At 41.7% G+C, this 144,179-nt stretch overlaps 2 protein-coding genes and 2 long non-coding RNA genes across 6 annotated transcripts; 2 read left to right on the top strand and 2 right to left on the bottom strand.

Moving 5' to 3' along the window:
* Positions 1–2,219: 2,219 nt before the first annotated feature.
* Positions 2,220–8,139, bottom strand: LOC147376475 (uncharacterized). Its single transcript, XR_015161013.1, has 3 exons — positions 7,890–8,139; positions 3,950–4,147; positions 2,220–3,425 (listed from the first exon to the last, which is right to left on the bottom strand). It is a non-coding gene; the product is annotated as an uncharacterized LOC147376475 (long non-coding RNA).
* Positions 7,546–18,470, top strand: S100A10 (S100 calcium binding protein A10). The gene is made up of 3 exons (XM_086392735.1): positions 7,546–7,597; positions 14,552–14,704; positions 18,060–18,470. The coding sequence occupies exons 2-3, from the start codon at positions 14,573–14,575 to the stop codon at positions 18,219–18,221; spliced, it is 294 nt and encodes a 97-aa protein (XP_086248861.1). The 5' UTR covers positions 7,546–7,597; positions 14,552–14,572; the 3' UTR covers positions 18,222–18,470.
* A 52,570-nt stretch (positions 18,471–71,040) lies between these two features.
* LOC147376473 (uncharacterized) lies at positions 71,041–89,359 on the bottom strand. The gene is made up of 2 exons (XR_015161012.1): positions 89,146–89,359; positions 71,041–72,906 (listed from the first exon to the last, which is right to left on the bottom strand). It is a non-coding gene; the product is annotated as an uncharacterized LOC147376473 (long non-coding RNA).
* A 115-nt stretch (positions 89,360–89,474) lies between these two features.
* On the top strand, positions 89,475–138,788 carry THEM4 (thioesterase superfamily member 4). 3 transcript variants are annotated; one of them, XM_086392732.1, is made up of 6 exons: positions 89,475–89,633; positions 102,624–102,810; positions 112,579–112,738; positions 113,717–113,818; positions 134,987–135,111; positions 138,171–138,788. In XM_086392732.1, exons 1-6 carry the CDS (start codon positions 89,535–89,537, stop codon positions 138,209–138,211), a joined length of 714 nt encoding a protein of 237 aa, XP_086248858.1. In that variant the 5' UTR covers positions 89,475–89,534; the 3' UTR covers positions 138,212–138,788. The 3 variants fall into 3 exon arrangements, with proteins under 3 accessions (XP_086248858.1, XP_086248860.1, XP_086248859.1); XM_086392734.1 differs by lacking the exons at positions 134,987–135,111; positions 138,171–138,788 and adding an exon at positions 121,671–122,526; XM_086392733.1 differs by lacking the exons at positions 134,987–135,111; positions 138,171–138,788 and adding an exon at positions 121,269–122,526.
* The last annotated feature ends 5,391 nt before the right edge of the window (positions 138,789–144,179 follow it).

The following is a 144,179-nucleotide window of genomic DNA, read 5'->3' as shown; positions in this document are numbered from 1 at the left end:
AAGCACAAATGTCACAACTATTGAGCCTGTGCTCTAGAGCCCAGGAACCACAACCACTGAAGCCCATGTGCCCTAAAGCCAGTGCTCCCCAGCAAAAGAAAGCACCGAAATGAGAAGCCCTCACTCTGCAACAAAGAGCAGCCCCTGCTCTCCACAACTAGAGAAAAGCCCATGCAGCAGTGAAGACCCAGCACAGCCAAAAATAAATAAAATTATTTTTTAAAAAATAATAAATAATAATAAGGGACTCCCTTGGTGGGGCAGTGGGTAAGAATCTGCTTGCCAAGGCAGGGAACACAGGTTCAATCCCTGGTCCAGGAAGATCCCACACGCCTCGGCACAACTGAGCCCATGTGCCACGACTACTGAGCCTGCCTGTTCTAGGTCCCACGAGCCACAGATGATGAGCCCCTGTGCTGCAACTCCTGAAGTTCATGCACCTAGAGCCTGTGCTCTGCCACAAGAGAAGCCACCACAATAAGAAGCCCGTGCTCTGCAACTAGAGAGTAGCCCCTGGTCCCTACAACTAGAGAAAAAGCCTGCATGCAGCAACCAAGACCCAGCTCAACCAAAAATAATAAATAAATCAGTGTGTACATGTCAAATAGATAAATTTACCAAAACAAAATAATAATACAGAACTTCAGCTTCTGCTGCTCCACGAGATATGTTAGTACAGGAAGCACAGCCTTGGTGGAGTCCTCCCAGTGTCCCAGAAGGAAGTCTCAAAGATGTCTGCCCACAGATCCCACATGAGAGACCTCAGGCCACAAAACAGCCCTGCTTGGCCACCTTAAAGCTTCTTCTCTGCCGGGAGGGATCACACAGAAGCTGATCTGCTGTCTGAAAACTGCGGCATCCCAGGGCCAAACAGATGCCTTCATTCTTTGTCATCACCCCAGAAGATGAGTGTCTATCCCCGTTTTAACTGTCAGGTTCTGAATAGTGAATGACTTCCCCAGGGGTGAGGTGATTTCCCCAGAGCCACGCGACTGGTAAGCCATTCTTTGGTGGCTCCTTGTTACCTTTAGAAATGAGCTCCAAATTCTTTAGCAATAACCAAGCAGGACCCTATAGGGCTTTTCTGGGACAGACCCCCTTCCCCCACTCATGTCCTCTGCCTTGTGTTTGTAGAATAGCTGTCGTCTCCCAGGCCTCCTCTGAGTCACAAAAGCCACAAAAGTCACAAAAGCTCAAGAATTGAGGATTGAAAGGACGTGAACACGTACTGGCAAAAACAGTGGTTGGGGCAGGAGAACTGATAAGAAGTAACAGTAAGCCAGACATATGACACTCGCAGAATCTTTAGTTCCTCTGGGAAGTACCTTGATAACAGTATCTGATGCACATTTCCTGAATTGTTTTACAGATGCTGAAACCCGCCGCCCCGCCTCCCCCGACCCAGCAATGAAAGGCATTAGCTGCTTGATGACCATGAGAACCGTAGCCCCCAGAGGACAGATAATGTTAACCCCTGTGACATGGCCCTATTACCTCACCATCAAACAAAAAATTGTGCACAAGCTGATCACACACCCTGTGACTCCCCTCCCTCACCTTGTCTTTAAACATGCTTCCCTGACTGCTGTACAGCACAGGGAGCTCAACTTGGTGCTCTGTGATGACCTAGAGGGGTGGATGGGGGATGGGGGGAGGGAGGCTCAAGAGGGAGGGGATATATGTATACATATAGCCAATTCACGTTGTTGTACAGCAAAAACGAACACAACATCGAAAAAGCAATTATACTCCAACTAAAAGTAAATTAAAAAAATGCTTCCCTGAAACCCATGGTAGGGTTCAGGCTTTTTGAGCATTAGCTGCCCTGGATTCCTTGTTTGAAACTTTACAATAAATGCTGCACTTTTCTCTGCTACAACCTGGGGTCAGCAGATTGACTTTACTACCCATGGGCAAACAGACACAAGTCTGGTTCAGTAACAAGCAAAGCAAACCAGGTGCCCCCCAAAACGCACCTCCTCTTGGGACTCATCCCCCCTCCAAGGCCCTCAGGTCTTGCATTCTCCCTGTGCAGGGGCAATTCCTAGAACAAACAGGATACCTCACAACTCCATGTCCTGGGACATGCTTCTCCCTCCTATCTGCCCCCGCAGAATGTGGCTAGACCCTACTTGTCCTTTAAGATCCATGTAAAGAAAGAAAAAAGACAGTCTCTGATAGGAATCTTTCCTAAGAAAATAAACACGTGGGCAAAGCTATTTATTCAAAAGCAGACCTTTTATATTTAATTATTACTTATAACAGTAAAGCACTGCTAACAACTTAAATGTCAAAAAATATGGGAAATTTTTAATAAATTATATTCCCCTATTTGGGGTATACTAGTAAAGCCATGGGCTTCACTCATAGCTCAGCTGGTAAAGAATCCGCCTGCAATGCAGGAGACCCCAGTTTGATTCCTGGGTCGGGAAGATCCGCTGGAGAAGGGATAGGCTACCCACTCTTGTATTCTTGGGCTTCCCTTGTGGCTCAGCTGATAAAGAATCTGCTTGCAATGCAGGAGACCTGGGTTCCATTCCTGGGTTGGGAAGACCCCCTGGAGAAGGGAAAGGCTACCCACTCCAGTATTTTGGCCTGGAGAATTCCATGGACTATAAAGAGTTGGACACTACTGAGCGACTTTCACTTTCACACACAGCAGAGGTGGGGGGAGGTCTGTTGTTTTATTTTTTATTTTTTTCCCAGCTGCTCAGCATGTGGGATCTTAGTTTCCTGACCAGGGATCAGACATGTGACCCCTGCACTGGAAGTGCAGAGTCTTATCAACTGGACCGCTAGGAAAGTTCCTGTTGTTTTGTTTTGGGGGTTGCTAGCAAAAAGTCTTGACCAGGCAACTGTAAACTGATAGTTCTGAACTGAACTGCTGTAGAGGACTGTTGTGATTCCTTCCTAGGGCTCCATAATTGATGAATAAAGTTTCCTTTTGTTACAACTATCATTCAAACCGTTAATACCATGTTTGAGCAGACAGAATGTTGAGCTTTGCTGCCTATAGGTTCTGTGTGGTGCCAGGCGCAACTTGATGCATATGAAGAAACAAAGAAACTATGCATTTGCTAGACTTGCCAGAACTTTGTCTCCTGAGTATCTGAGAGTGATCAGGGCGCTAAAAGGGTCTACCTAAACAGTGCCACCATGATGCTGAAATGTGACCAGTATAATAGTGTGATTCCTATACATGCCACTTAATCTTTTTGGGTATGCTGCCAAAATCAGATCAGATCAGTCGCTCAGTGTTCAAAAAAATGCCACCCTGTTCTGCTGTAACAAATACATACCCAAATTATGAGGTTCTTTCTCACCCACAAAACTAGTCAGATGAAAATGTTCCTGGTTAGCTGCTGGTTTTCCTCCATTCAGTGATTCTGGGACTCGGGCTCCTTCCAGCTGTGGCTTCTCTACCCCTAGAATTTCAGAATTCAGAAGATGGAGAAAAAGAACGTGGAAAGTCATCTCTTAACCCCTTTGGCCTGCAGGTGACACCCATCACTTCCAGCCCCCTTCTGCTGATGATTAGTCACTGAGTCACATGAAGTGCAAGAGGTGCTAGGAATATAGTCTCTGGTTCAGCAGCCTCTTCTCAGCAACACCTCCATACTGTGACAGGAAGAACACATTTCTGGTGGACGTCATGCCCTCTATGCTGCAACCACAAATGCAAGAGCTGAGAACCACTGGGAAGTGGGTTTCATTGCTATGTGACATGGAGAACTGGGAAAAATACCCAATACTGCCTCATTAGTAGAGCAACACCCCCTACTCCCAGTATTTCCTACGCTGGAATGTGCAATGGGCCTGGTGGAGAACGTGAATACCACCTCCTCTTTGTTCTAGGAACCACATTGTCTCAATCTGTTCCCACTCTTCTGGTGGCCATTCGGTCTGCTCCTCTCCCCACATCTCCCCCACCCCGCCCCTACCACCTTACCATCCTTGGTGGGCAGCTCTGCCTCAAGCGCTAGTCCCTGGTCTGATCAGCTGTCACTCAGGAGACAGAGCTGGCTCTGTTAACCTGTGGTTTATAAAGGATAACCACCTTCTGGAGAAAGAACTGCCTGGGACCACCTCTCCTAGAGAGAGATGAAAGGCATGGCAGGTACTTAGAGCTTTATGGATCTACCAGTACCTAGAGTAAAAAAAAAAAAAAAAATGTCACAAGAGGGCAGAGATAGTGTCTAACCATTTTTCAAATGCTTTATTTACTTTTGGCTGCACTGGGTCTTCGTTGCTGCACACGGGCTTACTCTTGTTGCTCTCTGTGGACTTCCTATTGAGGTGGCTTTGCTTGTTGCGGGGCACAGGCTCTAGGGCGTGCAGCATCAATGGTTGTGGCACACAGGCTTAGTTGCTCCCTGGCCTGTGGAGTCTTCCTAGACCAGGGACCTATCCATGTCCCCTGCATGGGCAGGTGGATTTTTTACCCCTAGACCACCAGGGAAGTCCATCCTGCAACCATTTCTACCACTATACTTTCAACACTCAGCACAGTGCTTTGGAAACCCAGGTTCCATCTGTCTTGTGAAGCTGTAGCCACTAAGACTTGGGAGCCCTGAGAGTCTGGCTGGTAGGCCAGAGAAGAGAGTAAAGGAGCTACAGTGTAATCAAATACAGTGGTTTCTTGGAATCCTTGTAGGTATTGGTTCCAGAAACTTCCCCATATACCAAAATCCACAGATGCTCAAGTCCCTTATATGATACAGTATCACATATAACCTACACACAACCTTTGGTGTACTTTAAATCACCTCTAGATTACTTTTTAACTTTTTATTTTGTATTGGGGTATAGGTGATTAACAATGTTGTGATAATTTCAGATGAACAGGGAAGGGACTCAGTCATCATATACATTCTCCCCTCCAAACTCCCCTCCTATCCAGGCTGCCACATAACATTGTGCAGAGTTCCCTGTGCTATACAGTAGGTCCTTGTTGGTTATCCATTTTAAATACAGCAGGGTGTACATGACCATCCCAAACTCCCTAACTATCCCTTCCTTGGCCCCAGCCATAAGTTTTATAAGTCTGTATCTTTCTGTTTTACAAGTTCATTTTAATACCTCACAGAATGCAAATAATTGTAAAGACTATGTAAATGCTGTGCAAATTGTTGCAAATTCAAGTTTGCTTTTTGGACATTTATGAAATTACTTCTCTGGATATTTTTGATCCATGGTTGGTTGAATCTGAGGATGAAGAACTCTCAGATATAAAGAGTCAACTGCAGTAACTTGTTGAATGAAAAAAAAGGAATGAGTAAATGAACAATCATGCTCTTGATGACATATAAATAGTAAAGATAAGTTATGGAGCAAAAATAGAATACGTAATTTTATAATCAATGTGGTCACAATTTAGGAATTCCATATCAAATGCAAAAAGAATGAATTTGTTTATTTTTTTAACAAATTTTAGCACTTTCTAGCTCTTCACTCAGAGAAGGCAATGGCACCCCACTCTAGAACTCTTGCCTGGAATAGCCCATGGGCAGAAGAGCCTGGTGGGCTGCAGTCCATGGGGTCACTAACAGTTGGACACGACTGAGCAACTTCACTTTCACTTTTCACTTTACTGCATTGGAGAAGGAAATGGCAACCCACTCCAGTGTTCTTGCCTGGAGAATCCCAGGGACAGAGGAGCACAGAGTCGGACATGACTGAAGCGACTTAGCAGCAGCAGCCCTTCATTAAATAACTACTACCCAAGACTTCCCAGGTGGTCCAGTGGTTGAGAATCTGCCTGCCAATGAAGGGGACGTGGGTTTGAACTCTGGTCCAGAAAGATCCCACATGTCATGGGGCTACTACTGGGCCCAACAAAGACTCAATGCAACCACATAAATATGGAAAAAAAAAAAAAAAGGAAATACATAAAAATGTTTATCTTTGGTCCATGCATTTACAAGTGATTTTATTTTTCTCCTTCTACATTGGTATATTTTCCAAACCTTCTACAAGAAGAATGCACCTTTTTTACAATCAAATTTCAAAGTCACAGTAAATATTATCTTTAAAACATCTATCAAATGTTCCTGCTTCAGGAATTGTTCTGTGATCATTCCATGGGGACTTGGAGGTGCCTCCTCAATGCTCACAGTGTCCAATAGCATCCTCTACCATTCACTGAACTCAGTGGATTTTGTTTGCTAATCTATCTTCCAACAAGGCTTGAAGTTGAGGGACAGACTGATTCTTTGATTTCCGAATCCCCAGGCCCTAGTACATACACTAAGCATTCCTAAACATTGCAAATCAAATGAAGGAATCACCGAGTGCATAGTATAGGAACTCAGGTGTTCTCATTCTAAATCCAGTTGCATCTTTCCTGGAGCTAAAGGGATCGAGCATTTTCTCCACTCTTGACTGTAACCAACAGCCTAGGAAGAGCTTAGGAAGCCTATGGGAAGACCGCAGAACTGCCCCATTGAACGTTCAGCGCCAAGGTTGAGGAACTCAGTGGAGTGAGAACTGAAATCTGAGTTTTCCTGGCAAGAGCTCAGATTAGTCACATGGAGGCATTTGGAGGATTCCCCAAGACTGCTCATTCCTCAGGGATCACTCACTTCTCCCAGGACCTCCCGTGGCAACAAAGGAAAACCCAAGACTTGGGACTGGGCCCTTTTCCACCAACAGCTGCTAGTAGTTTGCATTTAACCCTGAACCACAATTAAAATAAATGTCGGGGGTTGGGGGGAGTGGATAGCACCAGCTGGGAAATTCCTTCTGAAGTGCTTTGAGGACCGAACAGGCCAATTTCAGGACAAAAAAAAAAACGAAAAAAAGGAGATTCTTAAACAGGTTTTAATAAAGTCAACTACAGCCGAAACTGACCAACTGCCAAGCACGCTAAGAGGGGTCAATTTCCAGTTCAACCAAGGGTTTGTAATTCCCTGGAGCTAAAAAGCCAAACAGCACGACCACCCCCTTCACTGCGGCGGGCAGTGAACTCGGCTTCTCAGAAAACAGCCCGTAGGCCGGGCGGTGAGTGAGGGGGAGACCCGCTGCAGGCCTTGGAACCCTCCCAATTTACCTCTTAGAGTCTAATCTGAAACCCAGACTGACGCCTTTGCGGTTTTAAGGACTCCAGGTGCCCCTCCCTACAATATCATCTAGAAAATAATTCCTAGACCTGTAGTTTACAGACGAGGAGCTTACAATCTGGTTCTGGGCCAGCGCGCCCCACCCGCAGGACGACTGGATTCTTTGATTTCCACACTCGCTGAAAGCAAACCCGAGAGGAAGGGCACGAAAATATTTGAGAGCATTTGAGTAGGAAGAGTTTACAATATCGTTCTCTCTGGGGGCGGGTGGAGGCCTGGAGCGAGGCTACTCCGCATAGCGAGAGAAGGGTGTGTGCGCTGCGCCCGGGGTGTGAGTGTGGCGGGGGGAGAGGGAGGAGGGCAGGAAGAGGAGGGAGGGGAAGAGGTGGGGTGAGCCGAGGCCCTGACACCCGCCCAGGCTCCTCCTGCCTCCCCCCGCCCCCCCCACCCCCACGTACTAAGGCGCCCTGCCCGCGGCGCTGTGCTCACTGGCCGCGAGTCCCCGCCAGCCGAGCGTCCCCGCTGCGCCTCCCGCCAAGGTGAGTCCTGCCCGCCGGTCCCGGGCGGTCCCCGGCCCCACATCCCGCGCCCGGGGAAATCCCCACATCGGCGGCTCCCGCGCGTCCCAGGTGTGGGGGTAGGACGATGGTGGTGGTCGGGCGTCGGCTGGGCATGCAGGGGTATCCTCTCCCCGAGCTCTGGGCCACACCCCAGCTGGGCGAGCACCTCCCCTGTCCCTCCCCGGCGCGACCCCCCAGACCCCCAGAGGAGGGAGCACTTGGCCTTTACTAGTACTTCGGTGTTGGTGCCCCGGGGTCTGCTCTCACCTACCTTTTAGTGTATCTTTCTTTACACCCTTCCTGCTTTTCGACTAGTCTCCCCAGTTACCCGAATCCCTGTTTCTGGCCCCCCTGTCCTGGCCGGCTTGTTTCTTTGTGGGCTCCGGCTGCAGGTCTGTGCAAATGTTCGTAGTCTAGCTGGAGGGCCCGTGCAGACTCGGAGAGGGCTGGCGGGTTCTCTCCCTAAAGGACACCCCTCTGTCCCTCTCCTCGAAGCTTCAAGGTTGGGCTTCCTGTTATTTGTCTGCTAGACGAGAAGTTTCTCTCTACCAGCGGAGGGAAGACGGTCCTATTTGTTTTCCTTAAAACAGTTTTGCTGAGGGGGTAGGGGGGAGCCACCACTTTCAGCCACCACTTAAGTGGGTTTTGTATTGAAAGGGTTTCCTTCTTGCTATTTTAGTTAAACAAGTGGAACTATACAGAGGTAGAGGAAGAGCAAGTTTAATGAAGGATCTAACACCCCAGATTAACCTGGCCCAGTACAATGAGCTGTTGGTACCTGGACACAATTTGAGCCTGGCAAAGGACTGGTGCTTCGTCCCAGACCTGAATACCGCACTTTCCAGCCTCGGGCGGTCTCCACGTAACTGAAACCCGGAATCTGCCTTGTTGGGCGGGGGTGGAGGGGCCAGCAGAGCAGCTAGCCCTGTGCCAGGCACCATGGGGCCCTGGGCCAGGCTCTGGAATACGTTAAGCCCACCCGCTTCCCTCCCTTGAGGTTTCTGCAGGGCGTGGTTAGCACAAAGGGCTCCCGGATTCTCCTAGTGGAAGCCTGTGACTTAGTTGTGAGACCATGTGGGTGTGGCCTGGATGGTTCCAGACTCTCTCTGCAGATGGTTCAGACAGAACACTCCCTGAAGGAAAAGGGGAACTGTGCCATTTTAGAGGGCATTTTCCAAGAGGAAATGAGTCACACCCGGACAGGCCGGCCATCTGAAGGAGAGGTTTCTTGACTGAACTGTGGTTGAGGACAGGTTAGATTGGTAGGGTCATGGCGTTTCAGCTGCTGGGTTATCGGCCTGGATGCCCACTGGCAGGCTGCCTCAGCTTTATTTGGGAGGTAGCGCTTCCCACTGAGAGGTTTACAGTTACTGCAGATTTTTTTTCCCCTACAGCATGAGTTTCAGCCTGCAGCACTGGACTTATATCCTGCCCTTCAGGTGAGGCCAGGCCCACAGAAACACCCTGTCAGTGATCTTTGCCTCCAGCGTGTTTCATCAAATTGCAAAAGGTGATGCCAGGCATTAGGGCAGGAATGAGTTCATAATTCATCTGAAACGTCTTCATCAGCCCTGCCCCCACAGATTCCTGTCCGGTTTCTATTTAATCATCTCTTCCAAGTGATGTATTCCTCCCTTAACAGCCAGAAGCTCCTTTCTTCACTATGGTCTTTGATCCACCATTTGGAGATTCTTATTTTGGTTCTTCAGATTTTCCTGATGGTCTTCTGTGCATAAAGCACTCTGATTTCTAGGTGATGCTCTTCCCTGGCTTTTCCTGCATACAACATCGGATGGCCCCCTTTCCTCCCATGTCTGGCACCTGGCCAACCTCTCCAGCAGCTACTCTCCAGTGAGGTCAGGGCGTGGGCTGGGTGGAGCTGAGACTGAGTGCCTCTTTGCTTTCCACGGACATCTCCAACCCTGTGACTTTTTTAGAGCACTACCCACTTGGTATGGCCTTGATCCAGTCCAGTCTTTTAAAGTTGAAGGCAACAATAGAATCCTTTCAGAGATATAAAGTGTAGATTAGCACTCAGACTGCTAGGAAAGCTGATCTTTTTAGAGTCTTAAGCTTCTCATTTTTCTGGGACTCAACAATTTAGGAATCTCACATCAAAAGCAAAGAGAATGAATTTATCTTTAACAATTTTCAGCACTTCCTAGCCCTTTATTCAATAACTACCACCTAATCCAACAATGGACTTAATGGCTGTTGTCACAATGGCTCTTGTTTGTCCGTTCTGGCGGATACCTGACAACTCTTCAGGGAAAATTGGATGTACTCTGTTAGGGTAGAGAAGGCCTCAGAGTTCTTCCTATTGGATTGTATCTGGAACTCTTCTTTTGCTGCTCATTTTCTTAATGGGAAAATTTTATGTTTGGTGAAAGGTGGGAGAGACAGCCGGGATTAGGTCCATTGCTTCAACTCACTTTTTCTGAATTCCCTTTAGGGATCAAATTCAATCCCACCCCTCCATCCCCCACCCCCTTTTTTTTTCTTTTTAAAATCATCAAAAAGAAGGACACCCAAAACATTTTTAGATAACATGTTTATTTTTACTAACATTCTGCCAATTGTTTTCTGGGTGGGCTGTAAGAAAACTAGGGTATGGACAAGACACAGAAGAGATCAGACTTCTTACTCTTTAGAAATCTTTTTGAAATTATGGCCTGGATCTGGGCATGGGTCCAGAGCAAACTTTTGATATTGCTTAGGAGCAGACACTTTTCTAAGGAGGACCCCTACTTCCATGCTACTCCCAGAAGGATCAAAATTTATATTATTGTCAATTTCCTACTGACTAATTCATTGAGCAGACTCTGAAGGCAGGGTGCTGGCTTCTAAGAGTCTGCTCCTGGAGCCCACAGTTTAGTGGAGAAAGACACAGAAGCACAGTTAACTAGAATTCAGGACATATTTTAAAATAGTATGACCTTAGCTGGTGAACTCCCCAAAGTCAAGCACCATGGGGGTGGGGGCTGTGGAGAGGGGGCCCACATGAGCCTAGTCATGCAAAGTAGGTTCTCAGTGTAGGTACAGCAAAAATTGAATTCCCACCACTGTAATTAAGTATGTAGAGCCCAGAATTTTTTTCCGAAGAGACAGTTACACAAAGAAACCTATGTGAGCATCCACTCTTCAGACCTGTATAGGAGAAACACAGACATCACAATAAAATGATTTCAGTAAAAACGTGAGTGACCAACAATGAGGTAGTTAGAGCTTGTTGAACTCACAGTGAGAAAGCAATCAAGAGGGATAAACCAAAACTAGAGAAAAAGTGTTGGGTGACCAGACCTGTTTAGCAGGACACACCATTTTCTCCTACACTATGGAATGTACTCTACTGTTGATTCATTGCCCCTTTCCAGGCCCTTCCCAGCCCTCACCTCCTGCTCTGCTCCAGTGGCCAGGGTTTCAGCCCAGACCTGGGTAATCACACCTGCACCTCAGCTCCAGCCAACGGAATTGTTTGATTCATTCATTCGCTCATTAGCAACACTATACCACTATTTAGTGGTTTCTAGACAGAACAGAATAATAGCCCTTACCCTATAAGAACTTAAATCGAGGATGGAGAGGCAGATAAATGATGAAATGGCAGTAGGCTGCCTGCGGAACAGAGAGGATGCCGCTGCCTCTCAGCCCAAGGCCATCCAGTAGAAGTGTTTCCGAGCCGGAAGCTAGAGTAACACCCCTACCTGGGGGTGGAGCTCTTCGGGTGGCTGGAGAACGGCCGCGGTGGGCGGAGGCAGTAATGGTAACGCCAGATTCAAGTTTGAACTGCTGCTTTAGCAACCAATCCATCTGCCCAGCCCGGGTGAGCCACGCCCAAGATGGGAGGGCCTGGCGGGCTGGCTCAGTAGGGCTCCCACCACACTCTGGAAGAACTGGAGGATCCATCCACTAGCCAAGAGAATAGTGTTCATGACATCTTCCCCTTTTCCTTCATCTTACTCTAAAATCAGTGTGCTGGCTTCGCCTTCAAAACCAAATGACTTGCTCCTAGCCCTTGTCCGTGCCCTCAGGAGCCGTGGTTACTGATGAGAGGGTGGTCATCTCTGACTTTCAAACCTATTTCTGCTTCCACAACCTTAGATCTCCCGAGTATCCTCTGTTCTGCATTCTTATTGCAGAAGGTCTACCGAACAAACGGGCTCCCCAGGTGACTCAAGTGGTAAAGAATCCACCTACCAATCCAGGAGATGCAAGTTCAGTCCCTAGGTGGGGAAGATCCCCTGAAGAAGGAAATGGCAACCCACTGCAGTATTCTTGCCTGGAGAATCCCTTGGACACAGAGCTTAGCAGACTACAGTCTATAGGGTCGCAGAGTTGGACGTGACTTATCCACTGAGTACAAGCACTAAGGAACAAACTGAGAGTCTGCGCTGGCTGCTGTGGCCACAGCCCATGTGCTCAGTAAACAGCAGGCGGGATCCAGTGGGGGCAGAAAAGCTCCCACAGTTCATAGTAAGCGCAGACCATCCCTGCCTGGGTTTGGAGTGTCCTGAGACCTGAGTGCTCACTCCAGGAAGGAGGGCCTCACTCTCTTGAAGAACGTATTCAAGGGTGGCCAGGACTTCCTCAGCTTACAACCTGTATTTCTTAGAAGTTCCTGAAGTAGCCTGTTTCCTGTCTCAGGGGTCCTTTTCATGCTGCAATTCCCTTTCTTACATCTCTGGCTTTGCAGCGCATTTTCCTTCTGTTCTGCCCTGTGAAGAAAGTGAATGAGCTGTCCCACAGCCAGATCAGCTTCTGAGATCTTTGGGCATTGACTGTGAAGTGCTCTGGCTGTAGAGCTTGGGCACAGGTATTTTTAAACCTCTGGTATCTGACTCCTTTCCTGAGATATGTCCTGAGAACTGAAGTGGGATGCCACAAATTTCTCCCAAAGGTGACTCACTCAGTACCTCTTATGCTGCTGGACTTGCCAGAGCCAATCCAGGCGAGGCTGACTCCCTCTAAGCCACTGCCATGTGAAGCCAGATACTGGCCGTGTCAGGAGAGAGGAGAAAGGATGTGAGTCCTCTGGAATTCATCCCACAGCGGACCTTGAATTTGCTGCTCTCTCCATGAGAAGTCTTCCAGATGAATCATGCCAGATTCTGGCTTATAGTATTCTCTAGAGTAGCACATTCTTTGGCATGCTGATTCCTGTACTTTTCTGGGGATTAAGGGGTAGGACTTTCAACTCAAAGTGTAATTGCTCAATCCTCGTGTTCACCAGCTCCACCTTCTCCTCGGTAAAATATAGCATTTAGGGATCTGTGTTGAGTACAAATATGTCAGCAACAGGAACCAGAATGAATGCATGTCTCCAGTTCCTATTGAGACTCTTCAGGAGAAGATGCCAGCCTCCCCTTCAACCACTGCTCTAAACCAAGGGTCCCTATCCTCTGGGACTGTGGACCAGTACCTCCTGTCAGATCAGTGATGGCATTCAATTAGAAATAAAGTGCACAATAAATGTAATGCTCTTGAATCATCCTGAAACCATCCCCCATACCCCTTCCCCATCTGTGGAAAAACTGTCTTCCACAAAACCAGCCCCTGGTGCCAAAATGTTTGGGGACTGCTGCTGCTGCCGCTAAGTCGGTTCAGTCGTGTCCGACTCTGTGCCACCCCATAGACGGCAGCCCACCAGGTTCCCCTGTCTCTGGGATTCTCCAGGCAAGAACACTGGAGTGGGTTGCCATTGCCTTCTACTCTAAACCAATTCCTAACCTTTTTTTTTGAGTGGTATATTAGTCTCGATTCAATTTCATCTGTTTCCTATCCAGTAGTGATTTTAGTTAGTGTAAGCCAAAGCTACTCTGTTCTTGCTGAAGCATGCCTTCCAATTAAGCAAAATTCACTGGGCTCCTCTTAAGTACCAGGCATTGGGCCTTGATGAGACAAATGCCCCCAGATTATTATACCTGAATATAATGATCTGACAAATCCTTTCCTTTCTTTTAAGCTATTCACAATGAAAAGCTCTTCCTTTCCCACTGCACCTCAGACTGTGAGAGTAGCTGTTCTGTCTAGTGCTGCCAAAAATATATCAGATCCCCAAAGTGATTAGTATATACTGTTACTTGTTCCTCCTCAAGGCTTTGGGTAGCTTGTATTTGGGTAGGGCAACTGATGTTGCTACCAAAGATGCAAATGACTTTGTTATGATCAATAACAAGTTCAGAACTTTAGTAAAGAATACTAGGAATTCCCTGGAGATCCAGTGGTTAGGGTTCCTCACTTTCACTGAAGCGGCCTGGGTTCAATCCCTGGCCGGGGAGCACAGATCCCACAAGCCATGCTGTGTGGCCAAAAAAAAAAAAAAGTGCTCAGAAGATGAAATTCATTAAGCAGATTTCTAAACCCTAGAATGAGACCAAGCAAGGTCTAGTGAAGCTTGGAGGGTTGAAGTTCTTTTATTAATGACGCTTGCCTGTGGCTGTTGGTATTCAGCCATGTCCACATGGAAGAGTCCCATTTACCAGCGCCCGCCACCACCGCCACCAAGAGAAGTGGTGAGACATCTGTTCTCTCAGTAGGTGCTTTGTCAGTTAAACGAAGGGGCACTGATCTTGCTTTTCCAAATGATCAGAGTTTTTATTCTTCATTATGCAAACTTAGCAGGCAACTAGATAAAACCCCTCATTCAGAGCACCAGTACCTGAAGTGCCTGTTTCCATCAGCAGGAGGAAGGCCCCAAACCTGGGGTGAACTGGAAAAGGATTGAATGGCTGAGCTCTTCCAGTCATTCTCAAAAGACTGGTAATTCATGTCCCTGAATGTAGCCTTGGGGCAACTAAGCCGTGTGGGTTACAGCTACTGAGCTTGTGTGCTCTAGAGCCTGCCTGCGGCAACTAAGACCCAATACAACCAAATAAATAAATGAATAAAATTTTTTAGAGTTAATGTGTATTGTTTCTTTCCATCCTTTAATAGGTTTCAACAGATTTCACCAAAATGCCGTCTCAAATGGAGCACGCCATGGAAACCATGATGTTCACATTTCACAAATTTGCAGGTGATAAAGGTTACTTAACAAAGGAAGACCTGAGAGTACTCATGGAAAAGGAGTTCCCTGGATTTTTGGAAGTAAGTGTTGAAAGGCTCAGGAAGAATCCGTTATAATGCTTCTGGGCCCTGTGTCCTTTCCCTTCCTCTTTCTAGCCCTTCCCGGTAGAAGTCACTACTAGAAAGGTGTTTTCATTCATTTAGTTATTAAATGTTATTGAGTGCCTCCTGTTTGTAAGATACTATGGGAGGAAACAGAAAGTAAAGAAGACATATAGCCCCTGCTCTTAAGGAGCTTACAGTTTGGAAGTGAAATGAGACTACACACAAATCACAATAAGAGGTGTTAGAAAGATTCCTTCTGGAGTCACTGTGTCCATTGAGACAGAGTTGCAGGAAAGAAGGTCTTTCACCAGAGTAATCATCCAGCTTGCCTTGTTGCCCTCAGGTCCATAAACCTGGCGCTGGAGGTGCCCCGTCCTGGTCACATCCACTCATGTCCCTTCTTAAATTAAATCCCTTTAGATAAAGACTTTCAAACTTTTTCCCAACACTACTCTAAACGAATGGTGTCAAGCATCTGCTGAATGAGAGCCAAGCATCGCTCCAGAAAAAACTGCTTTTCACATTGATAATGCTATGAGAACACAGAAGCACAATTTGAGTTTATGCCTGCGCTACTAGATTGAAATGCAAACCCTTCTCTGCCTGCCACAACCAGAATCACTTAAAGGGATCAGGACTGTACTTGGTGTAGAACATTGCATTAGCCTATAAAGGGTGAAGGGAAAGTGAAAGTGTTAGTCACTCAACTGTGTCCAACCCTTTGTGACCTCATGGACTGTAGCCTACCAGGCTCCTCTGTCCATGGAATTCTCCAGGTTAGAATACTGGAGTGGTTGCCATGCCTGTCTCCAGGGGATGAACTTCCCCTGGAGGGATCTTCAGGATCTTCCTCACCCAGGGATTGAACCTGTGACTCCTGCATTGCAGGCAGAGTCTTTACCTTCTGAACCACTGGGGAGGAGATGGTAAAAGGCAGAGTCCTGCCTCTTGTCATCTGCATGGTAAACAGCAGTAGTTAAACCCCTGACTCCTGACTCAGTAAACATAAGGTTTTATAGGACATGATGATTTATAGGTTATCAGTATCAGTCAAATAAACAGATAGAAATCATTTAACTTGTATCTTAGAGCTGCAGATACCACAGTGCTATCCTAGAATGAGTTAGAGGACACTGGTGCTCTGCTTTCTTACAGTTCTGTGATACAAACCCAGACCAGGACCCTAACTAACACTGGGAAGGTTGCTTCAGCTTTCTGTGCCTCAGTTCAGGCGCTCTGTAAAATGAGAGGCTGGACATGATTATCTCCAAGACCACTTTCACTTTCTGTGATCCTTCTAGGCAAGCATAAAATTCAAGGACAAAATGTTCTTATTGTAAACCTGCCCATCACACAAAGAAGCTCTCAGTCTGCTTCTCAACACTCGTTAATTGTGTTGTTACGTAAGTTAGAAGCCAAGATGACTATCACATGAGACAAAGACCCTTCCTAAAGGCTTTGTGGTTCGATAAAGTGTTCAACACAGTTCGGAACATGGCAGTACAATTTATTCTAAGCATGGGGTCATAATTCCAGGCACACCCACACTGGCTACACTGACAGAGCGTTTTGTTTCTAAACCTGATCCCTTATGTCATCCAAATTGCACTGCTTGTGACCACAGCCAGGAAGCTGGGGTTGAGGCCAGAATTAACTGAAACCCACCAAAAGAGGGAGGTAGCTGCATAGACAGGTTATAGTTGACTGCTTAGGGCATGTTGGAAATGCTGCTGCTTGCCTTAAAGGGTTTCTGAGCGCAGTTTATATAAACATCCCGCACACTTAAGACAGTGTGTGTCAGTTCCCTTACTCAGGTATGCAGTCAACAGGACTCATAAATGCTTTACCTGAGCCCTTAGTGGGGTTTGTTTTTTTTTTTTTTTTTTGGTTGTACCACACAGCATGTGGGATCTTATTTCCCTGAACAGGGATCAAACCCACCCTCCTGCATTGGAAGCACAGAGTCATAACCACTGGCCCACCAGGAAAGTCCCCCTGAACCCTTTAACACCTGTAAATGGCCATATTTACTTCTGGTTGATGGTATGGACCCCACAGGAGAAATACAGTTTTGCACTTCTAAGCATCAACACTATGAAAAGGAGTGATTAAACCAATCATGCATGAAAGCAAGGGAAAAGAAAAAACAAAAGGGATCTTAACCTGTTCGTTCCAGTTCCATGCATTTGTGCTAAGAGTTGTGGGGAGTTCTATGACTCCATCACATGTTCTACTTTTGAAACACATCCAATGTAAAACATCCAAGAAAGAGTATAGTATGACATAGAGTGGCCAACTCATTAAGAACAGAAGCAATTTTAGAGACACTCTAGTCCAGCCTCAATTCTTAGCTGTTACATGAAGGTCCACCAAGGTGTGTGACTTACTCACCTGGCTAATATGATATTAAGTCACACTAGGTTGGCCTCAGCTGTGCCAAGAAAAGAGGACCAACTGCCTTTCCTCTTTAAATCTAACCCATCCCAGGGTATCGTTAGCATTGCTTCAAAATCCATAGGACATAGATCTGAAATTTACTCCCTAAGTCATCTCATGAGGTCTTTCATAAGGAGTTTCTTTTTTAAGGACTTGACCGTGCTATGAGGAATGAAAATTTGTTAAGAGAATGTAAATTTTAAAACTGTGGTAACAGACTTCCCTGATGGCTCAGATGGTTAAGAGTCTGCCTGCAGTGCAGGAGACCCGGGTTCGATAACTGGGTCAGGAAGATCCCCTGGAGAAGAAAATGGCTACCCACCCCAGTGTTCTTGCCTGGAGTATTCCATGGACAGAGAAGCCTGGCGGGCTGCAGTCCATGGCATTGGGAAGAGTCAAACACAACTAAGGAACTAACACTTAACTCCATGGTCCATTACCTTCAAAATAATTTGTATGGCAGAGGCCAACACAATATTGTAAAGCAATTATCCTCCAATTAAAAAAAAGGAAAAAAAAATTTGTGGTAACAGTTGGACTGTGAGTAAAGCAGGTCAGATTTTAAGTGGACTGAGAATTCAGAGTCGTGGATCTCCCTTCTCTGGCACTGTATCTCGTCTTTCTCCTCTTTCTAGAAATAGACTGTTTCTAGTCCCTGAGTTACATAAAAGAATGCCATGGAAACCTCTTTCCTAGCCTGCAATAAATATGAATTTACTGATATGCTCTCTCAAAGCAGAGAAGTACATTTAGAAGACCTCCAAATATCACTGTGATCTAAAGCAAGAATTCAAATAATGAGGAGAGTATACATATAGTAGTCAGCAGAACAAATCAAAGAAGCTCGTCACTGCAACCACTGACTGACGGTTCTTGCTTCTGTTCTTTTTTTCAGAATCAAAAAGACCCTCTGGCCGTGGACAAAATAATGAAGGACCTGGACCAGTGTCGAGATGGCAAAGTGGGCTTCCAGAGCTTCTTTTCGCTAATCGCTGGGCTCACCATCGCATGCAATGACTATTTTGTAGTACACATGAAGCAGAAGGGGAAGAAGTAGGCAGCATTGAGCAATTACTCCCACCCTGATAAGAATTCTCATAAAGGGTCACTTAAGGACTCTGTCCCACAGCTTCCCCTGTATAAGGATTTCTGAGCATATGGGACCCATAGAAAATGTACAAATAAAATCCAACTCCATTTTGAGAAGCAGAGAAAGAAAAGTCAATTAAAGCCAGATAAGCTTTTGATTTTTATATTGCTTGCATCCTCTTGCTCTCAATAAACAAATTCCTTTTTTAGTTCTGAATTACAGACAGAATGCTTATTCCTTCTTCAGAAATGCTTTTTCCTACATGTCCTTGAGCATCTGGCATGAGGCAGAGCTCTTTCCACAGAACCTGCAAGATGAGAAAGCATTCTCCACTCAGACTTGCAGTCTAATTTCTCAAATTGACCTGCCCTGTAGCTGTGTCTAGCTGAAGGACAAAACCTTCAAGGATTAAAAGAATGCACTTCAGGAATATATTCCAACTTTATAATTTCTGAGCATAGTCCTGCCCAGTTAAATCAGTGCTTTTCCAACCAGCACTCTCTGTATGCCTGAAATATCTTTAGTCCATTTTTCATAGCAATGTTTCAGCAAACTAGGGTAAAAATAAGTCCATAAGACAACGAATTAAAATCAGAGACTAGTGTGATACCTCAGGAACAATATCACATTAACATTTTTTGAGTTGTCATAAGATGCCATGATTATATTGTGATGTCAAGAATTAACGTAGCCAAGATTTATATAATAGGGTAGTGCTGTTTTGTTGAAATTGATATGCCAGTACTTATGTCTTGATAAACAGCAAAGTGTTTCTCCTAATCCTTTCTGTGTCTGTGACAAGCTTCAGCAGATATGCGTTCCATAGGTATTATTAAATAGCTATACTTATTAATAATATAATATTCTTTATGGAAAGATGAGGTATGAATTGGCACATGAAATTGTACCAATTAAACAGTTCAATCAACATAATTCTGGGAAAAAGTTCAATGTAAGGTCATCCACTATCACCAGGAAAAGCATGTAAAGGGAACAGGATAGTCCAAAACTATCTTTGGTGAAAGGATATCTGTAATAAAATCAAGGTCAAAGGTCAAATTCCAACATTTTATTTTGTCTCAGCCAATAAATGAACAAGATAAGACAATGGATAGCTTTGCAGCTACAGAGTTATGTCAGCAGGTTTACAAAGAGGGATTTACTACAAGATACTAAATGGAAGAGGGGAGATGGCTAGCTAAGGAACTGACTCCAGGAGTGATTCCCAAATCCGTGCCATAGATCGGGGCCACCGAGGGAGCTGCTTAGCTCAGGAAGCTGCCTGCTGAGCTGGGAAGCCATGGCTAAAGCTAGCTGCTCCAGAACCACACAACCGTGGCTCCACACGACCACACATGGCTCTTTCCACACATGACTTGGTTCCCACATCCAAGTCTCAAAGAAGTGGATCTAATTAGCAGAACCTCAATCCCATCAAAACCCAAACTGCAAGGGAATCTGGGAAATAAAGCTTTATATTTTCCAATCTCTACACACTAGGAATTGGCATGCTAGTCCACTACATCTGCCACAGTGACAATTCTGAATTCTAAGAGAAGTCTTCCAACCTGTAGTTTAAAGATGCTTGCTCCAAGCAAACCACAGAGCTACAGGGAATAGAGAAGCACAATGGGCCCTTCCCAGCAAAGCAAACTCACCGTGAGAATGTGTATCAGCCTGGATTTACCCTTTCAGTTTATACCACTTGCCTCTGGGGCCAACTGTTTACTGGGCATTATAAAACTGGTGTTCCGTTTGCAAATGGGCAGGTGAAACCAGCACAGAGATAATATGGGCTTAGATGTCCCCCAATCTATAGCAAGCTTTCACACTCTAAGCCTCTTTACCTGAAAAGAGAACTATGCCAGCAGAGAGGGCTCTGGGGCTGGGAGAGGAGGTATCATTCATCTTCACAGTGGATTTGTAGGTTCAAAAAAATCTCTAAAGCAATGCATTCTTCCCAGAAGATGGCCTCAGAAACTCTGGCATTCAGAAAAGTGCCAGGAAATCATCTGGGTCACTATATTTGGGGTGTGTGTTTATGAGGGGAGGACTGGAAGGGAAAAGTTTTCTTCACTTTAGCCCCACTACTCAAAGCACTTAGTAGGGAGCTAGGACAGGGAAAATTTTAAGGCTATTCATAGTTTGAAATCCTACATGGCTCTCCATGCCAACAAAAACACAGGGCTCTCACAATCTGACCTGCTGAAACAGCTATCCAGGCTTTCGGGGCCACAGCCTAATGGCTCCCAGAGGCAAAGCTGCAATTGTGCCAACAGCCATCAGAAGGAACTATCTGGAAAATTCCCCTCATTCTGCCACACAGCAAAGCTGTAAAAGCAGATCCCGCCCCTCTCCACACCCAGTTGTGAAGGAAGAATGGATAGCAGTACAGAAAGCCAGTTTCAAACATGCTGCAGAGCTGACCCTGAAAAAGACCTCATGTTCTCTCTTAACCCCTGATCATAAGCCAATTACCTGTGGTTTCCTACTTTTCTACTCATCTCAGTGGGAGACCAAGGGCAAGTATATAAACCTCTCTCTCAATCTGACCAATCGAAAGTGATTGTTCCGGTACCTTCTCTGGCTCTTTAACCACAGAGGAATAGTTGTGAATAGAAATGCAGTCATTTGGCAAACATTCATGAGGGCTACTATATGAACGACACCAGGCAATGTTCTGTGGTAGATACAAAGAAGCAGCATGGCCTGCTCAGGGAGATTGTAATCCTGTTAAAGTAAACAGATAAAACAGACAAAAAGTTCAAGATTGGCAAAGGTGAGATGTGATGGACGCCCTTGGTCACTTTTGGTAAATGTAATTTATACAAATTCTAGAAGAGGCAAAAGTTGGCAGAAGGCACCAGGATCCTCTGATGTGTTTTATTAGATCCAATATTTCTATTCTTAACCATTTCTCATAACAAAGTAATCAAAGATAGTGACAAAAATTCATATGCAAAGGTATATAATGCAGCATTCTTTAGTTAAAACCCCAATATAACCTTCACATCCAGCAATACAGTTTTGGTTAAATAAGTATAGATGTACACGGAATATGATATGACTCAGGAAAACCATGACTGAAGAATACTAAATAAGTTGGAGAATTGCCTATGGAAAGTAAAGCAGACAGTAATACTGGTATATAATGGGATTCTTCCCTTTTTAACATATGTCTATCAGCACACACTCACAGAAAAAGACCAAAGGAAATATACCCACCTGTGTTTTAATTTCCAAGGTAGGAGTTACTGGCTAGGGAAATTGTTGTCTCCAGAAAGAAGTTTATGAGGTTATTTTAACTTTCCTCTCTATACCCTGCTACGTTATCTAAATTTCCTACAACAATTCTACTTTTATAATCTGGGAAACAAAATTCTAAATAATATTTTTAAAAAGAGCATGTGTATTTATTGAGGGTCTACTATGAGTCAAGATGTGTATGAGATACTTCTCAAGCAGTATCTTACTTAGCCCTCATAATAACCCTGTTAAGGTAATAAATAGCCATTTTACAGATGGAAAAATCAAGACTCAACTAACTCCCTCAGAGTCCCACAGTAAGTTACAATATCAAGATTTGAATTCAGATATTGTCCTTCTTTCTTCCTTCCTTCCTTCCTTCCTCTTTATTCTGCAGCTGTATCAAGGTGCTGTTTCAGTAAATTAAATATCACACATGTTATAATATTCAAAGGAGTAAGAGATCATTGTGGGCTCGGCAAGATTAGTCAGAGAAGGTTTTGTATAAGAGATAGGATCTTATCTGGTCTTCAAAGACTAGAAGAAATTTGGATAATAACATTCTTAGTACAACCCAGACTCTGTTCTACGGCTACTGCTACTGCTAAGTGCCTTATAAATATTAACTCACTGTGATCCCTGGGTCGGGAAGATCCCCTGGAGAAGGAAATGGCAACCCACTCCAGTATTCTTGCCTGGGAAATCCCATGGACAGAGGAACCTGGTGGGCTACAGTCCATGGGGTTGCAAAGAGCCAGACATGACCAAGCACACACACATACACACACACATCCCAACTTATGAGGCAGGTGCTATTACTTTACAGGTGGTTTGACAAACTGGTAAGTGGTAGAGACAGAATTTGAATCTAGACCATCTAAGGTTTTAACCACTCCTTCTGTTGCATCTCCAGACATGGCAGTGATAGCACAAAGAAACACCCAAACACCCGGGAGGCCATGCATAGTCCAGCAGGCCTAGAATCGAGGGTATCACGTGAGAAAGTACACATAGGTAGCACCGGAAAGGTAGGGAGTGATAAGTGAATGACAACTGCGAAATACTAAATGATATGAGAAGTGTGGTGGGTGAGGTCACTGCATTAAAAACTCCACAAATCTAAGGTCTGAGTTATGTCTACTCCTTTGGGAGACAGGGATGAGCCTGTTGTTTAAAAGGAGGTAATCAGTAGAAAATGTGTTCTTAAGAATGTTCCACTTTCCTCCAGCTCTCACATTCCAGTCACATTCCAGTTTACAAAAGATAAAGCAGGCTGGGGATTCTTACTTATCTTTCTCTAGCTCTGAGAACAGAGGAGGAAGGAAAAAAATTGAGCTCTGACATGTCACGCCAAAACCAAGAGTGTGAGTGAATGAGTGTTGTGTGCTTATTCGTGTCTGACTCTTTGCGACCCCATGGACTGTAGCCCACCAGGCTCCTCTGTTCATGGGATTATCCAGGCAAGAATACTGGAGTGGGTTGCCATTTCCTTCTGCAGGGAATCTTCCCAACCCAGAGATCAAACCTACCTTTCCTATGTCTCCTGCACTGGCAGGTGTATTATTAGGTTTGGTTTGTTGGTTTGTTTGTTTGTTTGTTTACTACTGAGCCACCTGGGAAGCCAAAACTAAGAGAGGGAGATGATCAAGATGATGGAATCATAAGGTCTGGGTGAGAAAGGTACCTCCATAGAACATGAAGTCACCTTGTTTCCCACCAAAATTCCCATTTATCTGAAAAACGGTATGTTCACTCTGACTGCAGCTATCCAATATTTTTTTAGGGCAAAGTCTGGAAGAGGTTATATAAAAGTAAAAATAGCCTGTTATTAAAGTTTTAATGTTTTTACATCATCCTTTCAATAAGATTGACCAAAAGTGGAAAAATAATATCAATTAACTCTCCGGACACAGAACTTGGACTGCTCAATGTAAAAATCCTATTTGTCACATTATGCACAGCAGCTAATCAATGACTAGCCCTTGCATTGTGGGTTCTTCCTGCAAAGGTTCAGCCTGTTCCTTTCAAGCTCTTCTAGGCACATCCATCAAGGCTCTGATGAGCATTAATAGCACTTAGCCTCAAGCCTGTTTTTCTAGAAGGAGGAGAGAGATGATTCAGCTTTGGTCTCTACAGGGAGGACTCTGTTCTGCCCTACCCCATACTGGATGAGTCAGCACACAAGAGCCCAGTTTCTTGACCTTCTTACAAATTTTACAAATATTGAAATTTCCTTTCAACGATGTGATTTAAAGCACTTCTGCTGCTAAGTCGCTTCAGTCGTGTCCAACTCTGTGCGACCCCATAGACGGCAGCCCACCAGGCTGCCCCATCCCTGGGATTCTCCAGGCAAGAACACTGGAGTGGGTTGCCATTTCCTTCTCCAATGCATAAAAGTGAAAAGTGAAAGTGAAGTTGCTCAGTCGTGTTCGACTCTTAGCGACCCCATGGACTGCAGCCTACCAGGCTTCTCCGTCCATAGGATTTTCCAGGCAAGAGTACTGGAGTGGGATGCCATTGCCTTCTCCGTTAAAGCACTTCAGGAAATAGTAAATGACAAAGAAAATGTGGTCCCTGGCCTACAGAGTTTACAGATTGGTGGGGTAAGCACTGTTCATATCAGAGCAATAAGACAGTGTGTGAGTGCTGTGTGCTTAGTCCCTCAGTCATGTCCGACTGTTTGCGACCCATTGGACTGTAGCCCACCAGGCTCCTCTGTCCATGGGGTTTTCCAGGCAAGAATACTGGAGTCAGGGATCGAACCTACGCCTCTTGTGTCTCCTGCACTGCAGGCGGATTTGGTGGTTAGCTCTGAGGGCTAGGGGTGTCATGGAGGAAGCACTTTGGCCAGAAAGGACTGAGAGGAAGATCCGTTTGAGGCAAGGAAGGCTGGGAAGAGCAGAGAAGAGGACACAGAAAACGAGGAAAAGGCAAGAAGGAGCAGTGAGAAGCCTGGCGGGGCTGTGACCTGGGACAGGAGTGCTGTCAGACGGAGCAGGGCATGGACCTCCTCACCGCTAACAGGGTTGGGGGTCGCTGGTAGGATTGATCAAGGTGTGAAAGCAAGGGAGTGGTATTTCCGCACAATTGATGTGACACAAATGACAGATGTGGGAGAGACCAGAGACCTGCTGATTAATAGTCTACTACTCACTGGACTGTCATGAAAAACTGAGGAAGATCTCAGTGAGCTGATGTGGAATGGTCTCAAAGACACAGTATTAGAGCAAAAAAGTACCGAACAATGTACGTCTGTCTGTCTATATGTCTATTAAATGACCATTTGTGGAGAAATAACAGGGGAGAATATATGCATAAAACTACTTAAATATGCAAAAAACATATCCAAAAAGAATATACAAGAAACTGATGAAACTGGATACTTTCCAGAAAGAACAGGATGGCTAGGGGAGCAGGAACTGGGAAGGAGAATATTTATGTGTTCTTTTGCATCATTAGAACTTGAGTCCATGTAGAGATACAAAGAATTAATTATTAATTAATTAATTAATTAGTTAAAAAATATTTCAAAGAACTTTCTTATCTTTAGTAAACTTCTATTGTTCTAATAATCAAAGCTTAATATTATTTTTTAAGGTGTTAAGTGCATATTGTAATAATCAGAGTAAGATTTGTTAAAGAGTAAGTCTAGTATACTTGAGGCAAGAATGTAAGAATGAGGTGGATGCACATAGATAGAAGGACATCAAAATCGAGGATGGGTATTGGAATTGAAGAAGAATTTATTCTTCAAAAGCCACTCTTCACATTGTATACATACAATGAACAGCAGGTGATTAGGATCCATTAAGGATCCCCTGGTGGCTCAGATGGTAAAAAATCTGCCCACAATTCAGGAGACCCCAGTTTGATCCCTGGGTGGGGGAGATCCTACGGAGGAGGAAATGGCTAACCAACCAAATATTCTTGCCTGAAAAATTCCATGGACAGAGGAGCCCAATGGGCTATAGTGCATGGAATCACAAACAGTCAGACACAACTGAGTGACTAATACTTTCACTTTTCACTTTCAAGGATCCCCTTAACCTGTGCTTCTTCACACTATGGCCAGGGATTTTGGGTGAAGGTAAATGACAAAGTTTCTTCAAGTTATAGCATAGGGACTTTCCTAGTGGCCCAGTGGTTAGCACTCCATGATTCCACTGCAGGGGACACAAGTTTGATACCTGGTTGGAGAACTAAGATCCTGCAGGCTGCACAGAATGGTCAAAAAATTGTAATATGTCATAGCTTAAGTAGGGAGCACTCTTCTGGAGTGCCCACTTCACTTAATGGTGTCATTTAAATTTTTTTAAATGTTAAAACAGAGCATCATTATAAAACACAGGACTTCTAAGAAAATTTCCTTCCACAGGGTGTTCCTTTGGATACCCTCCCAACACACACAGACACACACACACACACACACGTGTTCACTTTCCTCTGCTGTGACCAGCACTTTGGAGGACTTGCTTGAGAAATCTATGTTGAGCAGCCAGGCTCACCCCAAGTAATACAAACACCTCCACATGGCAGTCTTTCAGATGTTTACACCCCTTCTGTCATTAGACCTCCACCATTTGCCCTGACCCTCTAGGCTCATCAATCTCCCATCTCCACCATCTCTGACTTCTTTGTTTATGCTCTTATTTACGGCCTGCTCCAGCTTTATGACTGGGGCAAACCCACCCTCTGCATGATACCAACTCTGATTTCCTTCCTTAACATAGATTCTTCCTAATCTGTGTTTTCTCAGACCACCCTGTAAAATCTAGAACCTTCTACAAGACTGCAGCTTCCTAGGGAGCACCACCCCCTCTAGGCATTCTCAGATGGCAGATAGAGGGGCCAGAACACACACACAAAAAGTCTTTTAAAAATGTAACAGGACTCAGGACTTCCCTGGTGGTCTAGTGGTTAACAATCTGCCTTCCAGTGCAGAGGACAAGGGTTCAATCCCTGGTCTGGATACTAAGGTCTTCCTTACAATGAAGAACCTGTGCTCCACAGCTAAGACCTGACACAGCCAAATAAATAAATAAAAATGCAACAGAACTCAATGACTGATTAAAATGGACACAAAATAGAAGTATTAGATGCACCTTCAAAATCTATGCAAGCTTAACCCGTTGGGGCTGGGGGCTAGGGTGGCAGACTTTCAAAAGAAGCCCAGTTACAACAAATCATTATATAGAAGCATTTGTCTAAACCACATCCTTACTTGGACCTGCCATTAGCCCATCAGCTTTGCACATTTCCTGCTGGGATCTGTCAGCAACACAGGGGTCAGGTGTGTGACCTAGGCACTCCTATGCCTTCCACTTACACTTTATGAACCATGTTTTGTCTTCTTATCCCTCCTTCACTGGCCTCCAACTCTCAGTCTGGTTCTGCCTTTTCATCACTGACTACTCATCATAGTGGGAACAGCAAGAGGAAGGGTCAAAGGAACTGCTTAAGTGGACAGAAGATGGAGCAGTCCATTGACAACACCCCAGAAGCCTAGGGGAGGGGCTTGCAAAGGCTGTGATGAGAATGCTTGGGAGGTACTTGATATAGTACTTAATTTGGGGGCTCTGGAGTCAAGTAGAACTGAGCTCAAATCCTGCCTGTTATTGTCAACTTTATAACTTATTGATAAGAATAGGTACCACCTATTGCCCAATTTCTACTGGCCAGGCATTCGCTGAGCTCTTAAAATGTTTTGCCTCACTGAATCCTCACAGCAACTCTTTGAGTTGAGTATTATTATTGTCCCCATATCACAGATGAAGAAACTGAGTGGCAGAGAAGTTAAGTAATTTGTCCATGATCACACAACTTTTTAAGTGGTAGAGCTGTGATTCATACCTAAGTCTGATCCCAAAATTTATATCTCTAGTCAAATTAAGACAGGGAAGAAGTCAGAAAAACAGATCTGAGAATCAAGTCTAATTTTCTCTTCCTTCTATGTGTGCTCAGTCATGTCTGATTCTTTGTGGCCCCATGGACTGTAGCCTAACAGGCTCTTCTGTCCGTGGAAGTTTCTAGGCAAGAATACTGGAGTAGTTGCCACTTTCTACTCCAGGGGATCTTCCCGACCCAGGGATCGAACCTGTGTCTCTTGCATCTTCTGCACTAGCAAGCTGATTCCTTACCACTAGCACCACCTGGGACATCCACTCTCCTCATTAGAGACCAACAATCCCAGCCTGCAAGGCAATATCATTATATAGAGTCCACACTTTTTCTGGGTTCAAATTCTGGCTTTGCTGCTTATAGGCTCTATAACTATGAGCAAGTTACTCAACCTCTCTGTGCCTCAGTTTCCTCCTGTGTAAAACGGAGACAATAATAGAACCTACCTCATTGGGTTGCTCTAAGATTAAGTTATTAAGAACAACATTTCACATTATATAAATATTGACTGTTATTAGCCTTACAATTTTTGCTCAATGTAAGTTTAAGTAGCCGAAAGGAGAAAGACAAAATCCTGGTGGACCATATGCCAGGGGTTATTACAAAACCACATAATTCATCTTCCAACCAGCAGGTCCCACCCTACCCTCAAGCTACATGAAGTAACTCTTTGTTGAAACAGCAAGAGCTTTGGACTCAGAAAGACTTGAGTTCAGCTCTTACTTCACCACCTCCTCTGTGGCCTTGGCAAGCCCCCTGACCTCTTTGAGCTTCAGCATTCTCATTTGTAATATAGATCCCATTATATCCAAGTGGCAGGATTGTTAGGAATAAAGGAGATAATTATATAAAATATACATGTTGGCATTTCTTAGCTATACGCAGAAGCAAGATTGTTCATTCTAGCAAAGTCTTGCTCAAGAAGAAAAGTCAGACCTTTAGCACCTAGTTGGTCAAACATTAATTAAAGGCAGCCTCCCTTACTCAATCTCTACCAAATGATACCGCATATTTATGTCAGTAAAAGTTCTTTCCATTCTAGCTTATCAAGTCATTAATCAAAGGCATAACTAAATTTTAATCACTTTCAGGGCACTTCCTATGGGGAACTTAAGCTTATACCACAGGCAAATGAGCATCATAGTTTGAGTTCAAAGCAACCTAGGTTCTCCTTTGTGACTTTGAGCAAGTTATTCAACTTTCCAGGGGGAAATCAATATCCACCCCTAGAGAGTTTTGTAATGACTAAATGACATAATATATAACCCACACTGATTCTTTTCTGTCTTTCTCCTTTTAAAATAGTCCAGATATCTCTCTTCCCCTCTGAGGTTAATCCCTCCTGCCGGGAGCCGGTGAGGCATTCCACTCGTGACAAACGTCATGAGGAAGGAGGCTCGGCATACGCAAAGGCGGGATCGAGCCTCAGGAGTCCCCCCGGATATTCTCGAGCATCTACCCCCAAAAAACCAGAGTCTGCCTACTTTATTGCTTTGTGCTCTCACCTCTGACTTTACTGGGGGCTGTCCCCCACCACCATCTTGCTCTCTCTGTCAAAGAGTTAACTTACAGCTCCAATTAATAAAGTTCCTGGGCAATTAGGAGTGTTTAAATCCAAACCCCTCAGATGGCTCTCTAACTCGCCTGACAAGTTTACCCGGACTCCTACAGCTATGCATACGATTCTTTACAGTCTCCCAGCCTCGAGAGGCATGGGAAGCTTAAGATATTCAAATAGCTTAGAACCTCTCAGAGAGTTAGAAACTGTCAGAATAAACTGGTAAAGGATTTCATTGATGAGCCAATGTTTGTTGCCAAGTTTTCACATCCCCTGAATTGTATCCTTGAATGTGTATTAATTAATATAGTTGGTATGTAGAAAAAGTAAGTAGTGGCCTTGGTGTTAGTAACTTTAGATCCTTAAGGTAATAAATTCTTTCCTTTGTTGTAAACCCATTACACATCCACCCTATAGGAATGCAATTTTATCTTCGGAAGATGGCGCCAAACCTTAAAATAATTACTCTTAGAGAAAATAAGTCTTTTTGATAAGTCCTTGTCAAGAGTCATAAAATGTTAATAGGCCTTCTGGCCAGAAGATGATGTAAATCACCTAAACCATTTGTATACGATAAATTTGCAAGAAAGAAACCCTGGTTTTTGATAAGAATCAAAAACTGCTGACTTTGCAACCCCTATTATCCTCTATGTGTAACTTAGGGTATAAAAGCCCCTGTTGAAAATAAAGCTACGGAAAAAAAAAAAGAAAAGAAAAGAAAGCTACGGGCCTTGCTCACCAACGCTTGGTCTCCCTATGTCATTCTTCCCTTTAACTTCCAGCTGAAGTCTCCATCTGGAGCGTGGATATCCTCTGCGACCATTTATTTGCCTGGGCTTCTAAGACCCACTCGAGAAGGTGTCTAAGGTGGGGCACCTTCCGCTATTCGAGAGAGCGCCTGCGGCCTCCGTGGTCAGAGCTAACCTGGTGTCACAGGTTATATTGATTTTCCGCGTAAACCAAGCTACTCAGCCTCTTTTCTCCACTGAATTTTCCTACTGAGCTATCCTCTTTCTATTACTCTTTATATCTCTAATTACCATTTGAATAGGTCGCCCACGCCGTCTCCCCTTCAAATACCCTGGATCAGCTGGGGCTGGTCCCCGGCACCCTCCTCCTGTGTTTTGGTTCTCAACTCCTCCCTGACTTCTAAGAGATTCCACTCCAACAGTCATCCACTCTTTTCTATATCGTCTTCCCATCACTCCCTCTACCAGCTCATTCCATTCATTTCCATCAATGTTTATGTGCTTAAGTCTTCCTATTAGAAGAAAAAAATACTCCCTTAGATCCATATTTCATTCCTCACCTCCTCCTTCTCAACTCTTCCTGGTATATATTATACCCACACCACTCTACCAAAAATGCTTTCACTGAATTAACCTACCAAAAAGCTCCCTCCAATAGATAATTTTTAGCCTTTAATATATTTACCTTTCAGCAGGATTCACTATTGTTGGCTATTCCTTTTTTTAAAACATTCTCCCTTTGGGTTACACAAGGTCAAATTCTTCTGATTTTCTTCCTACCACTCGGGTTTATTTATATTATCCCTTGTTTGGCATCTCCTCTTCTTCTTTAAATGTTGATCTTTCTTAAGGATATTGCCTAGGCCCTCTTCTTTTCCCACATTAACTCTGCCTTGGATAATTTTATTTACCACACCTCCTTTCCCATTCAGTTACTATCAGTGTAGTAACAACCCCACTAGGATGTACCACAGGCCTCTCAAACTCAGCATAAAATCTACAATTATGAATTTCCAGTCTGGCATGCATCTTCCCTGGTAGCTCAGATGGTAAAGAATCTGCCTGCAATGTGGGAGACCCAGGTTCAATCCCCGGGTTGGGAAGATCTCTTGGAAAAGGAAATAGCAACCCTCTCCAATATTCTTGCCTAGGGGAAATCCCATGGACAGAGGAGTCTGGCAGGCTACAGTCCATAGGGATGCAAAGAGTTGGACGCGACTGAGAAATTAACACTTTCACTTTCACAGTCTGCCATGTAAGAAGCTTGGAAGTCACCACTTCATCTTAACAAGTAAAAAGCCGAACTAACTGAAAAATCAACAGCTCTTCTTAGATCCATGGGAGAAGTCAGGTCACAGGGAAAACCACTGCCCCCCAAATTGGATAGGTCAATAGGAGAATATAGAGAATCACAACTGACTACAACAGAAAAGTCCATAAAAATCAGAGTCAGAGTAGGAAAATCTGAACTGTAAACTCCTGGAGGCTCACTGTGGGCGAGTCTGAGAGACAAAACCTCCAAGGAGGCCCAGTCATCGGGAAGCCCCAACACTTCTAAAAAGTTTTACCTCCTGAAGTTCCACCAGGTTCTCAAAGTGAATATTGGAGAAAAATCCCAAAGTGCTTCCAGCAGGGGGAAGAGAAAGAGAACCATTATGAAATATTCCAGAGTATTCTGTTTTTCTTAACAAGATCTGTCCTCAGAAAAAAAAAACTATTAAACCAGAGTTTTCTGGGTTTTTTCAGAGCCTAACTGACCTGAGGGAAGGGGAAATACCCATCTCTAGCTGACTCTAGCCTTCCACAGTTGAGAGAAGGAAATACTAAACATGAGCCTACTCCAGCCACCCTGTCCCACCTGAAGGGAGGTAGGAAGGCACTCGGAAGTGTGTGCAGAGTTCACAGTCTAGGATCGCAGGCTCACTGAAAGACTGAGGCTAATCAGGACTATGAACTGCTTCCCCTCCCCCTGCCCCACCTTACCACTCGTTGAAAATAGCAGTGATAGTCACTCAGTTGTGTCCAACTTTTTGCAACCCCATGGACTGTAGACCCCAGGCTCCTCTGTCCATGGGATTCTCCAGGCAAGAATACTGGAGTGGGTAGCCATTCCCTTCTCCAGGAGATCTTCCCAACCCAGGGATCCAACCCAGGTCTCTTGCATTGCAGGCAGATTCTTTACCATCTGAGCCACCAGGGAGCCTACATTACTAAAGACCTATTTCCTTTTACCTAGTACATCATATCTGGGTATCAAGAAGAAATTATAAGACAAACTAAAAACCAAAAAATACAGTATGAAAAGACAGAGTAAGAATCAGAACCCGACAATCTAAAAGCACTAGACCCAGATGGTTTCAGTGGTGATTCTATCATATATGTAAGGAAATACACCAATTCAGAATATAGAAGAGTGGGAATACTTCCTAACTCATTTCAGGAGGCCAGCATTACCCTAATATGAAGACCAGACAAAAGCATTACAAGGCAACAAACTACAGACCAATATATCTCATGAACACCAATTCAAAAATCTTCAACAAAATATAGTTGACTCTTGAACAACACAGGTTTAAACTGCACAGGTCCACTTATGCATGGATTTTTTTTTTCTAATAAATATGTGCTTTGGTACTACATGATCCACAGTTGACTGAATCCATATATGTGGAACTATAGATATAGAGAGCTGACTATATAAAGTTAAACACAGATTTTTGACTGCGGGGATGGTTGGTGCCCTTAACCATCATACTGTTCAAGGGCCAACTGTATTAGCAAATCAAACCAACAATGTATAAAAAGAACTATATACAATGACCAAGGGAGATCTATCCCAGATAGGCAAGATTGATTCAGCACTCAAAAAACAAGTAATGTAATCTACCAAATCACATTAAAGAAAAATAAAATCACTATTCATATCAATAGCTACAGAAAAAGCATTTGATAAAAATCTAGCACCTATTCATAACAAAAACTATCAATAAACTAGGAATAGAGGGGAATTTTCTCAACTTGACAAAGAACATCAACCAAAAAACCCTATAGCTAATATGCTTAATGCTGAGAAACATGGAGCTTTCCTACAGAGATCAACAATAATGTAAAAATGTCCCATATCACCACTGCTTTTCAACATCATATTGGAAGTTTTAGCTAATGCAATAAGCCGAGGAAAGTAAATAAAAGATATTCAGATTGGAAAGGAAGAAATAAAATTGTTTTTGTTTGTAGATGACATAATCATCTATGTAGAAAATCCAAAAGAACTGACGAATAATCTCCTAGAATTAATAAGTGATTATAGCAAGGTTGCAGGATACAAGGTTAATATAAAAAAGTCAATTGTTTTCCCATATGCCAGCAACTGTATGGACCTAACAGAAGCAGAAGATATCAAGAAGAGGTGGCAAGAATACATAGAAGAACTACACAAAAAAAGATCTTCATGACCCAGATAACCACAATGGTGTGATCACTCACCTAGAGCCAGACACCCTGGAATGTGAAGTCGAGCAGGCCTTAAGAAGCATCACTACAAACAAAGCTAGTGGAGGTGACGGAATTCCAGTTCAGCTATTTCAAATCCTAAAAGATGATGGTGTAAAAGTGCTATACTCAATATTCCAGCAAGTTTATAAAACTTAGCAGTGGTCACAGGACTGGAAAAGGTCAATTTTCATTCCAATCCCAAAGAAAGACAATGCCAAAGAATGTTCAAACCACCTCACAATTGCACTCATCTCACACGCTAGCAAGGTAATGCTCAAAATTTTCCAAGTCAGGCTCCAACAGTATGTGAACTGAGAACTTTCAGATGTTCAAGCTAGAAAAGGCAGAGGAATCAGAGATCAAATTGCCAACATTCACTGGATCATAGAAAAAGCAAGATAATTCCAAAAAAACACATCTATATCTGCTTCATTGGCTACTCTAAAGCTTTTGACTGTGTGGATCACAGCAAACTGTGGAAAATTCTTAAAGAGATAGGAATACCAGACCACCTTACCTGCCTCTTGAGAAACTTGTATGCAGGTCAAGAAGCAACAGTTAGAACTGGACATGGAACAATGGACTGGTTCAAAATTGGAAAAGGATTACGTCAAGGCTGTATATTGTCACCCTGCTTATTTAATTTATATGCAGAGTATATCATGTGAAATGCCAGGCTGGATGAAACACAAGCTGGAATCAAGATAGCCAGGAGAAATATCAATAACCTCAGATATGCAGATGACACCACCCTTATGGCAGAAAGCAAAGAGGAACTAAAGAGCCTATTGATGAAGGTGAAAGAGGAGAGTGAAAAAGCTTGCTTAAAACTCAACATTCAAAAAACAAAGATCATGGCATCCAGTTCCGTCACGATGGGGAAACAAAGGAAACAGTGAGAGACTTTATTTTTGGGTGCTCCAAAATCGCTGCAGATGGTGACTGCAGCCATGAAATTAAAAGATGCTTGTTCCTTGGAAGAAAGGTATGACCAACCTAGACAGCGTATTAAAAAGAAGAAACATTACTTTGCCGACAGAAGTCCATAGAGTCAAAGCTATGGTTTTTCCAGTAGTCATGTACGGATGTGAGAGTTAGACTATAAATAAGGCTGAGCTCTGAAGATTTGATGCTTTTAAACTGTGGTGTTTAAGAAGACTTTTGAGAGTCCCTTGGATTGCAAGGAGATCCAACCAGTAAATCCTAAAGGAAATCAGTCCTGAATATTCATTGGAAGGACTGATGCTGAAGCTGAAGCTCCAAAATTTTGGCCACCTGATGCTAAGAACCAACTCGTTAGAAAAGAACCTGATGCTAGGAAAGACTGAAAGCAGGAGGAGAAGGGGATGACAGAGGATGAGATGGTTGGATGGCATCACCAACTCAATGGACACGAGTTTGAGCAAGCTCTGGGAGATGGTGAAGGACAGGGAAGCCTGGCGTGCTGCAGTCCATGGGTTTGCAAAGAGTTGGACATGACTGAGCAACTGAACAACAAATACAAGCAATGAGCAAGTGGAAGTTGAAATTAAAAATATAATACCACTTACAGTAGCACCCTCCCAAAATGAAATACTTGGATATAAATCTAACAAAATATGTAAAAGATCTATATGAGGGGCTTCCCTGGTGGCTCAGTAGTAAAGAATCTGTCTGCCAGCACAGGAGACGTGAGTTTGATCCTGGTCTGGGAAGATCCCACACGCCACACCATGTGCCACAGCTGCTGAGGGCCTGTGCTCTAGAACCCATGCTCCATAACAAAAGCTACTACAGTGAGAAGCCCATACACCACAACTACAGAGTGTCCCTCACTTGCCACAAGTAGAAGAAAGCTTGCACAGCCACAAAGACCCAGCATAGCCAAAAATAAAAAATTAATTAATTTTTTAAAAAAGATCTATATGAGGAAAACTATCAAATTTTGATGAAAGAAATGTATTTCTGTTTTTTAGGTATGTTAACTTGTGTCATATTTTAGATTCCACATACAAGTAATATCATACGGTGTTTGTCTTTCTCTTTCTGACTCATTTCCCTTAGGAGAGGACATTTGTTCTTAATGTTCTATCCCACATTGTATGGTACCTCAGTTTTCCTACTGCCATGAAGAATCTTTTCATTTGCCTCGGGGCTGCAGCATATAAGCATCCACTTACCTTACCCTCGCCCCTCCCCTGCCCCAAAATAGGCTGAACAACCTTGTATGTCTGTGCATTTCTATGTTCCATTACAAAAGAAAATTGTTTCCTTATAAAAGGGCTAGCAAAAAAAAATTTTAAGGACATATAAAGAACTGTTATTTAAAATATTTAGAGAACTCTTAAATTCAACAGTAAGAAAACACATATAGCCCATTAAAAATGGGCTAAAGACTTCAGTAGATATTTCACTAAAGAATATCTATAGATGGCAAATAAACATATAATAAGATGCTCCACATTATGTGTCATTGGGGAAATGAAAATTAAAATAACAATGAGATATTAGTCAGCCATTTAAAAAATTGAAATAATGTGATTTGCAGAAACATGGACAAACCTAGAAACTGTCATACCTGAGTGAAGTCAGACAAAGAGAAATATCATGTAACACACCTTATAAGTGGAATCTAAAAGGAAATGTTACAAATAAACTTACAAAACAGAAACAGCCTTATAGAGAACAAACTTACGGTTACCAGTGGGGAAGAGTGGAACGAAGTGATAATTAGGAAGTGTGGGATGGACATGTACCTGCCACCATATTTAAAATGGGTAACCAACAGTGACCTACCATACAGTACAGGGAACGCTGCTCAATATGATGCAACAACCGAAATGGGAAAAGAGTTTGGAAAAGAACAAATACATGTATATGTATAACTGAATCACTTTGCTGTATACCTAAAAGTAACACATTATCAATCAGCTATGCTCCAATACAAAATAAACAGTTAAAAAAAAAAAAAAACAGTGAGATACCACTACACATGCACTAGAATGCCCAAAATCCAGAACACTATGATAACATCAAATGCTGACAAGGGTATAGAGCAACTGGAACTCTCATTCATTGCCATAGGAATACACAATGGCACAGCTACCCTGGAAGACAGTTTGGAGGTTTCTTACAAAACTAAGCATACTTTTAACATACAATTCAGCAATCATGCTCTTTGGTATTTACCCAAAGATGTTGAAAAGGCTCGTGTCCACACAAAAACCTGCACATGGATGTTTATAGCAGCTTTATTCATAACTCACAAAACCTAGAAGCAACCAAGATGTAGGTAAATGGATAAGTAAGCTGTGGTCTATTTAAACAATGAAATATTATTTAGCTATTTTTTAAAGCTATCAAGCTATGAAAAGACACAGAGGAAACAAATGCATATAAGTGAAAGAAGCCTGTCTGAAAAGGATATGTACAGTATGATTCCAAATGTATCTAGAAAAGGCAGTAAAAGATCCATGGTTGCTAGAGGCCAAGGGGTAGGGAGGGATGAACAGATGGTCACAAAGGGCAGTGAAACCAGACTGTGCGACATTATCATGGTAAACGCACGTCATTACAAATTTTCCCAAACCTATAAAATGTACAACACCAACAATGAATTCTGATGTAAACTATGGACTCTGGGGGTAATGATGCCTCAATGTAGGCTCATCAGGGTAACAAATTTACCACTCTGGTAGGAGTGTTAATAAAGCGGGGAGGAGGCTGTGTGTGGATGGAGGCGGGGGTTGTATGGGAAAACTCTGTACTTTCTGCTCAATTTTGCTCTGAACCTAAAACTGCTTTAAAAAATAAAGTCTAAGTTTTTTTGGCCACATCATGTGGCTTGTGGGGTCTTAATTCCCATATTAGGGATTGAACACAGGCCCTCGGCAGTGAAAGCACAGAGTCCTAACCCACTGGACCACCAGGGAATTCCAGTTTTTTTTTTTAAAAAAAACTATAATCACCATTTTCTCTACCCTAACCCACACCACATATTTAAAATCTGATCTTTTACTAAGTCCTTGGTTCAAACAATAAGATTCACTTGGGCTTTCCGAAGCAGGAAGAAAATTTTTATTAAAGTAACTCTTAACTCATCTACTTCAGTTTTGTAACACTGCAATCAACCCTCTCCAGTAAGCTAAAGTGAGCTTTCTAAAACGCATTCCTGGCACTTCTCTGGTGGCCCAGTGGCTAAGACTCCGCGTTCCCAATGCAAGCGGCCTAGGTTTGAGCCCTTGTCAGGGAATTCGATCCCACATGCTGCACTAAGACCTCGCACAGCCAGATAAATAAATGTTTTAAGTGCGTTACTAAAGAACCCAGTGTTGGAAGACCCTGGTGGCATCACAAAAACATCACAGACTGGGGTAGAACATACCTGGGTTGGGACTGCACTCTCTCACTGTGGGCTCCTGAGCAACTTCCTTCATCTTGCCTGAGTACCCGCAGTTCCTATAAAGGGGCACCTCCTTTACAAAGGTGGGTTGCGGTAAGAATCAGAGTATTATCATTCCTATCATACTGTAAGTATTCTATAAATATTAGATGGGTGATTGAATAAATGGTGGCAGTTATTCTGCTTATTTCTATTGTAAACATGTTTTATTCATTAAAACATAAATCTGAATTGTCACAAATATAAAAAAGATACTGCTTAAAAAGAAATATAAAAGTATATACTAAAGTAAATATTTTTGAAAGATTTGAAGATTTGGAGAACTTCGATAGTTTCAGTGACTGCTTTTTTGTCTTTTGTGATAGACCCAATTTTTTTATGTACTTACTTAACTTTTGCTTTATTTTTCTAACTTGAGTGGTTACTTTTTTTTTCTTTGAGAAGATTGGGAATGGTTATGTATTTACCTTTTTTTTTTAAGCTTGAAGAGGTTGGAGTAAATTTTAATCAGTAAGAAATTTTTCCATTTCCATAGAGTATCTATTGCATTTCTGAAGAGGGTATCCATTAATAGTTGAAAGTGGCAGAATTGTTCAGATTAAGAAGCTCCCTGCAAAGGCTCAAGTAACCCAAGCTTTTACTTCATATGCTGCAGATCTTCAGTTCTTGGTTTTCTGTAAAGGAATTGTTTTTTTCTATTTGCTCTGTCTGGGGTACCACATCTGCTTCAGTCTTAGAACTGTTTTTTTGTTTGTTTGTTTCATTTAGCTCAGCTTCTCTGGTGCAGTTTAAGTATGCGAAGTATTAATTTTAGTAACTACATATTTTCTGGGTTTCATCCTTTAAATCCAAAGGGACAGAATGTAATGTGACCAGCCTTCTTCAGAAACTTACATTTTTCACTGGTTTTATACCAAGATTTAGAGAAAACTTGTTAATTTAGCAAGTTCACTAGTAGAAAACATGTTTATTATTCACTCATTGAAAAATATCAGTTTATGAACAATTTTTTAGGGTTATTTGAAAAAGAGGGAAGGCAGATATACTGAAAATATTAGTACAGCAAAGTCTAGATGCAGTTAGAATATTTTTATTCCTTTAAAAATTTTTTTTTACATCTCCATGGTGATCTTGATAATTAATCCTAAATGTTATTATTAGTAAACCATTTTGTTGGGGAAGCATAAGAATTGCTTGAATTTGTGTGTTCAGGAATAAGTAAACCTAAGAAGCAAATGCTTTTAGTTGTATAAGTATTGGACATTTTTTTTATTATTCTGCTAATTATCAATGTTATTGAAAAATGGGGAAAATGTCATACTTACTTGAGCTGTGTTCCTTTAAGAGCACAGAGAGAGATAATTATTGACAAGAAACCTCATTGATATTAGAGGAATGTCTTCTGGGAGTTTGTAACAGCCATGCCCAAACAATTTTTTCAGCATTTCAACAGTGTTAAGTCAGGCTTCTAAATGAGTTCATACCAAAAAATTAATAAAGCAAATCATGGTGTTTTTCTGGTTTTACTTTGTAATTTGTTTTTATCAGAAAAATGTTAATGATTATATTTTATTTTCTCTTAAAGTAGTACATCAATGGTTAGAACATTGTGATAATGGAAGTAATTCCACTACAATTTTTAGTTGATATAATGTTGAATAAACTATACTTATATTAAAATTACATCATGAATGCCCTTTTATTTATTTAATCTAGAAGAATAAAATCAACTAAAATACAATCTGCTTTTAGGCTAGATAGACATATGATAGTTGTTATCAACAAATTTATCCTACCAGCTCTTCCATAACTTTTGAGTACAACATCATTTGTGATGAATTGTGCTAGTAGGCTCTGTTTGCAAAGTCATAGTGATAAGCTGTGGCAAATTAGGTCCATTACTTAGTTAGCTGAGTCTCACTATACTACTGTCATGTCAAACCAACCATGACCTGAAAATATTTCTGATTGCAAGATCCAGTGAACGTCCCCTTAGGGAACTGATTTTTTTTTTTTGAACTTCATTATGCTTGTTAATAATTTATGCACTAAACCTGTGTGTGTGTGTGTGTGTGTGTGTGTGTGTGTTTTAACGTAGATACATAGATTATATTATTGATGATTTATTTTCTGGCATTTGATTTTTCATTATGGTTTCCTCAAGTGTAAAACTTGTTTTATGTCCAAACTGATTTACCTCCAGCTGGGAGGTAGGTAGGTATAAAATACAGGCAGAAGGAAACATCAGAGAAGGCAATGGCACCCCACTCCAGTACTTTTGCCTGGAAAATCCCATGGATGGAGGAGCCTGGTCGGCTACAGTCCATGGGGTCGCTAAGAGTTGGACACGACTGAGCGACTTCACTTTCACTTTTCACGTTCATGCATTGGAGAAGGAAATGGCAACCCACTCCAGTGTTCTTGCCTGGAGAATCCCAGGGATGGGGGAGCCTGGTGGGCTGCCGTCTCTGGGGTCGCACAGAGTCGGACACGACTGAAGCGACTTAGCAGCAGCAGCAGCAGCAAGTACATTACTAAAACCCTGCAATAGATCTCATTTGTTCTTGGGGCAAAGTTTAGACAGTTAGGAGATGCTGTGAGTGCCCTGCTCACAACCCATTGGCTCACCCTGGATATCACCTACAAGCCACTCCCAAACAGGCAATGGTTTTATGTCTCTCAGCCTGCCTGAGGACATTTTCAGAAAAGCTAGGGCAGGTCCTCAGGAACAACCTCCAGCCCACAAAGGACAAGAGTGCTGGACAAATGGCCCTTCTTCCTCACATCACTGTGACAAGTAAGGGGCATGCCCTACATGGTCTCTCAGAGACCTCCAGTGGCCATGAGCTTCAACTGCCCAGAGCAGTACCCTGCAGGTTAACACAACCTTTACAGGCTTTCTTCCTTCTTTGTTTTACTTCCCCATTACTTCACCATGCTTTTTGGAACCACTTTCCAAATAAACTACTTCCACCCAAACCCTTGCCCCAGTTCCTGCTTTGGGGGCACCCCAACCTAAGAGAGTGCCCTTACACTATCTAAAATTCCCTTCATCATCGGGCCCCTGCTTCCTCTTCCAACATCAGCCTTTACCATATTGCAATCTGCACAGTGTTCTCAAGATGCATAGAACTCCTTTCAGTTCACTTCATGCTCTCACTCTTCTAGGCCTTTGCATCTTCATTCTTCTCCTAGAACACTCTATCTTCTCCTCTTCATCTGACCAACTACCACTCAACCCTGAAATATCTGCTTAAATGTCACTTACTCTAGGAAGCCTTCCTGAGTTTCCAAGTTCATGTTTTGTGTTCCTTCTATCTGCTCTCAAGTCATCCTATTCTTCCCAAATATAGCATTTATTGTATGATTTTGTAAGTTCCTTAATTTTTCTGCCTCCACCAGAACTCACTAAGTTTCAGGAGTACATGTTCCTTACTGCACCAGAACAAACCATCACAGTTCTAGGTCCAAAGCAAAACTTTATGATTGGGCCCAGCACATGACAGTTGCCAAAAAATATCTGTGGAAACGGAAAGAATTTGAAACAGTGCTCAAAACAAGTTACATGGTAACTTAGCCAAACTGTCAGAACACAGTTCAGAGAAGCAGCACAAGATGCTGTAGTTCAACTTCCTCCTGATTGTCATCTGAGTCACTCTGAGGAACACAGGATGGACCAACCTCCAGAAGTCATGGAAACAGCTTTAAACAAATATGACACAAATTATGTAGATCTATGGATAGCATCACTGTCAAGATAATTCATAATTCATAAACTGACTTACAGTGAGCCTTAATAAGTTAGCAGCAGGCCCTCAAAATCCAATAACGAATTTCTGTAATTTACAACAGATCAAATAGGCTGTATCAGAATAGGCTAACTGCAGCGTCAAACAGCAAAATAAAGTCCACTCAGGCCTGGCAGCTCTCCTTCAAGTGGTGACTCAGTGACTTCAGTCAGCAAGGGGGAGGAGGATAGAGGGAAGACAGAGAGTATGAAGGACCTCACGTCTGATATTTAACTGCCTTCGCCCTGAAGTAAGCACATTCCCTTCCACTTACATTCTTCTGCAAGTACCAGTCACATGTCCCCACCAAGATATAAGTTTAGAGACTTGCTAACGTGGCTCCTGGCTGGGCACCTGCTTTCCAACAACTGTCCTAGGCCATGGAAGAGGAACACAGACCTTTGGTGGTCACCTAGCTGGCTCTGCCACCTACCACAGGAAACTGAACTTTAGCTACAGTACTTTCATCATATTAAACGGAGACAGAGTCAAAGATGGACATCGCTAGCTTCTCTCACAAGGACTCTCACGATATTCTGTACTCTTGTAGATTTCCCTGCCTCTAGTTCTACCCCCACCTCCACTTTCCATTTGATCATACAGTTTCTTTCAGAGTAGTTGCTCTAAATTCAAACCTGCCCCATTTAAGTCACACCAATGGCTCTGAAGTCCTTTTAGGATGAAGCGTACCTTCCTCAGCATGACATCAAAGGCCCACCAAGGACTGGCTTCAGCCTACTCCTCCAATCTTGTCCCCTGACACTCCTTCTCTCATTCGAGGCTCCAAACTACCTGCAGTTCCCCCAAAGCATCAGGCAACTTCGTGCCTTCATGCTTGTGCGTCTATCTGAAATGCCCTCTCCCCTTGTCCCAGAGCACACTTATGTTACTCTTCAAGATTCTTTCTCTGTGAATCCACATTCCCCACCCCACCCCAACTATAGTTAACCATTTTTTCTTTTGAGCCACCACTTTTCTTGGCACATACATTAACCATCACTACACTACAACTTGGAGAAGGCAATGGCAACCCACTCCAGTACTCTTGCCTGGAAAATCCCATGGATGGAGGAGCCTGGTAGGCTGCAGTCCATGGGGTCGCTAAGAGTCGGACACGGCTGGGCGACTTCACTTTCACTTTTCACTTTCATGCATTGGAGGAGGAAATGGCAACCCACTCCAGTATTCTTGCCTGGAGAATCCAAGGGACGGTGGGGCCTGGTGGGCTGCTGTGTCTGGGGTCGCACAGAGTCAGACGCGACTGAAGTGACTTAGCAGCAGCAGCAGCAGCACACTACAACTACTTGCTTTAAACATCTATCCTACCTACTAGACTGTGAACTTCTTAACTTCAGGGCCCAAGTCTTTCCATGTGTTTTCAGAGCCCACAAAATATTCAATATGTACCAGGAGCTCCATAAATGTTTGACGAATGTATTAATGCACGTATACACATGTGAAGGAATCACAAGTCATGCAGAGTGAATCTTGAGGGATGACATTCTTTTGCTGTTTATAGAAGCCAACAGATGAAGATATTATTTCCAAGCCCATAACTATGCCTCTGGGGCCTCTAATTTTAATAAAGCTTGTGGACTAGCTGCATGAACAATTTCATTCTGATTTCAGATTCAGCTGGGAAGTCAAAACAATATTTTCTCATTTTTGCTAAGCTTTTTGTACAAATTCATAAATTTAAACCAAACATGCAAAACAAACTCAGACACCCAGATGGAACAGCAAGCAGGAGGGGGTTCCTGTCCAATGAGACATCAGCACAACAGAAAATCTATGTCCAGTCTCAACAGCTTTCTGTGGATGAAGATGAATTTAAAGTTTAACTTTTTTGTTTTTTTTTAATAATTAGAACCAGATGTAAATAGGTGGGGTGGTTTTATTAAAGAACTTTTTATGGAAAAAATGAATATAGTTGGCCATCTGGTATTCACAGGTTCCACATCTTCGGATAAGGAAGGCCAACTGCACTACGCCATTTTATACCAGGGACTTGAACATCCTTAAATTTTGGTATCACTGAGCATCCTGGAACCAATCCCCCCATGGATGCTGAGGGACTACTATATTCACACTTTTCCTCAATTAAAATGTCAATATTTATACTAAAAATAGAAGTGTTCTAAGTATCAGAAGACGATGACTTAATATAACCTCTCCTAACCTGCCTATCAAACTTTGATATAAATGATACATCATAGCTTCAGTGCTTGAGTCTAACTATATATTCACAGTCTATCTATCCTACATGGCTCAGTCTGGTTAATTTTATTCACCAGGGAGATGCTAGGAAATAACATTGATTGAGATATAATATATACCAGTTATTATGTTAGGTGTGTTATATTTATTATATTTTTTTCAATCTCCCCATGTGTTAGTTGCTCAGTAATATCTCACTCTTTGCAACCCCATGGACTGTAGCCCTCCAGGGTCCTCTGTCCACGAAATTCTTCAGGCCAGAATACTGGAGTGGGTTGCCATTTCCTTCTTCAGAGGATCTTCCTGACCCAGGGATGAAACCCAGGTCTTCTGCATTGCAGGCAGATGCTTTACCGCCTGAGCTACTAGAACTTGTGAATACCAGATGGCCGACTATATTCATGTTTTCCATAAAAAGTTCTTTAATAAAACCACCTCACCTATTTTCATCTGGTTCTTATTATTTAAAAAATTTTTAAATTAAACAAATATGAATCCATGTTCATCCACAGAAAGCTATTGAGACTGGACATAGTCTACCTTGTTTTATATTTACTACTTTTTTTAACCTCGGCACCCCAATCCAGTACTCTTGCCTGGAAAATCCCATGGACGGAGGAGCCTGGTGAGCTACAGTCCATGGGGTCTCGAAGAGTCAGACACAACTGAGCGACTTCACTTTCACTTTTCACTTGCGTGCATTGGAGAAGGAAATGGCAACCCACTCCAGTGTTCTTACCTGGAGAATCCCAGGGATGGGGGAGCCTGGTGGGCTGCCGTCTATGGGGTCGCACAGAGCTGGACATGACTGAAGCAACTTAGCAGCAGCAGCAGCAGCAGCAGCAACAACCTCACGAGGAATTCCAGTAAATCCCAGACAGGTTTTAGGCTGCCCAGCACCGGAACTTGTATATGTTGAGGAATTCTCTATCTTAGGAGTCTTGCTGGAGGCAGCTTGACTTCCTCTAAAATGATGGAAAGCCAGGTACTCACTTTCTAAGACTCCCTTACAGCTAGGAAGTTAGCAGGAGACCTGTGTCACCAATACAGGAGATCTAAAAGACACAGGTTTGATCCCTGGGTCAGGAAGATCCCTTGGAGGAGGGCACGGCAACCCACTCCAGTATTCTTGTCTGGAGAATTCCATGGAGAGAGGAGCCTGGCAGCCTACAGTCCATAGGGTCGCAGTGAGTCAGACACGACCAAAGTGACTTGGCACACACACATGTACCACCTATCAGATACAGTGATCCGGACTTGAATCAGAAGCTAGTGACCCAGAGAAACAGGAACAATGAAGAATCTCTGCTAATTAAATGCTTTCCTGTGGTCACATGGAATAAAGAACCAATGAAGGGATGATATGACAGCCAAAACAATCATTGACCAACACGAACAGTATGGGGAATTGCATTCCAAGGACTCCATAAGAGAGTGGTTTCTTCTCATGTCACCGGACAGGACGAAGACAGTAATAAGCACAAATTCTTACATTTTACCCACACAACATACACTGAAATCCAAAACTATATAACTTGAAAAATAAAGCTCTCATGTTTTTTACCATTTTAAAATGTTTTAAAATTAAATATAAAACTCGTATCTCTTACAGCCACAACACTGAGATAGTCAAAAAACACACAAAGTTTGATTCTGTGGGTCACCAAATTATATGTTTAATTCACGGCCTTGCAAGACCTTTTGTGTGATATTCTGGGTACTGTGCATAAAGAATTTAACCCTAAGTACAGGCATGGCTGGATGGCATCACTGACTCGATGGACGTGAATCTGAGTGAACTCCGGGAGTTGGTGATGGACACGGAGGCCTGGCGTGCTGCGATTCATGGGGTTGCAGAGAGTCGGACACGACTGAGCGACTGAACTGAACTGAACAGGCATTCTATTGCCTGTTACTCTCTGCTTTATTACACTTCACAGATATTATTATTTTTTTTTTGTTTACAAATTGAAGGTTTGTGGCAACCTGCATTGTCAGAGGATAGTTAACATTTTTTAGCAATGAAGCATTTTTAATTAAGATATATATAGTCTTTTTAGACATAATGCTATTGCATAAATTACAATATAGTGTAAATATAACTTTTATATGTAATGAGAAACCAAAAAATTTGTGTGACAATTTATTGTGATATCTGCTTTACTATGGTGGTCTGAAACTGAACCTACAATATCTCTAAGGTATACTGTACCGGAATAGGGAAATATGGTATCATTTGGTCATCTCAGAGCACTCAAAAACCTCACTCACTGAGTCTTCCTCATGAACCAAAGCTGCCACTCCCTCTTTGTCAGACTTGTTGCAGCCTCTCCTGATGATTCTGTCATCTGAGTGAGGCACCGTGCAAGGAGAAGCCAGTTCATCCCCTACAATCAAACCACACTGTCCTGGGCCTTTGATCAGAAAAGAATGCAACACATGCTGAAGAGCCAACTGATGCCAAGACTCTGATGCCACTGGTGAAACAGGCTTTGTGCCTGTTATTCAGTTCTTAGAGATGGTAGACCCTGAATATTAGGAGGAAATGGGGATGCTGCTACATAATGAGGCTGGAAAGGGGACTGCTGGATCCAGGAGATCCTTGGGGATAACTCCTAGTACTGCCATGATGTCCAATGACCAGAATGAAAAGATACAGATAGCATTGCCAAGGCCTTGGATCCCCAGGAGTGGAGGCCTGGGTCACACCACCACTGTTTGAAGAACATCAGGGGACTTCCCTGCTAGTCCAGCAGTTAAAACTCTGCACTTGCACTGCATGGGGTATGGATCCGATCCCTGGTCAGGGGACTAAGATTCCACATACCATGTAGCCAAAAATTAAAAAAAAAAAAAGAAGAACATTAGTTTGCCAAGATAAAAGGATGTGGAATAGGGGAATGTCAAAGTCAAATATCTACTTTGGCCTTGTGACCTGATACAGCATGTGGAATATAGCATTTATTCACAGTTTCTTTCTTGCAATAACATAGGTGTGTGACATATTTAAATTAATTTTCTCTTTCTCTCTCTTACTTAGGATATGCTGTTGATGATTAACTTTACAACTCAGCCTATAACATTAAGGAACATTGAGATGGGATCTTGCCAGACCTGAAGAAGGAATGGACATCACCTAGAGATCTTGAAAGTGGAGACGAGCAGATAAGACTTTTGCATGAGACTTTTTGCAGATGAGACTTCCCTTGGGGAAGAAGTGAGAGCATTTTAAATTATGAAATTATAGCTTCATTCAGCTGAATAGGAGAAATTTTTTCTTTTGGAATGTAAATGTAGGGAAAAGGAGGTAGGTCACTGTTGGGCTACCAAAGGGACGGACTCCAGTAGGGGATATTTTGGGGATTTTGTTTTTTGAGATTTTTGATTGTTTTATTGTTGTTGTTATTGTTTGGGTGGGGGTTGTTTGTGGGGTTTGTGTGGGTTTTTTGTTTTTTGGGTTTTTTTTTCCATGTGGCATCTGGATCCTCTTCCTGTGTTTGGAAATTCTCTACTCTTGAGAGTTTGGCTGAACGGGCAGAACCCACCTCACACTACCCACACTGAAATGTTACATACTTGATTTCTCAGATTCCTTCACTGCTACAGAGTAGCAGGTGACCTAAGTTCTCCAAGCAGATAAGCCTTGCCCCAAACATTGATTTGGAAGTTAGTGACACTAGTTAGAGACTGCAGAGAATCCACTGAATCGGTGGCAGGGCAGGAGGGCAGCAATCCCAAGAGGCGCCAGCTAACGTCCAGTGTCAGCAGCGTCAGTGTCTGGGCACTGCTGTCTCCACTGGACCGGTTCCGTAACATACTTCCCCTGAAGTCCTGGCCTCTGCCTGGCCTCCCCTGTTCCTATGGATTTTCCTTTCTCCAGATTTCATGAGTTATCCAATACCATTTTAATAAATCCCTATGGGCTTAACTGTGCAATTAAATATGTAGTTGGTTTCTGTTGTTATAAACTAAGAACTCTGGCTGATACAGGTGGATATTATCTCATTTCCCCCATGTGGAAATGAAAACTTTAGAGAAGCTAAGTGACCTACAAAATAAGATATAACCCAGGAGTGGCAGGGCTGGGTTTGAATCTAGGCCAACTGGTCTCTCTCATCTGTGCTCTTCCCACTGTGGCACACTTTAATATGCAGAACTGAAATATTTCAAATCAAAGACACTGTTAAGTCTAGAAAGTCATACACAATATTTTAATGGAAGATCAGGAAAAATAACTGTTTTCCAGCAACGTTTTCCAAATTCTGCTTATCAGTATCAACCACCAAAGTGGAAAGCCACTGGAATGCAATATTTCCATCCTCTTCAAAACAAACCTGTTTCCTTTCCCTGCCAGAGTGTGCCAGAAAAAAAAAAAAAAAAAAAGTTCCAAGAACGCCAAGAAAAAGTCAAAATACAGTATCTTTTTTTCTTCTTGCTATAAAGTGGAAACCATCTTTGAATAATTAATTAATTACTATATAATTCAGGGACATAACTCCAAGGAGACTCAGATTCCTCTCTGCCGTTAAACAATTGTGTGAGTTGCACACACTCCAAGTCAACAAGGCCAGCCCTTACACAAGAACACGGAGTTGGCTCTGTGCCTGTTTTGATTAGAACAACACCCTGCTTCTTCTTCCCAGAGATCTTTGGACTGGTCGTGTCTCGTACAGCGGGCACCCAATAAATGCTTACTGAACAAATACATCTTCGCCATCTGTATGTTAAGAGTTAAAAGCCTTGTAACCTGGAGTTCAGTTTTTAAGTACATGGAGGATCTGAAGAATAGAAATTATTTTCATCTTTTTTTGAAGCTTCTTTCATTCACTTTCATCAATGCCCCAAATTCCATTTCTTTATGTTGTTAGTGCTTAAGAAGATGAACTGGAGGCAAATTAAGCATAACCAAGAGGTCAGACCTTCCTTCTAAAAAGGATTCTAGAAAATCAGAGAATTCCATGCGACAGGGATGAAAAGCTCCACCCAGAAGGGAGGGTGTTTTCAGCCTCTATTGCTTGCTCTCAAAGAATATACACTAATAGAATTAGACATGCTATTTTCTTATTTTGTTGTTGCTCTTCAGTCACTAAGTCGTATCCTACTCTTTGTGACCCTGTGAACTGCAGCATGCCAGGCTCCTCAGTCCTTCACTATCTCCCAGAGTTTGTTCAAATTCATGTCCATTGAATCAGTGATGCTATCTAACCATCTCATCCTCTGCCACCCACCCCCTTCTCCTTTCGCCTTCAGTCTTTCCCAGCTTCAGGGTCTTTTCCAGTTAGACAGCTCTTTGCATCAGGTGGCCAAAGTACTGGAGCTTCAGTTTCAGCATCAAAAGAAAGACAATGACCTTTCCCTCTCAGGGTCTGGGATTCCCTTCTACCTATTCTGGGAAATCTTTTAGATCAGATAAACATTTTCATCCCCTCCAGGATCAGTATGCAGTGATTTGGAAAATAAACCTTAGAACTACCTTGTACCACAAACTCCCACTCCTGTTTCTTATCTTTTTAAAATATCTTCACCTGGAGGCAGAGTGTGGGCAGAATAATGCCTTATTCCTCACATGCTCCCCCACCCCATGTCCTCATCCCAGTGCTTGCAACCTATGAATATGTCACTTCACACAGAAAAAGAGACCTTGAAGACGTGATTATGGTTAAGGATCTTAAACTAGGGAAATTACCCTGGATTATCTGTGTGGGCTCCATTCTATCACAGTAGTCCTTAGAAGTGAGAAATTTTCTTGGCTGTGTTAGAGAGAAGAAAGGGAAGAAGGAAAGATCGGAAGGGTAAGGGAGACTCAGCCTACCATTCCTGGCTTTGAACGGAGAGGTCTCTGAACAGCCCTCAGCTGACAGTCAGCAAGGATTCAGGGATCGCAGTCCTACAACAGCAAGGAACTAAATTCTGCCAACTATCCAAATGAGGAAGGAAACAAGTCCCCCTTTAGTGCCTCTAGAAAGGAACGCAGCCTGTGGACACCAAGATTTTAGCCCCGTGAGAACGTGTCAGACTTCTAGAGAACCATAAGATAATGCATCTGTGTTGTTTAAACTGCTAAGTTTGTGGTAATTGGTTACAGCAACAATAGAAAATGAATACAAGACATAAGCCACCACCTGAGATCTAATTATTCTTTGCCTATTCAAGTTCACTTTAGAAACAGGATTCAGGCAAGCCAAGGGAAGTGAGTCGGCTTTTGCTGTTGCTATTATTTGCTTGTTTTCTCATCTGTTTGCCTGACCAGCCCTGCCTCCCTCTGGAGTGAGTGCTAGCGTCTTCTTTCTTGTGTGAAATTCCTCCAGAATGAGTGGGCCACCAGGCTGCGGACTGGTCAGTATCTGAGTTAATAAAGCAGGCAGTTTCTCCTCAGTGAATCACAAAATGTTGCAACTAGTTAGGGGACAATCCTATTTAGTGAAGTAAACAGATGCCTGGTTAAAATGATTTCCTTGGGGGAATACCCGGTGAGCTATCAGACCTGGGACTCTGAAACTAGCCTTTTGGCTTCCAGTTTGGACAGTGGTTTCCATCACACTGGTGGTTCAAAGAATCAGCCCTGGATGTGCATAAAATCATGAGGGAGCTTTTAGAAAAAAACAGGGATGCCAGGTCCCCACCCAGGGGATTCTGATTCAATTGGTCAGCAGCAGAGCCTAAATCAGTATTATTTTTTAAAAGCTCTCCTGTTCTAACGTGCTTTACATTGGGCCTCTGAATTTTGGCCCCATCTCAGCACACACTGAATTCTACTTAAAGGTCCAGGTTAATGATAATTAATGTCCAGCATAAGAAAGAGACGAGTACCAGTGTTATTCCTGGTCACATAGGGTCTCTAGATACAAAGCAGAAGCAAAATGCTTAATTGGATTGCCACATGTTCTCTAAAAGAAGTTTGCTTTTTCCCTGCGCTCATTTACCTTGTGAGAGAAGACTTTCTGCCACCTAGAAAGTATGACAGCTGACTCCACTTCCTGCCTGGGATCCCACGCTGTCACTGTTATCTTATTCCTCTCCACGTCTCCCGGAACTAAACTCCCTCCTCAAACCTCAGTCCCAAGTGTTGACAGCCCTCTCCAGGTGCTCACCACCTGGCTGCCTGAACCACCTATGGCCAACAGAGGACCTCCCCACACTGTGCCGGGCCTGCAGCCAGCCCTCATCCTCCTCCCCAGAAGGTCTGCTACTGAGACTTGGCCCATGCCAAGATCAGGTTGTTGGTGTCCACCAAAGTGGCGGTTGTACACAGAAAAAGATTATTAGCAGATGCTTTGATTTTTGAAGATTAACATTTGGTTTATCCAAGTCAAATTTTAAAGCCCAGTATTTCTAGTATAAATCTTGATATTCTAGTTATTAATCAAGCAAAATTCAACAATCATTTTTAAGATGTGCCTTCACAAATTAATTAAATGCCCTTAAATAGTTTAAAACTGACTTTGCAGATTTAGTATATTTTACTTTTAATTTTTTTTCTATTAATGAGACCTTCCATTTATTATAGTGACTCTCAAGTCACTATAATATAAAGCCAATTCATCAGATCTTTTGAACCTAATAGAATTATGTCGTAAACTTTTGCACTTTATTGCTTGATTTGAGTTGAGCAAATTCTGTCAAGTCTTCTCGGCAAGGCCATAACTCACACATTTTTAAATAACCTCCTTTGGATTCTACACAGCTCTCCTGATTTGGGTTGACTCTGTAGTCCTTAGGCTCTGTGCTGCTGACCACCCCCCCCCACCACCACCACCATAGGCTAACAGCACCCACACCGATGCCTTGTCTTGCCCTCAGTTTTTGACCCTCCTTTAGTGTAAGTTGCTCAGTCATGTCTGACTCTTTGTGACCCCAGGCACTGTAGCCCGCCAGGTTCCTCCGTCCATGGGATTTTCTGGGCAAGAATACTGGAGTGGGTTGCCATTTCCTTCTCTAGTGGATCTTCATAACTAAGGGATTGAATGCAGGTCACCCACATTCCAGGTAGATTCTTCACTGGCTGAGCCACCAGGCTGGTGCTAACACCCCTTCCTAAACCAAGTTCCAGTGCTGGGACCTGCATGTAGCTCTTCTTTCTCTTTCTTTATTGCCCTCTCCCTGTTCTTTACCCACCCATCTCTCATTTCAGATCCCACCTGCCTTCACCACAGTACAGGGTGACTCCTCTCTCTTCCACACATGTGCCACTGTTGCTGATACTGTTCATTTTATTACCTTGTACCTCATATTCAGAGAAGGCAATGGCACCCCACTCCAGTACTCTTGCCTGGAAAATCCCCTGGGCAGAGGAGCCTGGTAGGCTGCAGTCCATGGGGTCGCCAAGAGTTGGACACAACTGAGCGACTTCACATTCACTTTTCACTTTCATGCATTGGAGAAGGAAATGGCAACCCACTCCAGTGTTCTTGCCTGGAGAATCCCAGGGACGGGGGAGCCTGGTGGGCTGCCGTCTCTGGGGTTGCACAGAGTCGGACACGACTGAAGCGACTTAGCAGCAGCAGCAGCAGCACCTCATATTCGGAGAAGGCGATGGCACCCCACTCCAGTACTCTTGCCTGGATAATCCCATGGACAGAGAAACCTCGTAGGCTGCAGTCCATGGGGTCGCTAAGATTTGGATACGACTGAGCGACTTCACTTTCACTTTTCACTGTCATGCATTGGAGAAGGAAATGGCAACCTACTCCAGTGTTCTTGCCTGGAGAATCCCAGGGATGGGGGAGCCTAGTGGCCTTCCGTCTATGGGGTCACACAGAGTTGGACACGACTGAAGCGACTTAGCAGCGGCAGCATCTCATATTATTGCTAGATAATTTTTCCTGCTTTTTTTTCCCCCTGTCTTTTCTTACCTAGATTAGAAATTCTTAGAAGGTAACAACTGTGTTTCAGAGCATTTATATCTCTGCTTCTGGCCTAGCATGGTGCCTTGGGCATGACGACAGCTAAGTAAGACCAAAGGGCATGTGTACATTCTGCTCCTGCCCAATATGCAATGGATGGTCAATGACAATTGAGCAGTATTAATTTAAACGAACCCATGGCACTGGAGACCCATGGCACATTCTTATCAGGGGATAGCATGTCACTCTGCCTCTCAGATTTCTGAATGCTGATTTACTGACCTCAGTTCAGTTCAGTTCAGTCGCTCAGTCGTGTCCGACTCTTCTCGACCCCGTGAATGACAGCACGCCAGGCCTCCCTGTCCATCACCAATTCCCGGAGTTCACTCAGACTCATGTCCATCGAGTCAGTGATGCCATCCAGCTATGCCTGTACTTAGGGTTAAATTCTTTATGCACAGTACCCTGAATATCACAAAAAAGTCAGTGATGCCATCCAGCCATCTCATCCTCTGTCGTCCCCTTCTCCTCTTGCCCCCAATCCCTCCCAGCATCAGAGTCTTTTACAATGAGTCAACTCTTCACATGAGATGGCCAAAGTACTGGAGTTTCAGCTTTAGCATCATTCCTTCCAAAGAAATCCCAGGGCTGATCTCCTTCACAATGGACTGGTTGGATCTCTTGCCGTCCAAGGGACTCTCAAGAGTCTTCTCCAACACCACAGTTCAAAAGCATCGATTCTTCGGTGCTCAGCCTTCTTCACAGTCGAACTCTCACATCCATACATGACCACAGGAAAAACCATAGCCTTGACTAGACGACCCTTTGTTGGCAAAGTAATGTCTCTGCTTTTGAATATGTTATCTAGGTTGGTCATAACTTTCCTTCCAAGGAGTAAGCGTCTTTTAATTTCATGGCTGCAGTCACCATCTGCAGTGATTACTGACTTCAGCCAGCTAGTAAATTCCAGACGAGCCATATCTGGGACCGATTTTCCATCCTGAAATTACAGTGCCTGTAGTTGTTCAAACAATTCTGTCTGAAAAACCTCCTCCCACGTGCTTTACTCCTACTGAGAAGAAAATGCTGAATAACGTATTTCAGCATGCCTTACTTAGGACAATGAGTATGTGTGGAGAGGCAGGAAACAAGAGAAGCAGCTCACAATTCTGGGTTTAGTCGTGTCAGGACTACATGGGAAAACAGACCACATTTTTTATCAAAACTAAGTTTGCTATTCCTTGATATATGCAGAAGAGCAAAAGAGTATCAATAGTTCCATCTACCCAGGAGAAGAAAACAGGAGAAAACATTCACACGGCAAATGAACCACGTGTACAACCAAATCCCCAGACCTGAGATGTCTCTGATTTACTGCAGGAAACAGGGGAGTCTTTCGATTCAACTAGTGCTCTGGCTGGCGTGGTTTTAATTGAAAGCAGTTGCCCTCTCCCCACCCAGCCCCAAGAATGACTCATTATCTGCCCCCCAGGCCAAGTGTTTTACAAAATATTCTGCATCACCATGGCAACAGTCAAACATCTGCCTTCACTTGGGTGTGGTTAGACTGAATACTACTGCCTTTTTTTTTTTTTTTTGGTATCTGTTTGACTAGTTATAGATTTAAAATAATAATCACAGGAAGAGGCCATTTGGTACAAGAGAGCTGTCACCATAGCAGTGCAAGAAGCAAAAAGAAAAGAAGGAGACCTAAAACAACACAATTAATTTTTTGTTACCAAAAATAAATAGATAATAACTTTTTAACTTTGTTAACAAAACATATGTCTCTCCTGAACATTAGCCACACATAACACCAAACTACCTGCAGAAGATGGGAAATAGAGATAATGATAGTTACTGAGGTTTTACTATAAGGTGCCCTAATCCTCACAGCATCACTTATTTTTATTCCTGTTTTACAGATACAGAATCTGAGACACTCGGAGATTAAGGTTATACAACAGGTAAGTTACAGAGCAAGGATGCAAACTCTGAAGTCTGATCTCAGGACCCACCCTCATAACCACTACATCTGATCACCACAGGTCACAGGAGAGGAAGATCCTCCCGCGTCATCTGGTTGTGTTATTTGTTGGTTTCTTTTGCCAACTAAAGTCAAATTATATCGAGGCTTTGAAGACTAAAACAGGATGGATTTCTAATTTGTCAGTTAACTGATAAACAAGCAAAAACTGAGGAAGTGGTAGAGACCCAGCTGGTAGGATGGACATGTTCCACTCACAGATGCATGGAGAAAGTTCTGTTTGCTGCCAATCGACCTAAATTCCTCCTTATGCTTGGCAGTGTTACTGTTCCACAACCAAGGATTCCACCCAATTTGGCCAGGCATGGTACAAACCCAGCCCACATCACAAAGGGGCTTCTGCTGGGGACGGATCAGCACAACTCCACTGCCATGACTGGAAACACAACCCGCAGAACCTATCCTACCAACAGAGGGCCATCAGGGACACCCATAAGAACCTAATGCCCTGAAGTAATGTCCTCACTTGCCAGGACACCCCTCTCGCTGCTTGAATTGCTTGAACTCAAGAAAGGGCTACTAGCTTTGGGTCCAGAGCCATTATTTGAGAAGATAAAAAGGGAGGCAATGACCACATTCATTTAATGCTCAGCTAAGAGCATTTAAGTGAAGTGAAGTCACTCAGTCGTGTCCGACTTTTTGCAGGTCGACCCCCTGGACTATAGCCCACCAGGCTCCTCCATCCATGGGATTCTCCAGGCAAGAATACTGAAGTGGGTTGCCATTTCCTTCTCCAGGGGATCTTCCACACCCAGGGATCCAACCCAGGCCTCCCGCATTGCAGGCAGACACTTTAACCTCTGAGCCACCAGGGCAGACCCCAAGAGCATTTAGGTTGAACCTAAATTCAAATGCCGACTGAGGATTAAATGGAGTCACTTTTTTTAGGCATTGAAGTAATTTAAGCATTCTGTCATTGTTGGCTAGCAGTTTTCTTAGACCTAATTCAGGTCATTAAAGGTAACATGAAGTAACTATGGGCTTAATGCTTTATGCTGTGTCATAATGCAAAATGGCTAAGCCACAGAAGCAAGGGCACTAACCTATTACTGTGAGACCTGTCCTGGAGAGGTCAGCAACCTGTGATTGCCAAAAATTCATCTCGCCATTACAGTGCACACCCTACAGCAGGACTGTCCGAGCTCATTACCCACCTCTGCAGTTGACTGCCTCTGAGGCTGGGTAAGTTACTTTATTCTCTGTCCTTCAGTTTCATTACTCAAAATAGGGGGATAGTAATAGCTCCTACCTTTTTAGATGGTTCTGAGGATCAAGGACACTAACTCATACCAGGTGCTTCCTGGACACCCTGCCACATGTTTCAATCTTAGATTTAAGAACTTTGTTGTTCAATTGAGCTTGCTTATTTCCATCTGAGCTCAGTCTGACCCCTGAAATATGCTTTGTTTGGAAGGTCAGTTTGTCTGCTTACTGGGAGTGTGTGTGCATGGACTCAGTCACTCAGTTGTGTCCAACTCTTTGCTATTCTATGGACGGCTGCCTGAGAGGCTTCTCTATAGGATTCTCCAGGCAAGAATACTGGAGTGGGTTGCTATGCCCTCCTCCAGGGGATCTTCCCAACCCAGGGATAGAACCCTCGTCTCCTGCGTCTTCTGCACTGGAAGGCGGATTCTTTACCAGTGTGCAACCTGTGAAGGCTATGAACTGGGAGGACACTGTAGAAGAAGTGGTCTTTCAAATTGTATCAATTTGTCTCTCTTTTGCTCATGTTCAGTCTTTTTTTTTTTTTTCATGTTCAGTTTTTCTAAAGTATTTACAGCCAAAGGGGCCTCCCCAGAATATCGGAGCCCTAACAGGGCAATGTAAGAGCTGCAAGAGATGTGGAGTTGATCCCTGAGTTGGGAAGATTACCTGTAAAAGGAAATGGCAACCCACTCCAGTATTCTTTCTGGGAAAATCCCATGGACAGAGGCTCTTGGCAGGCTACAGTCCGTGGGGTCACAAAGAGTCGGACACAGCTGAGCACACACATACATACATTAACAAGGCAAAGTCAAGCACAGTTTCTTTTTTAAATCCTGTAATTCTGATCACAGTCCCAACCAAGCACCTGGATCAAATTCAAAGGGCAGTGAAGTGGGGCAGGAGCAGAGGCGTCAGACGAACTTCAGAAAAACAAACCATAAAGCTTCTTTGCTGCAAATACACTAATGCAAGGATGGCCAGTTCTAAGGAATGGGAATCAATCCCCATTGTCTTAACTCACAATACCCTTCAGTGAGAGGGGTGCAAGCTGCCATCAACATTCCCACATTGCTTCAGAATTCCTACAAAGAATGGATCTAATGATAACAGTCTGGGGGACAGTGCGGGAGGGCACGGGTACTTGCTTGCAGTTTCATTTACAATAGCAAATAGATTTGTTTTACTTAGTGGCATATTTACTTATTTACTTGCAGGTACTCATGAGGAGAATGAGGGGCCAATGTCCCCCAGATTGCTCCTTGCTTACTGCCACTTCTCCCGTTTCCCATTCTATGGCAATGTGGCAAATTATTAATACATTAAGAATATGCATCAATTATGCTTTAAGGGTATTTTGAGAATTTCCTATATTCCCACTCTCCCCTTCCCCACCAAGATCAATGAGGCATCTTGTAATATTTCAAAACTAGGTTTTGTCTAGATGTATTCGAATAAAGGAAAAGGCAGGCCATAGAAATGCTATTTGACCAGAGCCATTCTCCTGATTTTAAGAACTTCCTTTTGAATTTTCAGCTAAATACCCCAATATAACAGGCATGTCTCATCCACTAGCTTGTTTCTCAAGAATGCGCCTAAAACTGCTAAAACTAGTAAGATTATGTATTCTCCAGTTCAGTTACAGGAGTTCTTGGATGATGGGACTTTGAGTAACTTTGCTTTACTGGACTTTTGCCTCCCAGCTCCTCTACACAGGAAGGGCTGGACACACAATGACTGTTACTGTTTCTAGGTGTGGGTGCTGGTTAAGATGTTCTGCATACCAGGTAGTGGCTAACTCAAATGCCTTGGAGCTGGTAGATGACAAGACAGAGTCCCTGGGGCACACCCCCAACTCAGTCCTGCTTTATTGCTGCTGTGTAGGAAAGGCAGGAGATTTTTAGACATTCCCACATTTTCAGAAGAAGCCAGAAATTCAGAGTGTTGTACAAAATCTCCTGAATTTTAAAGTTGGCAAATTACTAAAATGTTTTTCAAGGACAGCATGGATGACCAAGCAGGTAATTCACAACCTCTAACCATAGACGACACCCTGGAACATTTGCACCTGACCTTTAAAGGTTTGGTGACCTTGGAGCACTCATGATATTATTTTAGTGTCCCATGTTATTATTTGCTTGGGTACCTAAAGGCTTGGCTATTATACATCCATTATCTCATTTCATCCCCCACAAAAACACTGATTTAGGGACTAGTACTATTTCCATCCCCAGATGAGAAAACTTAGTCTCAAAGAGTTTGAGTAACTTACCCAAGGTTCCAAATCAAGTCCACCTTGGGGATTTGTCACGGGGCAGTCATGCCCTCCAGCATGGGGCTCTACTGGCACCTTGGGCCTAAAGTCCTGAAACTCCACTGAGCCCACTCTCAGACTAGGGGTATTACTACATTCAAATCCCATGTGGTAGGATGTTGACCACTCCAAATACAAATTTTATTTAGTTCTCCTTTAGTGAAAGAGTGTTACAGTTTTGCAGTGTTATAGTTTTGCCAATAAATATCTAAAACTAGTCATTCAAATAGCTACTGTGAAGCAATTTCATGCCATGCATTCAAATGTCTGAACTTGCAAACTTTGGCATACAGAGTGCTATGAGAGGCTGCCAAACACAAGAGAGGAATAAGAGGAAAGGTAAAGCATGGAGCACTACTGGATTTTTGTTTTCCCATGACAGTAGTGAGAACTAGAGACTGTAAAGGGGGTGGAAAAATCTGTGTGGAATTTTACAGAGCCAGTTTTCTCTTTTTTTTTTTAATTACTTATAACAGTAAATAGTTACCAAGCAACTGTAACCAAGTTACTACATCCGTGGTGAAAATACAATACACACACACACACACACACACACATGCGCGCGCACACACACACACACACACACAATCTTTCCAAGGAATGGCCCCTGATTCATTTTCTCCAACCCTTACTATCATCACTCACAGATCTGCGGTAGCTTTGATATCATCATTCCCTCCAGTGAACCAGAGGGAAAGAAAAAGTGGTGTGACTGTGGTATGTGTGTGTGTGTGTGAGAGAGAAAAATGGAGCAAGACAGTTAGAAAGGGAGTCAAATATTTTGATCAATTACTCCAGCAGCAGGCTTAGTCACATTAGCTTAGAACCATCTGATAAATTTTAATGGGATCACTATTATTTGGGGGAAAGTGATTAAAGACTGAGCAGCCTCTGCCATAAAGCAGTGGAATGCAGTGGTTACTCACAAGGGCTCTAGCACCAGACTGCCAGGCTTGGATTTCAATTTCTTTACTTACTAGCTAGGTTTTCGTTTCTTTTCTCTCTCTCTCTCTCTTTTTTTTTTTTTTTTTGCCTTTTGGTCATGCCACAAGGCTTATGGGATCTTAGTTCTCCGACCAGGGATTATACCAGGGCCCTCAGCAGTGAAAGCATGGGGCCCTAACCTCTAGGCCACCAGGGAATTCCCTAGCTAGGTTTTCTTTAATGCATTGCCTAAATTTGATAAGTTTTAGTTCCCTATCTATAAATTGGGAGTAATAATAGACTCTACATCATAGGGTTGTTGTGAGGATTAAACAAGTTTAAATAGATTAAAAATTTAGAACAGTGGATGGCACATAATTAGAACTCAACAAATATCAACTTTAATGCTATCATCTCTCCCAGTGAAAAACACTGGTAACTCAAAAATGCTGACCATTGGTGTTTCTCATCAAGGATGATATCACCGCTAGTCTGGGAAATTCACAAGTGAGATGTTCTGTTTTGTTAGGTTTTGGCTCGGTTGTCACAATGATTGGCAAGCACTGCCAACACTCAGTGGATAGAGTTAAGGTTGGGGTTAGATACCAGATGTCCTGCAATTAATGGGTCAGCACAATGGTGAACTGCCTCACATCCATCCTCCCAGTCTTCATGTAGGTAAAAAAAAAAAAAAAAGTTGATTATCTGAACCTGAAGCCTAATTCCATTTTACATATAAATGCAAAATATTTTTCTGCACAGCTTAAATATTACTAAATTTTCCAGGAACACAACTATCATGTAAATCAAGTGAAGTTAAACTTCTTGTAGCTCAAACCCTTCCCTAAGAATAGTTGTTCAGACTCTTCCAAAGAATAATTCACATTTTGCAAAATTAGATGACCAACAACGATTTGAGCCATCAGCATACCTATGTCAGCCAGTATCTGTAGCTATCAGAATCACAGGGCTTCTATGTGTACTTGGGAGATTCCAACTCCATCATGATGTCGTCCAAGGGAGCTACATCTGAGCAATTACCTATTGGAACTGATGGTGGTTTTTGTTTTTCAATTTTTTTGTTTTTTAGTGTATAAATTACCTCCCTTTTATCTCTCTTCTACATGACTATTTGGATATCAGATTCTTTTTTTAGGTTATGCATATAGATGTTATGCATGCATGCATGCTAAGTCATTTCAGTCGCGTCTGACTCTTTGTGACCCTATGGACTGTAGCCTGCCAGGCTCCTCTGTCCATGGGATTCTCCAGGCAAGAATACTGGCGTGGGTTGCCACGCCCCTCTCCAGGGGAAATTCCTGACCCAGGGACCAAACCCATCTCTCTTGTGTCTCCTGCATTGGTAGGCAATTCTTTACCACTAGTGCCACCTGAGAAGCCCCTAGATGTTATATTATCTATGAGTTTTGTTTCAGGAGAGCAAAGGGAGTAAAAGTATTTGTTATAAAAGGGGATGTTGGACCATAAGTGATGGAAGAACCACACTCACAGAGCCCACGATTTAAAGAAAATTCATTAACTGACAGATTATGTAAATAACAAATTCTTTTAATTAGTTGATAGATGTTGAGTTTGTCAACTATGTTGGTAATTGATGTAGCAGACAGAATAATGCCCCCTACCAAGATGTCCACATCCTAATCCCCAGAATCTATGAATATGTTAGATGACATAACAAAGGAGAATTAAGATTGCAGGTGGAATTAAGGTTTCTAATCAGCTGACTTTAAGCTAGGAATTATTCAAGTGTGCCCAATGTAGTCACAAAAATCCTTAAAAGTGGAAGAGGGAGGCAGAAGAGTGAGAGTCAAGGAAGGTGTGATTATTAAAGAAAGGTACAGACAGATGCAACACTGCTGGCTTTGGAGATGGAAGAAAGGGACCATGAGCCAAGGAATGCAAATAGTCTCTAGAAATTGAAAGGACAAATAAACACATTTTTCCCCTGAAGCCTCTTGAAAGGAACACAGTCCTGTCAACTGAGGAGGCTGACAGTCTACAGTCCAAAGGCTCATGAAGAATCGGAAACAACTGAGACGACTTAGCTCACGGAGCTCACAGGATCTTAGTTCCCTGCCTAGAGATTGAACCTGGGCCCCCACAGTGAAAGCACTGAGTCCTAACCACTGGACTGTTGGGGAATTCTCCATTTGATTTTAATTCAGTGTCCCTCACCAGCCCCCCACCCCCCCACCTAAAACCAAAACCAAAACCAACAAGCACCTCCTAGCACTTAGTACTTAGCACTTAGTACTCTTCTCTCTTGGTAGTAATTATTTATTTTAGAATATCGATGCTGCCATTGTATTACATTTAATTTACATGTATAAAGACAATTTTTAATACATCTATCTCTTAAAATTGTATTTATTTATTTTTGGCTGCACTGGGGCTTCATGGCTGCAGGGGCTCTCTCTGGTTGCAGTGAGTAGGGGCTACTCTCTACTTGCAGTGTGCGGGTTTCTCACTGGAATGGCTTTCTTGCTACAGAGCGTGGGCTCCAGGGCACATGGGCTTCAGTAGGTGCCGCTCACCTGCTCCGGAGTATGGTTCAGTAGTTGTGGCATAGTTTTAGTTGCCTTTCGGCATGTGGGATCTTTCTGGACCAGGGATCAAACTGGTGTCCCCCGCATTCCAAGGCGGTTTATTAACCACTGGACCACCAGCGAAGCCCAAGACAATTTTATTTTTTTTAATCAATTTATTTTAATTGGAGGATAATTACTTTACAATATTGTGATGATTTTTGCCATACATCGACATGAATCAGCCACAGGTACACATGTGTCCCTCCATATTGAACCCCCCTCCCCACCCCATCCCTCTGGGTTGTCCCAGAGCACAGACTTTGGGTGCCCTGCTTCATGCAACAAACTTGCACTGCTCATCTATTTTACATATGGTAACATGCATGTTCAATGTCATTCTCTCAAATCATCCCACCCTCGCCTTCTCCCACTGAGTTCAAAAGGCTGTTCTTTACAACTGTGTCTCTTTTGCTGCCCTGTATGAGGGCAAATTTTAAGACAAATCTGAAGTTCTTAAAAAGAAGAGAAAGAGAATTCCCTGAGTGGTTGGAACTTGGTACTTTCACTGCTAGGGCAGGTTCAGTCCATGGCTGGGGAACTAAGATCTTGCAAGTGTGTGGCACAGCCAAAAAAAGAAGAAAAGAGAGAGAGAGAAATAATCTAAAGGTAAGGGGGGAAAGGTAGGAAGAAGAGTAAAATGCAATTACGGTGAACAGGATTAGGAAGAAAGTTGAGAGAGCATGAAAACAAAACAAAAAATATAAAAAGAAGAGGAAGAGAAATGTGGTGGGAAAACAGCAGGGAGCAAAGTGAAATATCTCCTCCTTCCATCTGTAAGGTTCACTGCCTTTTATTTCTGTCCCTCGTCTCCACACACAGAGCAACACTCCTGGTCAGAGCAACACTCCTGGTCAGAGCGCCCTTTGGCTTCTTTCTGAATTGTGCTGAGTGTTAAGGTTCAATTGGGCTTCCCTGGTGGCTCACGTGGTAAAGAATCTGCCTGCAGTGCAGGAGACCACAGTTTGATCCCTGGCTCAGGAAGATCCCCTGGAGAAGGTAATGGCAACCCACTTTAGTATTCTTGCCCAGAGAATCCCAGAGGTGCCTGGCAGAACGCAATCCATTGAGTTGAAGAGTCGAACAGGAGTAACTCTAATGCTCAATGGGCCTCTGATGCCCCCTGCAGGTCTGCAAGGCTAACTGCTCACTCTCTTGCTCTCTCTGATTTATCAGATGGTACTTAATCTTTACAGAGAAGGTTAAGTACTTGTATCCTGCAATGTGATAGAAGAACTACAGGCTTCAACAAGTGTATGTTTCCAGGAATGATATTGAGATTATGCCTTGGAATTACCCGTGTTTATTAAATGAGAGATTTCGCATATTGTCAAAAAGAACTGAGTTCAAATTCCTGTTCTATAACTTACTAACTGTATGATCCTGGGAAAGTTCATAAATCTCTTGAAGCTATTTCTTCACCTTTAAAATGAAGATATCAAGACATACTTTATCGGTTGCTATGATATAATTAAGTGAGATATTATGAACATAAAGGGCCTCATTCAATATCTAGTACCTGGTAGCTCCCCAATAAGTGGTAGCTTTTATTATCTTATTTTAAAAACAAAAACAAGCTTCCCTGGTGGTTCAGCTGGTAAAGAATCCACCTACAATGCAAGAGATCTGGGTTCCATCCCTGGGTTGGGAAGATCCCCTGGAGAAGGGAATAGCTACCCACTCCAGTATTCTGGCCTGGAGAATTCCATGGACTGTATAGTCCTTAGGGTTGCAAAGAGTTGGACACAATTGAGTGACTTCCACTTTCAAAAAGAAAAATAATATGTTAAGATCTCTATATCCATTGTGATATTAGAAACCAAGGAAATGTAAACAAGAGTCTTATGTTTTTTATTCTTCTTCCCTCTATCCTCCTCTCTCTCTCCCTCTCCCTCCCCTCTCTTTCCCTCTATGCTAGGGGCTTCCCTTGTGGCTGAGACAGTAAAGAATCTGCCTACAATGCTGGAGACCCAGGTTCAATCTCTGGGTTGGGAAATCTCCTGGAGGAGGGAATGGCAACCCACTCCAGTATTCTTGCTTGGAGAATTCCAAAAGAGGAGCCTGGAGGGCTACAGTCCATGGGGTCACAAAGAGTCAGACACGACTGAGCGACTAACATATTCCATAGTAAAGATTGGTTTCTGTGGTTTCTGCTCTGAAGTGAGAAATTCTACAGGTAGAGCCCTTGCTTCCTGCAGTTGTCAGCTCCCCTGTGAGAAAGAACTATCTTCATTGTGACTCATTTTTCTACGAGGGCCTTTAGAACTCTAAGTACTTTTGTCTTGCAGCCCTAGAAACTTGGCAGACCTACAGACTTTTCACACAATAGATTCCTATGCCTTGGAACCTGCTTTCTCTGACCTTAATCCCACTGTGGGGAGGACACAGATACTGCTAATTAGCTACTCTCAATATAGCCACTGGCAAAGTACCCCAAAAGCAACAATTCAGAAATCCATCCCCTCTGCTATTCCATGAGATTTTATGGGGACAAGCACTGTAGTCCAGGTTTCAAGGACAGCTAGCTAGGATAGGCATTTCTGAGGTAGTTTAAACTGCTAAACATACTCCACCATCCTTTAGCATATGTAGTCTTGCCATGGATATAAGCATTGGAGAAATATAAGCATATATAAGAATATATAAGAAATATAAGCATATATAAGAAATATAAGCATCTTACTCCTCTTTTATTCTTTTAAATTGGAGGATAATTGCTTTACAATGTTGTGTTGGTTTCTGCCATATAACAGGATGAATCAGCCATAGTATAATTATGTTCCTCCCTCCAGAGCTTCCCTTGCACCCCGCACTCCATCCCACCCCTCTAGGTTGTCACAGGGAACTGGGTTGAATTCCTTGTGTTACACCACAACTTCCCAGTAGCCATCTATTTTACATGTGGTAATGCATATGTTTCAATGCTACTCTCTCAATTCGTCCCACCATCTCCTTCCCCCACTGTGTCCACACCGTTTCTCAGGGTGTGCCTCTCTATATCTGCCCTGCAAATAGGTTCATCAGTACTGTTTTTCTAGATCCCATATGTGTTATTATACAGTATTTCTTTTTCTCTTTCTGACTTACTTCACTCTATAACAGGCTCTAGGTTCATCTACCTCACTAGAACTGACTCAAATTCATTCCTTTTTATGGCTAAGTAAGATTCCATTGTATATATGTGCCACAACTTCTTTATCCATTCATCTGTTGATGGACATCTAGGTTGCTTCCATGTCCTAGCTATTGCAAATAACGCTGCAATAAACAGAGGGGTTCATGTGTCTTTTTCAGTTATGGCTTTCTCAAGGTAAATGCCCAGTAGTGACACTGCTGAGTCATACTCTTACCCCCTTTTTACAGAAGAGGACAGAGTCCCCAAGATGTCATTCTATATATTAATATATGTTAGTTCTTATATACCCAATTTGGAAACCAAAAAGATTAAATAATGGAGCAATCTTTCTCTGTGTAAGGCCCAGCAGACTAAATTTTGAAGTTCTTCTAAGCCCCTAATAAGACAGTGGTCATCAGCTAAAGGTACAAACTATTAGGTATTGAGATAAGCATACCTCTTAGCTTATTGAGGAAAATTAGCCTTAAAGTACATTTGGCAATAATGGTGTATAAAATTTTCCTAATTCCTCAAAGGATGTTTCTAATAGCCAAAAATTTTACCTACTGACCAGAAATTCAGAAGATTCAGAATGGAAAAATTAAATAGGGTATAATCTATAAACATATTAATCACTATTTTGTATACTTGACACTAATATAATATTATAAATAAATTATGCTTCAATTTTTTTAAAGTAAATGGAAGAAATAGGTAATTTTCTAAATATATTTGTGGCAGGCAAGATAGTAGGTCCTGATCGACGTCTACATCTAGTCCCCAGAACCAATGAATATGTCACCCACATGGCAAAAGAGATTTTGTCAGAAGTGATTCCATTGCTGCTGCTGCTGCTGCTAAGTCACTTCAGTCGTGTCCGACTCTGTGCAGTCCCATAGACAGCAGCCCACCAGGCTCCCCATCCCTGGGATTCTCCAGGCAAGAACACTGGAGTGGGTTGCCATTTCTTTCTCCAATGCATGAAAGTGAAAAGTGAAAGTGAAGTCGCTCAGTCGTGTCCAACTCTTTGAGACCCCATGGACTGCAGCCTACCAGGCTCCTCCGTCCATGGGATTTTCCAGGCAAGAGTACTGGGGTGGGGTGCCATCGCCTTCTCCGAGTGATTGCATTAAGTATCTTGAAATAAGACCCTGGGTTGTCTGCATGGACTAAAGGTAATCACAACAGTCCTTAGGTGAGAAAGAGGCAAGCAGAACAAGTTAAAGGAGTTGTGAAGACAGACAGGTTGGAATAAGTGAGTGAATAAGTTCGGTCTCTCAGTAATGTCTGACTCTTTTCAACCCCATGGACTGCAGCACACCAGGCCTCCCTGTCCTTCACCAACTCCCAGAGCTTACTCAAACTCATGTCCATTGAGTCGGTGATGCCATCCAGCCATCTCATCCTCTGTTGTCCCCTTCTCCTCCTGACTTCAATCTTTCCCAGCATCAGGGTCTTTTCAAATGAGTCAGCTCTTCACATCAGGTGGCCAAAGTATTGGAGTTTCAGCTTCAGCATCAGTCCTTCCAATGAATATTCAGGACTAATTTCCTTTAAGATGAACTGGTTTGATCTCCTTGCAGTCCAAGGGACTCTCAAGAGTCTTCTCTAGCACTACAGTTCAAAAGCATCAATTCTTTGGTGCTCAGCTTTCTTTATTCAACTCTCACATCCTTATATGACTACTGGAAAAACCATAGCTTTGACTAGACAGACATTTGTTGGCAAAGTAATGTCTCTGCTTTTTAATATGCTGTCTAGGTTGGTCATAGCTTTTCTTCCAAGGACTCAGCGACTTTTAATTTCATGGCGGCAGTCACCATTTGCAGTGACTTTGGAGCCCCCCCAAAATTAAGTCTGTCACTGTTTCCTTTATTTACCCATCTATTTGCCATGAAGTGATGGGACCAGATGCCAAGATCTTAGTTTCCTGAATGTTGACTTTTGAGCCAACTTTTGCACTCTCCTCTTTCACTTTCATTAAGAGGCTCTTTAGTTCTTTGCTTTCTGCCATAAGGGTGGTGTCATCTGCATATCAGAGGTTATTGATATTTCTTCCAGAAATCTTGATTCCACTTGTGCTTCATCCAGCCCTGCATCTTGCATGATATATTCTGCATATAAGTTAAATAAGCAGGGTGACAGTATACAGCCTTGGTGTACTCCTTTCCCAATTTAGAACAAGTCTGTTGTTCCATGCCCAGTTCTAACTTTTGCTTCTTGACCTGCCTACAGGTTTCTCAGGAGGTAGGTCAGGTGGTCTGGTATTCCCATCTCTTTAAGATTTTCCACAGTTTGTTGTGATCCACACAGTCAAAAGCTTTAGCATAGTCAATAAAGCAAAAGTAGATGTTTTTATGGAACTCTCTTGCTTTTTCAATGATCTAGCAGATGTTGGCAATTTGATCTCTGGTTCCTCTGCCTTCTCTAAATCCATCTTGAACATCTGGAAGTTTACACTTCATGTACTGTTGAAGCCTGGCTTGGAGAATTTTGAGTGATATACAATTGCTGGCTGGGTGCTCAAACCAAGGGATGCGGGCACCCTCTAGAGGCTGGAAAAGGCAAGGAAACAGATTCTCCCCCCAAACCTCCTGCCCTGCTTACATCTCTATTTTAGCTCCATGAGACCCATTTCAAAGTTCTGACCTCCAGAACTACAAGATGATTATCGTCATTGTAGGCCACTGTGTTTGTTCGTTTGTTACAGCACCATAGGAAAGTATTTTGGCTCTTAGAGTTAATGTGGAGTTTGGTGAGAAAATGTTGATCAAGGTGAAAGTGTTAGTCTTTCAGTTGTGTCCAACTCTTTGTGATCCCATGAACTGTAGTCCTCCAGGCTCCTCTGTCCATGGAATCCTCCAGGCAAGAATACTGGATAGGGTAGCCATTCCCATCTACAGGGGATCCTTCCAACCCAGGGATTGAACCTGAGTCTCCTTCTTTGGAGGAGGATCCTTTACTGTGTGAGCCACCAGGGAAGCCCATATTGATCAAAACTGTCAGCAAATTCTGTGATGTTCTTTTTGTGTGTGCTCAGTGGTACTATAGAGGTTTCTCGGGTAGCTCAGTAATAAAGAATCCTCCTGCCAATGCAGGAGAATCAGGAGATGCAGGTTCCGTCCCTGCATTGGGAAGATCCCCTGGAGAAGGAAATGGCAACCCATTCCAGTTTCCTTGCCTGGAAAATCCCGTGGACCCACTCCAGTTTTCTTGCATGAGAAATCCTGTAGACAGAGGAGCCTGATAGGCTACAGTCCATGAGGTTGCAAGAGTTGGACACTACTTAATGACTAAACCACCACCACCACCATAGAATTCCCTCCATGAGAACTTATGTACAAATCCATGTCTTAAGGTCTCAGTACCAGAAACAGGTAAGCTGTTTCTAAGCAGACGGTTATTTTTTAAAACTCTTTTAGAAATGCATAATATACATCACATTGATTCATTTGTCTAAAACCACAGAACTACAAAGAATGAACCTAAATGTAAATTATGGACTTTTGTTGATGTTAACACTACTGGTTCATCACTTGTAACAAATGTACCACTAATGCAAGATGTTAATAGTAGGAGAAACTGGAGGAGAGGGAGTGTATGGGAACTCTCCGTAGTTTTGGTTCAATTGTTCTGTGAATCTAAAACTTCTCTAAAAACGAAAGGTCTTTTTTTTAAGTATACATACAATAAAGTATACACATAGGAGATTCTGGGAAGATAGCTGAGCAGCATAGCTTTTCAATCTCCTTGAATCCTCACATAAAAACAGATAAGCAACTAGAAAGCAAAAGTAAACACTATGAATATTTACAATAAAACTTCAGTAATAAATTATCCCTGTGAATCCCCAGATGAAGTCAAGTGGGGACAAATCAATAATCCAGTGCTGCACAGTATCAGCATCAATATAAGAACAAGGAAGAAATGGGTCAGTGTCTGATGCACTCGAGAACAGAACTCCAAAATAGCAACAGGTACAGAAGGCACAGGTGAAATGGAGCGTGTAAGGGACACCCGTAAGGACTGGGAGGGCTGGGGCAGTCTGGCTCCTATGAACTCTAGGAACTCATGTCCCAGGGCTTCCCTCCAGAACAGGACCCCCAGCTGGAGAGAAAATTCAGGGAGTGGAATCAAAATTGAGCAAGGACAAGAGAGACAGAGAGAGGCAAGGTCCTGATCAAAGTCCAGGAGAACAGATATCACAAATCTCAGAAAGCAGGCTTCATATTTTAATATTATACCAAAACACAGAGGAAGCTCTGTGACATTATAAAAGTGTCCCTGCCTTACTCTAAAGTCCAAGAAAAATACATAAAAGTCAGCAACAAAAAAGGATTTAGGTTGAATGCTCATGAAGTTAAGTTAAAAAAAATACTCAAGGAGCAAAATAACACCCCTGAAACAATAGTGTGTCCAGAAAGACATATCCACAAAACATATCAAAACTGTAACCTATTATTTCAAAATGACCTGCAAGATGTTAAGAAGTGGACCATCAGGTGGAACACTACCAGCATCTTTGTAGAGTCCCAAGTGTGCAGGGTGTGTGTGTGTGTGTGTTGTTAGACTGTCCTTCTTGGTGCGTAGGAACTCTTCATCCTTAAAATCCTTCATCAGATGCGTTTTCGCAAATACCTGCTTCCATTCTGAGGCTTGCCTTTTCATTATTACTACTGGGATCTTTCAGCTAATAAAAATTCTCAACTATAATGAAGTTCAACTTATCGATATATTTCCTTTATGGTTTGTGATTTTTGTATTTTGTCAAGGAATATTGCCTCTATGGTCATGAAGATCTTCTGGTTGTCTTCTCAGTGGGGAGTTGGGGTCATTCTGGGTGAGGAGATGGCAACCCACTCCAGTTTTCTTGCATGGAAAATCCCATGGACAGAGGAGCATGGCGGGCTACAGTCTATGGGGTCATAAAGAGTCGGACACAATTGAGTGAGTAAACAACAGTCATGAAGATCTTCCAGGTTGTCTTCTAGAAGTTTTACTGTTGAACCTTTCATGTTTATAACTACAATCCATCTGGAATTGATTTTTGTGCATGAGATATAATAGGGTCAAGGCTCTTTCTTTTTTTTTCCATCAGCTATCTAATGGATCTAGCACCCTTTGATAAAAAGATCATATTTTCTCTGCCAGACTGCGGGGACACCTTCATTGTAAATCAGGGGTCCACATATGTGTGGGTCTGTGTCTATGCACGCTATTCTGCTGCATGAGTCTTTTTGTCTATCTCAAACCTAATACACCCCAAACTGAATTCCTGATCTTCTTCCCTAAGCCTGTTCCTCTTACTGTCTGCCCCGTCTCAGCTGTGGGCAATTCGACACTTCCAGTTGCTCAGGCCAAATTCCTTGGTATCACCCTGACTTCTTTCTTTCTCTTATACTCCACTTGTAATTCATCAGACCCTACTGCCTTTACGTGCAATTACATCTGGAATAACTACCTCTACCACTCCCACCCTGGTCCAAGCCAACATCGCCCTCATCTAGACTACTGCAATAACTTCCTAACTGGCCACCCTGATTATTGCTACCTGATTGGATGTAAGGCATGGGAGAAAAGGAGGAGTCTGCTACCATCCAGGCTTCTGGGTTTGGATGGTGAAAACTGCTTTCCAAAGTGGGAAAGGAAAGAAACTGACTTGGGGGCAGAGGGAAGAAAATCACCCTTTCAGCCTCTTCTCTATCTAACAGAAAAAGTAAAACTGTTAAGCTAGCTCATGTAAGTCAGGTGATGTCCCTGCTCTACTCATAACCTTCCAATGGTGCCCCATCTCACTCAGTGTAAAGGCCAAAGTCCTTACAATGGCCAACAAAGTTCTTTGTAATTTAGCTTTCTAGCCTTCACTAGCTCTTTCTATATACTTCACTAACCTTGATGTAGCCACATTAGCCTCTTAGACGCCTTGAAAAACTGAGCCTACTCCTGCCTCAGCCTTTGCATTTGTCATCTTTCCAAATACCTAAATGGTTAGCTCCTTCATTTTCATGAAGTCTTTGTTAAAATATCATCTTTTTAGGGAGGTTTTACCCTGACTAGCCTATTTAATTGTAACCCAATCCCCATTCTGGTACTCCCTATCAGCTTTTTCTGCTTTATCTTTTTCCTTAATTCTGATCACCTTCTAATTTTGAACTCAACAAAAGCAATGTTGAGAAAAACCAAGCCAGCATTTTATAATGAGAACCATACAACAGAATCTTCTGAGGAATGCATCATATTAATAACACCCATAAAAGACTTTAAAATATTTTTGTATATCTTTTTCACTGCTTTAAGCCTAGCTTTCAGAAGAGAACCTGATATATAGTAGATGTTTAATTAACACTTTAGTGAGTAGACTCAATACATGAATGAATGATTGAACCAAGCACATCTTAAATATTGCCAACATTTAAAGGTTTAATAAAAGGGGATGAACTTTCAAAGGAGACAGAAGAAACAACCAGAGATGGAAAAAGACCTAAGTGAGTCTAATACCCAGACATAAAGGGAATTTCCTGAGTGATGGAGTATCTTCTGTTATTCATAACAAGCCCTTTTCAACCATACCTGAATTTATACTAATGAGGTTAGTGAAGAGTATTACTCAGGGTAGAGACCCTAAATTATCTTTAGAATTGGGGAACCAACTATGTGATTAGAGTTTGGAACTTTCAGTCCACCCCCTGACCTCTAGGGAGGGAGAGGCATTGGAGGTTGAGTTCAATCACCAGTGACAAATGAGTTCATTGGTTGTGCCTACATGATGAAACCTCAAGTAAAAACTCTGACAAGGTTTGAGGGAGAGTTCAAGTTGGTGAACTTGATGGGCTGGGAGGGCGTGGAAGTTCTGGGCCAACGCTTCTCCACCCTCGCATCTCTACCCCAGACTTGCATTTGGTTGTCTCTGAGTTCTATCCTTTATAATAAAATTGTTATGGAAAGTATATGCTGTCCTGAGTTTTGTGAGTTACTGGATTGTGGCAGGGTGTACAGGGAGAGGGGGCATGAGACTCTCTAAATTTATAATTCAGCCAGGCAGAAGTGGTAGTAAGCTGGGCACCCCATTTGCAGCCGGTATCTGAAATGGGAGCAGTCTTGGGAGATTAAGCCCTTAATCCAAGGTGTGTGCTGACTCCAAGCAGTTGGAGTTTTAATTGAATTAAATTATTGAACACCCAGTTGGTATCAGAAAATTGGAGTATTGATCATTATTTGAAAATACGAAACAGCCAGTAGAAGACAGAGTCTGTTTGAACCCAACCTTTGTATTACAGTGTAGTTAAAGAGTAATCAAGTTTGCCCGATCGTGCCACATGAAAAGAAAAAAGTGCAAAGGACAGATGTTCAAAAATTTAGTAAGAAAGTAAATTACTCCAAGGACTTTCCTGGCAGTCCAGTGGTTAAGATACTGTGCTTCCACTGTACACGATGCAGGTTTGAACTCTGGCCAGGGAATTAAGAGCTTGCATGCCACGTGGCACAGCCAAGAAGTTTTAAAAAGAAAGAAAGTAAATGATTGCACAATGAGGAAAATTTCCAGAGACATAGAAATTAAACTTGGATAAGATAATGTTGAGGAAACCAAGAGAAAAGGAAGTTTAAAGGAAAGTAATCAATATTGTTAACTGCTATGAAGAGATTAAATAAGATAAGGCTTGACAAATATCTACTGAATTTAGTAGCTGTGAATGACAATTCAAAGAGTACCTGGGGCCTGAACTTAATGAGTTGAAAAATGTGTTTGTTTCTCCCCTTGGGAAGTTTGGCTGTGGTAGAAAGAGAAGGGGTAGCCATGGGATAGTGTTATAGGAATGAGGGTTTCTACTATCATTATTGATTGCTCAATATTGGGTGAAAGAGGCTTGAGTAGGTTTAAATAGAAATGGGCCAGAAGTCAGTTCAGTTCAGTTCAGTTCAGTCGCTCACTCGTGTCCAACTTTTTGTGACCCCGTGGACTGTGGGACGCCAATCCTCCCTGTCCATCACCAACTCCCAGAGTCCACTCAGTCCACTGAGTCAGTGATGCCATCCAGCCATCTCATCCTCTGTTGTCCCCTTCTCTTCCTGACTTCAATCTTTTGCAGCATCAGGGTCTTTTCAAATGAGTCAGTTCTTCGCATCAGGTGGGCAAAGTATTGGAGTTTCAGCTTCAGCATCACTCCTTCCAGTGAATATTCAGGACTGATTTCCTTTAAGATGGACTGGTTGGATTAGCCAGAAGTGGAGAGTGCTTAATGGTAGGTGCCAGGCCCACAGCTCAAGAGTCTGGTCAAAAAATAGGCAGACAAGTTTTCACTTTTATTTTTATAATTTCTGTATCGTTAAATTTTCTTAGCATGTACAGTTGATATTGTCTCTGTATCCAAAAAAAAAAAAAAAGTGCCAAAAAAAGAAAGATCCTTATTTTTAAAAACAATTCTTCACCCCCTAGCTGCTGCCCTCTCCCTTCCTCAGGGCAAGCTGTCTGAAGAACAGTTTGTTCCTGATTGTACGCATCTATTCACAGGGTTTCCCTGGTGGCTCAGTTGGTAAAGAATCCACCTCCAGTATGGGAGACCTGGGTTCGATTCCTGGGTTGGGAAGATCCCCTGGAGAAGGGAACAGCTACTCACTTTAGTATTCTGGCCTGGAGAATTCCATGGACAGAGGAGCCTGGCGGGTTACAGTCCACAAGTTGCAAAGAGTCAGACACAGCTGAGCAACTTTCATGCATATGTATATTCACTTTCTACTCATCCTCCACGCCCTCCAGTCTAGCCTCCAGCCTCACTTCATCTAAATAGCATTTGTTGAGGTCTCTAATATGTTCTGTGTAATTAAATCAATGGGCATTTTCAGGGCTCTCTCAAATTCCTGGCTTTTTTATTTGCTCACTGGACATCTCCACAGGTATGTCTAAAACAGAGCTCACCTTTCTTCTCTCTGCCCCCAAACATTTCTCCTTTCCCCACTTTGAAGAGTACCTTCCACCATCCCCCATCCAAGCTCAGAAACCAAGTGACACCCAGATTCCTCCTCTCTCACATGCCCCAGGCCTCATCCATTACCAAATCCCTTTGCTCCTATCCACCCCCACAGAGTCTCAAGTGTATCTTAATTTCAGTGCAATTTTTTAAAAGATTTTTTGACCATTTTTTAAGTCTTTATTCAATTCGTTACCATATCACTTCTGTTTTATGTTTTGTTTTTTTGGCTGTGAGGCCTCTGGGGCCCCAGATCCCCAACCAACCAAGGATCGAACCCACACCACCAACATTAGAAGGTGAAGTCTCAACCACTGGACTGCTAAGGGAAGTCCCAATTCCAATATAATTTTGATGGTCTCCATCATGATCTTTCTGAAATGTCAATTAAACAATGTCACTGCTCTGCTAGCAGTCCTCCTTGGCTCCTGCTGCCCAGAGTCCCAGAGTAACCCCCTGGCATATTATTAATAGTATGAGTGGTAATGGTCCTTCAGGATCTTGAAGGCTCTGCCTGCTTCTGCAGCCTCATCTCTCTCTACCTCCCTGTCCCAACCCCACAGAAACTGGTAGCAGTTCCTTGAGTGAGTGGCCCAGTGCTGTCCTCCGGCATGGAGGATGACACCTGGACACACTGCAGTTGCAATGTCCTCTCCCGCCTCATTCCTGGGACAACTCCTGCCCCTCGTGACTTAACTCAGACTTCACTTGCTCAGAGATTCAGTAACTCACACAGGGACAGTATGAATGTTAATCTCTTGCAGCTTTGCTTTTCAAGACTCTTAAGGCATTTGAGTTAATATCTAATCCTAAAGGGTTTTATACAACAGGAAAGAAAGTGTGGCCTATAGGAAAGCTACAACTACAGAAGTGGATTTGTTTCTTTAGTAACATGTGGGTGCTTTAAAATTTGTATAGTATTTATAAATGGTACCTTTTATTACTCATGGCCTACCAAGGCAAAAATAAACTTTCTTAAATCTTAATTCTGTAAAGAATGCTGTTTATCCAGTTCAACAGACCCAACTCACTACCAGAATCTTTATCTAATACTTAGATCAATCCAGGTGTCTACATAACAAATTTTACAGGAGTCTTTAACTCTGAATTCAATGCAAGTCATGTTGAAAAAGACTGATCCAGCACTCTCTAATGAGAGTGATATAGTAAATCCGTCTTAGGAACGCATTATAACATCCACAAAACCCTACATTTGATGATAGTACTGGAAGATATAATTTTCTCCAGGTGTTCTAACTATAAAACAGAGATAACAATGGTTATTTCACACAATTATTCAGATGATTAAGTAAAGAGAACTCACTGGAGATAAGTTGGGAGCATCAGAATAAGGTGTTTAAATTGACAATTGATGAGAAAAGAAAGAGTGAGTTGAGAGAGAAAAATAAAAAGCCCCAGCCTACTTTCCAAATGTTTCCCATTCATTTGTTCATTCAGCAACTATTTTCTGAGTGCCCAAGATCAGTTAATTACTGAGTTAGGCACTAGGGATGCAGGGATGAGCCAAAGAGACACAGAGAAAGCTTACAGTCATTTGAAGGAGGCATAGAAATATACATTTACCTGTAAACTATAATAAGTACTTTAAAGTTCCAGCTATTATGGGAGAACTTAATGAGGACCACATTCAGATTAAGTAAGGCGTTGTATGTAAAGCATTTAGCACAGTGTCTAACACACAGTAAGCACTTTAGTCAGGGAAAGCCTCACTAAGAAAGCAACAGTTAGGGACCTCCCTGGTGCTCCAGGGGTTGAGGCTTCGGCTTCCAATGCAGGAAGTGAGGGTTCGACCCCTGGTCAGGGAGCCAAGATCCCACATGCCTTGAAGACAAAAAAACCAAAACATAAAACGGAAGCAATACTGTAACAAATTCAATAAAGACTTTAAAAATCGTCCACATCAAAAAAACCTTTAAAAGAAAGAAAGAAAGAGACAACTATTTAGCCAGCAAAGGATTAGTTGGAGTTGGCTAGGTAGTGAACGGGGTGAAAAAGCACCGTCAGCTGAGGAACACATCCAAGAAGGCCCTGAGGCAGGACAGAGCCTGGGATGTTCCCAGAAACGAAAGGAGACCTGGATATTGAGAGGGTAACAGGAAGGAAGGCTAGGAGTCTCCAAATGGAGGAAATAGGCTGCAAGTGTCAGACGATTTTCTCTCTCTCTTAAGCGGCTGGAGGAAACAAACTACAAGTGTCAGATTTTTTTCCCTTCTCGATACAAAATTAAGAGGAGGTTTCTCTTAAAATTCTGTGTTGCCATGACAACACCTGGTTCCACCTGAACTTAACTTTTCTCAAACCTTGAGCTAACCAATGCGTTTTTCTTACGGAAATGTTTTTCATTAAGCTATGTTAATCAACTATGTATTTACCCTGGACTCTGTCTTCAAGTTGGTTCCGCCTAAGACTCAGAACCAACTTGACAAACCAGTATGTTTTACACATACAGTTGCTTTCCTATGTTAATGAAACCATATATTTGCTTGGAAACCTGCCTTTCTTCACGATTCGTTTTATGGCCCAGGATGATTCACCTTGTGTCGATGTTATCTCAAAATCCATGCTGTGGGTGAAGGGACTGGTGCCACTCTGAATTTCGAGAAATTTCCTTTCTCTAATTAGCAGACTGCTAGTAGCCAAAGCCTTTGACTGTGTGGATCACAATAAACTGTGGAAAATTCTGAAAGAGATGGGAATACCAGATCACCTGACCTGCCTTCTGAGAAATCTATATGCAGGTCAAGAAGCAACAGTTAGAACTGGACATGGAACAACAGACTGGTTCCAAATAGGAAAAGGAGTACATCAAGGCTGTATATTGTCACCCTGCTTATTTAACTTATATGCAGAGTACATCATGAGAAACGCTGGGCTGGAAGAAGCACAAGCTGGAATCAAGATTGCCAGGAGAAATATCAATAACCTCAGACACGCAGATGACACCACCCTTATGAAAAAGAACTAAAGAGCCTCTTCATGAAAGTGAAAGAGGAGAGTGAAAAAGTTGGCTTACAGCTCAACATTCAGAAAACGAAGATCATGGCCTCCGGTCCCATCACTTCATGGCAAATAGAGGGGAAAACAGTGGAAACAGTGGCTGACTTTATTTTGGGGGGCTCCAAAATCACTGCGGATGGTGATTGCGGCCATGAAATTAAAAGACACTTACTCCTTGGAAGAAAAGTTATGACCAACCTAGATAGCGTATTGAAAAGCAGAGATATTACTTTGTCAACAAAGGTCCATCTAGTCAAGGCTATGGTTTTTCCAGTAGTCATGTATGGATGTGAGAGTTGGACTATAAAGAAAGCAGAGCGCCGAAGAATTGATGCTTTTGAACTGTGGTGTTGGAGAAGACTCTTGAGAGTCCCTTGGACTGCAAGGAGATCCAACCAGTCCATTCTAAAGGAGATCAGCCCTGGGTGTTCATTGGAAGGACTGATGTTGAAGCTGAAACAGCAATACTTTGGTCACCTGATATGAAGAGCTGACTCATTTGAAAAGACCCTGATGCTGGGAAAGATTGAGGGCAGGAGGAGAAGGGGAGGACAGAGGATGAGATGGTTGGATGGCATCACCGACTCAATGGACATGGGCTTGGGTAAGCTCCGGAAGTTGATGGACAGGGAGGCCTGGCGTGTTGCGGCTCATGGGATCACAAAGAGTCAAACACGACTGAGTAACTGAACTGAGTAGCTATATAACATCCAGCTAAAGACTAGCAGGGGGGGCACTCTTTCTGCCCCCTTCTGATGTCTACGTCAGAAGCTTTCTTTCTTTTATACTTTAATAAAACTTTATTACACAATAGCTATGAGTGATCAAGCCTCGTCACTGGCCCCGGATTGAATTTTTCTCTTCCAGAGGCCAAGAATCCCGGTATTTTTCATGGCTCAGCAATAACCTTTCAATAGCTAGAAAACAATAGTTGGGAAATAATAACACTTTCCGGGCTTCCCAGGTGCTCAGAGGTAAAGATTTCGTGGAGACTTGGGTTCAATCCCTGGGTCAGGAAGATACCCTGGATAAGGAAATGGCAACCCACTCCAGTATTCTTGCCGGGGAAATCCCATGGACAGAGGAGCCTGATGGGCTACAGTCTATGTGGTCGCAAAAGAGTCAGACTTGATTTAGCAACTGAACAAATAATACCACCTTCTACCCAGCCACCCAAGGTAGAAATCTCCCTTTCCCCCATGTGATTAAAATCACTTTAAGAACCACACAACAGGGACTTTCCTGGTAGTTCCAGGTTAAGATTCTACACTCCAAAAGCTGGGGCCCAGGGTTCAATCCCTGGTCAGGGAACTAGATCCCACATGCTGCAACCAAGCATCTACATTGTAAAAGAGCCCTTGTGCTTCAACTAAGACCAGAAGAAACCAAAATAAATAAACAAATATTAAAACACACGCACACAATTCTAGATACTGTATCAAAATAGTAACAATGCAAATGGATTGCATCTACCTGAAAATTAGCCTGCAGTCTGTCTCCAACCTCCCCTCTCACAGTCACCCTTCTCCTGCTATGCACTCTCACCCATCTAGCATCTCACTTTGGTGCACTGTCCTGGGGATAACAATTCAAGAATACATTCTTTCTGAGGAAGAGTCCTATAATAGCAAATCAGAGAGAAATTCAGCAAGAAATATTAAACAAGGCAGCATTTTTATTGTCATCAAGGATACATATGGGCTTCTCTTGTGGCTCAGTTGGTAAAGAATCCGCCTGCAATGTGGGAGACCTGGGTTCAATCCCTCAGTCGGGAAAATCCCCTGGAGAAGGGCATGGCAACCCACTCCAGTATTCTTGCCTGAATAATGCCCATGGACAGAAGGAGCCTGGAGGGCTGCAGTCCATGGGGTGGCAAAGAGTCGGACATGACTGAGTGACTAAGCACAGCACACTTAGGCTATGTATAAATGCCAGGTTCAGAATTCAGTTTAAAATTCAAATGTGAAATGGCTATCCATTAAAAGGATACATATTAACAGCATTATTTGAGTTGAAAAATTACAGACTTTTTCTAATAGAAAGATTGATTTCCCTGACTGATTTTCCAATGAGGATTGACTTTACCAATTAGTTCATATGGCAAACATTTTCCAAAACTTAAGTGAGCTTAATCTGCAGCCCTAAGATTTTGACAAAAATATAAAGTACATATTCATTATATAATACACAAAAAATTATAAACCTTACAACTATTTATGAGAAAAAAATTTAATATCACTTTTAAGATGTATGACAATAAACAACTTTTCAAAATTATTTTAAGGTTATTCTAGCAAAAAACAAAAATGTGAAGACAACTGGCTTACAAGATTAACTGAAGAGTATCTGCTAAGTGCATGGGGTATAGTGGTATGGAATAAGAAGTCCAAGGTGATTCCTAGATTTATAACCAGGAAATATAAATTTGAGACTAACCCAAAATTCATGTATGTTCACATAGAGAATGGACAACAATGCAAATAACTGCTGATGAGGGAAATTAACTTTGTCTTGTGTGTTTGCACTTGTCTTGTATATTTGTAGTAATTTGCAATTATTGCCTTGCAAATTTATATTTGTAGTAACAAATGCATTTTAGTGTATCTGATTATACATTTATATATTTTCTCTTTGAATTCTACTTTAAAATAGTTATACATCTTATTGTTTGCCTCATTATATAATAAGTATAATAATAAAAAAAATTCATGTATGTTCATGGTTCATTAAGGTACCTCTTAAATATTTTCCATTATACTTCATTAATTTTTTTTTTCTGGCCACACCATGAGGTTTGTGGGATCTTAGTTCTCCAACCAGGGATCAAACTCTAGGCCCCCAGCAGTGAGAATACTAAGTCCTAACCACTGAACCACCAGGAATTCCCTACTTTATTAAATTTTGCAGGAGATGGTATACATGGTTTAGAGGTGAAAAACTTTCCCCTTCTTCCTTTCTGGCTAACCTAGTAATTAAATTGACATAAAGCAGATTAACAGGAGAGAAACAAATTTCACGCATAAGGGAGCCCCAAAGATATGAAACACAAAAATACTCAAGCAGTTGAGGCTTATACACCACCCTCAGCTAAGGAGAAGGGGGAAGGGTCTGGGGTTTCAAAAGGGAGGAAGACAATTCACAGTAAGATGAGAAGAGCAAGTGCATGGTAAGCAACTGCTTGCCATACCATGTAGTTAAGTCTCTCTGATAAAAAGTTATCTTTGGTATTAGCTCTTTTTCTGCCATCAATCTAAATTCTTTTAGGCAGTTAAAGGGAAAGTAAACAGCTCTTTCAGAGTCTGTTGGGCCTTATCAACTCAAAATAATTCACATGTCAAAGTGGTGTATTTTGGAGTCACATATTCTGCTCCTCCTCAATGGTGATATTGGAAATTTTGGAAATCTGTGAAGGTCTTAAAATTTAACTTTCAAGAATATCTAAGGTCCACTATAGCTTACACATTCACATTAATTCTGACTTCTGTTTTATAAAGAGGTCTAAGTTGCAGTTTTTATGTAATATAAAAGTTAACCAGAGAGGGAGAAAAACAGTTTACCAGGAAATAAGGCACCCAGTTTTAAGTTAAAAATTAAAGGACTGGTTTTTGGTCCAAGATGCAGTTTGTTAACTGGATTTACCTTTTTACCTTAAAGAACTCTGACCCTACCTCATTCCCTACAAAAATCACCACCAACCACCACACAAAATATATGAAACAACAATTTTGAAGATACTGGAGATCCGCCAGTGAAGAACAGTGATCCCTGAGAGACTGGAAGCAATAAAGAGAGCTGTGCAATTAACTTCAGAGGGCTCCCAGGCTCCTGCACAGGGGAGGGAACTCAGGGGAAGCTGTTGGAGTCCCTGAGTTGAGGAAGTGCAGCTGAGATTACGGGGAACTCAAGGTGGCTAATGTCTTCGGGACAGAGTGCTAGAGAGGAGAGACCTGTACAGAGAAAGAACTCTGGAGATCTGCGGAGGGTATTCAGAGCATTGTTTGGTGCCTTTGTGTGAAGAAACTATCCCAAAAATGCTGGGAAGAGAACTATTGAGAGAATGAGAGTAAAGAGCATTCAGCACTCACAGAAAGCTGGGAAGACAGCCTGTTCCCAACAGCTGATACTGGGAAACCTCATGATTCACAGGGCATGGGGTAGAGTATTCAACAGTCTTTCTTCAGTAATGGGAAATAATTAGCCCTTGACTAATGGTTCTTAGTGAGGGGAAATTGTGCTCCACTCCCCCAGGGAACAATGTCTATAACATCTCGAGGCGTTTTTGATTTGTAAGGACTAGGGGCAAGGTGCTACTAGCATTTAGTGGAGAGCCAAGGATGCTACTAAATATCTTGCAGTGACCAGGACAGCCCCCCTGACAACAAAGTATTACTTGGCCCAAAATGTCAATAGTGCTGAGGCCGAGAAACCTTGCTGTAGACTCAGCACTGCTCTTGTCCATTCTGCTGCTGCTGCTAAAGTCACTTCAGTCGTGTCCAACTCTGTGCGACCCCATAGCAGCCCACCAGGCTCCCCCGTCCCTGGGATTCTCCAGGCAAGAACACTGGAGTGGGTTGCCATTTCCCTCTCCAATGCATGAAAGTGAAAAGCGAAAGTGAAGTCGCTCAGTCGTGTCCAACTCTTAGCGACCCCATGGACTGCAGCCCACCAAGGTCCTCTGTCCATGGGATTTTCCAGGCAAGAGTACTGGAGTGCGGTGCCATTGCCTTCTCCCTTGTCCTTCCTTAACAAACCTCAAAAGCAAGACTCAAAAGGATCGTACTGTTTCCAAGTAAATTAACTGCATCCCAGAGCAAAGCTCAAGCTTTATAGGAATACAAAAATGAGGTACTTGACAGGGTAAAATTCACAATGTCTGGTATTCAATTCTTCCTCATTTAACAAAGATTACCAGGCATGCAGAGGTACAGGAAAAAAACAGCCAATCAAAACCAGTCAGAACTGACACAGACATAAGAAGTGGCATAAAATGACATTAAAAGTTATTACACCTAAATTCTATAAATTCAATAGGTTAAGCAGAGATATGGAAGATATTTAAAAAAAGATCCAAATCAAATGTTTAGAGATAAAAGTTACAATCTCTTAGATGAAAACTACACTGGATGGGACTTAATAGCAGATTACATATTTCAGAAGAAAAGATTCATTAACTTGAAAGTATAGCAATATAAACTATCAAAAATGAAACAGAGATAAGAGAATTTTTAATGACACTCAAAAAGAAAAATACATCAGTGAACTGTAAGACCATGTTAAATGGCCTAATATCTAAGTACTTGGAGTCCTTAAAAGAAAGAGAATAGAGGAGAGAACTGAAAATATAGCTGAAGCAATAACAGCCAAAAATTTTCCAGATTTGATGAAAACTATTAATCCACAGATCTAAGAATCCCAATGAATCCCCAAATACCAGAAATACTAAAAATACATCAAGGCACATCATAACCAATTTTTTTTTTAAGACAAGAAGAAAATCTTAGATGCATCCAGAGAAAAAAGACATCTCATATATAGACAAAAATAAGGATGATATCAGATCTCTCATTGGGAATAATGCAAGCAATGCTCAATATTATGTGGCCGTCTGGATGGGAGGGGAGTTTGGGGAAGAATGTATACATGTATATGTATGACTGAGTCCCTTCAATGTCCACCTGAAACTATCAAAACATTGTTAATAAGCTATGTGAGTGCTGCTTGCTCATCATGTCCAACTCTTTGTGACTCCGTGGACTGTAGCCTGCCAGGCTCCTCTGTCCATGGGATTCTCCAAACAAGAATTCTGGAGTGGGTTGCCATTTCCTTCTCCAGGGGATCTTCCCAACCCAGGGACCAAACCCACAACTCCTGAGTCTCCTGCAATGGCAGGCAGATTCTTTATCCAATACAAAATTAAAAGTTTTTTTTTTTTTTTAAAGAAATTATGCAAGTGAGAATATAGTAGAGCAGTGCCTTAAAAATACTAGGGGGAAGAAAACTGTCAGTACAGAATTGTATACTCAGCAAAAATTTTTCAAAAGTAACAGCAAAATAAAGACATATTCAAACACATGAAAGCTGAAAGAATTCATTACCAAAGAACCCACTAGAAGACCCCCACACTACACACATAGATACATAGTTCAAGAACATAAAGGAAGTACTCAAGCTGGATCTTCACAAATGAATGAACAACCCTGGAAATGACAACTACATGGGTAAATGAATAAGATTTTTTTCTTACTATTTAAATTCTTTGAAAGACAAATGGCTGCCTAAACAAAATAGTAGCAATGTAATGTGAGGGTTTTTAATACTTTAAAATGTAGAATGTGTGATAAAAAGAGCATAAATGTCATGAGAGAAGAAACAACACTATTGTAAGGCTCTTACAGTAGGAATGGTCCTGCATCTATCAAAGAAACTGAATGTATAGTTGAAAACCCTCCCACAAAGTAAACTCCATGCCCAGGAGGCTTCACTAGTGAATTATACCCAACATTTTTGAAAAAAAAAAAGGCAATTCTACACAAGCTCTTTCAGAAAATTGGAAAGGGTAATACTTCCCAACTCATTCTATAAAGCCAACATCATTCTAATATCACATCTAGAAAAAGATACTACAAGAAAACAAGGTTAGTTTTACATTCAAAAATCAATCAGGGTAGACTTCCCTGGTGGTCCAGTAGCTAAGAATGCCCCTGCCAATGCAGAGACACAGGTTCCATCCCTGGATCCCTAGTCTGGGAAGATCTCACATGCCATGGGGCAACTAAGCCCCCTTGCCACAACTACTGAAGCCTGTGCACTCTAAGGCCTCCACGCTGCAACTGCTGAAGCCCAAGTGCCAAGAGCCTGTGTTCTGCAACAAGAGAAGCCACTGAGATGAGAAACTCGCACATACCACAACAAAGACCCAATGCAGACAAAAATTAATTAATTCACAATAATAAACAAATTTAGAAAGAAAAAACACACGATCATCTTAATAGATGCAGAAAAAGCATTTGATTAAATCCAACATCCATTCCTAATAAAAACTCCGCACATGAGGAACTTTAGGTAGGATTTCTCCTTATGTTAATAAGCATCTACAACAAACACATAGCTAACATCATCTTTAATGGTTAAAGACTGAATACTTTCCCCCTAAGATCAGCAACAAGACAAGCATATCTGCTTTCATCACTACTATTCAACATTGTAGTGGAAGTCCTAGACAGTGCAATAAAGAAAAAAAAAAAAAATAGAGCTGTCCAGATAGTAAAAGATGAAGTAAAACTCAGATAACATGATCATATTTGTAAAAAAATCTAAGGAATCTATTAAAAACTTACTAGAACTAGTAAATGAATTTAAAGTTTACAGATATAAGATCAATATATTAAAAAGTAAGTGTATTTCTCTATACAAGCAATGATCAGGGATTGAAATTTTAAATGTTCTTAATAGCATCAATATATATAAACTTCCTAAAGATAAATATGAAAAAAGATGTATAAAACCTGCACTACAAATTGCAGCTGAGGGAAATTACAGAAGATTTAAATAAATGAAGAAAAATAACTTGTTCATAAGAAAACTTGTTTAAAGATATAATTTGTTCATAAGAAGACTCAATTTGCTAAGATATCAATTCAAAACCCCAGAGGTTTTTCGTAGATATTGACACAATGATTCTAAAATTTATATGGAAATGCAAAATATCTAGAATAGCCAAAACAACATTGATAAAGAACAAAGTTGAAAATAATTTCAAGACTAGTCACAACACTTCAGGAATCAAGACGGTATGATGCTAGTGTTAAGAAAGGTAACTAGATCAAAGGTACAGAATAGAGAATCCAGACCAATACACAAAAGTGGATAACCAAAGAATTCCCTGGCAGTCCACTGGTTAGCATTCCATGCGTTTACTGTAGAGGGCAAGGGTATAATCCCTGGTCAGGGAACTAAGATTCCATAAGTCTTCTGGTGTGGCAAAAAAAAAAAAAAAAATCAATTTTTTGATCCAGGAGCAAGGACAACTGAATTGAGAAAAGAATGCATTTATTCATATAAAGACGTGTGCTCAGAGCAGTTTTATTTGTAATAGAGAAACACTGGAAACTACCTAAATGGTCATTGACAAGTGAATGGGAAAATTGTGGTACATCCAGACAATGAAATACTAATCAATAAAAAGGAATGAATTATTGATACAAGCAACAACATGGATGAATCTCAAAAAAAAGAGTATATACTATATGATTCTATTTAAAACTTGAGAAAATGCAAACTAAAGTGACAGCAGATCGGTGTTCACTTAGAGGGTAGGAGGAAGAGTTTACAAAGGACATGAGGAGGAAACTTGTGGGTGTGAGATAGGTTCATTATCTTGATTGCAGTGATGGTTCCATAGCTGTATGTGTTCATACATGTTAAGTCTCTTCAGTCATGTCAGACTCTTGTGTGACCCTATGGACCATAGCCTGCCAGGCTCCTCTGTCCATAGGATTCCCTAGGCAAAAATACTGAAGTGGGTTGCCATACTCTCCTCCAAGGGATCTTCCCAACCAGGGATTGAACCCATGTCTCTTATGTCTCCTGCATCAGCAGGTGGGTTCTTTACCACTAGGGCCACCTGGGAAGCCCTCATAGGTGTGTATGTGTATCAAAATTTACCAACTTGTATACTTTAAATACATGGGGTTTATTATATGTCCCCATTTAACCTCAATAAAGCTGTTTACAATATTAAAGGAGAATGGTGAAAATACTATTAAGTTTCATACAGTTGGCTTATTTTGTTATAGTTCTATCAAAAACAAGGAAGAAAATTTATTCTTTATATAAGCCACACAAACACCAAAGAAAAACTTTTCCATATCCACAGGCTACCAATTCTATTGCTAGATTGTCACCTTCCCCATCTCCCTCCAAACTTGGCCAGATATTTCGTATGTGTTGTCAACATGAATACCTCGGAAAAATATCTGGTGAAGGCTCTAGGTCACAGTGTGGGTGACTGGGCCAAATACATTGCTGCTATCTGATATATGCAGAAGTTATATTGAGTATAACTGACCTAGGAGAGCTGTTGGTACCTTTACAATCTCAGCAGAGCTGGAGTCTATTTAGGGGTTTTGATGGATTCTAACTACATGTAATATATATATATATATATATATATATATATATATATATATACACTTTTAAGTTATCTGTATAAACTATCTTATTTATTAAGAGAAGTCATCTTGATTTATGGATTTGATTTATAATGTGCCACTATCTGCACGCACGACGTGGAAAGACAACAGGATACTTTGGGCTCTTGCTGCCAAAGAAGTATCGAAGCAATTTGTGTGAGTTAGTAAAAGAAGTACTATAATTAACAGGACAATTTGGCACCATCCATGCCCTGAGGAAACTGGAGTACTGTATTGGAAAGGAGACAACTTAGGCAGTCTGCTAAAATTACAGAACATCAACAGCCACCCCTTATGCCAAATCATCTTCAGTTTGAGTCATTCTTGCATGCTTTATTTCTCAAATTCCATCTGTCTCAGAATGGTATACCTTACCCCCAGTTAATATTGTGGATTTAAAATACTGGGCATTCTTTCCTACTGACAAACTGATGGAGAAGTTCACATAATCATGGAAAACTGTTGTTGTTGTTAAGTCACTCAGTCATGTCCAACTCTTTTGTGACCCCATGGACTGTAGCCCACCTGGCTCCTCTGACCATGGAATTTCCCAGGCAAGAATACTGGAGTGGGTTGCCATTTCCTTCAGGGGATCTTCACAACCCAGGGATTGAACCCTAGTCTCCTGCATTGGCAGGTGGATTCTTTATCACTGAGCCACCTGAGAAGCCCCAATCAAGCAAAATATCTGATTTTTATATAAAGATATTTTAAATAAAAATACTAATTGCTCACCAAAAAAATAGACTGAGGATCTCTGAACTTAGACCCAAACCCAAAGCCAAGTTTGTTTATCTCTGATAAATCTCTCTTGATGATTCCTCCGGTCCCACCTTTACTGTGTGAGTAGTTACAGAGCTGTGTTGGCAGAAAAACTTTGTGTACGGATGTTCTGGGGGTAAGCAATTCTAGTAACCCTTAAGACTTAAAACTAAGACTGTGGTATATTGGTGAATATTTAATAAAGTAAGAAAGGAAAGCCCTCAGTTGCAGTATCTGAATGAATACTCCCTGTCAGTCAGTTTTAAGCTACCACTGTGATGTGACCAAATGCAATGTTTGGAAGGGGTGCCTAGTGTTCCCACCATACAAATGTGACAGAGATAACCTCAAGAGAACATACAACAGCAAAGTGTATTAAAAATAATTAAGCAGGTTTTTTACATTCTAAAAGAACTAATAATTTATTACAGAGCTAAACGATTGTTGGTATTTCATTATATTCCTAAAGAAATATTTTTTTAAGTTTCATACACCAGAATTAGAACAGCACTTATAATTGCTTGTGGCTATGAAAAGGCAGTCAACTTCCACTTAAAACTGTAATCAGTGATGAAATATACTTCAAGAACACAAACAGTTTTTAGTATCTAATACTGTCACCAGCGAAGCCCACGGACAATTCCCAGAAAATAAAATCTGGGTAGGAAAATAAAATCTAACCTTTTTCCTTTGTGCTTAGTCTAGTTTCAGTTGCTCACAGGATGCCCATGTGCAGAGATTTTACACCAGGCCTTTCAGACCAGAGTTCCTAGTGCAAAAAGGCTGTGCCCCCACACCTCAGCTCCAGGAACCATATTCAGAAGCACTGCAAGCAATATTGCAATTCAAGATAGCTATCAGGCCCAGGGCAGGTATGCTGCCCCTCCCTACATTGCCTTCTGAAAGCTTGAGCCGCAAAAGTGGGGGCAGGTGCTTGCCAAGAACCCACCCCCTCCCTGCTGACAAGAACCCTATGAAGCAGCCAGGCCAAAGGCCTATGAGGAAGACCCAAGTACTCTAGAGCTGGAGCTCATATCTCTTCATTTTTTGATTTCCTTTGATTATGAACCAGACTTGATCTCCTACTGGCTCCAAGATACCAGGCAGAAGAACCTTTATTGGGGACTAACTCAGGGGTGTTGTAACAATACCTTCATTTTTAAAATACAACTTATTAACTGTAAGTTTATATAACTTACATTTTAAATAATGGAAGTGTTTAAGAATTGGCTAGCCAAATTCTTACCATTTTAAAGAGTCTGTACAAGCCCCGTTTCAACGCATTACTAGCCTGGGGTCATTTTCTTTGTGAGCAGGATACAAGGTAACCTCAAATAACTTCTAACTTAAGTGACTCCTACTAAAAGAGAAGGTCCTGGTGACAAGTAAAACTTGATATATTCTTTTTAATACAACAATGAAGAAATAAGAGGACAGGTACAGTTTAAAAGTATATAGTGTTACAGGGCTTCCCCCTTGGCTTAGCAGGTAAAGAATCCACCTGTAATACAGGGGACACAGGAGACCCAGCAGGATTCCTTGGTCAAGAAGATCCCCTGGAGGAGGAAATGGCAACCCACTCCAGTATTCTTGCCTGGAAAATTTCATGGACAGAGGAGCCTGGCAGGCTATAGTCTTCAGGGGTCACAAAGAGTCAGATAAGACTGAGTCACTAAGCACAAACCCACCCACGGTGTTAGGTGGTGCACTGGACTTTGAGCTGTTAGGTCTCCAGAGCTAAGAGATGACTGCATCCTTCAGGTGTTGCTACAATTTCTATTTTTGAGAAAGTCAGACTTAAAGACTTTTATAGCTCTACTCCCTTAAAGATATGTGTGCAGGGGTGTGGGGGGGGGTGTGGGGGGGGTGTGGGGGGTGGGGGGGTGGTCTCCAAGAAAAATATTCTATTCCTACAATCTTCTGTGTGCGCTCCTACCCGCCTGAGGGCTTAAGTCAGCTGCCAGCAGTGCAGTGCTAAGTCTCTTCAGTCATGTCCAACTCTTTTGCGCCCCCATGGACTGTCGCCCACCAGGCTCCTCTGTCCATGGGATTCTTTCTCCAGGTAAGAATACTGGAGTAGGTTGCCTTGCCCTCCTTCATGGAACCTGCGTCTCTTACGTTTCCTGCATTGGCAGGCGGGTTCTTTACCACTAGCGCCACCAGCGGCGGGAGGGAGAACTATTAGGAAACAGGACAGACTTTTCCCCCGTGGCTCAGATGGTAAAGCGTCTGCCTACAATGCGGGAGAGACCTGGGTTCGATTCCTGGGTCAGGAAGATCCTCTGGAAAAGGAAATGGCACCCCACTTCAGTACTCTTGCTGGAAAATCCCATGGACGGAGGAGCATGATAAGGTACAGTCCATGGGGTCGCAAAGAGTCGGACACGACTGAGCGACTTCACTTCAGCAAGAGATGACCCACTCCAGTGTTCTTGCCTGGAGAATCCCAGGGACGGAGGAGCCTGGTTGGCTGCCGTCTATGGGGTCGCACAGAGTCGGACACGACTGAAGCGACTTAGCAGCGGCCGCAGCAGCAGCAAGAGATGGGGAAAAGACCAGCGAATCCTCACCAGCTTAGGTGCCGGGGCTGGGGGGCTGAGCCATAGTCGCGGACCCGCACTTCTGGCCTCCTCGCCCTCCCCAGGCCGCGCGGCCGCTGTTGCCGTTCTCCCCTCGGTCCAGTGGCCTTCACAAGTCTAAACAGTTTCCCCAGAAAAGGCTCAGGCGCAGGAGGACAGCTAAAGGCCTTAACCGACGCCGCGCTTGCCTTCACGCCCCTCCCTCCCACTGCCCCGCCCTCCCACTGCCCCTTCGAGACACGTGACACCTCCCACCGGCGCGCCAGGCCCCGCCCTCACAGCGCCTCAGTTAAAGAGGAAGAGCAGGCGGGTTGGTAGCTGCGTGTGCGAGTAGCTTTTACCTCAGCTGGCGCGAGCCAGCTCCCTTACTTCTGGAAGCCATGCTGAGGAGCTGCACCGCGGGACTTCGCTCGATCTGGGCTCTGCGCGGCCGGCGGGAAGGCGCCCCCCGGCTATCGACGGATCTGCAACCCGCGCGGGTGAGTCCAGGTAGCCGGGCAGCGAAAATGGGCAGAAAGGCAGGACTTTTTCGTTAGGAACTAGCCTGTGATAAAGGGGTATGCTGCTGCTACTGGTGCTAAGTCGCTTCAGTCGTGTCCGACTCTGTGTGACCCCATAGACAGCAGCCCACTAGGCTCCTCTATCCCTGGGATTCTCCAGGCAAGAACACTGGAGTGGGTTGCCATTTCCTTCTCCAATGCATGAAAGTGAAAAGTAAAGTGAAGTCGCTCAGTCGTGCCCAACTCTTAGCGACCTCATGGACTGCAGCCTACCAGGCTCCTCCATCCATGGGATTTTCCAGGCAAGAGTACTGGAGTGGGTTGCCATTGCCTTCTCCGGATAAGGGGTAATGTTCAGCTGTTTATCCCTTTCCTCAGCCAACTGACCTCAGAATGAAAGCTAACATTAGCTCCAAAAGGTATCAGTATTAACAAGGTCACCAGATCTTTCAGTCTTGAGAGTCAAGCCATAAGAAACTGGACAGGAGGGTGACACGATTTTGAGGCAGTGTGCAGGATGCTTGAATCGCGTCAGCAAGTCAAAGTATTACCACTACTACTAATAAAGAAGGGTTATGACTTAAGCAAGGTCACGTGCTTAAGAAAACACGTGGTAGAGTTGGAATCTGAACCTAAGCAGTCTGGCAAATAACCAGGAGGATCAGTTTCCTCACATTTAATACTTGTTACAAGATTTACATGAGATAAGGCAAGTATGTAACAGCAGTGTCTGGCGTTAGTATTAAATATTGTTGTGAAGTCGCTAAGTCCTGTCTGACTCTTGTGACCCCATGGACTGTAGCCCGCCAGGCTCCTCTGGCCATGGGACTTCCCAGGCAAGAATACTGGAGTGAGTTGCCATTTCCTTCTCCAGATCTTCCTGCTCCAGGGATGTCGCCTGCATCTCCTGCATTGGCTTCTTTACCCCTGGGCCACCAGGGATGCCCTAAATAACTCTGGCCTGTTGGAGAACTGTTTCCTCCTCTACGTACCCTTAGTACTCTCCCATTGTTTTTGTTGTTCAGTCACTGTTATATCTGACTCTTTGGGACTCCATGGACTGTAGCACAGCAGGCTTCCTTGTCCTTCACAATCCCCTTCGGTTTGCCCAGACTTATGTCCATTGAGTTGATGATGCCATCCAACCATCTTATACTCTGTTGCCCCCTCCTCCTCCTGAATCTTTCCTAGGATCAGGGTCTTTTCCAATGACTTGACTCTTGCATCAGGTGGCCAAAGTATTGGAGCTTCAGCTTCAGCATCAGTCCTTCCAATGACTATTCAGGGTTAATTTCCTTTAGTATTGACTGGTTTAATCTCCTTGCTGACCAAGAGACTCTCAATAAATAAATATTGCCTGTTCTTATATCCCTATGTTTTGATTCATTGATATATTCAATTAATATTAATCAAGTACTAACAATATGCCAGACATCAGTTTCTAATGCTGTAAAGATGAATAAGAAACAACGCTTTCAGAGAGCTCAAGTCTAATTTGGGAGAAAGGAATGAAAGTGCAAAATTTTAAAATAAATGTACTAAGGGAAGTACTAAGGGTCCATAGAGGAGGGAACAACTCTGTTTTGAGCATGAACTAAAAGCTGTTGTACCTTGTTTTTATTTTTTTTTTTCAACTTAGGCAATTAGGCATTAATATCATAAGTCATTCCCATGTTACAATTTGAAAACACCAATACTAAGAGAACAGAGCACTGGATTCAGATAAATTATCTTTTAGTTATCTTCAAGTTATCTTTAAGCACTTGAAAACTTTAAAAACAGGTGCAGGTAGGGGAGAGGAGACTCAGCAGGCTTCCTGAAAGGACAAAGACAAGAACAGTATCATTTCACTTTAGTATAGCAATCCAAGATTTCTTTATCTACTAGAAAAAATAAGATTTTCTTTCTTATCATTTTCTACTCAGCAATTAATACAAATATTTGCTGCCTCTCGCTAGCTATATCTAAGGAATATGTAAAAATAATAGTTTATAAGGATACTGACTTAATTCTAGATGATTAAATTAAATTGTACTGCTTAAATTGCCCTCTCTGAAGGAGATCAGTTAGGTGAAAATAATCATTTTAGGCCCTTATAGGACACGCACAAATGGATTCCATTTGTGATAGTTAAAACTATTTTAACATCTCTGAAAATGTTAAGAATTTTGAAACAATTGCTATACAGTACTTAGTATTAAGCAGTCTACTTGAATTGAATAATGAAATAATGTTCACTTTGGAAGATTCAAGGTAACTAATAATTTACAATAAAATTAGCTTCCCCAATTATTTTAATATTAAAATAATAAAGACAATTAACTTAATATTAGTTATTGCAGAGCACATGCTTCTCATTGCAGTGGCTTCTTTTGTTGTGAAGCACAGGCTCTAGTGTGTGTAGGCTTCAGTCATTGCAGCACACAGGCTCAGTAGTTGTGGCTCCCAGGCTCTAGCATGGGCTTAGTAGTTGTGATGCACTGGCTTAGTTGCATCGCAGCATGTGGGATCTTTCTGGACCAGGGATCAAACCCATGTCCCCTGCATTGACAGGCAGATTCTTATCCACTGTACCACCAGGGAAGTCCAAGGCTGATACTTTTAATAGAAATATTAATTAGTATTGTAATGGAATTCTAATGGTATTAGCTGTAGGGAATAAGTAATAATTGATGAAATGAGGATGTTTTATTGATATTTATTTCCCCGATTACTTAATTTTTCACTAGAAGTCTAAAAATTTGGGGTTGGGTATACAGAAGAGCATTAAGTATGGGCCATTTATAAGAGCAAAGACATCAAAAGAGTATTTTGAAGTTATAGGCTCATTCCCAGGCTTATGCAGAACATGCTTCTCTTTTCAACATTGGGTTAAAAAATATCTACAAGACTGTGGTTGGGAGCCTCCAAATAGGGCTATTCAATAGTCATGTTTCCTTCTTCTGGGCCTTTTGCCTTCTGCCAGTTCTTCTCAATTTTCTAGAGACAGGAAATGATACTTCATTCCACTTATCACCATCTTAAGGCATTCAGGATTATCTTGAATAAGTGGTTCAGTTTGTACTGTTTTACTTAAATTCTTTGTTATAAGTGGAAACCTGACTTTGACAAGAAAAAGTGAAAGTCACTCAGTCGTGTCCGACACTTTGCAACCCCATGGACTGTACAGTCCATGGAAATCTCCAGGCCAGAATACTGGAATGGGTAGCCTATCCCTTCTCCAGCAGATCTTCCTGACCCAGGCATCGAACTGGGGTCTCCTGCATTGCAGGCGGATCTTTACCAGCTGAGCTACCAGGGAAGCCCATAACAAGGATGTCAGCCATAAATGGCTGCCGATTAGGTTCACCATATTTTAACCACCAGACTGTGTGCTGTGTGCTTAGTCACTCAGTTGTGTCCGACTATTTGTGACCCCATGGACTGTTACCCGCCAGGCTCCTCTGTCCATGGAATTCTCCAGGCAAGAATACTGGAGTGGGTTGCCATGCCCTTCTCCAGGGGATCTTCCCAACACAGGGATCAAACCCAGGCCTCCAGCATTGCAGGTGGATTCTTTACTGTTTGAGCCACCAGGGAAGCCTGATCCTCTGCTCTCACAGTCAGAGTGTCCTGGTTGAGGAGATGTGTAACTCGCTTGGCATCAAGTTGCAGACATTCATCAATTTTATACAGTTCAATAAAATGCTGATGAATAAAGTCATCTGCTATTTCTTTTAATTCGGGACAGTCTAGACACTCTGCTAGCACACTTAAACTGAGACAGTTTGAAGCATCAGCTTGTTCTTCCAAAAAATCAACACACAAACTTCCCTGGTGTCCAGTGGTTAAGAATCTGCCTGCTAATGCAGGGGACATGGGTTTGATCCCTGCTCAGGGATGATTCCACATGCCATGGGGTAATTGAGCCCATGCTCTGGAGTCTGCAAGCTACAAGTTCTGAACCCACATGCCACAGCTATTGAAGCCCAAGCACCCTGGAGCCCATGCTGTGCAACAAGAGAAGCCATCGCAATGAGAAGCCCTGCTTACCTCAACTAAAGAGTAGCCCCCACTAGCTGCAACTAGAGAAAGCCCACATGTAGCAACAAAGACCCAGCACAGCCAAGAAAAGAAATCAAATTTTCTTCACAGGTTCAGTCTGGTACTAGTTTGCTGCATCTAACAAAGACTGAACATTGTTGCTATTCACAGAAATTCTCATGGTATAAGCAAATTCCACAAGTTATTTGATAATGTCAGATGCAGCAGCTTTGAGTTCTATTTCAAAGGTCTGTGATTTAAGCATGTGAGTTGTGAGCATAAAGTTTAAAAAAATGACTGGCTGCACCAAGGACAACATGATGAGGTACCTTTCGTTCCTGGACCATAAGAATCACATCACACAATGTTTTCTTTGTATTTATGTAGCTTGTCAACAAGGCTCTGCAGTCAGTTTCTCCCAGCATGATTGCAAGTTGACCCTGGGTATAAATCCCTGGGTAGACTGTAGATTCAACTATAGTTGGGTAGTGAATTTAAATCACTATTTCTGAATGTTATTCATGATACTGATGAAGCCAGCCAATTTGGCAAATTTCTTCTCACTGGGGCCTCTGTTTACCAAATACTGAGGCTGAGAGAATGCTGCTGCAATGCCCTGCTCCCCAACAGGCAAGCAAGCCAATGTGGTAGGACATGGCCCAACCACCCACTCAAGCTCTCCAGAGACAACAACATGGGCTTTATGGCATTTCCCTTAGAACCAGAGCCCAGCCAACTTACTTTTAAAGAATAAAGAGTGCAGATCCGTTATTAATCCTGTGTCATCACTAACTCAGTGGACATGAGCTTGAGCAAACTCCAGGAGATATGGAGGACAGAGGAGCCTGGCATGCTGTAGTCCATGAGGTCATACAGTCAGACGTGACTTAGGGACTGAACCATACCACCATCTTACACACTGGAAAAGAAAAATGTCCTGTGCTAATCTCACAACAAAGATAGATTCATTTCTTTATATGTTGGTGTCTGGTAGTCTATGTTGGGAATATTTAACAATATTTATGGGCTTCGTAACAGTAGTATTTATAGGCTTTACAAATCATGCCTCTTTTGGTCCAGTAACTTAATCTTAAAAGGAGATACATTAAAAAGTTGTAACTTAAGCCCCACTTGAAACACACATAATCAAACATCTAGCAAGACCTTTCCCCTATTCAGGGCAACAAAAAGTAGTGATTATCCCTAACATTTATCCCTCATGCACAGAGTCTGTGCTGTGAATTTATAGGTACCTTTGCTTCTAAGTATCACTTAGTTCTCATCTCCTTGAACTGAAACTTTCATTATTTTTATTTCCCACAATATCATAGTGTTCATCTGTGGTCCCAAACTCAACATTCCCCAAACTAAAATTAATAGTTCCATTCCTACTTTCCATCTCCTGACATTCACACAAACATTAACAAAAACCTCCTCTTTCTTTTCCTTCTGTCCACTCCAGTCTTCAAACCACAAGTCAGGAATTATCTAATTCTGACCAACCTAGATAGCATATTCAAAAGCAGAGACATTACTTTGCCAACAAAGGTTCGTCTAGTCAAGGCTATGGTTTTTCCTGTGGTCATGTATGGATGTGAGAGTTGGACTGTGAAGAAGGCTGAGCGCCGAAGAATTGATGCTTTTGAACTGTGGTGTTGGAGAAGACTCTTGAGAGTCCCTTGGACTGCAAGGAGATCCAACCAGTCCATTGTGAAGGAGATCAGCCCTGGGATTTCTTTGGAAGGAATGATGCTAAAGCTGAAACTCCAATACTTTGGCCACCTCATGTGAAGAGTTGACTCATTGGAAAAGACTCTGATGCTGGGAGGGATTGGGGGCAGGAGGAGAAGGGGACGACAGAGGATGAGATGGCTGGATGGCATCACTGACTCGATGGACCTGAGTTTGAGTGAACTCCGGGAGTTGGTGATGGACAGGGAGGCCTGGCGTGCTGCGATTCATGGGGTCGCAAAGAGTCAGACACGACTGAGCGACTGATCTGACTGATTTCTACTTTCTCTTCTCCCATGATCAGTCAGTCTCTACAACCCTTGGTCCCAATATCTTAGATATCTCTTAAATCTTTTTCATTCCTTTCTACCTAGTTCAGCTTCTGACCATATTTCTCCTGAATCTCTGCAACAGTCTTTTAACTGGTTTCCTTACCATTGCTTCTCACCTTACAGTTTATCCTTTACATCAGAGGGAGCTTTCTAAAACCTCAGTTCATGCTACTGCTTTGCTTAAAACTCCCTAAGGCACTCCATAATGGAAAAAAAGTACTTTGCTACTCAATTGGCTTGTATTCTTCATGATTCTTTACAGACTTCTTTTCTTTAAATAGCTTCATCCTAGGCAATAACACTTACGAAATCAGTGTGATGCACTATTTATGTCCTTTTATAATATTAATTTTAAAATACACGCCTTATTGTTGTATTGTTGTACCTAAAATCGTCTTTCCTATTGACCTTTTGAAACATTAACCTAGAAGATGAAATCTAAGCTTTCGTTAAAGCCAAAGAGCCACTATAGTGTCACCCCTCTTCTGTTGTGCCATCCCCATCTTGCTACTGTTCTCTTTGTACCTTTCAGCCATAAAGACTGAAATCCTAGCATTTCCCCATATTTCTCTGCCTTTGCTTGGAGCAGCCTGCCTGTTGTTTCTTTAGTGAACTTTTCATCCTTTAGAAACCACCTATATCAGTTCTCATCTTTTTGAAGTTTTACCTAAAAGTCACTTCTTCTGCATCTGTATCTACTTCTGTTGTAGCATTTTTCACACTCAAGGCTACAAGCACTTGAGGACCGGATCTAAGTCTTCTTTCTTTATGTTACCTGTACCTGGCCCAGAACCAGAGCATATAGTAGGACTCAAAAAAGTTTGTTGCAGGACTTCCCTGGCAGTCCAGTGGCTAAGATTCCACACTTCCACTGCAGGGGACGTAGGTTCCATCCCTGGTCGGGGAACTAAGATCCCACATGCCATACAGTGTGGCCCTAAAAAAGGGGGAAAAAAAGCTTGTTACGTTCATCTGAACCCCCTCAGACTTCAAAGTTAAAATCAGACAGGAGAAACTCCTAAACTCATTCTATGAGGCCACCATCACCCTGATACCAAAATCAGACAAAGATGCTACAAAAAAAGAAAATTACAGGCTAATATCACCAATGAACTTTGATACAAAAATTCTAAACAGAATTGAACAACACATTTAAAAGATCATACATCATGGTCAAGTGGGCTTTATTCCAGGGATGCAAGGATTCTTCAGTATATACAAATCAATGTGATATACCATATTAACAGATTGAAAGATAAAAACCATATGATCATCTCAACAGATGTAGAGAAAGCTTTTGATAAAATTGAACACCGATTTATCATAAAAAACTATTCTCCAGAAAGTAGGCATGGAAGGAAAATATTCAACATAATAAAAGCCATATACAACAAACCCAGAGCAAACACTATTCTCAACAGTGAAACCTGAAAACATTTCCTCTAAAATCAGAAACAAGACAAGGGTGCCCACTCTTGCCACTATTATTCATTGTAGTTTGGGAAGTCCTGGCTGCTTCTCAATCAGAGAAGAAAAAGAAATAAAAGAAATCTAGATTAGAAAAAAAGAAGTAAAACTCTTACTGTTTGCCGATGAAATGAGACTATACATAGAAAGCCATAAGGATACCACCAGAAAATTACTAGAGCTAATCAATGAATATAGTAATATTGCAGGATGTAAAATTAACACACAGAACTCCCTTGCATTCCTATACACTAACAATGAAAAATCAGAAAGATAAATTAAGGAAACAATCCTATTCACCATTGCAACTAAAAGAATAAAATACCTAGGAAAGTCTACCTAAAGAGACAAAAGACAAAAGACAAAAAGTTTTCAGCATGCAGAAAACTATCAAACAGTGATGAAAAAAAATCAAAGGTGACACAAACAGATGGAGAGATATATCATGTTCTTGGATTGGAAGAGTCAATATTGTGAAAATGACTATGCTACCTGAAGCAATCTATAAATTCAATGCAATTCTATCAAACTACCAATGATATTTTTCACAGAACTAGAACAAATAATTTCACAATTTGTATGGAAACACAAAAGACCCTGAATAGCTAAAGTAATCCTGAGACTGAAGGATGAAACTGGAGGAGTCAACCTTCCTGACTTCAAACTATACAACAAAGCTACAGTCATCAGGACAGTATGGCATTGGAACAAAAACAAATATATGGAACAAACAAAAAACAAACAATGGAACAAGATAGAAAGCCCAGAGATGAATCCACCCACCTATAGGCACCTTATCTTTGACAAAGGAGGCAAGAATATACAATTGATATTATACATATTTCAATGCCATTCTCCCAAATCATCCCACCCTCGCCCTCTCCCACAGAGTCCAAAAGACTGTTCTATACATCAGTGTCTCTTTTGCTGTCTCGTATACAGGGTTATTGTTACCATCTTTCTAAATTCCATATATATGCATTAGTATACTGTATTGGTGTTTTTCTTTCTGGCTTACTCCACTCTGTATAATAGGCTCCAGTTTCATCCACCTCATTAGAACTGATTCAAATGTATTCTTTTTAATGGCTGAGTAATGCTTCATTGTGTATATGTACCACAGCTTTCTTATCCATTCATCTGCTGATGGACATCTAGATTGCTTCCATATCCTGGCTATTATAAACAGTGCTGTGATGAACACTGGGGTACACGTGTCTCTTTCAATTCTGGTTTCCTCAGTGTGTATGCCCCAGTCCAGGTTCGATGCAGGATACTGGATGCTTGGGGCTGATGCACTGGGATGACCCAGAGGGATGGTATGGGGAGGGAGGAGGGAGGAGGGTTCAGGATGGGGAACACATAAGTACCTGTGACCAATTCATTTTGATATATGGCAAAACCAATACAATATTGTAAAGTTAAATAAAATAAAATAAAATAAGTCAGTAAACAGAATCAAGTCCAAAAAAAAAAAGAATATACAATTGAGAAAAGACAATATCTTCAATAAGTGGTGCTGGGAAAACTGGACAGGTACATGTAAAACACTGAAATTAAAATACTTCCTAACACCATACACAAAAATAAATTCAAAAGGAATTAAAGACCTATATATAAGACTAGAAACTATAAAACTCTTAGAGGAAACATAGGCAGAACACTCTGACACAAATCACAGCAAGATCCTCTATGATCCACCTCCTAGAGTAATGGAAATAAAAACAAAAATAAATAAATAGGACCTACTTAAACTTAAAAGCTTTTGCACAGTGAAGGGAAACTATTAACAAGGTGAAAAGACAGCCCTCAGAATGGAAGAAAACAATGGCAAATGAAACAACTGACAAAGGATTAATCTCTAAAATATATCAACAGCTATTGCAGCTCCATACCAGAAAAACAAACAATCCAATCAAAAAGTGGGCAGAAGACCTGAAGAGATATTTTTCCAAAGAAGACATACAGATGGCTAATAAACACGTGAAAAGATGCTCAACATTGCTCAGTATTAAAGAAAGGCAAATCAAAATTACAATGAGGTGTCACCTTTCACCGGTTGGAATGGCCATCAAAAAAATCTACAAACAGTGAATGCTAGAGGGGGTGTAAAGAAAAGGAACCCTCTTGCACTGTTGATGGAATGTGAATTGATACAGACACTATGGAGAACAGTATGGAGGTTCCCTAAAAAAACTAGGAATAAAACTACCATATGACCCAGCAATCAGGCATATACCCTGAAGGAAACCATAACTGAAGAAGACACATGTACCCTAATGTTCACTGCAGCACCATTTACAATATCAGGACATGGAAGCAACCTTGGTGTCCATCAACAGATGAATGGATAAAGAAGCTGTGGTACATGTAACAATGGAATACTACTTAGCTATAAAAAGGAATGTATTTAAGTCAGTTCTAATGAGGTAGATGAACCTAGAGCCTGTTTTACAGAGTGAAGTAAGTCAGAAAGAGAAAAACAAATATGTAATAACACATATAGATGGAATCTAGAAAGATGGTACTGATGAACCTACTTGCAGGGCACCCAAGGAGACACAGACATAAAGAACAAACTTGTGAACACGGTAGAGAAAGGAGAGGATGAGACGAATTGAGAATAACATTGCAACATATACATTATCATATGTAAAATAGATGGTGAGAATTTGCTGTAAGATTCATGGAGCTCAAATCCATGCTCTGTGACAACCTAGAGGGATGGGATGGGGTGGGAGGTGGAAGGGAGGTTCAAGAGAGAGGGAACAGATGTATACCTACGGCTGATTCATGTTGATATGTGGCAGAAACCAACACAATATTATAAAGTAATTACCCTCCAATTAAAAATAAATATTTTTAAAAGTCAGGTGGGAGAGCCCAGGATCAAGGAAGTCATTCTAATTCCTAGAAGTCTTCTATTATCTCTATCGCACTGGTCCATAAAAGGATGCTAGAACTGATCAAACCTAGAGTTTCTTATTTTGAAGGAAAACTATAGATGAGGTAAACCCAAATTCAGAACTCCAAAGCTTACACATCCTATACTATCTCTCAATTGACAAGTATTGGTAAATATACACTAATTATGACTAATTGTGTCTGTTATGTTACTTGCAGAATTTATGTACTTTAAAAACTACACAATTGGAACTAAATTCTAAGGAAATAATCCAAAGTAGAGAAAATACCATATTCATAATGTTCCAATGGTCCTTTTCATTTAAAGCAGCAAAAGATTGGAAACAATTTACATGTACAATTTAAATGGTTGAGTAAAATATAGTATATCATTTTAAAGGACTATTTTTCTGCTGTTGAAAATGGTGATAACAGATTAAGGACATGAGAAAGTCAACACTAAAGAATTTTAAGTGATGAGGTAAAAGGGAAAATTATATTTCTTACTGAGATTACAAGTATACTAAGAAAAGTTACAAAAATTTGGAGGAAATATATCAAAATTTTACCATTAGTTATATTAATATGAAGAGATAATACATGGGTTAAAGTTTGTTTTGTTTTTCTTTTCTTTCCTTACCAAAATTTTTGAGCTGAAAATCTGAAGGGACAAGCCAATCCAAAACCATAGGGAAAAAAAAAAAAAAACAAAGGTACAAGTATTGGGCTAGGGAGTGGAGTAGTCTCAGTCGTACTCATATTTCCCCTCATGAAGTCAAGACTTTTTTATAGCTAGAAAGTTTTTAGTTCCATAGAGTTCTTAAGACAGGCTCCCTAAATTCTTACCATTTGATCAGGACCCAACCCTGAGGTCAGCAGAAGCCTATTTGGCTGGTTATTCCATCACAGTAAGTGTACCTCCCTGTATGCTGGGTGTAGTCCAAGTGTTGTAGGTACTTTGAATCTGAATGACTTGGTAAGGGTGACTGGAAGTAGAATACTACAGAGGTGATAGCTTCTGCAATCTTAATGTTCTAGGACTTCTGCACAAGTCACAGTAACTGATTTTCCTTTGTGGTACCTGTGGACATTTGCTTTGTTCAGCTCCTTTGCAGGCGACACTTTGTCCCTCATCCTCCAGGGCCGCTGCACCTTTCCACCTTCTGCGTGGGCACAGGTGTGGTAGCAGTGCTGAATGCTACAGGGAAATGGCACTGGTGGAAGCTGTGGTTATTGTGACACCACAAAGGAGAACTTTTCTCCTCCAACCTCCTCCTCCTCTTTCTTTGTGTTGTCTTTCTGTTCTCTTTCTGAAAGAACATTTAGCTCTTTCACTGACTTTGTTGCATAGTTCAGAAACCTGGGATTAGCTCTGGTATTTTTCCTCTTCCCTCACTCTCCTTTATCCACATAGTCACCAGTTCTGCTTCATGCACTCATAATTTTTCAGCTGAGTTACTCCAGTAGCTTCCGAACAAGGCCCTCTAATTCCAATTTTGAAATCACTCTCCCTATCTTTCATATTATGACCAAATCTCATCTTGTCACTCCCTCGTTTAAAATCCCACCAAGAGCACTGCAGATGCAATTCAAACCAGTTAACTTAATGTGGAAGCATCCCACAGTCAGGCCCTTGCTCCTCCCCTTGTACTGAAACAATGCCAAACTTCCTTGAGGCCTTGTTTCTTTTATTTGTTATTTACTTGTTTGTTGACTGCACTGGTCTTCAGCAGCACACAGGGCTTCTCCTAGTTCTAGCGCACTGTTGCAGGGCTTCTCATTGCAGTCCACTATCATGGTTGCCCCTCAGCATGTGGGTTCTTAGTTCCCCAACCAGGGATCAAACCCAAGTCCCCTGCATTAGAAGGCAGACTCTTAATCACTGGACACCAGGTAAGTCCTGAGCTCCTAGTTTCATCATCTGTAAAATGGGGATATAATTAGTACATACTTCATATGGTTGTTGTAAGGCCCCTCAAAACTGTTTCATGTCTCCTTGCCTTTGCACACAATATTCCTTTGCCTACAATACTCTTTCTGTCTGGCTGATTTCTGCTTGTCTAATTCAATCTAGTGAAGATTCAAGTCAAAGGACCCCCTCCCTGATTACGCAATCTGAGATGAATACCTCTCCCCTGTGCTCTGGCTTCCTGTGTGTTTCCCACTGGTAGCACCTTTTACGTAGAGAAAAGTTGTCTGACCTTCATCTTTCTTTATCACCAGTTTCTGGCTCACTTGTGCTTCATTAAGGTTTGAGAAAAAGAACGGGCTCTGCAGACCTGGGCTTAATACCAACTCTGCAACTAGCTAGTTGGATGACTTTGAGCAAATCATTTATCCTCTCAATCTCCCATTTCTCCTAAGGAGGGAGGACCAGGTGATGCTAGAAATTTGTTTCCACTTCAAAATGACAAGCTTTAGGGAAGAGGAAAAGCAGTAAGATAGTCTTAGAAAATAGAATATATTATGAAATAGGATGTACCTTCCTTTACTCTCCTTTTTCTCCTTTTAGAGGTTGTTTTCTACTGAGAAAGTCATTCATAAGGACTGGGCTCTCCCCAACCCCAGCTGGAGCAAGGACTTAAAACTCCTTTTTGACCAGTTTATGAAGAAATGTGAAGACGGCTCCTGGGAACGTTTGCCTTCATATAAACGTAGATCTACTCAAGAGAGTGAAGACTTCAAGACCTATTTCCTTGGTAGGAACAGCTACTCTCCCATAATATCAAATATCAAATATAAAACTTAAATATCAAATATAAAATTAAGAACAGATTGAAGCACTAGTTATCACTTGAAAAAGGAAGGAGGAACGTGCAGGGGGGTTGCTATATTCTCCAGTTTTATAGGCCAGAAATCGCAATAAATTTTGCAGATTGTGGGAGAGCATAAAGTCTATTGCCATTAAATAAGACTGCCCCCACCATGGCATCATCATCAGCATTAGCAGGAAGGGGTCCCAGAAAGCCTCCACCCTCCCACATTCTCATCACCTTTCTGTCTTGAGGCTGTCATCACTAACCTTAATTTACTATTTATCCCAATATGTGGCTCTGTCCCCCTAGGAAGCTCAGAACACTCAAGTCACCCCCTCATCTCACAGACTCTAAACTCCCATGGCAGACAACCCCACCTCCAACATACACACACATGGCACTTCTTGTCCTGTGTGTGTGTGTTTTAATTAATAGATTTTTTTTTTTAGTAGTAGTTTCAGGTCTATAGTGAAAAGAGTGGAAAGTGCAGAGTTCTCAAATATCCCTTACTTCCCTCTGCCAGGTTCCCATTTATTAATATCTTATGATAGTAAAGTATGTTTGTTATGATGATGAGACTGTATTGGTAACATGAACTTAAGTCCATAGTTTACATCAGGGCTCATTCTTTGTGTAATACTTTATGCAGCTGGACAAATGTATAATGACATGTATCATACTGAATAGTTCCACTGCCTTAATAATTCACTGTGTTCCTTCTGTTCATCTCTCCCTCCTCCCTCCAAACCCTTGGTGACCACTGATCTTTTCACTCTCTCCATAATTTCGCTTCTTCCAAAATACATACAGTATGTAGTCTTTTCAGATTGTTTTCTTTCACTTAATAATATGCATTTTTAAGGTATATTTATTTATTTTTTCCATAGTACTTATCTCCATAAGACAATGCTTTGTGTTTTTTTAACGGTTTATCTCTCACCACTAGAGTGTTTGCTTCATAAGGGCAGAGATTTTTATGTGTTTTATTCCCCACTGTATCTCCAGTGCTTAGAATAGTACCCGGTACATAGTAAGTGCCTTATACATACTTGTAGGAAGAAGAGAAATAAGAAGGGAGGGAGGAAACACACACCAGGGAACCTGCTTAAGATGCTGTACTTGGTTTTTTGTTTCTATTTTTTACCTAAAACCTCTGCCCTTCTGGAGTAATGAGAGACAAACCACTAAGTAATGAAAACAAAGTAAGTCAGATGGTAATACACGCTGTGAAAAAAATAGATGCACTTCAATAACAACAAAAGAGAGTCCTCATATAGGAATTGGGAGGAACAATGTACAGCCACCTTTTCTACCCATTGCTTTTTTTTTTTTTTTTTTAAAGGAAATTTATTAGCACATATACCTCATGTATACCTGGGAGATACCCAGGGGAAAGTAGTGAGTAACTCCCCTAGATGGTCTAAGCCACTGGGTTAAATACCATTTCAACTAAAGGCAAAAGAAAAGGGTTAGGGATAGGAGGCAGTATGGGGAGATTACCAGGAAAAGATGTAAGTTGTTGCTTTCTCCCTTGAAAAGAGTCTCTTGTGATACAGAGTTTTCTGTCTCTTACTGATACAGAGATGGATATTTCCTTTATATGTAAATTTCTGAGGTTATTGATATTTCTCCCTTGCAAAAAGTTAACGTCAGTTGTTTTGTAATAGAGAACATGTTGGGAGCTTCCCCGGTGGCTCAGTTGGTAAAAAATCTGCCTCCAATGTGGGAGACCTGGGTTTGATCCCTGGGTTGGAAAGATCCCTTGGAGAAGGGAGCATCTACACACTCCAGTACTCTGGCCTGGAGAATATCATGGATTGTATAGTCCAGTTTAGTTCAGTTCAGTCGCTCAGTCGTGTCCAACTCTTTGTGACCTCGTGTGCTGCAGCACGCCAGGCCTCCCTGTCCATCACCAACTCCCGGAGTTTACCCAAACTTATGTCCATTGAGTCGGTGATGCCATCCAGCCATCTCATCCTCTGTCATCTCCTTCTCTTCCTGCCTTCAAGGTACTGGAGTTTCAGCTTCAACATCAGTCCTTCCAATTCAGGACTGATTTCCTTTAGGATGGACTGGTTGGATCTCCTTGCAGTCCAAGGGACTCTCAAGAGTCTTCTCCAACACCACAATTCAAAAACATCAATTCTTCAGCACTCAGCTTTCTTTACAGTCCATCTCTCACATCCATACATGACCACTGGAAAACCCATAGCCTTGACTAGACAGACCTTTGTTGACAAAGTAATGTCTCTGCTTTTTAATAATGCTATCTAGGTTGGTCATAATGTTTCTTCCAAGGAGTAAGCGTCTTTTAATTTCATGGCTGCAGTCACCATCTGCAGTGATTTTGGAGCCCCCAAAAATTAAGTCTACCACTGTTTCCACTGTTTCTCCATCTATTTGCTATGAAGTGATGGGACCAGATGCCATGATCTTTGTTTTCTGAATGTTGAGCTTTAAGCCAACTTGTTCACTCTTTTCTTTCACTTTCATTAAGAGACTCTTTAGTTCTTCTTCGCTTTCTGCCATAAGTGTGGTGTCATCTGCATATCTGAGGTTATTGATATTTCTCCTGGCAATCTTGATTCCAGCTTGTGCTTCATCCAGCCCAGTCTTTCTCATGATGTACTCTGCATATAAGTTAAATAACAGGGTGCCAATATACAGCTTTGATGTACTCCTTTTCCTATTTGGAACCAGTCTATTGTTCCATGTCCAGTTCTAACTGTTGCTTCTTGACCTGCATACAGATTTCTCAGGAGGCAGGTCGGGTCTGGTATTTCCATCTCTTTCAGAATTTTCCACAGTTTATTGTGATCCACACAGTCAAAGGCTTTGGCATAGTCAAGAAAGCAGAAATAGATGTTTTTCTGAAACTCTCTTCCTTTCTCAATGATCCAACAGATGTTGGCAATTTGATCTCTGGTTCCTCTGCCTTTTCTAAAACCAGCTTGAACATCTGGAAGTTCAGGGTTCACGTACTGTTGAAGCCTGGCTTGGAGACTTTTGAGCATTACTTTGCTAGCGTGTGAGATAAGTGCAATTGTGCAGTAGTCTGAGCATTCTTTGGCATTGCCTTTCTTTGGGATTGGAATGAAAACTGACCTTTTCCAGTCCTGTGGCCACTGCTGAGTTTTCCAAATTTGCTGGCATATTGAGTGCAGCACTTTCACAGCATCATCTTTTAGGATTTCAAAAAGCTCAGCTGGAATTCCATCACCTCCACTAGCTTTTTTCATAGTGATACTTCCTAAGGCCCACTTTTTTCATTCCAGGATGTCTGGCCCTAGTTCAGTGATCACACTATTGTGATTATCTGGGTCGTGAAGATCTTTTTTGTATGCTGCTGCTGCTGCTGCATCGCGTTAGTCGTGTCCGACTCTGTGCGACCCCATAGATGGCAGCCTTGCCACCTCTTCTTAATATTTCTGCTTCTGTTAGGACAATACCATTTATTTCCTTTATTGTGCTTGTTTTTGCATGAAATGTTCCCTTGGTATCTCTAATTTTCTTGAATAGATCTCTACTCTTTCCCATTCTATTGTTTTCCTCTATTTCTTTGCATTGACCACAGAGGAAGCCTTTCTTATCTCTCCTTGCTATTCTTTGGAACTCTGCATTCAAATGGGTAAACCCTTTTCAAAAGGGTATACCTTTTCTCCTTTGCCTTTTGCTTCCCTTCTTTTCATAGCTATTTGTAAGGCCTCCTCAGACAACCATTTTGGCTTTTTGCATTTCTTTTTCTTGGGGATGGTCTTGATCACTGCCTCATGTACAATGTCATGAACCTCTGTTCATAGTTCTTCAGGCACTCTGTCTATCAGATCTAATCCCTTGAATCTATTTGTCACTTCCACTGTATAATCATAAGGGATTTTATTTAGGTCATACCTGAATGATCTAGTGGTTTTCCCTACTTTCTTCAATTTAAGTCTGAATTTGGCAATGCTGCTGCTGCTGCTGCTGCTAAGTCGCTTCAGTCGTGTCCAACTCTGTGCGACCCCATAGACGGCAGCCCACCAGGCTCCCCCATCCCTGGGATTCTCCAGGCAAGAACACTAGAGTGGGTTGCCATTTCCTTCTCCAATGCATGAAAGTGAAAAGTGAAAGTGAAGTCGCTCAGTCGTGTCTGACTCCCAGCGACCCCATGGACTGCAGCCTACCAGGCTCCTCTGTCCATGGGATTTTCCAGGCAAGAGTACTAGAGTGGGGTGCCATTGCCTTCTCCAAATTTGGCAATAAGGAGCTCATAATCTGAGCCACAGTCAGCTCCTGGTCTTGTTTTTGCTGACTGTATAGAGCTTCTTCATCTTTGGCTACAAAGAATATAATCAGTCTGATTTCAGTATTGACCATCTGGTGATGTCCATGTGTAGAGTCTTCTCTTGTGTTACTGGAAGAAGGTGTTTGCTATGACCAGTGTGTTCTCTTAGCAAAACTCTATTAGCCTTTGCCCTGCTTCATTCTGTACTCCAAGGCCAAATTTGCCTGTTACTCCAGGTGTTTCTTTTCTTTCTACTTTTGCATTCCAGTCCCCTATAATAAAAAGGACATCTTTTTTGGGTGTTAGTTCTAGAAGGTTTTGTAGCTCTTCATAGAACTGTTCAGCTTCAGCTTCTTCAATATTACTGGTCGGGGCATAGACTTGGATTACTGTGATATCGAATGGTTTGCCTTGGAAATGAACAGAAATCATTCTGTCATTTTTGAGATTGCATCCAAGTACTGCATGTTGGACTCTTTTGTTGACCATGATGGCTACTCCATTTCTTCTAAGGGATTCTTGCCCTCAGTAGTAGATGTAATGGTCATCTGAGTTAAAGTCACCCATTCCAGTCCATTTTAGTTTGCTGATTCCTAAAATGTCGATGTTCACTCTTAGCATCTCCTGTTTGACCACTTCCAATTTGCCTTGATTCATGGACCTAACATTCCAGGTTCCTATGCAATATTGCTGTTTACAGCATTGGACTCTACTTCCATCACAAGTCACATCCACGACTGGGTGTGGTTTTTGCTTTGGCTCCATCTGTTCTTTCTTTCTGGAGTTATTTCTCCACTGATCTCCAGTAGCATACTGGGGGTGTGTGTGTGTGTGTGTGTATATATATATATATATATATATATATATAAAATGCCTAAAATGTATACATTCTTTATTTTTAGAGTCAGCCTTTTTGGTTTCCTACTTGCAACACCCTTTGTATGTTCATTCAGCAACTATCTGTTGAGGATCTGTGCTCTACAAAGCATATTCCTGAAATAAGCCTGAGTGCACAGATAGGGTTCCTGACTTCATGAAGTTTTTACAGATATTTCTCATTTTACTCATTACCTTTTAATCATGTAAACATATCTTTAGGGAGGCATTTGGGGATTGTGATGTTTTGGGGTTGTTTTCTTTTTTCTTTTGGCCATGCTGTGCAACTTCCTGTATCTTAGTTTCCCAGCCAGGATTAGAACCCATGCCATCTGCGGTGGGAACAGAGAGCCCAAACCACTGGGCCAGGGACTTCCCATGATGCTTGTTTGTCTAAGGACCCCAAGTAGGTCCTTATTGTTGCCTGGCCATCGTATTTCATTTTTTCCCTTGTCTCCTCACTCTCCTGCTCTCCTGGATGACTGTCTCCTACCTTCTTTTTCTCAAGCCTTACTCTTAGCTGCTCTTGTCTCCTGTTTCATAGAAAATCAAAGCAATCAGAAGAGAATTTCCAAACAACCCCTGCTTCCTCCCTGTATCTGTGCCTGATGTTCTGCTTTGTCCTGTGGTGAATGAAGTAACCATACGCTAATGAGAGGTCAAGCTGTCGATGTGTGCACTATACCCCTTTGGCCTACTTAAGGACATCCCTTCTCTGCTACATCTTTCTCATCAGTGTACAGACATGCCACATCTCAGTTTCTTTCTTCCTAGTCTCTCTTAAACCCTCTCCAGGCAGACTGTCACTCACACCACTCCATCAGAACTACTGTCACCGATGACCTTCATGTTGCTAACCAGTGACCTCACTTAGCTTTTGGCACAGCTGACGACTCCTTTCTCCTTGAACGTGGCTTCCAAGACACCACATTCTTCTACTTCACTGCCTCTTGACTTTTAGTTTCTTTTGCCGGTTCCTCCTTGTCCTCAAACTTGGTGTTAGGATGCCCCATGTCTCCAACCTTAGTACTCCTTGCTTCACTATACTCTGTTGGTAATCTCATTCAGTCACATGGCTTTAGAGGCCATCCAAAAGATAACTTCCTCATCTAATGGTTGAAATTTAGTGAGTGCATTCAAATTTTGCTTCCACAATTTAAAGCTGTGTTGCTTTGGGCAAGTAATTTTACCTTTCCTTGCCTCAGTTTCCTCATGGCATTTGCTGAGTACTTCAGTATTTGCTGAAGGAATGAAACAAAAATAAAACCACCTTTACCAAAAAAAATGGTTATTTATAAGTTTCTTTATAGAACTACCAGTATAGAGAGAAATGAGAATTAACCATTTTACAAATAAGGGGGAAATTTAGCAGTTTGTAGTACTAATTCCACTCTAACTATTGAACACCTCACACAATTAATTGAATATACTTAACCAGTACAGTTTGGCTTCTATGCTAATAGCTCTACTGAAATTTCTTCACTTAAGCCACTAGCAACCTAATTGTCAAGTTTGATGGACATTTTTCAGTCCTTACTGTGCTCGATCTAGCTATTAATTTCATTCTCCTTGAAATGTTTTGTCTGTTGGCTTTCACAAACTTCTCTGAGCAATTTTCCCTTTCTCCTTCTATCCACTCTGTAAATATCAGTGGTTTCCAGGGTTCAGTTCCCACCCACATGTTTCTGCTCATCCTTTCATCCAACCTAACTACCCTCTCTTGCCTGAAACTTGACCCTCTCAGACTAGGGAGGAGTTTGAGGTCCTCTCTTCTACCCACACTTGCTTTCAAATCATTACTTCCTCTGCTTCTTAGAAAACCCCATTCCTTTTGAGGTTTATACCTTCTGACTTTATCACCCTCAACTTCCTCTATCATCTACCAACCTCTCCCTCATATGTTGAGCATTTCAGCACCTGGTTAACTCTTCCTCTCTACCCAGTTCCATACAGTATTCTCGGCAACCCAGCATCCAGATAATGGCTACTTGGTTTATTTACCTCCTCATAAACTTTCTTTTGCACAGCCCCAGCAACATGCTCCTGTAGACATCTTGAGCCTTTTCGTCTTCAGAAAATGCACAACCTCCAAATTCACACATTTAGACATCCTTTTTTTTTTTTTTTAATAAATTTATTGCATCCATCACGGGTGTACATGTGTTCCCCATCCTGAACCCCCCTCCCGCCTTCCTCCCCATACCATCCCTCTGGACCATCCCAGTGCACCATCCCCAAGCTTCCTGTATCCTGCATCGAACCTGGACTGGTGATTCAACCTGGACTAGACATCCTTTTTTTGACTACAACCTTTTTCCTACCAGCTTACTTGTGCAAAGGCCCCACAGAAAAAATTATTTGGCTTCATTAAGACTCATTGAGTCATCTCATTGAGTCCTCTACTTTCTCACTATCTCCATAGCCCTCTTTTATCTGAACTTCTTTAGCGTACTTGTGCAGGATAACCCCAGCCCTGGATGAATCCAGCCATCTGCCACCACGTATTTGCACAGGCCCTCACATAGCTGGAAAAAATCACCCCTCGACTCCAAAAAGTTTGGTGGTTGTGATTTGATAGTGTTTCAGTGATCTTCTCACTCATCTTTTTTTTTTTTAATAGGCTCTCTTTTTTTTTAATTTTTATTTATTTATTCAGTTTTGGTTATGCTGGGTCTTCGTTGCTGTGTGTGCTTTTCTCTAGTTGAGGTGTGGGTTTTTCTCTAGTTGCAGCAAGCAGGGGCTACTCTGTTGCAGTATGCAGGCTTCTCTTGTTGCAGAGCACGGGCTCTATGGCCCACAGGGTTCACTAGTTGCAGAGTGTGGGCTCGGTAGTTGTGGTTCCTGGGCTCTAGATCACAGGCTCAATAATTGCGGCACATGGGCTTAGTTGCTCCTTGGCATGTGGGGTCTTCCCCAGCAGGGATCAAACCTGTGTGCCCTGCATTGGCAGGTGGATTCTTTTACCAGTGAGCCACCAGGGAAGCCCCTCACTCATCTTTCTTATCGGCCTCCTTTCATCCGGCTGGCAGAGATTCTGAATGCAAATTTGATCATGTTACTCCTCTGCTACCTTCAGTGTTATCTCATGTATTAAAAGACCAGTTCTTCTCAGATTTTAACATGAATATGAAGCAGCTGGGAATCTTGTTAAACTGTAGGTTCAGCTTCAGTAGGTCAGGAGTAGAGCCCAAGAGCCTGCATTTCTAACAGACTTTCCCACCATCTTTTTTCCCTCATTTTTATAAGGTAACCTCAATGTTTAGTAATCTAGACCAGAAGTTCTGAAATCCTAAGTAAAAAATTAGAAAGACTTGATGCTTATCTTATCCTGAAGTCCCAGAATGTCAGAGTTGGGACAAACGTTAGGGGTCATTTGGATTTATCTACTTGCTGTATGGAGAAAATATGGAGAAAGGAGCAAATTCTAGGCTAAAGCTAAGTCACAAAAAATTTTCCGACTCTCAGGACAAGACTCTTTCTACTGTGCCATGAGACTGATTCTCAATTTTAAGTTTCTTTGGCTCTTCAAATCATTCAATTTCTCAACAACTGCTAGAATGAACATAGTGTGTGCCTATGTGCCAGTTGTTGAGCACATGGAGTCCAAAAGACAGGGTGTCTGCCACCAAATGCTCAAGACATAAATAACAGGCATCCTTTCTTGTCCTCCCCACTTCTCCCAGATCGTCTCATCTCATATCCTTTTCCAAGTTTGTAAATGTAAATCTTATAGCAATAAAGGAAACAGCATTATACATAGCAAATCATGATGAGCTGTAAAAGAAAGCTGAGAGTTTTGGGAATTAAATCTTAAAATGTATATGAAAGAAAAAATATGCCCTTCCCTCAGAGCAGTAGTTTTTAGTCTTTATTTTGAAGTTACCTACATTTTGACTCACAACCCAGAACGCACAACTTGTGCACAGTTGTATAACTGAGAAAACATATCTAAATGAGTACACTAGTACTTATCCAGGATATATGTGAAGCATGAGGATTTTTTTTTAAGTTTCTTTTTAAAGTCTTACAACCCACTAACTTGATTTCATGAACCATAATGGTTCTGACCCTGAGTTTCAGACTCAAGCATCATAATCACATTGAATATTGGGTTGAACTGGCTCAGTTTCTGATTCAGTATGATATCTATCTTCTGCTCAGGTTAAACTCATGTCTGCAAGGAAAATTCCTCTACTATTACATTCCTCACTCTCTTCAAATCCCATTTTAACTGCACTTATTTGAAGAAGGATTTCTGTCTATACTTTATTATATTATTCCATATTCCCTTCACATTTATGTACTGTATTTCCTGATTGCCATGTGTTAGTACTTTGTTTTGATTTCATTTATTTTTTACTGTGTCCCCACTTAGACCAATTCCACAGGAACAAATATCCTATATTCTCTTTCTTTGGAACTCTCCCATCCCCTTCGATTTTGCACCTGGCTGGCATTTTAATCAATCATCCATTGACCTGTGATTCTCACAGGGAACAGATATTTGTCTCTGACATGGTGTTTTTCTCATACCTGTTTCTCATGTGCGCATCCATCTGATTGCCCTGCAGACCCAAAGCTTGGGGAAGAAGAACGATTATCACAGGCCCAGCTCTTCACCAGAGGCTTTGAGGATGGCCTGGGCTTTGAATATGTGATATTCAAGAATAATGATGAGAAAAGGACAGTTTGCTTGTTTCAAGGAGGTCCTTATCTGCAAGGAGTACCTGGGTAAGAATGATAGCCTAGAAATGTGGATCTAAGATGAGTATCGCCTTGTATCAATGGACTACAATAAAGGCATTCAAGTGGTAATATAGATATATGTTTACTGACATGGATATATATATATATAGAGAGAGAGAGATGCAAATTATTGAATGACAAAAGCATAGGACGTAGTGCAAGCATATAATTTTAGAGAGTATCATTAACATGTTAATAATGGTTTGTCACTAGATGGCCTTATAGCCTTCCCTGAAGGTGGCTCAGCAGTAAAGAATCCACCTGCAATGCAGGAGATGTGGGCTTGATCCCTGGGTCAGGAAGATCCCCTGGAGGAGGGCATGACACCCCACTCTAGTATTCTTGTCTGGAGAATCCCATGGATAGAGGAGCCTGGTGGGCTACAGTCCATGGAGTCACAAAGAGTCGGACACGACTGAGCGACTTAGCACACTTTCATCTAGATGTATGCCCAGAAGTGGGATTGCTGGATCATATGGTAACTCTATTTTTAGTTTTCTAAGGATCCTCCATACTGTTCTCCTTAGTGGTTGTACCAACTTGCATTCCCCCCAACAGTATAGGTGAGTTCCCTTCTCTGACCTAGCAACAGCAGCAGATGGCCTTATAATCTTTAGTTTCTTTTTCTTCTGTTTGTCTGCATTTCCTAAATTTTTAAACAATGATTTATATAGTTTGATAAAAACATAAATTTCCTAAATTGCATTTCAGCTTTTTGCTTACTTGTGACCTGATTATTATTAGGTTCTAGCTTTGTTACAAATACTACAGTATTATGCTATGAACAAAACAACGGTGAGAAGAACATGAATATAATTTGATATTTAGTACCTTGAATGTGAACTATTAAATAAGTGGAACTTTCAGAAATAAATTATATGGGATGCTTGGATAATTTTTGTCTCTGAAGAGGCTGTTCTCAAAACTTCTGATACCTTTCTCATTTCCTCCTGTTGTACCTAGATTGCTTCATGGAGGTGCCATGGCAACAATGATAGATATTGCTCTTGGTTCGTGTACTGGCGGAGCTGTCATGACTGCAAATCTCAACATCAATTTTAAAAGGTAAATTCATGGGTATTCTTTACTTCTTAGTTGGATTCCCCAGCAGCAGACCCTGAGAAAAGGATTTCTGTGCAAGAAAGAACGTACTCCGAGAGGAAACTAGCTAGGGCATGGGAGAAGGACAGGGAAGGAAGTCACCCAAGGTTAGGTTCTCAGTCCTGCAAAGGGTAGCTTCATCCTGAACATGCAAAGAATTCCAGAGTGAAATGTGTACCTCGGGATTGTCCCTACCTCAGGCAAGGGAGCTGGAGTCTTCATATTCTCTCACACATTCGTCATAAGAAAAGAACTACCCTGGGACCATAAATTCCCAAGTACTTCTCACTCACAGTCTTTCAGCAGAGCAGGCTCTAAGAAAAGTATCCAAAAAGCAAAGGGAAAAAAGGATTGAAAGGAATCTGAGTGAAGCACTAAATACCTCTACATAACAAAACATAAGTTTTATATAACATTACACAAAGAAATAAAAGGGCAGCAAGAAAATTTGGTATCCATTAAAAACAAAGCTCAGCATGATCTTATCTAATTCTTCAATTATGCAGCTATACCTCTACAGTTAATCAAATATTATGGATGTTGGCATAAGCATAGAGAAGGAGACCAATAGGGCAGAACAGAGTTTAAAAACAGAGGTTAGTAGAGAAGAGCTCCAAACAAGGTTCTGAGGGTTATTATTTCACACAGTAGGAAGCATGTAGGTAACAAAACATCTCCATATTATATTCCAGAGAGTTGGATGGCTTCTGTTGGATGGCTTCTGTGGCAGTCATCAGGGAGCCATGCTTCATAGATTATGGGTTTATTCACTTTAAGTAATACTTATCCAGGTATGTCCTACTCAGGGCATCCTATAGAAAAAGACTCTTCCCCCCTATCATGTATCATCAGTTTATTTCAGGGGTCAGCATAACTTTTTCTACAAATCTTTTATGCTTTATGGGCCATACAGTCTCTGCAGCTACTCAACTCTGCCAGCATAGCACAAAAGCAACCACAGACAATACATAAATAAATGGATAAAGCTGTGTTCCAATAAAATTTTATTTTTAAAACAAGTAGCTGGCCAATGAGACATACTTTGCCAACTCTTGGTCTAATTACCTGCAGGCCCAGTGAGAAAAAATTAGTTAGAGTCACTTGCCCCCTGGGAGCGTTTCTCTTTGCTCCCCACAAGACACACACACACACACACACACACACACACACACCAAAAAGTTGGAGGCCAGCTGCTTTAACTTCATCCTCCCCAACTGCCAATAATAGTAACTTCAAAATAAAAATAACTTTAACAAGATAGAAACTTATGTGAAAGAAATCTAGTATGGCAGCTCCAGAGATGCAGGCTCTTTCCAGCTCATCTTTTCACAGTTCAGAGTGGCAATAAAACCTGTCATCACATGTCCTGCACAGCAGGATTGAGGAATAAGGATAGAGTTCTCTTCTCTCTTTCAAAAAGACTTCTTGTATGTACTGCACAACACACCCATTTAATCTCATTAGCATTAAAAGAGATTGGGAAAGTGGTTCCTTAACTGCTATTACTGTCACCCCAATTAAATTCAGTGTCATCAACTAACACAACTACAGACATTTTTTAAAATTTTATTTATTTTTTGTCTTGGTTGCTGCACGAGGGCTTTCTCTTGTTGCAGCAAGCAGGGGGCTACTCTTTAGTTGCCATATGCAGGCCTGTCATTGCAATGGCTTCTCTTGTTGCAGAGCATGGGCTCTGGGACACACAGGCTTCAGTAAATTGTGGCTTATGAGCTTAGCTGCCCTAGGGGCATGTGGAATCTCCCCAGACCAGTTATCGAACCCATGTCCTTTGCATTGGCAGGTAGATTCTTAACCACTGGACCACCTGAAAGTCTACAACGATAGACATATTAATAAATCCACACATAAATAATACAATATAAATTATTTTAAATACTAAAGCACTAATTAAAAACATAATTGGATTTAACTGAACATCAAGTTAGTTTCTTCTAATTATCAAATTATCTCAGTGATTACAAATCTTATTATTTCATCTACACTTAACCTTGTATTTCCCAGGTGGCACTAGTGGTAAAGAACCTGTCTACCAATGCAGGCGACATAAAAGATATGGGTTTGATCCCTGGATTGGGAAGAATCCCTGGAGGAGGGCATGGCAACTCACTCCAGTATTCACACCTAGAGAATCCCATGGACAGAGGAGCCTGGCAGGCTGCAGTCCATAGGCTTACAAAGAGTTGGACACAACTGAAGTGACTTAGCACACATGCACATTCCCATTTGCACAGAATTTTTTAAGTTTGATGTATTCCCCTTTTTTTTAAATTTTGTTGTCTCTGTCTTTGGTGTCATATCCAAGAAATCATTACTGAACCAACATCATGAAGCTTTTCCCCAATGTTTTCTTCTAGGAGTTTTATAGTTTTAGGTCTTTCATATAGGTCTTCAGTCCTTTTCACATTATTTTTCTTATATGTGGTTTAAGGCAAGAGTCCAACTTCATTCTTCTACTTGTGGATATCCAGTTTTCCCAGCACCATTTTTTTAAGAGACTGTCGTTTCCACACTGAGTTGTTTTGGTCACTTGTAGAAAATCATTTGACCATATATGTGAGGGTTTATTTCTAGGCTTTCTATTCTATTCCATTGATCTATATAGTCTGTCTTTAGCCAGTACCACATTATCTTGATTATTGTAGTTTTGTAATGTTTTGTAATCAAGAAGTGTGAGATTTACAACTTTTTCCTTCTTTTTCAAGATTGTTTTGGTTCTTTGGAGTCCCTTGAGATTCACGTAAACTTTAGGTGGATTTTTCTTTTTCTACAAAAAAATGTCATTGAGGAGAGAACAAGATGGCAGAGAAGCAGGTGGACATGGAGAACATCTCTCTCACGGATACATCAGGAATACACCTTCAGACACAGAAGTGCATGCAGAACACCAGCTGAGAGCAGATGGAAGTACTTGACCAGCAGAAAAGAATATATAGAACCATGCAAAACTTGGTAGGATAAAGGAACTAGGGGGAAAAACAGGAATGTTAGCGGGACCGGACCTGCCCTTGGCGGGTGGCGGAACTGAGGCAGGGGTCCGATCCCCACACTGGGGCAATTGTCTGAGTAGGAGGAGAAACATTTAAGGCTGAGAGTAAGACAGCTGCTTTGTGGCAGCCTAAATGGAATGAGAATCAGACAGTCCTTGCCACAGCTATACATGCCCCAGACAGGGATGCAGGTCCCCTGGAAGGCGCAGAGGCTGGGAGCTGGAGTTTAGGGGTTGTGGAGCAATCCCAGGGCGAGGGCTGCTGTTGACTGTGGAGAGACGGATCAAGGGGAGGTGAGGAAGGAGACTGTGGTGGGAAATACCTGTGGAGGAAAACCGGGCGGCCATGGAAGCCAGGCGATACTGCTGAGTCACACGTAGCAGGTGGAGCCTCCACCATAGCCTCTCTGTCCCCATATGCCAGTGTTGGCAGCTGAACAATAGAGAGGCTGGCCCATCAAACACCTGATGCACTGAACTACAGAGTAGGACCCCACCCAGGGTGCTCCTTTAAGTGACTGGTGTGCCAAACTACAGAGTAGGACCCCAGCCGAGGGGGCCCCTCTGTGTGCCTGACATGCGGAACAACAGAGAAGGGCCCCAGGCAAGGGAGCAAGCACTCTAAGTGCCTGAATGGGTGGAGCTACAGAGAAAGACTGGCCAAAGAGGCCTTCTGATCACCAGCTCCAAGAGACTCGAAAAAAGACTCTGAGAGTGCCATAACTCCTATGGTGGAGGCAGTTCATGTCCCTGCACACTTGGTGCTGCCAGGGTCCCCACAAGCCAAGCAGCTGTGCCACCTTCATGCTCAACTCTCACTGGGGCAGAGCTGCCACAGACAAAAAAAAAGTCTTGCATCTATGCGCACAGGGCTGCTTCGGTCCTGTCCAACTCTGCACTCCTGTGAACTATGGCCTGCCAGGCTTCTCTGTCAGGGGGATTCTCCAACCAAGAATACTGGAGTGTATTGGCCAATACTGGTTGCCATACCCTTCTAGAGCACTATATTTCCTGCTGCCCTAGCCACCAACTCCCCTGAGTACCTGGTGCTGCCAGAACCCCTGTGACCCAAGCAGCTGCACCATCTCCACACCTGGCCCTCACGTGGGCACACCCAAGTCTTCCAGGGCAGCCTCAGGAGCAAACCCCAGTGGACGACCCACATGTAGAGGTGGAAATAAAACCACAGTTGAAACCCAGAGGCAGTGTGGCTACAGAAGAAGACCCAAAACCTTCCCACCAGATGTACAAGCTGTAGATTAAATCTACAGAATCAACTAGGCAGACTCTGTGTCTATGAAATATATAAAAGGCCACTGAGAGCTCCCACAAAAGAAAACGTACTAGCTCTGATAGCTGTGGACATTGGAGGCAAGAACGCACAGGAGTGGGACCAGATTAGAATCTGAGCTGCCCCCACAGCAGATCCAGAGATCAGCACAGTGTTGGAGGGCATCCTAGGGAGGTGAGGTGCACTGTGACTCCCAGAGGGGGAAAGAACTCTGACACCAGTGACTCAAGAAAAACATTTATTATTCTTATGTTTTGACTTGTTCTGTAGATACTTTTGGATTTTTTTTTCTCCTTCTTGTAGTTGTCAATTTTATTGGCATCATGAAATCTAATTAAGCTTCTGAGCTTTTTTTTTTTCCTCAGTCACATTTTTTATTGTTGTTTTAAACCTCTGCTTCTATGTTGGGCTTTTGCAGTTCTGGGGAGTTTTCCTTTTTTTTTTTTTTTTCTTTTCTCTTTTTTTTAATTTCAATTTTTCATTTTTTAAACCAATTACTATCTTTCTACATATATTCCTTTGTTTCCTTTTCCTACTGTTCTTTTCCCCTTGCAGTTCAGTTCAGTTCAGTCACTCAGTCTTGTCCAGCTCTTTGTGACCCCATGGACTGCAGCATGCCAGGCCTCACTGTCCATCACCAACTCCCAGAGTTTACTCAAACTCATGTCCATTGAGTCGGTGATGCCATCCAACTATATCATTCTCTGTCATCCTCTTCGCCTCCTGCTTTCAATCTTTCCAGTATCAGGGTCTTTTCAAATGAGTCAGCTCTTCGCATCACATAGCCAAAGTATTGGAGTTTCAGCTTCAACATCAGTCCTTCCAATGAATATTCAGGACTGATTTCCTTTAGGATGGACTGGTTGGATCTCCTTGCAGTCCAAGGGACTCTCAGTAGTCTTTTCTAATACCACAGTTGAAAAGCATCAATTCTTCGGTGCTCAGCTTTCTTTATAGTCCAACTCTCACATCCATACATGACTACTGGAAAAACCATAGGATTGACTAGATTGACCTTTGTTGTCAAAGTAATGTCTCTGCTTTTTAATATGCTGTCTAGGTTGGTCATAACTTTTCTTCCAAGGAGTAAGCATCTTTTAATTTCATGGCTGCAATCACCATCTGCAGTGATTTTGAAACCCAAAAATTAAGTCTCACTGTTTCCATTGTTTCCCCATCTGTTTGCCATGAAGTGAATGGGCCAGATACCATGATCTTAGTTTTCTGAACATTGAGCTTTGAGCCAACTTTTTCACTCTCCTCTTTCATTTTCATCAATTAGTCTCTTTAGTTCTTCTTCACTTTATGTCATAAGGGTGATGTCATCTGCATATCTGAGGTTGTTGATATTTCTCCCAACAATCTGGATTCCAGCTTGTGCTTCATCCAGCCCAGCGTTTCTCATGATGTACTCTGCATATAAGTTAAATAAGCAGGGTGACAATATATAGCCTTGACGTACTCCTTTCCCGATTTGGAACCAGTCTGTTAGTTCCATGTCCAGTTCTAACTGTTGCTTCTTGACCTGCATACAGATTTCTCAAGAGGCAGGTAAGGTGGTCTGGTATTCCCATCTCTTTCAGAATTTTCCATAGTTTGTGGTGATCCACATAGTCAAAGGCTTTGGCATAGTCAATAAAGCACAAGTAAATGTTTTTCTGGAACTCTCTTGCTTTTTTGATAATCCAAAGGATGTTGGCAATTTGATCTCTGGTTCCTCTGCCTTTTTGAAATCTAGCTTGAATATCTGGAAGTTCAGGGTCACATACTGTTGAAGCCTGGCATGGAGAGTTTTGAGCATTACTTTACTAGCATATGAGATGAGTGCAATTGTGCGGTAGTTTGAGCATTCTTTGGCATTGCCTTTCTTTGGGATTGGAATGAAAACTGACCTTTTCCAGTCCTGTGGCCACTGCTGAGTTGTCCAAATTTGCTGACATATTGAGTGCAGCACCTTCACAGCATCATCTTTTAGGATTTCAAAAAGCTCAACTGGAATTCCATCACCTCCACTAGCTTTGTTCATAGTGATGCTTCCTAAGGCCTACTTGACATCTCATTCCAGGATGTCTGGCCCTAGTTGAGTGATCACACCATTGTGATTATCTGGGTCATAAAGATCTTTTTTGTACAGTTCTTCTGTGTATTCTTACCACCTCTTCTTGATATCTTCTGCTTCTGTTAGATCCATACCATTTCTGTCCTTTATTGAGCCCATCTTTGCATGAAATGTTCCTTTGGTATCTCTGATTTTCTTGAAGAGACCTCTAGTCTTTCCCATTCTATTGTTTCCCTCTATTTCTTTGTACTGATCGCTGAGGAAGACTTTCTTGTCTCTCCTTGCTGTTCTTTGGAACTCTGCACTCAAATGGGTATATCTTTCCTTTTCTCCTTTCCTTTTTGCTTCTCTTCTTTTCACAGCTATTTGTAAGGCCTCCTCAGGCAGCCATTTTTCTTTTTTGCATTTCTTTTTCTTGGGAATGGTCTTGATCCCTGTCTTCTGTATAATGTCACGAACCTCCGTCCATAGTTCATCAGGCACTTGATCAGATCTAATCCCTTGAATCTGTCACTTCCACTGTATAATCGTTAAGGGATTTGATTTAGGTCATACCTGACTGGTCTAGTGGTCTTCCCTACTTTCTTCAATTTAAGTCTGAATTTGGCAATAAGGAGTTCATAATCTGAGCCACAGTCAGTTCCCAGTCTTGTTTTTGCTGGCTATATAGAGCTTCTCCATCTTTGGCTGCAAACAATATAATCAATCTGATTTCAGTATTGACCATCTGGTGAAAACAAAACTAACAAATTGACCCAGTGAATAAAGGAAACCAAAAATTATATCTACCAATTAAGAACAAAACTAACTAAAACACAAACTGGAAAACAAAACTAAAGCAAGGTGCCAAATGGGAAATAAAGCAATGAAAATAAAACTAACAAATATGTTGAGAGGAAGGGAAAGAAAGGAAAGAAAGAATATATATGCAATAGTTTTGTTCTTAACTGATAGATATAATTTTTGGTTTTCTTTGTTCATTGGGTCAATCTACTGACTTTATTTTTGTTGGACTGTTTTTATTTTGCTTATGGGTGTATAAATGCTGGGCTGGAAGAAGCACAAGCTGGAATCAAGATTGCCAGGAAAAATATCAATAACCTCAGATATACAGATGACACCACCCTTATGGCAGAAAGTGAAGAGGAACTAAAAAGCCTCTTGATGAAAGTGAAAGAGGAGAGTGAAAAAGTTGGCTTAAAACTCAACATTCAGAAAACTAAGATCATGGCATCTGGTCCCATCACTTCATGGGAAATAGATGGGGAAACAGTGGAAAGAGTATCAGACTTTATTTTTGGGGGCTCCAAAATCAGGGCAGATGGTGATTGCAGCCATGAAATTAAAAGACACTTACTCCTTGGAAGGAAAGTTATGACCAACCTAGATAGCATATTCAAAAGCAGAGACATTACTTTGCCAACAAAGGTCCGTCTACTCAAGGCTATGGTTTTTCCAGTGGTCGTGTATGGATGTGAGAGTTGGACTGTGAAGAAGGCTGAGCGCCGAAGAATTGATGCTTTTGAACTGTGGTGTTGGAGAAGACTCTTGAGAAAGTCCCTTGGACTGCAAGGAGGTCCAACCAGTCCATCCTAAAGGAGATTGGTCCTGGATGTTCATTGGAAGGACTGATGCTGAAGCTGAAACTCCAATACTTTGGCCACCTCATGCGAAGAGTTGACTCATTGGAAAAGACCCTGATGCTGGGAGGGATTAGGGGCAGGAGGAGAAGGGGACAAAAGAGGATGAGATGGCTGGATGGCATCACCGACTCGATGGACATGAGTTTGAGTGAACTCCGGGAGTTGGTGATGGACATGGAGGCCTGGCGTGCTGTGATTCATGGGGTCGCAAAGAGTCAGACAGGACTGAGTGACTGAACTGAACCGATGGGTATATATGTATATGTGTATATTCAGTCACACTTTTTATTGTTGTTATAAACCTCTGTCTCTATGTTGGGCTTTTGCAGTTCTGTGGTGTTTTCCTTTTTTTTCTCTCTCTCTTTTATAATTTAACTTTTTTAAACCTATTATATTTTTTCTATGTTTATTCCTTTGTTTGCCTTTCCTACTATTCTTTTCCCCTTGCAGTTAATCTTTAATGTATATAAATCTTCTTCATCTACCTCTGTTTAACTTTGCATGTCTATTCTTTCTTATTTTTTCTTTCTTTCCTTTCCTCTCAACATATTTGTTAGTTTTGTTTTCATTGCTTTATTCCCTACTTGGCACCTTGCTTTAGTTTTATTTTCCAGTTTGTGCTTTAGTTAGTTTTGTTCTTAACAGGTAAATACAATTTTTTATTTCATTTGTTCTCTGGGTCAGTCTACTATACTATATTTTTATGGACTATTTTGACTTTGCTTTTGGGTATATATGTATACTCCATTATTTTAATTATTATTTGCCTAATTTTGTAACTGCCATTTGTCTGGGGTTCATCTTTGCTTTGGAGAAAGCGATGGCCCCCCACTCCAGTACTCTTGCCTGGAAAATCCCATGGACGGAGGAGTCTGGTAGGCTGCCGTCCATGGGGTCGTGAACAGTCGGACACGACTGAGCGACTTCACTTTCACCTTTCACTTTCACGCATTGGAGAAGGAAATGACAGCCCACTCCAGTGTTGTTGCCTGGTGAATCCCAGGGACGGGGGAGCCTGGTAGGCTGCCGTCTATGGGGTCACACAGAGTCGGACACGACTGAAGTGACTTAGCAGCATCTTTGCTTTCTTGTTTTGGGGTATTTGTTTTAATCTTACTTAATGCCATAACAAACCACTTGTGGAATCTTCATTCCTGACCAGAGATCAAACCCTGAGCCTTTAGAATGGGAGCATTGACTCCAATACCCTAGACTCCCAGAGAACTAACCCTAGGGAGTATCAAATGGTGAGAACTCACACAAAGGAAGCCACTTGAATACAAGACCCAGCATCACGCAACCACCAGTAGCACCCTGTGCAGCATGCCTCATCTAAACAACAAACAAAACAAAAATATAAGCCCAATCATCAGTAGACAGGATTACCACCTCACTCAGCCTTGGCCATCAGAGGAAAAACAAACAAAAAACTCAGCACAAATCTCACCCTGTACAAAGCTTACACAAACCACTGGGCCAACCTTAGAAAGGCAGAAACCAAAAGGAAGGAGAATTCAGCCTTGAAGCCTGGGAAAAGGAGACCTCAAACACACACACACACAAATAGTGAAAAGGCACAGAGATACTATACAAATGAAGGAAAAAGTAGAAACACAGAAGTTCAAATAAATGAAGAAGAAATAGGCAAACTACCTGAAAAAGAATTCAGAATAATGATAGTAAAGATGTTCAAAAACCTTGAAAACACAATGGAGAAAAATGCCATTGACATTTTAATGGGGATTGCCCTGAATCTGAAAATTGCTTTGGGTAGTAATGACATCTTAAAAATATTGAGTCTTCATTATCAGAGAAATGCAAATCAAAACCACAATGAGGTACCATCTCACACCAGTCAAAATGGCTGCTGTCAAAAAGTCTAGAAACAATAAATACTGGAGAGGGTGTGGGGAAAAAGGAACCCTCTTACACTGATGGTAGGAATGAAAACTAGTACAGCCACTATGGAGAACAGTGTGGAGATTCCTTAGAAAACTGGAAATAGAACTGCCATACAACCCGGCAATCCCACTGCTGGGCATACACACTGAGGAAACCAGAATTGAAAGAGACATGTGTACCCCAATGTTCATCGCAGCACTGTTTATAATAGCCAGGACATGAAAGCAACCTAGATATCCATTGGCAGACAAATGGATAAGAAAGCTGTGATACATATATATAATGGAATATTACTCAGCTGTTAAAAAGAATGCATTTGAATCAGTTCTAATGAGGTGAATGAGACTGAAGCCTATTATACAGAGCAAAGTAAGTCAGAAAGAAAAACCAATACAGTATATTAACGCATATATATGGAATTTAGAAAGATGGTAATGATGACCCTATATGCGAGACAGCAAAAGAGACACAGATGTAAAGAACAGACTTTTGGACTCTGTGGGAGGAGGCGAGGGTGGGATGATTTGAGAGAATAGCATTGAAATATGTATATTATCATATGTGAAATAGATCACCAGTGCAGGTTCCATGCATGAGACAGGGTGCTCAGGGGTGGTGCACTGGGTTGACCCTGAAGGATGGGATGGGGAGGGAGGTGGGAGGGAGGGTCAGGATGGGGAACACATGTACACCCATGGCTGATTCATTGAATGTATGTCAAAAACCACCACAATATTGTAAAGTAATTAGCCTCCAATTAAATTATATATATATATATAGAGAGAGAGAGAGAGAGTCTTCTAACTAATGAACACAAGATGTCTTTCCATTTATTTGTGTCTCTAATTTCTTAGTCTTTTGTCTCCTTAATTAAGGTTATTCTTAAGTATTTTATTCTTATTGATGTTGTTTTTAATGAAAGTGTTTTCTCAGTTTTCTTTTTAGATTGTTCATGGTTCGTGTATAAAAATGCAATTGATTTTTTATGTTGATTTTATATCCTGCAACTTTGCTGAATTTGTTCATTAGTTCTAATGGTTTTTCTGTGGAATCTTTGGGAGTTTCTGTAGATAAGACCGTTTCACCTGTGAACAGAGATTATGTACTTCTTCCTTTCTGATTTGTCTGCCTTTCCTTTCTTTTTCTTGCCTAACTACTCGGGCTAGACTTCTAGTACTTTATTGATAGGAATGGCAAAAGTAGGCATCTTTGCCTTCTTCCAAATCTTAGAGGAAAAGTATCAAGTCTTTAAACCATTGTGTATGGGATTAGCTATAGGCTTTTCATATGTGGCCTTTATGATGTTGAGATAGTTTCTTCTTATTCCTAGTTGTACCTTAGATTTTTAGCCCCTCACCCAGATTGTCACTGTACCTCATTCTCTTGTTTAACCCTGTGTCTCATCAACCAACTCTCTGTCTCACTTGAGTGAACCAAATTAAAGTTAGAATAAATTTGTCGACTTCTACCCAAAAGCAAAATGTGATTTAGATAGCAGTTATGTTGACTTTAAAGATTAATTTGGGAGAAATTGTCATCCTTACATGTAGTCAATATTTTATATAATTTATGACTAAAAATTAGATCCTAGAAATGGCTTTCCTAACATGATAAATAATATATTTTAAATTAAATTTTTAGTATTTTTCCTTGTTTCACAGTTTTTAAAATATTTTTCTCTGTTTACATAAAGGTGAAGAATACACTACAACCTCAATTGTCAAAAAAAAGTGGGGGGTTTCATCTGGAAACAAGTTCAGCAGAGTATTTATCTGGATTACAGTTTAGTGCAACAAGTGTTTGTGTGTTGAGCACACGCAACCTGCCAGGTCTTATATTTAGTCCTTGTCTCATCCAACAAACTATTCACATAAATCAGTTATTTTGTTATTTATTTGTTATCCACAATTGGAAAATGTACTGAAAATAAGTTTTACCTGAAATCACATGGATAGAGAGAATACAGCCAGGGTTAGAACTCAAGTCCTCTAGGTCTGGTACTTGACACTACAATGTACAACCTCCATTCTCTTCTGAGGATTAAAGATCAGAATAATGCATTAGATTATATAAGTAGTCTAGAAGTTAATATTTATCAGACCCTGTATTTTTGTATGAAGTTGTTAGATTCATAATAATAATAGTAACAGTAAAAAAGCATGCTTAATCAACTGATGGCCCTCTGGGATGCTAGAGACAACCACCTGGGATTAAAATTTAATTGAAGATAATTTATAGTGTCAGTTTCGGGTGTCTTAACCTACCCTTCTGCTTCTAACAAGCAAAACTACTTTCTTTTTATACTGGTTCTGGTCTTCACTGATGTGTGGGCTTTTCTCTAGTTGTGGTGAGCTGGGGCTGCTCTCTAGTTGCAGTGTGCAGTGGCTTCTCCTGTTGCTGAGCACAGGTTCCAGGGCACATGGGCTCAGTAGTTGTGGTTTCCAGGCCCTAACGCACTGGCTCAATAATTGTGGCACGCAGGCTGAGTTGCTCCACGGCATGGGGATCTTCCCGATACCCAGAATTGAAGCCATGTCTCCTATGTTGGCAGGTGGATTCTTTACCACTGAGACACCAGGGAAACTTGCAAAACTGCTTCTTAATCATCCCAAATACTTTTCAGCCCCCTGATCCAAATGTCACACTTGATTTATTTCCTTGTGCTTAGTACATTAAGATAATTAGACAAAGAAGCTAAGTTGAGTTGTGGTGACTAGGCAGCCAAAAGGATTAAGATCTCAACATTTCTATAACCCATCCATGGTATATTGGTTGGGAAGTTCTAGATTAGACTTTTTCATGCAACATAGCAGACCAGAAATTCTGAAGGACATTCCTCGTTGACAAAAACTAGATCCTGCGCCAAAATGTAAGGAAATAAACCACCGTAAGTGAGAATCAGCAGAAACAATAAGCAATGGACTTGGACCCTCAGGGGCTTAAGATAGCATGATAATTAGATATATAGTATAAAATAATTATGTATGAGATGTTTAAAGAAATAAAAGATGAAATCACAAAAAGAGAAAGCAACACAAAGCTGTAAAAATTAACAGGATTGCCACAGAACCTAAAACTTACAGAAATGAAAATATTGTATAAAAACAGAAGCATCTCAGCAGATAGATTAAGATCAGATCAGATCAGTTGCTCGGTCGTGTCTGACTCTTTGCGACCCCATGAATCGCAGCACAAGCCAGGCCTCCCTGTCCATCACCAACTCCCGGAGTTCACACAGACTCACGTCCATCGAGTAAGTTATGCCATCCAGCCATCTCATCCTCTGTCCCCTTCTCCTCTTGCCCCCAATCCCTCCCAGCATCAGAGTCTTTTCCAATGAGTCAACTCTTCGCATGAGGTGGCCAAAGTACTGGAGTTTCAGCTTTAGCATCATTCCTTCCAAAGAAATCCCAGGGCTGATCTCCTTCACAATGGACTGGTTGGATCTCCTTGCAGTCCAAGGGACTCTCAAGAGTCTTCTCCAACACCACAGTTCAAAAGCATTAATTCTTCAGCGCTCAGCCTTCTTCACAGTCCAACTCTCACATCCATACATGACTACAGGAAATACCATAGCCTTGACTAGACGAACCTTTGTTGGCAAAGTAATGTCTCTGCTTTTTAATATGCTGTCTAGGTTGGTCATAACTTTCCTTCCAAGGAGTAAGCGTCTTTTAATTTCATGGCTGCAATCACCATATGCAGTGATTTTGGAGCCCAGAAAAATAAAGTCTGACACTGTTTCCACTGTTTCCCCATCTATTTCCCATGAAGTGATGGGACCAGATGCCATGATCTTCGTTTTCTGAATGTTGAGCTTTAAGCCAACTTTTTCACTCTCCACTTTCACTTTCATCAAGAGGCTTTTGAGTTCCTCTTCACTTTCTGCCATGAGAGTGGTGTCATCTGCGTATCTGAGGTTATTGATATTTCTCCCAGCCATCTTGATTCCAGCTTGTGTTTCTTCCAGTCCAGCGTTTCTAATGATGTACTTTGCATATATGTTAAATAAACAGGGTGACAATATACAGCCTTGACGTACTCCTTTTCCTATTTGGAACCAGTCTGTTGTTCCATGTCCAGTTCTAACTGTTGCTTCCTGACCTGCATACAGATTTCTCAAGAGGCAGATCAGGTGGTCTGGTATTCCCATCTCTTTCAGAATTTTCCACAGTTTATTGTGATCCACATAGTCAAAGGCTTTGGCATAGTCAAGAAAGCAGAAATAGATGCTTTTCTGGAACTCTCTTGCTTTTTCGATGATCCAGCGGATGTTGGCAATTTGATTTCTGGTTCCTCTGCCTTTTCTAAAACCAGCTTGAACATCAGGAAGTTCATGGTTCACATATTGCTGAAGCCTGGCTTGGAGAATTTTGAGCATTACTTTACTAGCATGTGAGATGAGTGCAACTGTGCGGTAGTTTGAGCATTCTTTGGCATTGCCTTTCTTTGGGATTGGAATGAAAACTGACCTTTTCCAGTCCTGTGGCCACTGCTGAGTTGTCCAAATTTGCTGGCATATTGAGTGTAGCACTTTCACAGCATCATCTTTCAGGATTTGAAATAGCTCAACTGGAATTCCATCACCTCTGCTAGCTTTGTTCGTAGTGATGCTTTCTAAGGCCCACTTGACTTCACATTCCAGGATGTCTGGCTCTAGGTCAGTGATCACACCATCGTGATTATCTGGGTCATGAAGATCTTTTTTGTACAGTTCTTCTGTGTATTCTTGCCATCTCTTCTTAATATCTTCTGCTTCTGTTAGGTCCATACCATTTCTGTCCTTTATCGAGCCCATCTTTGCATGAAATGTTCCTTTGGTATCTCTGATTTTCTTAAAGAGATCCCTAGTCTTTCCCATTCTGTTGTTTTCCTCTATTTCTTTGCATTGATTGCTGAGGAAGGCTTTCTTATCTCTCCTTGCTTTTCTTTGGAACTCTGCATTCAGATGTTTATATCTTTCCTTCTCTCCTTTGCTTTTTGCTTCTCTTCATTTCACAGCTATTTGTAAGGCCTCCCCAGACAGCCATTTTGCTTTTTTGCATTTCTTTACCATGGGGATGGTCTTGATCCCTGTCTCCTGTACAGTGTCACGAACCTCATTCCATAGTTCATCAGGCACTCTATCTATCAGATCTAGGCCCTTAAATCTATTTCTCACTTCCACTGTATAATCATAAGGGATTTGATTTAGGTCATACCTGAATGGTCTAGTGGTTTTCCCTACTTTCTTTAATTTAAGTCTGAATTTGGCAATAAGGAGTTCATGGTCTGAGCCACAGTCAGCTCCCGGTCTTGTTTTTGCTGACTGTATAGAGCTTCTCCATCTTTGGCTGCAAAGAATATAATCAATCTGATTTTGGTGTTGACCATCTGGTGATGTCCATTTATAGAGTCTTCTCTTGTGTTGTTGGAAAAGGGTGTTTGTTATGACCAGTGCATTTTCTTGGCAAAACTCTATTAGTCTTTGCCCTGCTTCATTCCGTATTCCAAGGCCAAATTTGCCTGTTACTCCAGGTGTTTCTTGACTTCCTACTTTTGCATTCCAGTCCCTTATAATGAAAAGGGCATCTTTTTGGGGTGTTAGTTCTAAAAGGTCTTGTAGGTCTTCATAGAACCGTTCAGCTTCAGCTTCTTCAGCATTACTGGTTGGGGCATAGACTTGTATTACTTAAACATAGCTGAAAGTGAACAGAAATAAAGATCCGAAAAAATCAAAAAGAAAAAGAATTCAATAGAAAAAGAAGTGAAAAACAAGAGAGGTTAAGCTAAGAGGACAAGTGAAAAGTCTTAATGTGCTGTGGTTGGAGTTCCAGAAGACAGCAGGGTGAATAGAAAAGATCTAATATTTGAAGAGATAACGAGTGAGTATATTCTAGAACTAAAGAAAATCATGAGCCATAGATACAGAAAGTACAACTTGATATAAGAAATATAAATAAAAAGAGATCTGTATCTTCAGAAATTACAGAATACTAAAGGCAAAGTGATCTGAAAGCAGTCAGAGATAAAAGACAGGATTCTCATAACAGAGTAGTCTTGCCTCTTAGAAGCAGTGTATGTCTTTTCAGCAATAGTGCATGTGAGAAGATAATAAAATATCTTCAGAGTGCTAAAAGAAACATGTAACTTAGAATCATGCTCTTGGCAAAACTAAACTTGAAAAATGAAGTTTTTTATTTTTACTTAAACAAAAATGGGAAACATTTACAAACAGGACAGTCCTAGGGAACTTCTAAGGAATATACTTAAGAAAGAAGAAAAGTAATACCACCAGACAGGAGGATGAAAGAAAGAATAATGAGCAAATATATCAGTAAATATGTTGATAATGTACATCTCCACAAAATCTATATGTAAGTAGTAATAATGGCTATATTCTGGGGATTTCAAAAAAGAACAGCTAAAATACTGAACGAAAATAGTATGGGGACTTCCTTGATGGTCCAATGGTTAAGACTTTGAGCTCCCAGTGGAGGGGAACTAAGATCCCACATGCTGTGTCCAATAAATAAATAAAATTTAAAAAGCATTTTAAAAAATAATATGTAGTTTGGGGAGGGGGTAAACATAGGTGAACATAATTAATTTTTGTATTTTTCTGTGGCAAAGTGATTAAAATAATAATGAAAAAATGAGTATATATAGTTAAAGCCTAACCAGTAGAAGAGTCAAAACCAAATAACTGTATAAATAAATAGAAATTTTTAATTTCTTGAAATGTAAGAAAGGGAGGGGAAGCATCATTAGAGTCAAATAGAATACCAAAATAAGATGGTAGAAATAGCTCTTAATGAAACACTAAGTACACTAACTATAAATGGACCAAACCATCAGTTCAGAGAAAGAAATTATAAAATTGACGTTTACAATACAAAAATCTATAAACTGTTTATATGAGACATATCTAAAACATGACACAGAAAATGGAAGGGAAAATATGCTAGGCAAAAGAAAGTGGAGTAGCCACAGAAAAAAATAAATTATCAAAAATTAATACTGGGGGTAGAGGAGACTACTTCATAATAATGAGATTCAATTCAGTAGTGGATAGAAACAATTCTAATCCAGTATGTATATAATAAAATAATTTTAAAGTTAGTAGATTCTTAGGAATAAATTAATCTGTTTTCATAGTGGGAGATTCCAGCAAGCTGTTCTCAATTATTAATCAAGCAGACAAAGAAATTTGAACACCTCAAGATAACAAGTATGATTTATTAGACATATGTTGAACCCTATATTCAGTAATTAGAGAAAAATATACTTTCTGCTTAGACATTCTTGGAAAATTTACAAAAACCAATCAGGATTAGTCCATAGATCAAACCTCAATATATTGTAAAGAATCAAGATATTATAGGCCAAGTTCTCTGTACATTAAACTAGAAGTCAAAAATACAGACTTTTTTTTTTAATGTAGTAAATTAGTTGGGATAGCACTAGGTACATTTATAACGCTTAACGTTTTACCTGATTAAATCAATAGACTTTTTGTTTGCATTGTCTTATGTGTGAAAGTTAGTAAAGGACCCACCCCTGAAATGATTCAAAGACCTGGATCCTTCCTGGGTGTGGCTGCTCTATCCTCTTAGGGCCTCAATGACTTCTTTATTCAATTATTAGGCTTTCTAACCCTTTTCTTTTTTTTGTCAACTTCAAAAACTTTTTTTTTTGCAACTTTTTCCATTTCATCTGAGTTTTTAAATTTATTAACATGAAGTTATTAATAGTGTTCTCAATTTTTCTTAGCTCAGGTAAGTACTTAGTTATGTCCTTTTTGGTCCCAATTCAGTCAGTTGAGTCCAGTCACTCAGTCATGTCTGACTCTTTGCTACCCCATGTACTGCAGCACGCCAGGCCTCCCTGTCCATCACGAACTCCCGGAGCTTACTCAAACTCATATCCATCGAGTTGGTGATGCCATCCAACCATCTCATCCGCTGTCGTCCCCTTCTCCTCCTGCCTTCAATCTTTCCCAGCATCAGGATCTTTTCCCATGAATTGATTCTTCCCATCAGGTGGCCAAAGTATTGGACCTTCAGCTTCAGCATCAGTCCTTCCAATGAATATTCAGGACTGATTTCCTTTAGGATGGACTGGTTGGATCTCCTTGCAGTCCAAGGGACTCTCAAGAGTCTTCTCCAACACCACAGTTCAAAAGCATCAGTTCTTCAGCACTCAGCTTTCTTTATAGTCACATCCATATATGACTCCTGGAAAAACCATAGCTTTGACTAGATGGACCTTTGTTCAAAGTAATGTCTCTGCTTTTTAATATGCTGTCTAGGTTGGTCATATCTTTTGTTCCAAGGAGCAAGCGTCTTTTAATTTCATGGCTGCTGTCACCATCTGTAGTGATTTTGGAGCCCAAAAAAATAAAGTCTGTCACTGTTTCCATTGTTTCCCCATCTATTTCCCGTGAAGTGATGGGACCAGATGTCACGATCTTAGTTCTCTGAATGTTGAGCTGTAAGCCAACTTTTTCACTCTCCTCTTTCACTTTAATCAAGAGGCACTTTACTTCTTTTTTGCTTTCTGCCATAAGGGTGGTGTCATCTGCATATCTGAGGTTTTTGATATTTCTCACAGCTATCTTGATTTCAGCTTGTGCTTCATCCAGCCCAACGTTTCTGATGATGTACTCTGCATGTAAGTTAAATAAGCAGGGTGATAATATACAGCCTTGATGTACTCCTTTCCCAATTTGGAACCAGTCTGTTGTTCCATGTTCAGTTCTAACTGTTGCTTCTTGACCTGCATACAGATTTCTCAGGAGGCATCAGGTGGTCTGGCATTCCCATCTCTTTAAGAATTTTCCACAGTTTGTTGTGATCCACACAGTCAAAGGCTTTGGCTTAGTCAATAAAGCAGTAGATGTTTTTCTGCTTTATTTATTTATGCTTTCTCTGTTTTCTTGATCTGTTTGTCAGACTCACCATTTAACTTTTTAAGCCTCTTTGTTGTATATGTATGTTTTCTCTTTTATTTTTAAAATTTGCTTGTGTCTCTATTATCTTTCTTTTTGCTTCTAACACACATCTAAGTAAGTTGTCTAATAAAACTGGATAAATAAAATTATATGAAGCCTGTTTTTTATGCCAATCAAGCTTATCTGTGCCTAAATATTAGTTGCACTAAGAAAATTATATTCTATAAACAGTTATATTATTTTGTATTTCTCCTTTCTTTACTCTTTCTTATTAAACAAGGAACTTTTCATTCTAAGCGACAGACCTCTTAATTCACAATAGTGCAAGGGAAAAAGGAACGTATTGGCTTGCATGGTGGAGAAGACAGATATGTCTGGGTGCAGACATTCAGTGATGCCATTGAATCTGTGCCTGTGTCTCAACCACACTTTCCTTTAGACCTTCTCCATCCTTGGGTAGCCTTTCCCAATTTAATGCCACAGCTAACAGGCAGGCTTGTATCTTGCAAGCCTAGCAACTCAAGCAGAAAGAAAACCCAGCCCCAAGGGCTCCAGCACAAGTTCCAAGATTGAGAGTCTCAGCTCATGCTCATATGCACAACCAATCACTGTTGAGGGGGGGGGGGGGGGTGAGTCAGGGGGTGTGGGGGATAAAAGTCAGCTGTCAACCCTAGTCAACATACATGGGTTAAAAATGGTGCTGATTCCCCAAAGAAAAGGGAATGTTGGTGTGTGGATGAGTGGTGAGAGGTAGAACAGATGGATAAATGAAAGGAGTGGTGTTAGTAGGAAAGGAAGATGCTGAGCAGGCAAGAACACCTAATGTCCCCTAGGTCTTAGTAAATACTGGATTGGCAAAGCTCAGTTTTTTCATCAAGAAGTTCAGGAAAAGCTAATGGGAGCAAAAACTGGACAGAAGGGTAATCAGAATGTTCATTTCCTTTCCTCGTGGAGTAGTTCCTTAATCCACATGATGGTACTACAGGAACACAAAACACATCTCCCTGCTCTACTTCGTGTTTCTACCAACTAAAATTTTACCTTTAAAGGGTTAACATTTTTCACTACAGCACTTTCTCTAAGATTCCCAGAGTTGACTATAGATGCATATAGCCATATATCCAGTAGACACATATAGCTATATAAATTTAAATATAAATTAATTGAAACTAAAAGACGCTTACTCCTTGGAAGGGAAGTTATGACCAACCTAGAGAGTGTATTGAAAAGCGGAGACATTACTTTGTCAACAAAAGTCTATCTAGTCAAGGCTATGTTTTTCCAGTGGTCATGTATGGATGTGAGAGTTGGACTATAAATAAAACTGAGCACCGAAGAACTGATGCTTTTGAACTGTGGTGTTGGAGAAGACTCTTGAGAGTCCCTTGGACTGCAAGGAGATCCTACCAGTCCATCCTAAAGGAAATCGGTCCTGAATATTCATTGGAAGGACTGATGCTGAAGCTGAAACTCCAATACTTTGGCTACCTGATGTGAAGAGTTGACTCATTTGAAAAGACCCTGATACTGGGAAAGATTGAGGGCAGGAGGAGAAGGGGATGACAGAGGATGAGATGGTTGGATGGTATCACCAACTCAATGGACGTGGGTTTGGGTGGATTCTGGGAGTTGGTGATGGACAGGGAGGCCTGGCGTGCTGCGGTTCACAGGGTCACAAAGAGTCGGACACGACTGAGTGACTGAACTGAACCAAACTGAATAGAAACTAAACTAAAGATTTAGTTTCTCATTCACAATAGCCATATTTTGAATGCTCAGTAGCCATCTCTGGCAACCATGTTGGACAGCTCAGCTGTGGCCCATCGTTTCTGTCATCACTTACAGTTCTGTTGGACAGCTCTGACTTAGCACATTAAGCTAATACCAGCAATTTGTTATTCAGTGTCTTTCTAGTGACAGTTACTCTAAAGTGGATGGGTGAGAAATTTTGATTATGACAGAGAAAACGAGAGACGCTGACTAGGATTTCAGCTCCCTTCAGATGGGACAGTCCCTGCCATCACAGAGCTGGAATCCCTGGTGATCTCTTTGCACGTACCCCACAACAGCAGGCTGGGACTGGATGCCCAGGAGCCACCTGAGCGCAGTGTGCTTGGGAGCAAGGGAGTGTGAGCGTCTGGTGATGTCAGCCCCACTTTAGGAGCAGTTTATCTAAGTCAGTCAGTACCCACTGATACCCACATGTCATAAATTTCCACCCCTGTCATGCACTTCATCATCTCTCAGTGTTACATAAATCTGATAAAAACAGATGTTTTTTCCTTTTTTGTTCTGCAGACCTGTCCCTCTTTGTTCTGTTGTTGTGATAAATAGCCAACTTGATAAACTTGAGGGGAGGAAATTGTTTCTTTCCTGTAATGTTCGAAGTGTTGATGAGAAGACACTATACTCAGAGGCAACAGGTAAGAAGCTGCCACTTGCTATTTTAGGTTTGGTTTCAGCTGTTTGGGGTTTTTTTTTGTTTGGGGAGGGGTGGGGTTGATTTGGTTTTTTAACCCATGCATGCCCAGAAATTCTTAATTCCCTGTCATGCAGAGAACAAGCTATTCTTATTCACTGTTTTCCAGTATCTCTCAAAATTATAGTCATGTGCCTTTTGACCCATTTTCAGGATTTTATTCCAAAGGTGTACTGACATGTGTTCAGCATTACAATGTGTGTAAGGTTGCTCTGTTGTTTAGTTGCTGAGTCTCATCTGACTCAATTGGGACCCCATGGACCCCCTGCCAGGCTCCTCTGTCCATGGGATTCTCCAGGCAAGAATACTGGAAAAGGTTGCCGTTTCCTTCTCCAGGGGATCTTCCCGATCCAGGGATTGAACCCACATCTCCTGCTTGGCAGACATATCCTTTACCACTGAGCCACCTGGGAAGCCCCTAAGGTTGCTCTAGAGTTCTAGTATTGGTGCCACTCATTCAGTGTTATTTGACCTAGCCAAAGATTGGCCAAACATAGATATCCATCAATAGGAGACTAGGTAAACAGACTACAGCTCATCCATATACTATATTGTGTGTGCCATAAAAATTATTGTGGAAGAAAATGGCAACCAACTCCAGCATTCTCGCCTGGGAAATCCCATGGACAGAGAAACCTGGCAGGCTACAGTCCATGGGATTACAAAGAGTCAGACACAACTGAGCAATTAAACAACAAATAAGAATAAGGGAACTCTTTGGGTATGATATGGAGCTATATGTCATTACTATACACTGAACGAAAAATACAAGATACAGGACAGTGACTGTATTTATGCTATCATTAGTGCAGAAAAAATGATAGGTTCTTCCCATTCTCTTCCCTTTTTCTTCTTCCTTCCATTTCACCCCTTCCTTTCTTCTCAAATATTTCTAAAGCTATTAGGGAGAGTCGGGGTGGGGCGTGGTAGGCCCAGGGGTGAGGGCAGGGCCATGGGGAGGGATGACTACATCAGCCCGCCGCTGTCTAGGAGCCTGAGTGGAGTAAAGGATGTCGGCACAGGGCAGTGGCCCAGCACAGGATGTCAGAGTCCAAGTAGGGAAAGGGAAGAGTTCACATGGGGAGCAGCATGGGTGGCGGAGCCCACAGGGGAAGGGTGGCATCTGCACAGGCTGGGAACCAGAGTTCCAGATATGGAAAAAGTGCAAGTGAGAATGAACCCTATGGTCCTGGATTGGAGTTGGAGATATTGGACACGGATATTTTCTGTCTTTTGCTCTTGCAAATACTGTTGTAATCAGTAACTTTGTATATTGTCAGCTCTCACAGGGCCTTTGCAAGTGATGGGTCCTGGAAGCCTCATCTTCAATAGCTTCAGATTTAGGAAAGTTAATTTACATATCCAATACTTTTTGTTTGTTTTTTTCTTCTTATTTTAATGGAGCTCAGATTCACATGTTTGGGTTAGTCAGAATCCTTGATGTAGAATATATATACTCATTATTAGTATTTACATGAAAGGTAATCTTTTACTTACTCGTTCACTAATGTGTTTATTTTTTCTAATTTAACAAACATCTTGAAATTTTCAATCAAACAAGAACAGAATCTTAATAATATTATATCCCTACCTAATTACTTTTCTCCATCTCATCCTTCTGTTTTTCCTTCGGAAGTAACTCACTGCCTTCAGAAGTGATCTCAAATTTTGTGGTTTTCATTCCTTTATACATTATTTTTTTAAGTTTTATTAAGAATATATGTGTGCCTAAGTAATATATTGTTTAGGTGTTTGTTTTTGAACTTTGTAGAAAAGAGATTGTACTGTATGTGCTTTTCTGGGATTTGATTTTTTTTTCCCCACTTAGCTTCATATAACAAGTTCACACATGTTGTTGGTTCTGTAGCTTGTTCGTTTACTACAGTATAATATTGCATTGTGTGACTATACTGCAATGAATTTATCTCCTCTTCTAATGGTGGAAGTCTGACTATTATGAATGAGGCTACTATGAACATTCTTATTCATGTCTTCTGCTGGTATATATGGGCAAGAGCTTGGCCTATGCTTAGGAGTGAAATTTCTGGGTTGTGGGGTGTAAGAATGTTCAGCCTTACAGAGGAATGCCAGATTATTTTCTCAAGCTGTAACAAATTACATTCCCACCAGCAATAGATGAGATTCTCTTGATTCCCTATTTTTTCCAGCAATTGATAAAATCAAACTTCTTGATTTTTGCCAAATGGTTGTAAAATGATATATCAGTATGATCTTAAGTTGCATTTTCCTGATATATTTATTAATCATATTTGTCTCCCATTCTGCAAAATTCCTATTTGTTCAGCCTCTTTTATTGTTTTTTTCTTACTTTTTAAATTGGTTTATAGAAATTCTTTATCTATATTTTTATTAAACTAATCTTTTTATTGACTATATAAGCCACATATATCTCCTAGAATATGTAAGTTGCCTTTTATTTGCTATGTTATCTTTTTATGAACAGAAGTTTTTGATGTAAATATATTCACATTTATTAAATTTTTTCCTTTACAGTTAATGCTTTTGTGTCTTGTTTAAGAAATTCATTTTTCCCTTAAGTGTCAGCTTTTGCAGCAATGATGGATAAAAGAAGCAGGAGAAAGATCATGAATAATTTGAATCCACAGTTAATTTAAACCCCATCCCAGGCTGTGGTTTGTGCTTCCTGTCTCATTAAATCTTTCAGTATCATAAAGGTACCAGATGGCTCAGTTGTAATTTTACTTCCTTTCACCTTCTTGACTATCTCTAATGGAAGTGGTAAAGAACCATGAAATGACCAAGAGGTAGACGACTTGGTTACCCAGGAGTTGCTAATACAGTATTGTGATAGTCAAAAATTGATTCTTAATTTAGCTGAAAAATGAGAGTATGCAGATATCCTGAGAGTACCAATATGAATCAAAGTGCTTTTCTTTGTGTGTATTTATATATTTCTACTTAGAGAAGTTTCATCAGGTCAAAGTCAGTTGACTTATAATCATCTCCTTCTATTTTGTTTAGGTTTATTTATAAAGCTGGATCCTGAAAAAAGGTCAACATAAAAGAGCTTCTGGTGAATTCCATAGCAGTCTGCATAAGGCTGCCCCTCCTCCAGAAGAAGCAGTGGTCTCCAGTCCTGCTCTTGTCATCCACTGTTAAATCCCCATCAGGCAAAACCTGCTAACACAGACCTTCCTAAATAAGTCTTTTGAATTCAATTCCAGGAGCTCCATTTCCACCTTCCAAACTTTTTTAACACAGAGACACTCTCTGTGACAGTATCAGCAATTCTTTCTGTCTCCTTAGGATGAGTGTCTGGTTCTCCTAAAATCTGAATGGGCTCCTTAAGGTTGCTCAGGTGTGATGTCTGATCCATTGCAGACTAGAGGAAAAATTCATACTGAAACTTTTACCACAAACTTGGAAATGCCAGAAAACTGAAGAAAGGAATGAATATGTGGGTACATGAGTGTGTGTGTGTGTGTGTGTGGTGTGTATGCATTATAAATTACAAAACTAGCTTTGTTGTATCTAAACAAATCTTCTAGGCTACAGTAGGAAACAACCAGTTTCTATAGAATCAGACCCTTCACCTCTGTTGTCTTGGAGTCTAGGGATTAAACTACTTTACCATTTTAACATAGACTGTTATTATCTCTTACCAGTAGCATGGTTTATCATCACTGGAAGCAGCCTGTATTCATTTCCTAAGTGTCTTAATCCATTTGGACTTCTATAACAAAATACCACAGGCCAGGTAGCTTGTAAAAAACAATAATTTATTGTTCACAGTTAAAATGAGTTAAAATGGAAAGTCCAAAGATCAGGATGCCAGTGTGTTCACCTTCTGATGTGGGCCCACTTACTAGTTCATATCTGGTACCTTCTCATTGTGTCCTTACATGGTGGAAGGAGCTAGAGATCTCTCTGGATCTTTTTATAAGGACACTATTCACATTCTTGAAGGCTTCACCTTAAGCACATCCCAAAAGCCCTGCCTACTGATACCATCATATTGGGCATTAGGACTTCAACATATGAATTGGGCCAGCCCAGGGTGGGGTGAACCAAACATTCAGACCATAACATTAAGGCTGCCATCATGAAGTACCACATACTAGGTGGCTTAGAACAACAGAAATTCATTGTCTCATGGGTCTGAAGACTTTAAATCCAAAATCAAGGTATCAGCAAGGCTGTGCTCCCTCTGAAGGTCTAGGGAAGGGACTATTCCATGCTCTCTCCTAGCTTCTGGTTGCCTAATGCGTTCTTTGGCTTGTAGATGCATCACCCTACCTTCAAATGGCATTCTCATGTGTGTCTTTGTATCATTTTCCCTCTGTCCATGTTTCCCCATTTTATAAGGATACCAGTCATATTGGTAGGGTCCACCTTAACAACCTAGTTTTAATTTGATTACCTCTATAATTGATTACCTAAGATGGGAGGGTCATGGTGGAGAGGTCTGACAGAATATGGTCCAGTGGAGAAAGGGATGGCAAACCACTTCAGTATTCTTGCCTTGAGAACCCCATGAACAGTATGAAAAGGCAAAATGATAGGATACTGAAAGAGGAACTCCCCAGGTTGGTAGGTACCCAATATGCTACTGGAGATCAGTGGAGAAATAACTCCAGAAAGAAAGAACAGATGGAGCAAAAGCAAAAACAATACCCAGCTGTGGATGTGACTGGTGATAGATGCAAGGTCTGATGCTGTAAAGAGCAATATTGCATAGGAACCTGGAATGTTAGGTCCATGAATCAAGGCAAATTGAAAGTGGTCAAACAGGAGATGGCAAGAGTGAATGTCGCACATTCTAGGAATCAGCAAACTAAAATGGACGGGAATGGGTGAATTTAACTCAGATGGCCATTATATCTACTACTGTGGGCAGGAATCCCTTAGAAGAAATGGAGTAGCCATCATGGTCAACAAAAGAGTCTGAAATGCAGTACTTGGATGCAATCTGAAAAATGACAGAATGATCTCTGTTCGTTTCCAAGGCAAATCATTCAATGTCACAGTAATCCAAGTCTACGCCCCAACCAGTAACGCTGAAGAAGCTGAAGTTGAATGGTTCTATGAAGACCTACAAGACCTTTTAGAACTAACACCCAAAAAAGATGTGCTTTTCATTATAGGGGACTGGAATACAAAAGTAGGAAGTCAAGAAACACCTGGAGTAACAGGCAAATTTGGCCTTGGAATACGGAATGAAGCAGGGCAAAGACTAATAGAGTTTTGCCAAGAGAACGCACTGGTCATAGCAAACACCCTCTTCCAACAACACAAGAGAAGACTCTACACATGGACATCACCAGATGGTCAACACCGAAATCAGATTGATTATATTCTTTACAGCCAAAGATGGAGAAGCTCTATACAGTCAGCAAAAACAAGACTAGGAGCTGACTGTGGCTCAGATCATGAACTCCTTATTACCAAATTCAGACTTAAATTGAAGAAAGTGGGGGAAATCACTAGATCATTCAGGTATGACCTAAATCAAATCCCTTATGATTATACAGTGGAAGTGAGAAATAGATTTAAGGGACTGGATCTATAGAGTGCCTGATGAACTATGGACAGAGGTTCGTAACATTGTACAGAGGAGACAGGGATCAAGACCATCCCCATGGAAAAGAAATGTAAAAAAGCAAAATGGCTGTCTGGGGAGCCAGACAAATAGCTGTGAAAAGAAGAGAAGTGAAAAGCAAAGGAGAAAAGGAAAGATATAAGCATCTGAATGCAGACTTCCAAAGAATAGCAAGGAGAGATAAGAAAGCCTTCCTCAGCAATCAATGCAAAGAAATAGAGGAAAACAACAGAATGGGAAAGACTAGAGATCTCTTCAAGAAAATTAGAGATACCAAGGGAACATTTTATGCAAAGATGGGCTCAAAAAGGACAGAAATGATATAGACCTAACAGAAGCAGAAAATAGTAAGAAGAGGTGGCAAGAATACACAAAAGAACTGTACAAAAAAGATCTTCATGATCAAGATAATCATGATGGTGTGATCACTCACCTAGAGCCAGACATCCTGGAATGTGAAGTGAAGTTGGCCTTAGAAAACATCACTATGAACAAAGCTAGTGGAGGTGATGGAATTCCAGTTGAGCTATTTCAAATCCTGAAAGATGATACTATGAAAGTGATGCACTCAATATGCCAGCAAATTTGGACAACTCAGCAGTGGCCACAGGATTGGAAAAGGTCAGTTTTCATTCCAATCCCAAAAAAAGGCAATGCCAAAGAATGCTCAAACTACCGCACAATTGCACTCATCTCACATGCTAGTAAAGTAATGCTCAAAATTCTCCAAGCCAGGCTTCAGCAATACGTGAACCGTGAACTTCCTGATGTTCAAGCTGGTTTTAGAAAAGGCAGAGGAACCAGAGACCAAATTGCCAATATCCGCTGGATCATCAAAAACGCAAGAGAGTTCCAGAAAAGCATCTATTTCTGCTTTCTTGACTATGCCAAAGCCTTTGACTATGTGGATCACAATAAACTGTGGACAATTCTGAAAGAGATGGGAATACCAGACCACCTGACCTGCCTCTTGAGAAACCTATATGCAGGTCAGGAAGCAACAGTTAGAACTGGACATGGAACAACAGACTGGTTCCAAATAGGAAAAGGAGTACGTCAAGGCTGTATATTGTCACCCTGCTTATTTAACTTCTATGCAGAGTACATCATGAGAAATGCTGGGCTGGATGAAGCACAAGCTGGAATCAAAGATTGCTGGGGGAAATATCAATAATCTCAGATATGCAGATGACACCACTCTTATGGCAGAAAGTGAAGAGGAACTAAAAAGCCTCTTGATGAAAGTGAAAGAGGAGAGTGAAAAAGTTGGCTTAAAGCTCAACATTCAGAAAACGAAGCTCATGGCATCTGGTCCCATCACTTCATGGGAAATAGATGGGGAAACAGTGGAAACAGTGTCAGACTTTATTTTGGGGGGCTCCAAAATCACTGCAGATGGTAACTGCAGCCATGAAATTAAAAGATGCTTACTCCTTGGAAGGAAAGTTACGACTAACCTAGACAGCATATTCAAAAGCAAAGACATTACTTTGTCAACAAAAGTCCATGTAGTCAAGGCTATGGTTTTTCCAGTAGTCATGTATAGATGTGAGAGTTGGACTGTGAAGAAGGCTGAGCGCCGAAGAATTGATGCTTTTGAACTGTGGTGTTGGAGAAGACTCTTAAGAGTCCCTTAGACTGCAAGGAGATACAACCAGTCCATTCTAAAGGAGATCAGTCCTGGGTGTCCTTTGGAAGGAATGATGCTAAAGCTGAAACTCCAATACTTTGGCCACCTCATGCGGAGAGTTGACTCATTGGAAAAGACTCTGATGCTGGGAGGGATTGGGGGCAGGAGAAGGGGACCACAGAGGATAAGATGGCTGGATGGCATCACTGACTCGAAGGACGTGAGTTTGAGTGAACTCCGGGAGTTGGTGATGGACAGGGAAGCCTGGTGTGCTGCAATTCATGGGGTTGCAAAGAGTCAGGCAGGACTGAGCGACTGAACTGAACTGAAAGTGAAAGTGAAGTCGTGTCCAACTCTTTGCGACCCCATGGACTGTAGCCTAGCAGGCTCCCCCATCCATGGGATTCTCCAGGCAAGAGTACTGGTGTGGGTTGCCATTTCTTTCTCCAGGGGAATCTTCCCGACCCAGGGATCAAACCCGGTCTCTCTCATTCCAGGCAGACGCTTTAACCGCTGAGCCACCAGGGAAGCCCTGAACCTCTATAAAGACCATATTTCCAAATAAGGTCACATTATAAGATATTCTGAGGGTTAGGACTTTGCCATACCTTTTTAGGGGCAGGGGACACAATTCAAACCATAACAGAACTTTAGACAAGAATAAAAGTAAATTGAGAAACCAATATCGTAGAAAATATATTCTCTTCCAGTAGATTGAGTTGAATCTATTGCAGGCAATGGATTCTTTGGGCTTCAGGTTCTTGCTTGTTTTCTCCTTATTGAAAGTTTAGGCTGAACTGAGATCACCATTTCGAAGGTCAAACTGGTTTAGTATTGACAATTTCCTATGGCTCAACGTAATAAATTAGAAATATCTTTGTGGGGGCTTCCCCAGTGGCTTCCCTGGTGGCTCAGTCATGAAGAATCTGCCTGCCAATGCAGGAGATATGGGTTTGATCCCACATTCCTCAGAGTAGTTAAGGCCATGTGCCACAACCATTGAGCCTGTGCTCTAGAGCCCAGGAGCTGCAATTATTGAGTCAACGCACTGCAACTACTGAAGCCCACATACTCTAGAGCCCATGTTCCACAAGAGAAGCCAGCACATTGAAATGAAAAGTGGCTCCTGCCCACCACAACTAGAGAAAGTCCTCACACCAATGAAGACCCAGCATAACCAAAAATAAATAATACAATTTTTGAAAAAAGAAATATCCTTGTGGTACCCTAGCCAGTCATCCTTCCACAGGTACAAGATCAGCTGGACTCCTCTGCTTCCAGGGCCAACTGATCCTGGGATGGCCAAGTCTCCTGTCCTAGAAGCTCTGTCTGTAGGGCCCACCTGAAGTTCCCAAACTCCAAGAAAAGCCCCAGCAGATGACTCACTGCAGAGGCGAGGCTGGTAGTTTCATCTCCCTGGAAACTCAGAGCTTGCGAAAGTGTCAGGGAAGTGCCTGGGCTTGCAGCTCTGCAGTTTACATGTCTGGCAACAACCACCCTTTCTTCCCAGTCTTCCTTCCATCTAATCCTAGGACTACAGAGACAGTGGGCTTTTATGACAGCTCTGTCTCACAGCTTGCTTTCAAGGACACTAGGCATGTTAAAAATGTGAAGCTGAAAGAACAAGCCAGCACTGCCATCTATTCTCTCACTTAATTAGTACAATTTAGACAGTGAAAGTACTTAATCATTTGGTCAGACTTACAAAGCTTTGGTAAAGAACCCGCCTGCCAATGCAGAAAACAAGAAATGAGAGTTGGATCCCTGGGTCAGGAAGATCCCCTGGAGGAGGGCATGGCAA

The sequence above is a fragment of the Bos grunniens genome, chromosome 3, assembly GCF_055505025.1.
Source record: "Bos grunniens cultivar Pamir isolate PY7600 chromosome 3, Bosgru_T2T1.0, whole genome shotgun sequence".
In the NCBI taxonomy this organism is placed as follows: Eukaryota; Metazoa; Chordata; class Mammalia; order Artiodactyla; family Bovidae; genus Bos; species Bos grunniens.
Note: the sequence above shows the minus strand (reverse complement) of the source record. Positions and strands in the feature narration are given on the sequence as shown.

Coding starts and splice junctions, on each gene's coding strand:
- S100A10 (XM_086392735.1), top strand. CDS start 14,573: ATGCCGTCTCAAATGGAGCACGCCATGGAAACCATGATGTTCACATTT. Junction 14,705..18,059: donor AGTTCCCTGGATTTTTGGAA/GTAAGTGTTGAA, acceptor TCTTTTTTTCAG/AATCAAAAAGACCCTCTGGC.
- THEM4 (XM_086392732.1), top strand. CDS start 89,535: ATGCTGAGGAGCTGCACCGCGGGACTTCGCTCGATCTGGGCTCTGCGC. Junction 102,811..112,578: donor CTTCAAGACCTATTTCCTTG/GTAGGAACAGCT, acceptor ATTGCCCTGCAG/ACCCAAAGCTTGGGGAAGAA. Junction 113,819..134,986: donor CTCAACATCAATTTTAAAAG/GTAAATTCATGG, acceptor TTTGTTCTGCAG/ACCTGTCCCTCTTTGTTCTG.